Raw genomic sequence first — 107,150 nt, 5'->3', positions numbered from 1 at the left:
TTAGAATGTCTTACGTATCTGTGAGGACCCCAGGTTTAGAAAACTTTGATGGAAACTCTGGTTGCTGTTTCCCCATGTCTAAAGTGAAAGGGTAAAATAAATCTATGTGGTTCTTCTACTTGGGAATAAATGTGCAATCGGGTACAAAGTCTAATAACAAACCAACCAATTTAGAGTGCTTGTATAGGGAGTGGGGTAGTTGGTAAAACACTGAAAAGTGAGAAACAACTTTTGTAGCTTATCACAGCAAAAGGAAGATTAAAACTAGAAAATGAAGAGGTCGTATCACTTGCTATTCCTTAACAACCTAAGTGTGGAATGCATGTGTGTATTTTTACAGCAAAATTCTGAAAGTCAACAAACAAGAAGAGAAGAGAGCCAAATATACCCTGAGTACCCCACCGAGAAACCATCAGTTAATATTACATGGTGCCGTCATTCAGAACTAAGCAAACGTTTATTGAATGTTCAAGGTACTAAAAAGGGAGTCTGTAATTTTGTGAATTAAATGATGTTTCATATTAATTTATGAATCATGCTTTGGAATTCTCTAAGTCACATGTGGATAACTTTACATTAATGAAAAAGTATACATTTTATGTATACGTGGAAAGATTGGAAATTTCCTTCAATAACTTTATTCTTTACAAAACATATAAATAAATAAAACTATTCAACTTCTAAAGGATTACCACATTCAAGAAGAAGGTATTGATTGCTATCACCATTCTAAATAACGGGAATGAATCCCGTTTCTTCACCTTCCAATTCTACTGGCAAAGTGAAAACTGAAGTGAAATTAAGTTGGACTGTGACATCATCGCCAGGGATAAATGCAGGCATTTCCAAACATGGAACGCTGGGCCCCCAGAAAAGTGACAGAGTAATCTACTGAGTCTTGCACTCGGGCACATCTTTTCCAGAGGACGCATGCCAAGGACCTGGCTGGGGATCCACAGTCTCTGCTCCAGCAATTTGTTCTTCTGAGAGGAAAAAAAAAAAAAATCAACAACAAAAGTAATCTTAGTAAAAACATACACAAATCTCAAATACAACTAAAGTGAAAAGGATGTTTGGAGTAGAGATATAAGAAGAGATGTAAGAAGAATGGAACACGGCACTTAAACATGGTTCATTAGTTTGCTTGTTAAAAAACTATATTTCACTTCGGCAGAGTTGAAGTTTTTTTTTTAATAGAACTTTATTGGAGTATGATTGCTTCACAATCGTGTGTTAGCTTCAGAGTTGAAGAAGTTTATTCTCCCTTTTCTCATAAGATGAATTGTTAGAAAAACCATATTGTACATAAAACCAAGAAGTAATAAAGTCTTATTTGGAATTCATCAATTTGAGATTCAAAGTGAACCAAACAGATTAACTCAGTTAGATTTTCTTTTGTCCTATTTTTAGGGGGAAAAAAAAAATGGTGAGCTGTACAAATACTATGTATTTTAGAGAATATTTAGCCATCTTTAAAAAGTTTTCTTTGAGCCTTTAAAAAGCACTTCAACTGCATCTATTTGTTTATAAACAATATCTATTTTCAAATTATTATATTCATGAAGGTAAATCTAGAACAACGGGTCTTAGAAATTATCTTAGGTGTTGAGATAATATAAATTTACTTTTATAATTAAAATTATTTTAGACTGACATTTTACTAATTCAAGCTGAGACTATGTCCTTTAATTCTGAATTGGTCAGTTTTTGATTTATATATCCCTCCAGACTACTCTTTTATTTTACTTAAAAACTGTACCAGAGAGACCCATGTATTGATTAAAAAACTTAAGCATTTTTATTTGAGGTTGGATTACTTCATATTATGCATGTGCCTTTGGCACTGTCAGATAAAAATCAATAGGTGATTATAAAACTTTATCAGTGTTTGAATAGACCCTTCTAAAATGGTGTGTGTGTGTGTGTGTATACAGCAAAAGTTCCTTAGAAGTGTTAGCTAATGGAAGGTCCTCAAATGTTTGTTACATACTGTTCAATGAAGTGAATAGTTCAAAATTTTTCCCAAATTGCGTTGTTCCTTCCTATATCTCTAACAGCACTGTCAGAGTGCTGACGTGATCCAATTTTGACGTGTAGTTGACGAGAACAGACTGATTCCCTCTTTGTCACAAAGCAGAGTTCTCGTAAACCCTGGTAACCTTTGCTCAGAGCTTTAAGTGATCTCTGGCAGCTGCCTCTCTTAATGTACAGTTTTGTTGCTTTAGGTTTCTACAAGTGCATAAAAGGGTGTTTCTGAGAGGCAGATACACTGTCACAAAGGGCCGTGGCCATACACACGTGGGTACATGATAAATGCTATGTGGTGACAAAGACTGAGAAACGCCATATTACAGAGCTTCTCCGGACATGTTCCCCACCTCTGTGTATAGCACCTCCGCAGAGCTGGGGGCGATCCCCGACTCCACCCCAGTCCATCCGATCAGGCACCTAGCACTGCTCATTTTGCCCCCAAATCTCTCCCATCTGTCCACGTCTCTCCATCTCCATTGCACCTGCCCAGGTTCATGCTGTCACCCTTGCCCAGGCAACTGTCAAACTCTTGCTCCTATGATTCGTTGGTTACCTAACATCTGAGGTAATGTTTTCAAAATTTACAAGTCATCACGTTCCCCTGATATTGTTTAAAGTCTTCCAACAGCTTCCTCTATACGCCTGCAGGATCAAGTTTAAATTCCTTCACACTATCTACAAAGTCCTGCATGTCTGGCTCTGAGCTCTCTCTTTGGCTTCACTGACTACATCCACAGAAGCCTGTGTTCCTTGTGCTCTGGTCACAGCATATTTCTTTCAATCCTTCCCCTGACTGTGGTTCCTCCTACCCTGACGGCGGCTGTCACTGTCCCATCTGCCTGAAATGCTTTTCCCTCCCCTCTTTGTTAAGCTAACTCACATTAACCTCCTAGATCTCAGTTCCCTTTTTCAAGGAAGACTTCTGTAATATTTAAAAAACAACAACCTATATTATAAGTCTCATAGCCTTTTGCACTCTAGAATTTTACTTTTTTTTTGTCACTTGATTCCTGTCTATACCTGTTAGACTGTAAGCTCTAAGAGGGCAGGGACCATATCTGGTTTTGCTTATTAATGTACCATTAGGGTCTAATTGTGACACAGAGTTGAAATAAAAAAATTCTGATTGATTAAATGAATAAGTAAATGATACAAGTCTATGATCTGGCTTGTGTAAAATGAATATAATACTATTGGAAATACTGGCCCATTGAATCGATAGGAAAATCTTTTTCAGTAAAACTGGTTTTGTTTATAAGGTAGTATCTTTATGGCCTTGGGAGAGTTGCTTGTCCATTCCAGGGGAAAGCTGAGGGTTTAAGAGGCAACCTTCACTTGGGGTTGTTTTCTTGCATTTCTAAAGAAATAATATCTTATTTTCAGATTTGATTTGCTAAGCAATGACTCACAAGTAGAATTTTTACATACCAAAGGAAAGAAAAAAAAAAAAAAGGCTTCACTTGGGGTAAAAAGTGACTACTGCACTTCAGAGCTGTGCTTTGGAGAAACTTTCTCCCACAGAAACAGCAATGGAGTCTGTGCACTGTGAGCCTCATCAACGCCATCCTCTCTTGTCTACACTTGCCCTGTGGGGATCACACATTAAAGAGAGGTTCCGACTGTTATCCGCCCCCCATCCCCGCCCCATTTCCAAGCAACCAGTATATTTACCTACCTGGGCAAAGGCCTAAACCTGAGTTATCAAAATAGTGAACTGGAGAAGGTACTGGCAAAGACTTTGATCGGCTATCAAAAAACCAAGATTTTGGCGATTCCTTTGGCACAGGATCTTGTAAATTCCTTTCCTTGCACTGAGATGACATATGTTGTCTCTTTTTAGAGGCTGTTCCAGTCACTTTAGGAGACTTTGGAGAATTCTCACAAGTTACTTCTTTGTGAGCCTCTCTTTTAAGGGTTCTCTCCTTCCACGTTTTGACCTCATTGTAAAGATGATGATTATTGCTTAAATGTGAGGGGTCAGGGCGGGGCGGGTGGGGTGGAGGTGGAGAAAAAAGGAGAACATAAGACTGCAATTCCTGCAACGTACTCATGTTTAAGTTAAGAAAAAAAAAACTGCTTTAAATTGTGGTAAAATATACATAACCTATAATTTACCATTTAATCATATTTATAGTTAAGTTTCAACCTAGTGTTTCCTGTTTGGACTGTTTCCACAGTTCAGAAAATGAAATGAGGTCAGTATAGTTTAAGTAATTGTAATAACCTCCGAAATCATGGAGTTTTGAAAAGAAAGCTCAGAGCATGACATCAGGTTTTTAAACAAATCAGTGATATCGTCCAGAGGTTTATCTGTTGATAATTTGTGGCCATAATTCGATAAATCAGTCTGGGTAGATGATTCTAATGTACCTTTGTTATTTTAAAAGAAATAATTCACGGTACTTTTCTGGATTAGTTACAGTCTTGCTTCTCATAGGAAATGCCACCAGCATTTATCCAGTTTCTCCAGACAAAAACCTGGGCAACCATCCTAGGGGCCTTTCTCTCCTTTACGTGAGCCAAGTCTGTTGATACAACCTCATACTTACTTCTCAAATTCATTTCCTTATTTTTATCTGCATTGGCACCATTCCAGTCCATGCCAAAATTATCTTTTGCTTGGACAACAATAAACAGATTCCTAAATTGGGGCCTCCTATACTGTGATGCTATCTGATCTCAGCAGGCCTTGGCTTAAAAAATCCTCCAGTGGAATTAATCCTTCCCTTACGTTTTAGGATACCACCCAAACGTCCTCCCAGTGACCTTTGGGGCCTGTGTAACCTGGACCAGTTACCTCTGGCATCTCATCTTGCACTTCACTGTCTCAGTCTCTATGCCCTGGCCACAGTGGATGTCTTTCAGTTCCACCAGCTGGTCGCCCTTGCTGACTCAAAGCCTGTGCACGTGCTGCTCCCTCAGCCTAGAAGGCTTACCCACCTCTCCTTTCACCTGGCCTAATTTCTACTCATTTTTCACATCCAGTCTTAAAGGTCAGTCTCTTGATCACCACCCCTCCCCATACCTAGGGAAGGTTTGATCCCTCTGTGTTATACCCTTTCATAATGTCCTATTTTTTGTTGTTGCTGTTTGCTTGATAGCACTCATTACAAAGGATTAGTTATTTGTGGAATTATTTGTTTAATGCCTATTTTTTTTCCTCATCTCATTGGTAGAGGTTAGCACAAGATTCTAGTCATTGGTAGAAGCCAAATAATTAAATTTGTCAGAACTGTTTTTAAAGTAAAACTAAGTAGGCTATGATAATGGACCTAAGGGGTTCCTCCTTGAGTAAGAGCCTCATTGACTTGGGTATATGGACTTGTGGTATATTTAAGCTGTTCCCTCAAAGATCCTTCTTTACTTCCTAGTTCTTGGCTTAGTTAAAAATAGGTCAATTGACAGATAACCAACATCTGGAATGGTGCTACCATATTCTTATGCCTTTTAAAAAAGACATATTTTATGTAACTTAAAAATTACTTTCTCCGTATGTGTGAAGGATTGCCAACCGCAAAAACTATTTATGTATGTGTCTATATCATCCTCCCCGACACGTAAGACGTAAGTATAATTTCTATATCGTGTGAGCAGATCCTACCTTAACAGCTCATTCTTTTGCTTTATTAGCTGTTCATTTTGCTGCTTTAACTTGGAAACTTCCTTTTCCAGCCGTATATACTCACTCTTCAGGATAAGAGCTTTCGTGCTTTGTACAATGCCACTGCCACCTCCACAGGTGAAGGGTTTATTTGAAGGCTGAGGATCAGCATGTTCTGATACCACTGTGGGAGGCAAAAATACAGACAGGTGATAATTTTAGTAGTTCCAAATAAAGAAATAAAGAAAACATTATGAAAGGTAGTAAGTCACTATAAAAACCAATATACCACCATCTCCCTGGAAGTCATCCTTGCCCACCTCCTTCTCCCTTAACCTCACACGGCTATTTGGTCATCAATTCTAAACAGCTCTCGAGTCCTCCTGCTTCTCTCCACCCACCAATTCCACTCTCATAATCCTGCTGAGATCGTTCACCATCACTGTGGTAGTAACAATCCTCCCCAGAGCTGTCCTCCATTGATCTATCTTCTAGAGCAGTAGAATCACCTGGCGGGCTTCTTCCTACAGTGTGTGTGGGGTCCACCCCTGTCATTCAGTGCATCACGAGTATTCAACACATACCTGTTCACAAGATAAACCTTAGAATGATATTAGAGCATATATTATTAAGTATTCTACACTGTGTGTGTAAAAGTAACGTAAGGAACTGTTCTGTAAATTTTAGATAAAACTGCATACGAGTGTGAGGTGCTTATGAAATAGAATAATCCACTGGGTCACTGATGATTTATAAAAGGGGGATAAGGGGTGTGTGGGGAAGATACTCAATGTCCATTTCCTTTTGAATTATTCTGAATTCAGGGACAATATGTACCTGAAAGTCACTTACAAATCAAGAGTAATTATCTTGACCCTTCTGTAACAACAAGGAATCCTCAGTTCTATTTTTATCCCTTGAAGTTTTCCAGATAGTAGCTATGATCATCTTTAACACTATCTCTAATTCTTTTTTTTAAATGAGTGGACAATAATACACACAAATATCATCTTACACTTGCTTGACCTTTAGAATTTTCAGTGTGCTTTGCACACACAACTTTTAGTTTGATCCTTATTATATACATTGTCTTCAGGATTTCACACAGCCCTTAAGTGAGAGCAATCAGTTCAGAGGCCTGTCCCTGACTGCTAGTTCAATGCTTGTCTTACTATACAAAGCTGCCCCAAGTACTGTTCAGCATTTTCTCTTTTCAAATGAAATATAAGAGATAGAAATACAGAAAAAGGTATAGTTTGAGAGAAGACTGTTCCTAAGATAAATTTCAAAAAGTTTGCAAGTATGCATCAACTCTATATTTTCAGTATCAAGAACAAGTAGGATAATATTTAGTTATTTTTACTGTGAACTGATAATATTTTTACCGTGCACATGGTTACAATCTATTAAGACATGTGCTTGTATTTTTATTGGGAAGTGTACTTCTACCCTGATAGTTAAGTCATTCTTTTACAGTGCTGAAGATATCTTCACCAATAGGTAAAGATCTGATTATGCAGAAGTAAAATTTGTATTTTCTAAAAATCTATAATGGACAGACAGTTAAGATTACAGTAAACTAAGGAGATGTCACAGGATAAATATGAGCCCAATGAATTCATTTTAAAAATAGTTTTTTCTTGGGGCTTCCCTGGTGGTGCAGTGGTTAAGAACCCGCCTGCCAATGCAGGGGACACGGGTTCGAGACCTCGTCTGGGAAGATCCCACATGCCGCGGAGCAACTAAGCCTGTGCACCACAACTACTGAGCCTGCGCTCTAGAGCCTGTGAGCCACAGCTACTGAGCCCACGTGCCACAACTACTGAAGCCCGTGTGCCTAGAGCCTGTGCTCCACAAGAGAAACCACCGCAATGTGTAGCCCGCACACTGCAACCACAGAAAAACCCGCATGCAGCAACAAAGACCCAACGCAGCCAAAAAACTAAAAAAATAAAAAGTTCTTTCTAAATCAGTGATTAACTTAGCTTTATTTTTGACTATCATACCTGTAATAGCAGTCTTCAAAATATGTAAGTGTATTGAAGTAAAATGGAAAGATTGGGAAGTATCAGCATTTTCTACTTACTTGAGGTATCTTGGGCCTGTTGATTTCTTCTAAGATTTTCTCTCAATAGCCTTATAACTTCTTTTTGATATTCCACAGTGGCTTTTGTCGAAGCGATTCTATTAAGAACAATAGAAATATGTAAAAGCCCAGAAACTAATTTTTAATGAAGGAATAAACACAACTGCTGTCAAGAATTTTCTAATAGGACACATCACATAAACACAATGTCCTGGTAGCAGTAGATGAGCCCTCATGACACCCTCCTGGTATCATGCACCTCACAGCTATAACACCACCAAATTGGAAGTATTCTGTTTGGTTGCAGCAGCAATTTTTTTTAACATTGAGAAATCAATTCTTTTAAAATTTCTGGAAGCCCAATAGCTATTAACCAGATATTGTGTAAAATTATATCTGGGGGCACCATAAAATAAATAATTGGTCTGTTATCATGAGGTCCTAGAAATACCTTGAAGGTACAACAATTACCAGAGCATGAAAGCAAAAAGCAGCTTCCTTTCTAACATTGTCAGGAAAGCAAACCCTGGCTGCAGCTCTGGTCTAAGGTGATACAGTCAAAGGTCAAATTCTACCCATTGTTCCCTGGTAGAGACATTTTGTGAACTGTTTGCTTAAGCATTAATCAGCAATGATAAATCAGCAATGATAAATCAGCAATGATACTCTGCTTTTCTTAGAGGCTGACAGTATCTGCTGATTCGATTCTATAAGTAAAATTGCTTTTTATAATGAAGATCTTAATAGACCTAAGTTTCACTTCTTATCACCAGAAGCCTGGTTAGAACGAATGAAGATTCAGAGTGCTACATTTTAGGCAAAATTAGATATCATCATTAAATATTTATAGGAAGAATTAAAAGTGTTAGGAGCCAGAAGGGATCTTAAGAAATCCTTTAATATAAACCTATCCTTTTATTGATTATGAATGTGAGGCCCAGAGAGATTAAACAGCTTGTGTAAGGTGATATATTCATTAGAGGCAACATATTTCTAATTTAGTTTCCCTGACACTGGCTAATGTTCTTTTCATTATGCTATACCACAAAGAACTTGAGGCACGTTATTACGTATATAGTACTATATATAAATAAATCAATAAAAAGAGGATATGCTCTTGGGCATTAGGTATTATAATTTAAAAGGAAATACAACTTTTTCATAAAAATACAATGGGAAGAACAAATAAAATTAAGAGAACCAACAGAGACTTTAGTCAAACTGCTAAATACACCACAGGTTCTTAACATTTACTTTCAAGCATAAAAAGGATATTTTAAAGCTATTTAAATATGATTGAGCAAGCATCCAAAGACATAGTGTGTTAGTAATCAGAATTGTGCTTATTTTAAAAACTTTGCATATGTAATGAGAATTTAATAGATTTAAAGTCTGTGAATGTTTGCATTTATTTTTTTAAAAAGCAATAACAATATTTTCATATATTTAAAAAAGTTAACTAATGCAAAAGAAGTTACATAGTTTTGAAAGGAAATTTAAGCTTTTAAAGTCATGTTCAATTAAGGCAAAGACATACTCCTTTTCAAAATCCTTGGCATTTTTCATCTTCTCTAGGTCTATTTTCACCAGCTTTGTTTTGAGCTCTTCAATTTCTTCTTTATAGGGCTTAGCTCCTAAAGCAACTTTGTCCTAAATTTTTTAGAGAAAAGAAAAATGAAATAATTTTAGAGCAGTTCTGAAGAGTTGTTAACTGCCTTGATCTGGTAGAAACATTTTAAAACAGCAATCTTCAAATATATAAAAAGCAGGGAAGGCACAAATTAACACTGAAATGAATAACAAATAGATATATGATGTGAAGTATAATCTGAAGCTCTTGGAAGCTAATACATACTTAGAGAACATATGACTTTTGTTTCTTAGAACAATTTTTTTCCCAATTTAAAAACAATCTACCTAAACAAATGAAACAAAGGTTGAAAACAATGAAATGGGCAGACGAAAGTTAATCAGGAAAATGAAAGAAAACGATGTCAGAACAGCAATATAAATATCAAACTGGAACTGAATTTAAGGCACAAAGTAGTATGTAGCATAGTTGAGGATATTTTGTAGTCAAAGATGGTTCAATCCAGTGATATATCTACTTTCTACTCAGAGAAAAAAAAATCCATATATATATCTTTCTTTTAAATGAATAGATTTCATTTTCAAAGTAATTTTAGGCTTATGGAAAAATTGAGCAGAGAGTACACAGAGTTCCCATAAACGGTGCCCTCCCCCTGCCCCAACTCTCCTGTTATAAAACATATTAATGTGGTATAGTTGTTACAAATGATGAGCCAATATTGATACATTACTATTAACTAAAGTTCATAGTTTACATCAGGATTTATTGTTTGTATTGTATATTCTATGGGTTTTAACACTTGTATAATGACATGTGTTCATCATTACTCTATCATACAGAATAGTTTCACTGCCCTAAAAACCCCCTGCACTCCACCTATCCATACTTCCCTCCCTCCCCATAAACTGTTGGCAATTCCTGAACTTTTTACTGTTTCCCTAGTTTTGCCTTTTCCAGAATGTCATATGGCTGGAATCATCCAGTATGTAGCCTTTTCGGATTGGTTTATTTTAATGAACAATATGCATTTAAGATTCCTCCACGTCTTTCTGTGGCTTGAGAGCTCACTTCTTATTACTGCTGAATTAATTGCTCTTTTTATTGCTGTACCACAGCCACACAGTGGAATACTATTAGATATTGAATACAAAAATAAACCCATCTAAATTAGGAACCCAGAGAGCTCTCTATTCCTCTAGGCTTTCCCACTCCAACCCCCATCAAAACATCTGTACACACACAATGACTAGCAAAGACTAAAAAGACGCAAAGCTTCTAAAAATGACAGATGCTCAGCTTAAGGAGGTTGATGACTGGGTCAGATGAAGACACTGTTTGCTCAGTCAGAGCACCAGTTCAATACCCAGGCCTTCTGGACCAGACACTGACATCAGGGACTCCCTGGGCGTGTGTCTGGCTGAAGTGGTGTCAGTTTCCCAAGAAACTGCCAAACTTTCCTCCGAAGTAGCTGTACTATTTGCATCCTGCCATGATGACTGAGTGTTCCTGTTGCTCTACATCCTCACCAGCAATAAGTGTTGTCAGTGTTCTGAATTTTGGCTGTTACGGTATTTTGAGATACCATAGGTGTGTAGTGTTATTCTTGTCATTTTGATTTTCAATTCTGTAATAACATGATGTTCAGCATCTTTTCTTATGTTTATTTGCCATGTGTCTGTCTTCTTTGGTGGGGTGTCTATTCAGATTTGTGGCCTGTTTTTTGTTCGTTTGTTTTTGTTTTGTTTTGTTTTTTTGCGGTACGCGGGCCTCTCACTGTCGCGGCCTCTCCCGTTGCGGAGCACAGGCTCCGGACGCGCAGGCTCAGCGGCCATGGCTCACGGGCCCAGCCGCTCCGCGGCATGTGGGATCTTCCCGGACCGGGGCACGAAGCCGTGTCCCCTGCATCAGCAGGCGGACTCTCAACCACTGCGTCACCAGGGAAGCCCTGTAGCCTGTTTTTTAATTGGGTTGTTTGTTCTCTTATATTTAGTTTTAAGAGTTCTTTGTATATTCTGGATAACAGTCCTTTATCAGATATGTTTTGCAAACATTTTTCTCCCAATCTGTGGTTTGACTTTCACAGGGCAAATGTTTTTAATTTAAATGAAGTCCAACTTATCAATTTTTTCTTTCACGGATCGTGTTCTTGGTGTTGTGTCTAAAAAAGTCATCGCCAAACCCAAGGTCTGCTAGTTTTTCTCCTATGTCATTTTCTAGGAGTTTCCTAGTTCTGTGTTTTATATTTACGTTTATGATCAATTGAGTTAATTTTTGTGAAAGGTGTAAGGTCTGTGTCAAGCCTTGTTTTTTCGCTTGTGAATGTGCAATTGGTCCAGAACCATTAGTTGATAAGATTATCCTTTTCCACTGAACCACTGAATTGCCTTTGCTCTTTTGTCAAAGATCAGTTGACTATATTTGTGTGGGTCTATTTCTGTGCCCTCTATTCTATTCCATTGATCTATTTGTCTATATACTGTTTTAAAAATTCAAAGAACTCCAAAAACAATTATCCATTTATGATATCAAAAATTTTTAAATATATTCTATAAGCGCAGAAGTTACAGTAACTTTTTACCACAATATAATGAAATAAATTAGTCATATATAACATTGTTTAAAATAATTCTTACATAAAAAAATCAAAATTGGAAATACTGCCTTAAAATGAAAGACAATAAGAATTCCATATTTCAAACGTTTGGCATGTGATGAAAGCTGAACTCAAGACATACCGATCACCTTAAATAGTTTTTCTAATGAACTGAAAGTACAATTTTTAGTTAACATGATCTATTTATCATCTATATTTTAGATGGATTCTGTTAAGAAACTTTCCTTGTTCTACCAGAAAAAGAATTCCTTTGAGTATGAATTAAATTATGTCAAATTTAGAAATTAATTTGGGAAAAACTGATGGATGTACAGTATTTAGGTTCCAAAACAGGAAATGGCAAGTTTTAAATCTTAAACCACATTTTCTCCCACATTACTCTTTGAAGTTCTATTGTTCCTTTCATATATGTTTTCCTCATCTTTTGTTTAGTCTTCAAACACTTTATTTTAGATTCTGTGGCCATTACAAGATTTTTTTCCTATTGTGTAGGATGTCCATAAAGTTCTAGTGAGCTTAAATTTTTAACAAATTCACTGCTATTTGACATAAACAATTTGTAAAGATACAACAGAGGAAAAATATAAAGACTTAAATGAAATTGTTAATGTTTCATTTGTTCAAACTACTTTCTTCCATATTCCATTAATAAACCCTACATTATATTGGATAGGTATTTTCAAATAGTGGTAAATAGGTTTTTATTTTTTTATTATGCCAACTCTTGAGTTACATACAAAAGACTGTATTTTATAGAATATTTATATAATACACAGAAACAAATATTTCAAAAATTCAAACTGTACAAAGATTTTTATGGATACTCTGTATTTTGCTTTCTTTCCCCAAGGGTGCTGTACAAGACCCCCCAGACTCTGCTATATTATCTAAATGGTTACTTCTGGTATGCAGGAAAGATACTTGTCTCTCCATAACACAGGTTCAATCTATACTGAATGTGAAGTTTGCTGCTCACTCCCTCTTTCTTTATGCCCTTTCTTCACTTATATGAGGAAATTAGAACCACTCTCTCTTGCCCCCCACCTGCCCCTCTTTCTCTTTTACTCACGCCTGCTCCATCTCAGTATCTTTTAGTTACTCTGCATCTCTTCTCCATATGTTCATGCTCCCATCTAGTCTCATGACTTTTATATGCTGACAATTCCCCAAACTTACACCTCAAGTTTAGATCTCTCTCTCTCTCTCTCAGACTCACATATCCAACTGCCTAAGACATATCTCAGCTTGGGTGTCCCCAGTAGGCATTTCAAATTCAACATGCTCAAAACTGAATTCTGAGTCTGCTCCCATGTTCTCAAACTTGCTCTTCTGGCAGCCTTTTCTATCTCCATAAATGGCAAGTCCTTTTTCCAGTTGCTCAGGTCAAAAACTAGGGAAATCATCTCTGACTCCAAGAAATATGAGAGGAAGAGATGTGTGCCACTTCTGGGCTAGAGCCTTTGAGAGTAGAGATTTTAAGATATTTTAGCTTCTCCATCTTGTCCCTTTCCTGTGAGCCCAAGCATGGACAGCTTAAAACCTGGCTTTAATCACTAAGATGAAAACAGCACCCAAGGGTGTGGCAGAGAAACAAGATGGGAGAAATGTGGGCCTCTGATTGATCATGTGAACGAAGCCATCCCCCAACCTGGAATTCAGGTTTTATATGAGTTAGAGAAATAACCTTCCATCTTATTTGAGCCATTGCATTTTTGGTTCCCTTTGCTGTAGCAGCTAGCATGTCACACTAACGCACCCTTCTGTATTCTATCTTCAGAGGGCAACTTTTAAAACATTAAGACCGTAATAGCCTTTAGCCAAAATCCTCTGATGATTTCCCATCTCACCCAGAATAAAAACCAAAGTAGTCTGCAAGACCCTTTATGGGTTGATTCTCTGCTACTTCTCACCTTATTTCCCACCTCTATTCTCTTGCTCACTCTGCTCAGGAGACAATGGCTTTCTTGTGGTTTCTTAAACACGTCTAGACTGTTTCTGGGTTGAAGGCTTTGTGTTTGCTATTTCCTTTGCCTAGAAGGCCCTTTCCCTACTACATCACTCACTCCATCACTTCGTGTCACCTTAAAGGTGTGGCTCTCCTCAATGCCCTTTTATAAAGTCACATCTCTTTCCCTTATACCCCAACTCTCACTCAGTATCCATGTACCCTTGTCTGGCTTAACTTTTTTCCATTGCACTTTTCACCATTTGACACACGTATATACTTCATTATTTTCTGTCTTCCTGAACAAGAACATAAACTCCTTGAAGGAAGGGAGAAACTTCTATTTTTTTTTCCCATTGCTGTATACATGGCATCTAGAACAATGACCAACACACAGCAGGTAACCAAAAATATTTGTTGAAAGAATAAAAATGTGGTCATTTAATTATCTGAAATATTAAAAAACTACTATCAAAAATTCTAAAGCCTCACAGTTGATTTTCTTGGTTTTTAGCTATACAAACAATTGTTGAAAAACAAAACTGAGATTATTTTCTCTTGCTTCTCTGTTTCATGTCTCACTGAATGAATCAGAATTTTTAGAACAATGTTAAATAATGGAAAGAACAGACATCCTTTACTTATTCCTAATTTTAACTGCAATGAAGAGACACTGGAGCAAGAATAGCACAAATACTTATTAGGGCTGGACTCAAGTAGCACAAGTGTGAGAAGTGGCTGGGCTAAAAAAAAGGGAGTGGTAAGGATATGATGAATGAGGGTGCAAACTGTGTAAGGGCATTCATGGTCAAAAAGATTTATATTACTGCTCTTTATAAAGAAAATAGGTCAGAGTCAGCCGAAAGGCTGGGACTCAATAACAAGGGATTAAGCAGAAGAAAAGAGAATTTTAAAATGCACTTATCTAATAAAGAATGTTAAATATTTAGATAGGAAGCCTTTTTTTGAAAAATAAAAAAATAGACATTTTAAACTATAAAGAATAATATTTATATCTCTTAAAAATAACTTTTCTAGGAAGATAAAAATCATTATCTTGAATGAAAATATACTCCTGTATTTCATTTCTAAGTTGTCACTTGCTTCTTAAAAGTTTGAGTACTGAACTTCAGATATTCACAGATAATAGGAAGTTGAAGTAAAAGCTGAGTCCTAGATTATCTGCCAAATTCAACAGTAAAAGAAAAAAAAAAACCACACAAACCCTTTTATTTATAAAATGAGTTTGTTAAATTACCTGAAGTATTTGGATCATTTCTTTTGTTTTTTCAAGGCAATCATTTGATTCATTAACTTGCCCTTGAAGTTTTGCTATTATGTCATTAGTCATCTCAAGTTCTTTCTGCATCTTTATAATCTTGCCTTCCTCATGCATAGCGCTTTCTTTAGCTTCATGGAGTGACGTTTCCAGCTCTTGAGTTTTCTATTAGAAAAAGTACACATGCTTAAGGTCTGCCATATACAGAGTCATAGTACATAAGTTTAAGACAAAAATAATCATATATAGGAATTAATTTTCACAGATTTCACTAACAAAGGATAGAAAAGAAGAGAAGCCAATGTCACTCAATTTACACATGTATTTCTTTTTATTTATAAGCTGATGTCTTTTGGATTAAAAAATGCCCACATTTTACATTATAAGGTTTAGCGTTTATTTACTAGTTAGCATGGTGCCAAGCATATTAAAATAGGTACTTACATTTTAAATTAACACCACTTAGAGAAAGTACATTTGATAATTAGCTCTTTAAAGTAATACATGTCTTTTCCTTTATTTTTATTACCTACTTTTTAACTTGAAAAATACAAGCATATGGAAAAATTCAGAGGCATTTGATGAAGAGTAAGTTTCCCCACCTCAGAACCCTAGCTGACCCTGAATGAAGTAATGACTAAACTCTTTCAGGTGTATCCTTCCAGAAGTTTCCTATGTGTATCTAAGCATAAGTGAATATTCAGTTCATAAAAACAGTCATACACACAGTAGGAAATAAATATATAGTTACTAAATATATAGTATACTAAATATATAGTTCTGCATTTAAAAAAAAATCTAATAATATATTTTTCAGACCTTTCCATTATCGATACACGTAGATCTCTCATATTTGTTTTCATGGATACATACATCCATCCATTAGTGGAGACCATCCACTAATGAACACTTAGGTTATTTCCAGTTTTTTCCAAGTACAAAAATACTGGAATTTAAATACCTGAATTTGTTCATATTTATAAGATTATTCACATACATATATATGCAGGCTTTCCTGGAAAATGTGTTTTTTGACCTACTCAGAATTTATTTTTGCTTTGTGAGTGGGGTAGAAATCCAGACTTTTTTCCCAGATAGCTAGGTGGTTGCTCTGAATCAAACATTAAGTAAATCGTCTTTTCCCCACTGAGCCGACTGTTACCATTATCATATACTAAATCCTCATACTTATCTGAGTGTGCTGCTGAACTCTGCTCTGTTCCAATGCTCTGTTTACCTATTTCTGCATCATTACCAAACTACTCTAGTTATCTATTCCTGTATCATTACCAAACTACTCTAATTTGGCATAATTACCAAACTAGTGGCATATTATTTCTTATCCGATAGGGCACTTCCTGGGTCACTAAAGACGTAATCTCCCTCTGCTTCTTTATCTTATTGCTTTGGTAGATGGGTTTCAAATTTCTGCTGTTTTATCTCTGCCAGCTGACTGAGGTAGTGAAGTGCAGCAAATCAATCAATTGTATACTACTGACCTTCTAGTTTCCACTGGTAGCGATTAAACTAGTGGTTGATGTTTTATTATAAGTATTTACTTTGGTAAAAATGATTATAAGTTATATAAGTGTATAAGTGTATAACTTATATACACTCTTGGGTACCCTACTAAGTCATTTTGTGCGCTAACAAAATAAAATAGCATGTTCGCTTTACAGAGTCCCACGTAAGGGTAGTTAATAAAGTAACTGAATTATTCAAATAACATACTGATTCTTGGATACAGGTTAATCTGCTTAAGAAATCTGTTATATTTTTGGCCTCTTCCATTTTGATCTTGATTATAACATTAACCAGTATGAAAGACACTGATGATAATTAGAGAAAAACTAAATTGCTCTTTCCCCCTAAACTAGTTCTGTATATAGACACAGATTATATTTTAATAGAAAGTCACATGATTTAGGAAACTTACACTGTATGGTAATAATACTTTAAGTGTCTGTATCTAGTAATCAAATTAAGCTATGAGTTACTTCTGTTTTATAATCCAAAGGGAAGTTCTTATATAATGTCTAGCTTCATAATTAGTTGAGTGATAGCCACGATAGAACTATATTTAAAAAACAAGCCCATCACATGGGCACAAAGATGGTCCATGTTCCTTAACACATTCAATACTATAATTTTGCTCTGAAATGTTATATAAGACATGTTATATATAAATGTTATATAAGATGTTAAATGCATTTTTAAGTCTTTGATGAAGCTGCAAATTGAAAAACATAAGAAAGTACATACCTCTGTGGCTTGTTGTGTAGTTCTTGATGTAACATGAAGATTCTTATTGTCTTGTGTAGTAGGATTAACAAGGGCACCAGAGTTCAGGGAGATCTTCAAAGTTTGGTAGCTTTTAAACAGTTTTTCATTGTTCTCTTTCATTGATTTCAGATCACGTCCCCATTCTTTGGCTATGGTGGCATTTCTTTCTTCGAATTCTGTTGATTCATTCATTATAGCCTATAGGATAGTAAAAACACCATTATAGCTCTAAGATGAATTACATTAAAAAAAAAAATCCACTATGAAAATAATAGATTTCTAGGTCAAGGCATAGGCCAAAATTATTCAGAATATTCCAGAACAGCACTTTAAAAGGATGTGAACATTCTTTGTGGTTTGCATCAGTTCCTGAAATTTCAAACGATGTTGGATGTTGGTGATGAGAATAAAAGAATAAAGGCTGGAGAGCATTCGTGTTGATTTGCAAGATGATAATCTTACCTTATTAGATCAGTACTAATGTATGAAGAAGAATCCAAAGAATTGTGAAGGTTAAAGTTATTATGTATGTTATGACACATATCATGTCATATATAAACATTAACTGACATCTAATAGCAGAGCATAACCAATAAACTTAACAACAAGCTATTTTCATTCCAAACCTCAGTGGTTCCAGGGAAAATCATTCACTGACTTTTGGTAATTAATCTGAAAACCTTGTATTTCTGTGCAGGGAATAATGATCAACCAATGCCTTCTTTTACATCAAAGCCTAACTAACTCTGAAATTACTCATATCATCTTTTTACTTCCTAATTCCTAAGGGATGTACTTTTTTGCTCTCATCATGGACGCCTTATTGGTCTTACCTATAAATTTCTTTGTGGTTTTATGGCAATTCTGTCAGACTTGGATCCTAAATTAGCTGTGTTCTTGCTGGCATCCTGGACCCTCCATGGCTCTAGACTATGGACCTCCCACCATACAGAATTACCAGTTCCTTCTTTCAGGGTGCTGGAAGAAGCCACATATCCATGCTGATCCATGCTGATCCCCACAGCAGGAATCCCTATTTTCTTTTCTTTTCCTTTTTATTGAAGTATAATTGATTTACAAAGTTGTGTTAGTTTCAGGTGTACAGCAAAGTGATTCAGTTATACATACATATGTATCTTTTTTTCATATTCTTTTCCCTTATAGGTTATTACAAAATATTGAGTATAGTTCCCTGTGCTAAACAGTAGGACCTTGCTGAAGGAATCCCTACTTTCTAATCACAAACGGGCCCTCAACATTACAGAACAACTCAGAATTATATGGAAATTATCTTATCCAAACATCAATTATGCTTTTCTCCATTGACTGTGGACTTTTTTTTTAAAACAGCTCATTTACTATTTTGCTTGGGGTATCCAACAAATGGATGAACAATCCAGCCACAGGAAAACATTTTTTTTAAAACATTATCTATATTTCAATGTGATTTTAGTTTCCAGATGAAGTTAAAGTCTTTATCTGGAAATAACTACCCAAACACAGGAATATAAAACTAATATTAAAAGTTGTAATATTAATCCAGGTCCCTTTGTTCCAATTACATATAACAAGCAACTTTCTGATTATTGCATATTTTACTAGGTATATGAGATAGGGATTACTTCAGAAAGTAGAATGAATATTCTGAGCAGTGGAAAGTAAAACAAATCAATAAACTGGTAGTAAGCCATGTTGGTTCTTATGAATCTGTCCACTAGGGCTGATCACCTTGGGAACAATGATTACAAACCACATTTTTGAACATCAAAGTTGAAGGATCAGGGCATGTGACAGTGACACCACTGAGACAAAAAGCATGTGAGGCCTTATTAATAAAGCAGCTGGCTAGGCTTGTCCAGGGCTTTCCTACAGTTGTTGCCTGTAGCCCTGAAACAGGTTCATGTCTCACCTTGTCTGAGCCTACCTGGGGAAAAGGCTCAATTCCTACAGAAGCAGTGAGAAGTGAGAAAAGAAAGAGAATTGGAAGAGGATTCCGGATTCCACATCTGTGTGTAACAAACTGATTACTACACACCAAGACTTTGTTATCTTCTTTACAAGTATAAATATATATTTAATTATCCTAAGGAAGCATAATACATTAGAGGCAGAAGATGTTTTACACAGTCAATTTTTTTTCACAAAGCCTATACAAATAAATTTTAAGAAAATACTTAAAATTAAGTTGCTCTAAGTCTTTTTACAAATGAGGTATAAAAATTAAAGCAGACAACCACAAAAAGAATGAGGTAGCACAAGAAAATTACTACTTACAATTATTTTGTTATTATAGAAGTTATTCACTTGAAAAATACTATCAGTTTCTTTCTGGATGCCATTTTTAAGCTTTTCTATATCAAAATGAGCATTCAACCACTCTTCCAAAAACCGGGTCATTTCTTTTCTATTACTTAGTGCTTGCTGAAATTCAGTCTCTATGCTATGGCAATCACTTTCTGAAAAATCCTTGAGAATTTCCTGAGAAAAATAAGCATTGAATCACATGAACATTAGAAAAGCTTTAATCTAAGTATCATAAAAAGGGGAAAACACCTTACTGAACTCTTATTCTTAATATTTTGAAGTACTGTAAATATAATTCTAATTTAAAACTTTAGTTATTTGATAAAATTTTGGTGTATAGCCTATAATGGAGTCACGTCTACAAATCTGCATGTTAGAATTAAAATCCCTCAAAACTGTAAAACTGTGACTAATAATCACAAAATATGAATTGTTTCTGGATGTAGTTTTCTGTGCATAAAACAGGCTGTACATGGTTTTGGGAATTGAATGCCAGCCTCCTACTGCTGAGAGGGAGGACACTTCATGCAGAGTTGTAAGAAAAATGTTTCTGACTCCCAGTCACAGATCTAGGAAGTTTTAGAAGGCATTCGGAAACTTATTCTGGGGTTCCGTGAATTCCCACTTGATGCTATTACATCTATTTTCTGTATCTTTGGGGTTCTGAAAGGAGGCTAGACTATTACTTGGCACTCTTTACAACTGGCCAGCTGTCATTCTGCAACTGATTTTTAATTTTTGGTAAATAAAAATGACTCTAAACGTATGAAAAGGTACTATTCTACTTGATAAAAAGGCTTGAAATCTAATTAAACCCATTTTAAACAAATTGTACCTCAATATGCAGATCCATACTCTGGCTCAATTTGAGGTCCCTTGATTCTGTGGGCGGTACATCATAATCTTGTTGAAGGTGCTGTATTTTAATTAGCAGTTCATTTTGCTTTTCCACTTCATCAATAAAAGCCACTTCAAGTTTATTGATGGATTCATGTTGTTCTTCCTTTATCTTTGTAACATGGCTTAACACATACTTGCAGAAAAACATTAAACAAATTGGGAAATGAAACTTGTACCACATTTAGATGAAGTTTTAAACCCCTGAGACTATGAGGCAGGATGGTATCTCTTATTATCTATATCCTCTGGTAAGTGAGGGAGAAGGAAAGAGCCTCTCTCTATTCCCAATTTTCTCTTCCCAGCAACTTGGGAGAATAACTTCCAGGCCTCCATCTAGTTCCATATTTCTGACTTGCCCCTGGATATACCTCATGGATGCCCTACAGTTACCTCAAATTCAATAGATTTAAAATGAAAAAAATAAATAAATAAATAAAATGCACATGATTCCTTTCCCTAGAAACCCACCTTTGCCTATTTACCCCCCTTTTGCTTAATTGTGTCATCAATCACCCAGTTCCCAGCTAGATACCTGAGATTCATTTTCAACATCTTCTGCCTACCTTGATTGGGTAACCAAAATGGGTATGACATGTCCCAAGATTTACTTGTCAAGCATATTTAGATGTTTGGCTTTAAGGTGACAATATTTTTTTTTTTTTTTTTTTTTGCGGTACGCGGGCCTCTCCCATTGTGGAGCACAGGCTCTGGACACTGAGGCTCAGCGGCCACGGCTCACGGGCCCAGCCGCTCCGCAGCATGTGTGATCCTCCCGGACCAGGGCATGAACCCGTGTCCCCTGCATCGGCAGGCAGACTCTCAACCACTGCGCCACCAGGGAAGCCCAAGGTGACAATAATTTGAATGCCATATGCTTCACGGATCTCCTCAATAAGTTCTGGATATCTGATTGCCAGGGTTTATGGAAGAATATCAGGGCGTAAGGGGCAATTTACCTAGGAAGGGAAGATACCAGCTCCCTACTTCCTTAACATCCACCATTCCTTAACCCTTAAAATTTGGCCTTTTCCTTAACTACTCAACTAAAACTGCTCTGACAGATGTCACCAGTGAGCTCTATTATCAACAAATTGAGGAGATCTCTTCAGTCCACATTCTAGCTGACTGAAGCATCTGCCACTCTTGACTACTTAATCTTTGACGTACTCTCCTCCACTGACTTAAGTAATAGCACTGTTGCCTGCTTCTTTTCTGTCACTTTGACTTTCCTAACCTTGAACCCATGAGTTGCTCTTTTCTGCTACTGTCTCTTGGAGAACTATCTTTTCTGGAGTTTGGATCTTATCCGAACTTATTCCCAAACTCTTATTCCTCTATTATGTTTTCTGGGTGACCTTACACATGTTGTGCGATCTATCACCTATATGAATCCCAAATCTTTATCTTTAGTCCTGACTTTTCTCCTGACAAGCCTCAGACTCTTGACTAAATGCCTGCTTGGTCTCCCTTCTTAGACGTTCTGTCTTAGGTATCTCTCTCTACCTCAAAACATCTCAAACTAAACACCTAATCTCTTTTCCCTCTCTATCTCAGTTAATGGTACCACTCCCCACTAACTTGGCTAAACCCAAATTCTGGGACTCAATCTAAACTTCCCTCCTGTACCTCCACCACCGATCACACCAACTACTGTGTTAAGCTGCCAAATGTTTCTTTAACCTCGTCTGTGCTCTCCATTCCTATGAATCCTTCCCTAGCAGTAGTCGCTCATAATAGCTCATCTGGACCACTGTAACTGTCTCTTATCTCTTCTCTCTGCCACTAGGCTTATCCTCCACAAACTCATTTCTTCTTTGTCTGCAGTGAAGTATCTAAAATGATAATCTGATCATGCTACAGCCACCACCTTAAAATAAGTGTCCAATGGCTCTGCCTCATTTACAAAATGAACTCCAAGCTTTATCGTTTGAGTCTGTCTTCTACTACAGTCTTATCTTCTTTAACTTTTTATCTGGTATGTCATATAATCTAAACGTACTTCGGTCGCTACACTTATTACCTGTTTATATGTCTGCCTCACTCACTATGAGATCCCTGAGGTGTTATTCATGCTTGTCTCCTGAACACCTGGACAGTGCCTAGGCCCATAGGCAAAGCTCAGGTTTTGTTGAATAAACAGGTCCTAGGTGCACTCAGGATCTTGCACACACTGTTCTTAGCCCCACATAATCTTTAATTCAGGAGTAAATACACTAAACAAATATGTCAACTCTCAAAGCAGGACTGAAACACTAAAGTTTGTAATGGAAATTTATAGTGATATTTACAAAGATATTACTAAAAAAGATGGTACCTGAAGTTTCTTCATGACTCTATGAAATTCCATGGAACATCTTTGGTTTGCAGTGAGAAGTTTTTGAATTTGCTTGCTTTGTGGACATGGAAGTGCGAGGTTTGCTTTTACTCTAATTGAAAGCTCTTTTTGTGTTTCGATTTCCTTCTTCAAGTCAAGAGACAATCTATTTAAGCACTCATAATGATTATCCATCTCTGAGTATCTCTTAAGAAGCTCCTAAAGAAAATTAGAATTTATTCAATTTACCAATTCATTCTAATTTAACAAGAAATAGTCTCAGCCCTAGAATTGCAACAAAACTTAATTCTTTAATACTTTTTGTAGGAGAAAAATAAATTTTGACCTTTGTGTTTATAAACAAAAGCAAACTCTTATTGTTGATTTTGGATTATAGAAATTATTGTGGAAATTTAAAAGAATTTAAACAAATATAACAAAGAAAACCAGAAGCAACCATTGTTATCATTTTGCTGCATTTTCTTTTGGTCTTTTGAACATCCATGATTTGAAGGAGCATTTATTTACAAAGTCTGAAGAGAAATGTGAGTGAATTCAATCTAGTATGTATTGTAGCTCAAGGCTGAATGCTGGCCTCTATGTACAGAAGGCAGTGTAAGTGAGCAGATATGTGACTAAGAATCAAACTAGTTATATATGTCAACTTGGTGGAGCCTCTTCACATATTTCTATCATCTGCCTAGAATCCAAGTTTTCTAACCTTTTATCAGAGTTTGTGTTCAGGTTCTAGCTCTGCCACTTGCTGACTGAGGAAACACTGAGTCATTTTCACCACTACAAAATGAAGACTACAATAATTGCCACAAAGTTTTCTAGGGGATCAAATATTAAATAATATCTATATCTATGCAATCTATAAAATATATAGACATTATAGTTTAAAGGAAATAAAATTATATTTGTAAAAATGCTTCTACGCCCAAGTTTCACTTTGTCAGACCTGGTTTCAAACCCTGATTCTACTAATTTACTACCTATGTGACCTTGGGTAACCACAAAACTTCCTCTCTGAGCCTCAGTTTGTTTGCTTATAAATGGAACAATAAAACCCATCTCATGAGGTAAAGCACCCAGTACAGTGCCTGCATGTGGAAGACACTCAATGAGTCTAGGCCCACCAACACAAATGACGAGAGGCCAGGCAAGTGACCCCTTGGTCAGAGTACAGGTGGAAGAACACATTAAGTTCAAGTTGCTACAGTCATGTAATAAATAACATGTTTAGTTCAGGGTGTTAAATTATAAAAGGGGCTTCTGACAAGAACGAGCTCTCTTTTTTAGAATTTAAGGAAAAGCTAGATAGATGTTCAGTAATGTGGGATGTTGGAGGGGGGATTCTTCCTTTAGTCTTAGAATGAATCACATTATGGCATGGAGCAGCATTGTATGGTCATTCATTTGTACTTTTAAGAAACACATACCGAATGCTGATTCCTGTCAGGAAGTTTTCTAAGTGATATAGCCATAACCAACACAAAAAAGTTTTTAGGGACTTTGCATTCTAATAGGGGTGAGAGTAAATCCTGTTGGCTTTACCCTCAATATGTATTCAGAATCCAAACAGTTCTCACCAGTTCCGCTGCTGCCTCTTTGGGCTGAGCCACCATCACCTTTGCCTGGATTACTGAAATTAGTCTTTCAAATGGTCCTCCTGCTTCCACTCATTTTCAATAACATTCCTTTAAAATGTAACTCAGATCATGTCTCTCTGTACTCAAAATTGTCCAAGGGATTCTCCATCTTACTCACAGTAAAACCCAAAGTCCGCTTAAGGCCTCACAGCCTGCCTCTTCCCCATTAACTCCTGACCTCACTTCTAACTGGCTATCCTCCTTCTTGATGTTCCTGGAACCCACCAGGCAGGCTTCTGTCTCAGAAGCTTTCTACTTGCTGTTCCCTCTGCTTATACTGCTTTTTCCCTGTATACCTGTGTGGCTTGATCCTTTACCTTTTTCAGGTATTTGCTCAAATATCACCTTTCCAGTGAGGCCTGAAAATTACAAACTCCTCTGTTTTCTGTGTGTGGTGTATGCACGTATATATGTACACATATATATACTTGTACTAGATTATAAAGTTTAGAAAAATATTGAGCATTATCTATTCATTCCACATTAGGCCTTTGGAAGGGTATTACAAATAATCATTTGTAATATTAACAGGAGAGCACTTACTTTTATCCTGAAGCACTTTTCTCTCAGGCTTTCTATAAGGTGTTGGTTTCCATCACACAGTAATTTTTTTTCATATTTTACTACCTCTTCGTGGTTCTGTTGATTCTGCTTTGATACAAAGAAATAAGCAAGACTTCAGCTGTAACTATGTTAACATACAATGTCTAATCATATATTTTGATTACATTTTTATATCTTTTCAATAATGGAATTAAATATCACACATGTAACTCAAAAGCAATGTTAAAAATGCTCAGAAAATGAATAACAGTAACACTAAGTCTTATGCTGAGTGACCTCAACTCACTGGAAAAAGTGACCTCAACTCATTGGAAAACCTTCACATATTTTTTGAAGATAGGATTTGTTGCTTTACTATCTATAGTTGCACATTGGATTTTAGATATATCTCTGGTTCCTACTCTTCCAAATCTCTGTCTTAGAATCACTGCTGCCAACTCATATATGCTAGCAAAACCAAGTATACTACCTATGGTGTTCCAAGCTCTGTTCATATATTCTTTCCAGCACCTTGGAACAGAAAATTCATATCCTGTTTATATTTTGTATTTCTGATTAAAAGTGCAAAATAAAACATTGTTCAATAAATATTTGTTGAATGAATTAAGTCTATAAATTTAGTTAGAGCCCAATAAAGATGATTTCCAACTGTCTGAAATTTCTACTGAGATTACAAATGGTATTGCTTTCCATTTTATTATTTCTTTACTATGAGATAATGATGAACATGAGAATGGAATATGAAAATAAGATTTTTATAATTTCATACAATTTCTTATTTGTCTGAATTTTATAGAGGGATTCAGTTCAGTTCTTTAAGATATATGATTCTGAATATCTATAAATAGACATATTAGTAGAACTTCGTTTTTTATACTCATCTTGCTTTTCTTCCTTCTAACTTCACTAACAAGAGCCTATGTTTAAAACTCTATCGTGTAGAGGTAGAGAAATGAGATATTTAATCTTTTACAAATATTTCTCCACTGAGAATAATGTTATTTCCTGGTTTAAAAACCCTTTTAAAAAATACACTGAAGAAAACTGTCTGCTTTATTTAATAATTTTTTTCTTAAAATTAAAGAATTGAGAGGGGAGTTTGGGGGAGAATGGATACATGCACATGTATGGCTGAGTCCCTTTGCTGTGCACCTGAAAGTATCACAACATTGTTAATCGGATATACTCCAATAGAAAATAAAAAGTTAAAAAAAAAAAAGGTATTTTCTGAAAAACAAAAACATTAATTCGAAAAGATACATGCACCCTAATGTTTATAGCAGCATTATTTACAATTGCCCAGATATCGAAGCAACCCAAGTGTCCATCAACAGATGAACGGGTAAAGAAGATGTGGTGTATATATATATACACATACACATACACAATGGAATACTACTCAGCCATAGAAAAGAATGAAAATTTCCCATTTGCAACAACATGGATGGACTTCTAGGGTAATATGCTAAGTGAAATAAGTCAGACAGAGAAAGACAAATACTGTATGATATCACTTACATGTAGAATCTAAAAAATATAACAAACGAGTGAATGTAACAAAAAAGCAGCAGACTCACAGATATAGAGAACAAGCCAGTGGTTACCAGTGGGGAGAGGGAAGGGGGAAGGGACAATATAGGGGTAGGGGATTAAGAGGTACCAAACTATTACGTATGAAATAAGCTACCCGGATATACTGCATGACATGGGGAATAGGCAATATTTTATAATAACTATAAATGGAGTATAACCTTTAAAAATCGTGGATCACTATATTGTACACCTGTAACGTATAATATTGTACATCAACTATACTTCAATTAAAAAAAATGTTCTTACCAAAAAAAAAAAAAATAGTGGTAATATCTGAATAACATCATTTTGGCTTCTTTTAAAACTGTATTTTCTATTTGTGTGAAAAATTTTAATAGTTTCCCTCATTATTCTTTACTGTTTGTAGACGTTTCCAGGAAATATAAAACAAAACACTGTTACCCTTTCCAAGAAAGCTTGATTCTTACAAATAGCTACTAGATAGGGGAAGATTCTGAACTCTCTCTAGCTATCATTTCTCTCAATGTTTCTCTGAATTGGTCTCTTTCCATTTTGAGAGACTCTTTTATTCTCTTTAGCTCATCTCTTTCCTTAGCTACAATTCTTATTTCTTCAAGGCTTTCATACAGTTTCTTGGTCAAGTGTAAGTTATCCATTGCCACGTTTTGCACAGATAAATTTTGGGCGTAAAATTGCTTCTTCAATTGTTCCATTTCATTCACTTTTTTATGAGTTTTATTGACATCTTCTTCCATTCTAACAAGTTGAAGCTCTTTTCTCTGAAGTTCTGGTATCTTGACATAATTACAAAACAAGTTAGAATGCGAACAGAATTCCTTAAAGAAAGGAAAATAGTGTCTATATGTATATGTACATATAGTATAGTGCATGTACATATATATCTATATTGACATATCTGTATCTATGTCCTTTCTCATTCTATAAGTAATTTTGGGCACAGTTATTCCCCCAAAGAACAGAACAACACATACCTTTCTCGGTAATTCATCTTTTGACTTATTTAAATCCTTCTGAATATTTGAAATCTGAGGTGCCTTTTCTGAAACTCTCTCTCTGAATTTATCAATAGTTTCTTGGTGTTCTTTCAAATGCATATGGGCAATTTTTAGTTGCTCTTGTGTTTCCAGATCCTTTGTTATTAGAAGAAATTGAGAAATAAGATATAAAGGCACATTACCTTTTCTTAACAATGAACTAGTTAAACAAAATCTTAAAAAACACATGTTCATAGTTAAAAACAACCTCCATGCCACCCCCAAATTAGAACAGTACAGAAGGACATAAAGTACAAGTGCCTGTCCCTAGCCTCACCCATCGCAGTCCTGTCACACGCTGAACTCTGCCATTTATTTTTCAAATTTCATACCACTTGGACATCTTTCTAAATCAGTATCACAAAAAGAGTGTCCCATTCTTATGCTTAGTTTTCTACTATACAGACGAACACCACTTAGCCAGTGCCTTACTGGTAGATACTTGGATTGTTTCTGATTTTGTTCATCACAATGTTGTAGTGAATGCTGCTGTATTTCTGTCCAGATATGTGAATATATTGGTAGGATGAATTTCTACAAAAGTGCTGTAGCAAATGTATATGTTGATAATTTTTAAAATGCTATTGTCAAACTGCTTCCCTAAAAGGTTATAACATTCAAATTTTCACCAACAGTATCACTTATTTTCAAACTTCTTACAGTAAAAACAGGAAGAAAGAGCACAACTCACTCTAGCTATGGCTTCTTGCAGGTCTGCCTTGAGTAGGTCTCTCTCCAGTTTCAGAGTCTCTTCTACTCTCCTTAGGTTATCTCTTTCTTTAATTACAGATTTCATTTCTTCAAGGTTTTCATGAAGTTTCTGAGCCAAATTTAAGTTCTCCATTTCTATTTTATCCAGAGTTAAACTTTGGGCCTTGAATTCTTTCTTCAGTCGCTCTAGGCCACACATTTTTTTCTGTGTCTCACTAACCTCTTCTTTTAACTTAAAAAGTTGATGTTCATTTGCTTTAAGTTCTTGGACCTTAAGATAATCGTAACGTTAGGATTAGATGGCTTCTTAGGGAAGGATAAAGAATAGTTTCTAAGCCGATTAAGACAGTTTTCCTATGTCACTCATTAATATTCTTTGTAATTCCATACAGGATTTACTTTTTTTTGTGGTGTAATTTACATAACTACACACTAATCTTATGTGTATATGGCTCAACTACTCTTGACATATGTATACAGCTATGTAACTACAACTCAGATTAAAATACAACTCAGAGTTAATACAGAACACTTACTTACCTTACCATAAGGTTCCTATGTGCCCCTTCCTAGAACAAACCACTATTCTGACCTTTTTCATCCCAGATCAGTTTGCCTGCTTTTAAACTTATAAATCACAATGTATTTATCCGTTCTCCTGTTGATAGGCATTTGGGTAGTTTTCAGTTTTTTGCAATTATGACTGAAGTTGCTGTGAACACTCTTGTATGTCTTTACGTGGAAGTGTGCACTTTCTTCTCTTAGGTACATAGCCAAGGAGTGGAAATGCTGGGCCACAGGCAGGTATATGGTTCAGTGCTAGTAAAAGCTACCAAGCTGTTTTCTAACGTGGCTAAAGCATATTACATCCCTCAGGGATTTTAGGCATTACTTTTTATTCTAGGAAGAAATCAGGTATCCAAACATATAAGCGCCATGACCCCCTCAGTACCTTTTCTTGTAATTTAGCATTTGAATTTTCTAAATCCATTTGCATATTTGATATTTCTTCTGTCTTCTCACAAACAATCCTTCTGAGTTTATCAATAATTTCCTGGTGATCTTTCAGATGCACGTGAGCAATTCTTAGTTCCTCTTGTTTTCCAAGGTCCTTTATTATTAGAAAAAATTAAAAACCAATGACACAGCTTAATGTTAACTAGTATTTTCTTTTTAATGAAAGTGATACATTTTCTTAGTAAAAATAATACATTTCTTATTTCTTTCTAAGTTATCGGCTTCCCCTTCCCCTGTCCTCACCTCCCCACAATGTACTCCTATTTTGCAGAGGTAAACATGCTATACACATACTATTCTACAACTTGCATTTTCCCCTAAGAGTTATTTTGAGCTTCCAAATTAGAACATTCAAATCTATTTCATTTTTTTAAGGGTTGCACGTATCCTGACATATTGCTTATATCTACCCAGTTTCCTTGTGATAGACATTTAGGTTATTTCCTATTTTTTATCACAAATTGCTATAATGAACAACCTTATGGTATATGTGTGTGTGTGTTATGAATATACACACACATACATATTTTTCTTTACCTTAAAAATTGAGTAAGTGTACATGTAAAGTCCATGAAGAAAATGCTGGTTACAGAATTTAAAATTTTCAAAAATAATACCAAATTGCCTGCCTAAAAGGCTGTATCCTGTTACTTCTCACCAAAAGTACCACTCATTTCAAAGAAGGGTTCACTGATGTAAGGAAAACATCACATTAACTCGCTGGGAAGAGGAACGAGCATAACTTACTTTAGCTTTTGTTTCTCTGAGGATTTCACTGAGCTGGCCTTGCTCCATTTTGAGGGTTCGCTCCATTCTTCTTAGGTCATCTCTTTCCTTAGTAACAGATTTTATTTCTTCGAGGTTTTCTTGAAGTTTCTGAGTCAACCTTAACTTCTCTGTTTCTATGCTTTCCAGGGATGAATTCTGGGCCTCTAATTGCTTCTTCAACTGCTCTGTTTGATATGCATTTTCCCTGAGATCATTTTTTACCTTAAGAAGTTGACGTTCCTTCTCCTGAAGTTCTTGGATCTTGAGATAATCATACAATAAGTTAGGATATAGATAGATATAGAGAAAAAGCTAATAGTTTCTAAATTGAATACGTAAGTCTCTATGTATATTAGGCTAACTGATATCCTGTTTCATAACACAAAAGACTTGATTCAAACTCTCAGTTACTTAGATATTAGTAGAAATACCTGTGCTTTTAAGGCAGTATTTGTGTTTTCTAAAGCCTTTTGAATATTTGATATTTCATCTGTCTTCTCTGAAACAAGTCCTCTGAGTTTATCGATGGTTTCTTGGTGCTCTTTCAGATTCATTTGGGCAATTCTTAGTTCCTCTTGATTTTCCAAGTCCTTTATCATTAGAGAAAGAAAAATAGTACGTTCAGAATAATACAATTCAACCGTGTGTAGAAAGGTACAGGGTAAGAAGTAAAAATTCCCCCCTCCTTAGGCCTCCCAGTTCTCACCCTCTAAATGACTTTTAGATGTCAATATATTCTAGATACACTACTCTGTATAACGTAACGCTTCTCTCTATCAGGATACTTCCAAATCAGCTCTGTCTTATTCTTTACCTGTGGGTTGGTATTCCATGGTCTGAATGTGCTGTATTGATTCAACCAGTCTCTACTAATGGACAGTTAGAATTTTTCCTGTTTTGGGGTTTGCTTTATTTTGTTATTGCAACTTGTACAAATATCTGCACAGTTGTGCTAATGTGTGTGGGATGAACAGCAATAACTGGACTTTTTGGGTCAATGCATACACTTATTGAAAACTTTGGAAGATATTATCATATATCCATCCCTCCAGCCTTCCCCAAGATTGGACCAATTTTACAACCTCACCAACTCTATCAACCATGGCTCTTTTAGGACACGATGTCGTATTTACTAGTTGGGGGAAAGATGGTAACTCACTCTAATTGTGGTTTCTCTTAGGTTTTCCTTGAGCTGGTCTATCTCTACTTTGAGAGTCTCCTCCACACTCCTAAGGTCATCTCTTTCTTTTGTAACAGATCTTACTTCTTCAAGATTTTCATGGAGTCTCTGAGTTAACCTTATGTTCTCCAATTCTGTATGTTCCAGGGTTGACTTTTGGGCCTCAAGTTGCTTCTTCAAGTTTCCCATTTCACATATTTTTTCCTGAGTCTCACTGACATCTTTCATCTTAAGAAGTTGATGTTCTTCTTGAAGTTCTTGAATCTGAGAAAATCATAAAACAAGTTATGACATAGACGGAAAATTTTAGGAAAAAGAACTGTCTCTAAAATTAAGGTAATCATCTTTACATTTTAGTCTAACATATGTATTATTTTCTTCCATAAGGGATATGACGAACACAATAATCAGATGTCATTTTTCAACTTAACAAGACCTACCTTTGCCTGTAATTCAGTATCTGAAATTTCTAAGTCTCTCTGAATATTTGCTCCTTGATCTGTCTTCTCTGAACTATTCCTTGTATTAATGGTTTCTTGGTACTCCTTCAGAAGAATGTAAGTAGCTTTTAGTTCCTCTTTGATTTTCTGTCCCTTTATGATTGGAGGAAAATTAATCAAACTTAGTAGTGAACATCATCATCACTTTAACACTACTTTTATATCCAAAAACATTATAAGAGGGAAACTTACTTCAGCTACAATTTCTTTAATGTTTTCTTTGAGTTGGTCTCTTTCCTTTTGAAGGACTTCCTGCACCCTTTCCAGATCATCTCTTTCCTTAATTATGGTTTTTATTTCTTCTTGACTTGCCTGAAGTTTCTCAGTCAACTTGAGCCTCTCGCTTTCTATTCTTTGTAGTGATGAATCTTTGGCTTTGAGATGTTCCTTTAACTGTTCCAGTTCACTCATTTTTTCCTGAGTTTCACTGCTTTCTTTTATGGTAATCAATTGTTTCTGTTTCTCATGAAGCTCTTGGGTCTTAAAAATAATAATAAAATAAGATAATAGCCAAAAATATACTTATGTGCGCGCACACATAAAAACGTGTGTTTATATATGTATATATATGTGTATGTATATTTTTTAAGGAAAAAAATCCAGTATGCTTTCTAAAACAATTTAGGAGGTAAACAGTAGTCTTTGTAATCCAGTTAGCTACCTCCCTTAAGTTTTCTCCCACTGTTCCTTTACTCCCAATTTACCTTTTTCTGTAATTCATCATTTGTTGTTTCTAATTCCTGTTGAATGCTTGATATTTCAGTTTCCCTCTCTGAAAGATCCACTCTCAATTTACCAATAGTTTCCTCCTGTTCTCTTAGGCGACAATGAGCAACTTCAAGTTCCTCTTTGGTTTCTAGGTGCTTCATTATTAAAGGAAATTGCAAGAAATTTATGAAAACGTTATAACCATTACACTGTAACTAATTCCTTTCCCCAAAGGTTTAGTTTTTACCAAGATATTTGCTTACAGAATACTAAGCACACACACACGAAAAAGGATGAAACCTACTTTAGCTGCCACTTCTCTTATGTTTTCTTGGAGTTGGTTCCTTTCAGATTGAAGAACTTCTTGTAGCCTCTGTAGGTCATCTCTCTCCTTAGCTATAGATTTCACTTCGTCATGACTTTCTTGAAGTCTCTTAGACCACTCAAGCTTTTCCATTTCTAGTCTTAGTAGTGCTGAGTCTTTGACTTTGAATTGCTCCTTCAATTGCTCCATCTCACTCATTATTTTCTTAGTCTCATTGTCTTTTTCTTTCATATGGAAGGACTGTTCCTCTTGAGATGCTTGAATCTTAAGAGGATCATAAAACAATACAGTTGGTGCCTAGAGATACTTTATTTTATTTTAGGGGAAAAGAAACAAGGATACTTTCTAAAACAATTAAGTCAGGGATTCAACAGCTCATTTACAGAACAATATTTCCACTCACCCACTCTTCCATTGTTCAGATATTTAACACATTTATTGAGTACTCATTGTGTTGTCAGTATCCTATTAGAGATTGGAGATGAAATGGGAAATGACACTTTACACGATCTGCCTTTTTGAGACTTACGCACTTTAGAAGGAAAGATACATATTATACCAGATCTTACCAAACAGAGGTGCTGGGTTCTTTCAGGCTACCAGTGGCAAACCTAACCTATTGTGAGTGCTTAGGAAGGGCTTCCTAGGGGATGGAAAGCTTCAGTGGAGATCTAAAAGATGAGAGCACTTGTTAGGCAAAGAGGACTATGGAAATACTATAGGAAGGGAGACCAGAACATCTGAAAGCCATGAGATGCAGAAGAGCAACAGACTAGAGTTGCTGGAGCACAATAAGCAGGAGGAAGAGTGAGATGAAACAGGGCGAGAAACCCGCAAGGTCTGGGATCTAGGGTCTCAAAGGTCACGTGAAGAAGCACGCTGGTGTGTATTTCAAGAGCAATGAGAAGTTATTAAAAGGTTTTAAGAAGAAAAGATCACTTGGGCCAGAAAGGGGAATGAATTAGAGAAGTATGATATGAATGGGGAGACCAGGTAGGACGCTATTGCACAAAGCCAGAGAGAGGTAATTGTGACTTGGATTAGGGTATCAGCAATATGGAGAAAAGAGTGGGAGGATTTCACACACAGGTACACACCTTAAAATCAACAAGGTTTTGTTCTTGTATTACAGAGTGAGTGGGGAGGGAGGGATAGTAGTAGGAATGATTCCCAGATTTCTGACTGGATCAGTGAGGAAGATGGTAATGCGTTATGGGATGCTGGGGAAATAGGTTTAAACAAGGGAAGAAAACAGTGTTTTTGACTTTTTCCTTTCCTGTAATTTAACACTGCTTTTTCTAAATCATTTTGAATATTTAAGAAAACAACTCATTTTCCATAGTTTCTTAGTATTTATGAGCAATTTTTAGTTGTTCTGTTTCCAATCACTTCATAATTAAGTGACATTTAAAGAAAGTTGGTAGGAACATTACAAATGTCATTTTTCCCAAAGAGTTATTTATTAAACACTTATTAAAATGGGAGGAAAGGATGAAACTTACTTTAGTCAAAGTTTCTCTAATTTCTTCTTTCAGTTGGTCACATTCAACCTGAAGTGCTTCTTTTGTCATTTTAAGATCGTCTCTTTCCTTAGTGAGAGATTTTATTTCTTCGTGACTTTCTTGAAGTTTTTCAGTCAACCTGAGACTTTCCATTTCTACACTTGCCAGTGTTTTTGAATCCTTGGTTTTGGATCGTTCTTTCAATAGCTCTGGTTCATCCATTGTTTCCTGAATATCACTGACTTCTTTCACATTAGCAAGTAGCTCCTGTTCCTCATGAAGCACTGGGACCTTATGATATTCATAAAATACCAAGGTTACTATCTAGAGAGTGTTATCATAATTTTTTAAAGGGAAAAGATGAGGCTACTTTCCGTAGCAATGAAAGTGATTTTGAAGCTTCGTGGCCTACCATGGACCACAAACTCCTATTTATTCATTTTCTCTTGATTCCTACTCAAGCTATTATTCATGACTTTTCTGCTAGTAATAGTCTGTCATAATTGTTTTTTATCCCCAGCTTACATCCACAGTACACTTTACCAACAAATTATCAATCTGGTCAGTTGCATGCTTCATTTCTATACCAGTTCCCAAATGCAACAGGAGAAAAATCAGAATTGAGCAGATTCGATCTCAATAAATGAATGGCCCTCATTCTCAGATGAATTCTAATGCTACTTCACAAATTTGTTATGTGTATAGATTGATTCCCCTTTCCATGATCACTAGTGGTACCACGTAGCTTTGCATAGCATATTTCTGCATTTATCATACTGGAATTGAGAGATTTTTTTATATGCCTATATTGGGGAAAAAGAACCATGTCTTATTCATATCCACAGTCTCAATGCTTGGCACATAGTAGGCTTTTAACATAGGTTGGTCCAGTTACCCCAATGTTTCATTTTCTTCATAGCATTTGCTATTATCTAAAATTATCCTGTTCATTTGATTGCTTATTTATTGAAAACTCTTTCCACTACAAAGTAAGTTCTATGATCACAGAGATTTTTGTCCACCTTGTTCCCATTTTATTTCTATAATCCAGGACTGTACCTGCTACATTAGACACTCAACAACTACTACCCAATAAATGAATGAACCATAACTCAGTCACTACCTACTGCTTATTTTTCTTTCAGAGAAAGAAAGGAAGAGGGGACAAGGAGCAAAGGAAGAAAAGACAAACCTTTTCTTGCAATTCAGTATTGGATTTTTCTAAGTTCTTCTGAATATTTATTATTTGAGCTGTCTTCTCACAAATGTTCCTTCTTAGTTCTTCAACAGTTTCTTGGTGCTCTTTTAGAAGCATGTGGGCCACTTTTAGTTCTTCTTTTGTTTCTAGACCCTTTATTAGCAAGTTAAATTTAAAGAATAATTGTAATAACATCATCCCAACATTGCCTCCCCCTTTCCAACTGACTCAGTTTTTAAAGAAACATTTAATAGATGAAAGAAAAGGGTATGACTTACTGTAGCTTCAATTTCTCTTATGTGTCCTTTAAGCTTATTTCTTTCTATTTCAAATGACTCCTGTAATTCCTTTAGATCATTTCTTTCTTTGGTTATGAATTTCATTTCCTCAGAATTTTCATGAAGTTTCTGAACCAACTCTAGCCTCTCAATTTTTATATGTTCCAATGTTAATTCTTGGTTCTTTAGTTCATTCTTTAAATTTTCCATCTCATTCATCTTTTTCTGAACCTCGGTCATCTCTTCTTGTACACTAAGAAGTTGTTGCTGTTTTTCTTGGAGTTGTTGGCTCTTAAGAAATATAGTTTTTATAATTACCATTTTGCCTATATCCTCCTAAAATTCTTAAGTAAAATGTACTTTGCCAAACTGAAATAATCATTATCATAGCCCTGCCTACTACTCCAGTATAAACAGACAAGTAACACTAAAAGTAAAGTAACCTTTTAGATAGTGCTTACAGTGGGTCAAATAGGGTCCCACCCCAAATTCAAGTCTGTCCATACTCTGAGAATGTGATCTTCTTTGAAAACAGGGTTTTTGCAGATGTAATTACTTAAGGACTGAGAAGAAATATTCCTGGGTTAAGGTGGGCCCTAAATCCAATGAGAGGGTCCTTATAAGAGACAGAAAATGATACACAGAGACACAGAGAAGGTCATAGGTAGATGGAGGCAGAGATTGGAGAGATGCGGCTACAAGCCAAGGGTACCACGGACAGCTGGGAGTCAAGGACAGGAAGAGGCAAGAAAGGATTCTTCCTTAGAGCCTTCAGAGGGAGCTTGGTCACCAGCATCTTGATTTTGAACTTCTAAGAGCCAGAATTGTGAAAAAATAAATTTCTGTTGTTTAAAGCCATCAAGTTTATGGTAATTTGATACAGAAGCCCTAGGAAACTAACAGAGTGTCACTAGGTTAATCAAAGAAGTAAAGTGAAAATGAGAAAAATTTAAAAAGAGACTAAATATGCAGATATAACTGCCAAGTAACTATAATTCCACTTCTCCTAAAAACTTGAATAATTTACTTTCATTCCCAATAAGGTCCATATGGGGTGGCCCAAACAAACAATGAGGCATTAACTTTTACATAAATTTACTGATTTCACTTATTTAGGAGGAATATGAAATAGATGTAAGGTTTTAATATATTCAGTTAAGTTATAGTAAAAAGGATAAGAATTAAGAGAACCCACATTAGGAAAAAAAAATACAGAAGCACAATGGAAATCACAATATATTATCTATAATGCATGTGGCACTACTCCTAGAATATACAGAAAGATCTTGGTGGGTGCATTTTAGAATTACTTGGGGAGTACAATTGTTACAAGGGTCTTAGCTCTTCTATAAATTTTACAATAGCACCTTATTGTAAATATCTAAGAGATGGTAATACAGTCATCCCCTGGTATCCATGAATCCCTGTGGATACCAGAATTGGTGGATGTGGTTCCACCAATTGAATTGGTGGTTCAAGTCCCTTATATAAAATGACATAGTATTTGCATATAACCTAAGCACACCCTCCAGTATACTTTAACTCATCTCTAGATTACTTATAATACTGAATACAATATAAATGCTACGTAAATAGTTGTAAATACTATGTAAATAGTTGCCTGTGTGTGGCAAAATTCACGTTAAACATTTTGGAATTTTCTGGAATTTTTTCCCCCTGAATATTTTTGATCAGTGGTTGGTTGAATCCATGGATGCAGAATGTGCAGATATGGAGGGCCAACTGTAGAGATAAATTTTACATTTTAGAGAATAACTAATATATCTCTATAAGGGCATAATCTTTGTTTTGTTGACTAATGTATCTCAAGAGCCCAGAACAGTGCCTGGCCCATGGTGGTACTGTATGAATGTATAGTACTTGATGAATGAATATATCAAATGATTCGTTTAGATGAATGAAGGCCCCCTCTCTCATTTAAAGACTAAAAAAATATAATCCTCACAAAGGATGTTAGTTAACATCTCAGTAGGAGTTGAAATTGTCCAAAATATTAGCACTAAGATCTGTTCATTGGCAAGGTATGTATTATTTCTGGAATTTAGGTCTGCTGGAACCAAATTTATTACAAAAAAAAAAAAAAAAAGTTTAGTCAGAAAAAATGACCAGGAATATAACTTAAAAAATCACCTTTTCCTTCAGCTTTTCTTCAACTTCTGCCAGTTTTTCACAGGTCCTAGAAAGCTCTTCTTCTTTCTTTATGGTATGGCTCTTTTCTTGTGCAACTATCTCTTGTTGCTTTTTAAGTTCATTTCCAAGAATTCTTAATTCTTCCTGGTTTTCAATGGTCTAGAATTTAAAAAAAAGCTGAGATTAAAATACTAGCTTACATTTATGAAATCAGGTAAAAATCAGCATTTGCCTTAGCCTGAAAATGAAGAAGAAATCATGGCAAACTACGTTGGAAAAGACTAATTAAAAAAAGAGTCTTAACTTAATCATATAAAGGTCAAGAATCTGCTTTTTTAATACTGTTTATTGCTCATCTTACATTCTTATCATGAGAATTAGAACTGGATTTTGTATTCTGTCATGAGAGGCTTGCTCATTTTCTACCCCTAAGCCAAAAGAGACTTTCTAAGCTTTTGTTGACAACAGATGATATATGAGACATATATATATATATGTGTGTATATATGGTTATGGGCTTTTCATATGTTGGAATGACTTTGTTTTTTTTTTTTTTTGCGGTACGCGGGCCTCTCACTGTTGTGGTCTCTCCTGTTGCGGAGCATAGGCTCCAGAGGCGCAGGCTCAGCGGCCATGGCTCACGGGCCCAGCCGCTCCGCGGCATGTGGGATCTTCCCAGACCGGGGCATGAACCCGTGTCCCCTGCATCGGCAGGAGGACTCTCAACCACTGCACCACTAGGGAAGCCCATGACTTTGGTTTTATACATTGCTTAATAGCAAGCTCAAAATGGCAGCATCCTTTGCTAGCATAAAGTGGGTTAATCCTAGTTACTAAGCTTAAACAGTGACTTTCTCAAGTATCAATATCACAAAAACATCACAAGCCAGAGACTGAGAAACAAATATGACTTTTGTCTGTATTCTTATTTACATTCAGCAATTTTAACCAAACAGACAATCCCAAGGAACATGGAAAACTGCACAAAAGGTCAGGTTCTACTGTGATCCATAGCAAACTTCTCAAAATATTAATTTCAATCTAGACACATTATATTGTCCCTAAATTTAGAAACAAAAAATAAAGTAGGTTTGAAAATATTGGCAAACATTAACAACAAATAACTAAAAGTGAAATAAAAAAATTACAACAGCGTAAATAGAAGAGAAACATTTAGGAACAACTTTAACAAAATATGGAAAAGACCTGTGCACTGAAATCTATAACACATCACTGAGACAACAGATAATTTATAGAAAGATACACAATGGCCAATAAGCCATTTCATGCTAATAAGCATGAACAGATGCTCAATATCTTTAGTCATTAGGGAAAGGCAAGTGAAAACAATAAGGTACACACCCAATAGAATGGCCAAAATTAAAAACACTGATACTATGAAGTGTTGGTGAGGATGTGGAGCCCTCAGTATTCTCTTAATTTGCTGATGGGAATGTAAAATGGTACAAACTACTTTGGAAATCAGTCTAGGAAATTTTCATCAAGTTAAATATACATCTACCTATGAGCCAGCTATTCCATTTAGATAGTTACCCTAGAGAAATAAAAAAAAAAAATATGTTCACAGAAAGATCTGTATATGAATGTTTATAGCATCTTTATTCAAAATAGCCAAATAGTGGAGATAACTTAAATTTCTACCAATAGGATAAAGTCTAAACAAATTGTGGCCTGTTCATATGATGGAACACTACCCAGCGATAAGCAGGAGAGAAGAAAGAAGACACAAAAGAGTCTATGCTGTGTGATTCTATTTGTATGACATTCTAGAAGGGAAAGGCAAGTGAAAACAATGTGATTAAGTGATTAAGGTAAAAAAAAAAAAGGACAGTGACTATATGGGGCAGAGAGTAAGATTAGGATCAAATAGATCAGAACTCAAGGGAACTTTTTGGGGTGATGGAAATATTCCATATCTTGACTCAGGTGGAAGGTACACAAGTAGAGACATTTGTCAAAAGTCATCAGACTATGCTCTTGCATCAGATACATTTATTGCATGTAAATTATACCTCAATAAAGTTGGAAAAATCTAAAATGTACAAAGACAAAACTGTATTGCTAATTATACAGTGCTAAATCCTACCATTTCAATGCTTTCCCTTAGGTCAGTCTTCAGTTGTTCCTTTTCTGCTGTAATACTCTCTAACATTTGTTGCAGTTCATTTTTCTCCTGTATTAAAGAAGATATCTTTCTCTGTTGCTCAATTAGCTCATTATCCTCAACATCTGCAATCAGTGCTTGGGTTTTTCTGGCTTCCAAATTTTGTTTTTTATCTATGCCAACCATCTAAAATATAAATACATTAAAGAATTTCTTAGTTAATAATAATTTTAATAATAATAAAAATAGCCAACATATATTACTTATTATGTACTAGGCACTCTTTTGATATATTGACACGTTTAATCATCACTATAACCATATGAGGTAGGTACTAGTATTATCTCCATTTGACGGATGAGGAAACAATACCAGGGAGGATAGGTCACTTGCCCCAGGTCACCCAGGGAAGAATAACCAGATTTTGAATCCAATAGTCTGGCTCCAGAGTGTGTGCTCTTGTGCCTGTCCACTGATAAGAACCACCTGGACAGCTATAGATAATTAACAATTATCTTCACGTATGATGGGTTAACCTGACTTTATGAAAAAGTAAGCCGCCTTGAACTCTATCACTTTATTTTTTTTCTTAAAAGCTGGAAATCATTCCCTAGCCCCTATTCCCAATTAATCTTTATTTTCAGAGGTAGTCATACTCACCAAAGCTGGAGCTTTATTACATGTAGAGGGCAAAATAATTTTGGTAGAAATATATCTCACATTATAATAGCATAATTCATCTTTTCTTAATATACAATTTTCATTTACTGCTTAAGAAAAGCATGTTATATAAATTCATTTATCCATAAATAAGGCTTAACCAAAGGTAACTTAAAATGTGAACTCCTTGGTAAAAGGAGATAAAAACTGACATTACAATTGTTGGCATGAAATTAGAGTGTCACTATATAACCTTATAGTAGCCCAATAAATACATTCAGTTCCATACTGGCCACATATGTTTTAAAAAGTTTTTATAGTAATCTATAAGTAACATTAGAAAAAAATTTGAAAAATAAAGAGAAAAAAATGTCATCCAGTGTCACCAACACAACCACTATTAGAGTTCTAAAATATTTCATTCCAGTTTTTTCCATTAACTTTTTTTAAAACATAGCCATCATAATTAATTTACATATATAGGATTCAATTTAGCTTTTCTTTTTTTTTTTTTTAACATCTTTATCTTTTTCACTTAGATCATATGCAGTTTCCCATACTGCTATGTAATCTTCAAATTAGTATTTTTAGTAGTTGCTCTATTCTCTGAAGTGGATATGGACAAACCATATTTTGTTTAGTTAACCTCTTAGTGTTGGCAATATTCATGAGCTTCTGACAATGGTGCACACAGAGCTAACTACTGGGTTGGCCAAAAAGTTCGTTTGGTCAATGAATACATTGTTCAATACATTTCTTGGTGAAAATGAAAAATGTGTCTTTTATTTTTACTTAAAATCAAACGAACTTTTTGGCCAACCCAATACACGAGGTGGGGAACATATAGGCTTTGGGAGCAGTTTGTCAGATATTATAATTCAGAAGCCTGCATCTTTACTCCTAAACAAAGGAATATACACAAAGACAAAGCAGATGGAGAGGAAGTATTCTATAATGATGCCCAAGGTACATTTCAAAACTGAACTCAGCCTAGGAAGTATTTCAGCTACCATGGTTATGAGTAAAATCTAATTTCTGTTGAGACACACTAGAGAAATTGCATTTCCAAAGAGACACATCAAGCAGGACTGAAAACGGGTACTCCAAGGGATTCCTGATAGACCTACTTAATGGAGTTCTGTGGTACCCAGATGAACAGAGGGCCCCAGGAAATTCCCAGACCCACTCTTTTATCTACATGGGTGATTCCAGCATGAGCAAGGTTATCACAAGAACAAGGTGATCTCAGACTTCCAGCCCAGGTTTCAAGATCTCTAATGAACAGAATGGCCCCAGAGAATCCCATCAGACTCTTTTATCACCATGGACACTTCTAGCATGAACATAATACTACAGGAGCCAGTTGGTCCCAGTGAGTATAACTCTTCCTTTCCCTCACTTCTCCTCTACTGCTTCCTTCTCATGGGGCCCTATGATCGCATTTTTCATTTGTTTAAAAGCAGCTATACATTGTTGTATCTTATTCTAAAAAAAAACTGTTCAAAAAACCTTCCCCCTGTGAAAGTAGAAGTTATAAATTTCAAATCAAGGTCAAGAACCTTTGGCCCATGGTTGATCCAAATTATAGATAAGCTGAGAACACAAGATAATAGTGGAAGTGAAAATGCTTTTCTAGGAGAGAAGGACTCAATAATAGGGAGAGAGAAGAGAAAGCTCATTTTCCAAGGCAGGAATATTGTGTGCCTGGGTAAAGGGGGAAAAAAGAAGCTAATTAGACTATATCAAAATTTAAAGCTTCTGTGCAAAAAAGGACAAAATCAGCAGAATGAAAAGGCAACCTATGAAATGGGAGGAAATACTGGCAAATCGTATAACTGATAAAGGGTTAACAACCAGAAAAATACACAGAACTCTTACAACTCAACAACAACAATAAACCAATTTAAAAATGGGAAAAACTTGAACAGACATTTCTGCAAAGAAGATAAACATATAGCTTACAAGCAGTCTGTGATATTTTGTTATGGCAGCCTTAGCAGACTAATACACCTCCCTTTAAAAAGTCACCATTAGCATCCTAGTTTTTCTTATATATAATTGAATAACTAGTTAAGTAGTTTTTCTCCTAAGGTCTCAGGACAAAATGAACCATTTTACCTAGAATGAATTATTAAGGCAAGATTTAAGCACCTAATAGTAAAATTATGGTCCAAACCCTAAAAATAGACACAAATACGATACATACATTGATTCTATAGCAAACTCTAAACAAATACAGTATACAAAATCCAACATAAAACAAATATTTTAGCCATAATTAATAATAAGCACTGAATCTTTCTTACATTCTTAGGATTCAGAGGGGCTTTTAAAGATGTGTAAATTACAATAGGCCTTAGAAAAGTATCAGCTCAAAGTCCGAACTAGTGTTTTTTTGTCTTTTCCTTTTCAAATTGATTGTAAGCAGTTATATTTGCAGTTATTTCAAAGACATGAGACTTACGCGTGTAAATTATTCTGAGCTATTACCACTGTGAATAATAAGTAAGATTGAGATTACTGTTCTGCACTTAAGTGTTTGAGGTTAAGGAGAAAGCTCATATACAAGCATATAAAAACTTTGAACAGAAACACCCCTTACCTTCTCCTGAAATTCATCCTCAGTTTCTCCTAAGTTGTCCTCTATATGCAAATTCTTGGAAGTTTCCTCAGAAATTTTCATTTTTAGTGTGTTAATCGTTTCTTGGTGTTGTCTCAAAGACTCAAGAGCATTTCGTAGTTGTGCCTGGGTGTCTATATTCTTTGTCAGAGAAATAGAAAATAATTTCCATTAGAATGTGAAACAATGAAAATAATTTTATAGCTATTGCTTGATCATAAATAATAAATGATGGCTCCTGTAATGTTTTTAAAGAGGCTCTGAGATTTCAAAGTTTAATCAGTCAAAACCTTACCATGTTTATAGTATCCTGAATGTCAGTTTTGAGTTGGTCCCTCTCAATTTGCAGGCTCTCTTGGAGTTGTTTTTGATCATCCTTTTCTTGGGTTAAGGTTTTTACTTCTACTAAGGTTTGTTGAAGTTTCTCAGTAAGCAGTGTTTTCTCCTTTTCTACAGTGTGCAGCCTAGAATCTCTACTTTCTAATTGTTGCTTCAGCTCTTCCACTTCTTTTAACCTTTTTTGATTCTCAGTTGTTTTCTGCTGAAGTTCTTGGGTTTTGTGAGAGAGCTTTAAGATAAGAAAAAGTAAATGTGAAAAGCAGAGTATTCTGCGACATACACATGGAAGCCAAACCCCATTAAGACTAAAGATCATTTCCCTAGAGGGTGTCTTGTACCAACCTCTGTCTTCAAAGCATCCAAATTTAAACCAAGTTCTTGAGCTTCTTTAGAGAGATTTCCTATTTCCTGTTTCAATTTTGCATTCTCTTCAAGGACCATCTTATACTTTTGCTCAAATTCAATATGATGATTTTTAACATCTTGGAATTCTTGATCAGTGCTTTCATAATTCAACTGGGAAGTTGCTAGGTCATTTTTAGTTTTCCCAATTTCTTCAAGTAAATCTTGAATTCTACTTTCCTTATGAGCTACTTCAGAAAACAATTTATCTTTTTCCGATGTTATTATACAGAGCTCTTCAGATTTATCATGTATCTATGGAAAAGAAAGCAAACTTAGCTATGTTAGCAATATATGATCTACTTAAGCAATTTTCAGGAAAAAACTTTCTCTGCCTGACCTCAATTTCAAGACATTGAAATTAAGCAAAGGTTTGACTGAGGAAAGGCAATATTTTTATTGCGACATCTCTTTAACAATATATTATCCTGTTTAACTTTACCTTCCAAGTTTTGATTTCTAATCTCTGGTTCTAGTAAGGATTGCATGGAGAAGGACAGTAGAAACACAATCAGCATGTGCCTTTAATTCCTCACCTATCATTTTAAAGTGTTTTCTAACTTTCTGGTGTAGCAGGCATTTCATGGTTTTTCTTAGAATTTGACTTATATTTCTATTGCTAGCAAATTGAGTCAGGCATTTACAGTCTCTTGGCTGGTACTTTAAAATAAAATATGGCAAAATATTTAAGGCACTATTGCAAAGGTTTTTATTTTAAGGTAAGAGTTGTTGGCTTAAAAAAGTGTTTACCTCCTTCCTTAGCATTTCTACTTCTGAAGGTAAAGATTTCAATTCTGAGAGCAAATTAACTTCTTTGTGCAAAGCTTCATTTTCTTCGACTTCCTTATTCAGTGCTTTCTGGAGATGGGTAATTTTCCTTTCCAATTCCATATTAGACAGTAAATCTAGGAAATTTTTAGTAAGTTAAATAAAACAGCTTGTAGTTGGGTAAATCTAAATTACATACATAGTTAGATTATTTAACCAGATTATATAAAATTTATTAAAGAAAGAGCCAGTGTTGGTAAACAACTCATCCAATTGTTAAATCACCTTGTCCAAGATTGGGTTCAATTTATTTGAAAAATAACTTTTAAACCCTTATGGTTTGAGGTCCAAGGAAACATTTATAAATACAGATACCAAATGACATTAAAACTTCACATTAAGCTATTAAAAACACCAGAGAATAATGGATTTTTAATTACTGCAATATAGTTGCAAAATCTTTTAGGTACATTTCTGTATAAAGTCAGATTTGCAAAGAGATAAGTCTGAAATGATGAAATACCTTTTGGAACTTTGCCATCTATAAGGGAGGTGAGTTTTGTTATTTCATTAAAAGAAGATTGTAATTCTTTCTCCAGATCAACTTGCATTTTCTTTTTCGCCTCCAACTGGCTTTGATATAACTCAATATCATTTTCCATTTGCTTGCATGTACTTGCAAGTTCTTCCTATTGAGAGAAACGCTGCAGATTCACAGAAATGTACTGATCATTGCAACTGTTTTTACAAATATTACAAAAATAACTTACCATTTTTTCTTTCACCTTTAGATTTTCACTTCTGAGAAAGGCTGATTCTCTCTTGGCATCAAGAGCTACAGTTTCAGCATCAAGCAGAGTCTGTTTCATTTGTTTTAAGTCTTCAGTGTTTTCCTATACACGTGACAAAAAGGATTTTGTGAAATCTAACTTTGTTAGAGTTGGAAAAGACTTAACATGTACATGTATGTTATTCCTAACAAATCAAAAATGGTTAAAATATGCGAATTGCCAAATGTATTTTTGGAATAGATTAAAAAATTAACATTTCAAATAGTAAAAATATTTTAGGGAATTCCCTGCATTCTAGTGGTTAGGACTCGGTGCTTTCACCGCTGGGGCCTGCGTTCGATCCCTGGTCAGGGAACTCAGATCCTGCAAGTGGCACAGAGTGACCAAAAAAAAAAAATTTAAAAAATTCTGGCTATATTTTTCAAAAGGATAAAAGCATTGTATAGAAGTACTATAATTCTGTTATTGTTTAAAAAGGTTAACACAATTGTTGCTTAGCTAGCCTCTTAAAGTTTGATATGTATTTTTATTTTAAGTTACTCTCTGCAAAATATGACAGATGAATAGCTAATAGTTAAAATTAAGGATGTTAAATCACAAATAGAAAAGAAAAAGATAAATAATCCAATAGAAAAATAGAGAAAAGATATGAACAGGCAACTCACAGAGGAGAAAATGCAAATGACTGATAAATACATGAAAAAAAATCCACAGTCGGGCTTCCCTGGTGGCGCAGTGGTTGAGAGTCCGCCTGCCGATGCAGGGGACGCGGGTTTGTGCCCCGGTCCGGGAGGATGCCACATGCTGTGGAGTGGCTGGGCCCGTGAGCCATGGCTGCTGGGCCTGCGCGTCCGGAGCAACGGGAGAGGCCACAACAGAGAAAGGCCCGTGTAACGAAAAAAAAAAAAAAAAAAAAAACCACAGTCTCATTTTTAGAAAGAAGTGGCATTTCAACATGACTTGCACTTACATGAATTCAACCATATGTACTTGGCAAAATATTAATGCAAACATGCCTGCATGAATGAATAAATAAATTGGATGAATAAAGAGAAAGAAATAAACAACAATTAAAAAAAATGGGCAATTCTATTTGCCATTCTATCAACAGATACTCCAGGATGATATGAAAGTGCTTTCTTCCCAGGGCCTCAGAACAATGAGAACACTTTTAAAAAGAATCACTTGTCATTAATAGAAGGTAGCAAAAGAGTACTAATAGAAGGTAAGAAAAAGTACTCTGAAAAATTCAAATGAAAACAAAAGAAGAAAAATAGAAACTAGTATTCTAAACTTTCCAGCTAGTAACTGTTGCCTTTTTAAAAAAGTTAAAAACTAGAATCCAACTGATAGTTTCTGAAGTAATCAGGTGGATTGAAAGCAAATAGGAAAAAAAAGTTAATTTCACCATGAGATTCAATACTATTTAATGCCATGATCTTATACCAACTAAAATCACCTACAGCTATAGCTCTGAAAAATATCAAACTGTTAAAACAGTTACATAATTATAATGAGAATGCATTAATATCTATTAATGAAATTAATGAAATTTATGAAATCATGCTCAATTACATGTTTTACAGTTCTAGTTACTAATCAACGGTAAGTGCTTACCTGAAGATATTGACTATACACTTCTGCACTTGTATAAAACAATTGCAAAACATTAAAATTTTTTGAATTACTGATTTTTAATGGAAGCTCATCTCTAACTTACTTACATTCAATCAAAGGATAATATCCTTAACTCTCTATGATTCTTTATCCATAAAATGGCAATGATACTAATAGTGCCTCTCTCATAGGGTTACTGACAGGATTAAATAAAATACTATATTTAGAACAATTAGAACAATGCCTGGCACACAGTAGGCTCAATATAAACATTTGCGATGATGACGATGACAGTATACTACAAATGCCAAAATGATGACATAACAAAATAAACCTGATTTTTACCGATGAGTATGGCAAGTCCATTTCCATACTTTCTGACTTCTGAGAGTCTATGTATTTCTGTAGCTTCTTAATCTGGTCTTCCTTTTCTCTAAGCAGCTCTACTTTTGAACTTAGTACATCCTAAAACAATTAAAGGAGAATGAAACAATTTAATTGGGTTTTAATTCTAAGGAATTAAAAAGAAATTATATTTAATAGTTTAAATTGAGAGTAAAATTCAAAACTTTGATATTTAAAGAATATAATTCCTTCTATTTTCTGAAATATGCTCAATTACATATGATATATGTTTTATAGTTTTTGTTCCTTATCAATAGAAATACCAACATAAATGCTCACCTCAAGATCTTGATTATACACTTCTGCATGCTTAACTAAATTCTTTAAGTTGGAAATTTCATGAATTAGTTGCATCTGTAAGAGCATGTGAACAGGCAACAGAGCAAACCAATAGTTAATAAAGCAAAAAAAAAAAAAAAAAAAGATAGCATTCATTCACCGCTTTAGAATCACCCAACACAATAAGAAAGACTGGGAGATCAGTCTAGTTCAACTACCAGAGATCAACCGTTCAAGCTACTGCAATGAAGCACCTCATTATTTAAAAATAAATAAATAACTAAAACCCAAACTCAACCAACCAAACAAAAAAAATCCCCAAACCCCACAAAACAAGCAAATAAGAAAAAAGCCTAAGCATGACCCCCAAAACAGTTATGTCATGTTAATAAAGCTACAATAAGGTCAAAAGCAAATTAGTACCCACCACTGTATAAGATAGAGTGGTAATCAAACCTTTATAAAAAACATACTTTAAATAGATTTTTGTTTATTCTATAAGATTTTTGTTTATTCTATAAGATTTTTTTCTCTTCCCATAAATTATCCACCTAGCTTTATACTGGCATACTTTTTAATGAGTTGTGACTTGGAATTTAGGTTTGGATTATGACAGTTTTATGTGGTACCTTTCTAATATTATTATAAGAAAATAGTAATATTTTCTTCACCAAAGCTAAAGAGATATGTATGGCATTATCAACTATTACCTTGCTGGTTTATTCTACAGGAAATACTGGAAAGATGATGTTATTGCTTTATATTGTTCAACTGTCTAAAAGTATAAAGAATACTTAAAGATACAAGTACTTCTATTAAAGTTTCCTTTTTATCAAAATATCTGTAGCATTAAATATTTGAGTACCAGAAACTTCTGTGTTCAAAAGAAGTAAACTACAGCTTAACAAAGATAAACATAATTACCCTGAGAATTATTTAATCATTATCAGATGAGTCCTTAAAGAGTAAAAGGAAATTCTAGCCAAATGTAAGGGACTTACAAAAATAGCACCTTGTTTAAATAATATTTTCTGGATGTCTAATTCAGTCCTGACTAGTTTTAGATTTTAGACTAGTGCTGGTTTGACATTCGTATTTAGGTCGGCATGAGTCAACAGAAATATAATGTGAGCCAAATTTATAATTAAAATTTTTCTAAGAGCCACCTTGAAAAAAAGTAAAAAGAAGCAGGCAGAATTAACTTTAATATAATTTATCTAACCTAATATATGCAAAATATTATATCTTCATCAGTATTAAAAAATTAATGTAATATTGTATATTCTTTTTTTCATACTTAAGTCACTTGAGACCGGCCCCATTCCAAGTGCTCAATTGCCATATGTGATGAGTGGTTACCATTGTTCTGCAAAGTTTTAGACATCTGTATTGATTATAATTTAAATTGGCTCTATCTTTTACCTTTTCTTCTGTTTCTAACTTTTGTGCAAGAAAACCACATTTGTCAGAAATGAAGAACTAAATAATCAACCTTAATCTTTGAAAACATCTAGAAAGGAAAGTTCCCCCACTTCTCATTTGCAATCACTCTTCATTTTAAGTACTGGTTCACACAGAAAAAGATTAAGTCACTTTTGAAAAGAGCTGAGTACACTCTCCCAATGATGTTTAAGATGCAGAGCATAGAGAAAGTACACGATATGATAGGGTTAATCCACTGTTACAAAGAAAATATTGCATATTTCAACTGTAATTTTCAGCAGGTGAAATGAAATAATTAACTTCTTAAACATCTCCAAGTTGTGAAAATTATAAAATTAAATCAAGTTAAAATAGGTAGAGAGATGAAATTTCTCTTGTTCCCTGATCGTGATAATACTTGACCTTGTTTATTCCTTTCTCTAAAATTACTATTTAAACATCTTATATTACTGTATCCCCACTTGAAAATTATCCACAGCTTTAGTGATTTTTGACAAAACCCTTAGGAAACTAGGGCAATGGCCACATGTTCTAAGGCCGTAATATGACCTTTACTCCGTTTTGGTTAAACTTTTCCCCAAAATGTAGGTTTCAGAACATATTTTGTTACATACACCTACACTTGTATTTGTAGTTTAACATGAAATACATATTGTAAAACTGTCTTTGAACAGAGTAAGTTTATATTACTTAAACTTTTAGGTTACCTCACAGAACCTAGAATTTCAATGTGTGTCCAAGTAAAAGTAAAGAGAATAGGATTATTTTCCCCCTTAACTGTAAAAAGAAAAAAAAAAATCGAGATGTGAGATTCAAGGTATATATTCTGTGTTATTTTGTAATCTCTTCATGTGAGTCAATTCAGTGAGCTTTGATTTTAATAATTAATTGAATGTATAAGTGATGTCAGAAAAATTAGAGAAATTACTGCTACACATATGCCCAAAGGTAATTTTATACCGTATTTTTTATAAGATATATACAAAAAAATTAGGTGAGATTTTGGAGTTAGAAGGGGACTTGGCAAGCTCCCGATCTAACTTCAAAGAGGAAGATACACAAAAACGTAAGCCCTGAGAGATGTGATGACTTGCTCAAAGGCTTGCCAATAATTCGTGACAGGCTCAAATCTGTGGTGAGCTAATAAACAGCAGAACTAGGGCTTCATTCCAGGTAGTTTGCTCCAGAGACCGTGCTCTTAACCACAACACTAGAGCATCCCCTCTCAATAAAACCGTTTATGAAGTCTACTGTTCTTTTCATGAAGTTTTACATTCTGTGAATTCACAAATTTTAAAACAAATTAAACGAAAGTCTGTAGAGAAGTTATAGACTTTTTCCTCTCAGGATATAATACCTATGAAATGTAGGAGTAAATGTAATTTGTAGGTAGAACAGAAATAATAGTTTTGGCACAGAATTTTTTTTTCTTTTTAAAAAAGAAAAGTAGGTGAGAAACTTTGATACTGAGGAAAAGGAACTGTGTCCCTTTGGGCTCTCCATACAGAAATAAGTAGCTGCAAATTAACTCATGTTTTACCTACATCAAAACATCAGCTCTTATTTTTGAGGGGATTCGTGGATCACATCACAAGTCTGATAACAGCTATGGATTCTTACTCCACAAAACTGAATATGCACTCCAAAATTCTATAGAATAATTTCATAGGGTCTATGAACTCTAGGTTAAAGACTCTCCACACTAAGAAATTGCTTGAATTCTTCTGGACAGTTACCAAGTCCCCAAAGTCTGATGGTTTATGGATTACATTCTCTTAAAATGTAGCCTAATACTACACACTTGAAAAATTTAAGTGATCCATTTCATTTCTAAAAATTCCATTAAAATTATTTAGTATTATACTAATTTTCACAGTAACTTTCTTATATGGAAAAAGAAATGTGCAAAATTAGCTTCCCTAGCTATTCTAATGTTCTAGCTATTTAGGAAAATATTTTCTAAAGAAAACAAAATCCATTAATAGGTAGTATCCATATATAAAACATTCAGCAACATATTAAAATTCATGTCGGTCTCAGTAGGAAATGGCTACGTTCTAGGCAGGACTTCTGATATGTTAATAAATTAAATATTTTAATACACAAATTATAAGGAAATAACTTCTTCAAGACAAATCCATCAATAGGCACATTCACCAAACCTTCCTAAAGATGTTCTTAATTTCTTCTTCTTGTGCATAAGCACAAGTGAAACAAATATGATTCAACTCTTTTAAAATAGAAATAAATTATTTCTCAAATTCTCTAAATTGTGTATACATATGGAAAATGGTTGGATCCCCAATATCTCAACCTTAGAAATACCCTTAAGAGAATGATACTTCATTTAAATGTGTGGTTTTAGTTTAGTTTCATATTTCTACATCCTTTACCTCGTGATCTTTCTCTGCTTTTCTTTCTAGAGCCTCAAATTCATCCAAATCATTCTTTTCTTTTAATTTCAATTCCATTTCTTCATTTTCTCTTCTTAGTTGTTCATAGTCTAACACCAGATTATCATAGTTTGCACGAAGTGAACTCAATTCACTTTCTAAGTTTTCCTATTGCAAACAAAACCAAATTTTCAAGTCAGAGAGAATTCCAATCATATATTGTTTGTTTCCTTAACAAAATTTGGATTAACCAAATAATTAATTTAACCTTGAATCGTTTGTTGGTTTAGGCCATTTTCTTCTTCAATAACTTTTTAATGGTCTAGCTTGATCCAGAGTAAGATAAAGGATCTGCATTTTGGTAAATTAGCTAACTTAGAATAGAAGACGACTATTTTGAAAGGGTTAAAAATTTAAAAAAAAATCATAAACAAATGCTCTGTCTGTGTCTGACTAGAAAAGTTGAGTCAGAAGTAGGAGGTAGCGCTCATAATGGGATACAGATCCTTAAGCTCCTTAGTAATAAAGCTGATAATTTAACTCTCCACCGGTCTGACTACTATATTATTTCTCAGGTAGCTCTGAATCTAGGAAATGAAACTGAGGGATTATTTATTGACCTTTAAAACTCTAGTGGCCTTAATTAGAAGCAAAACTGTTACTGAAATTAAGTCAGAGCTAGAAATGTGTTACAACAACAACAATAAACCCCGATAACAAATGAATTTAAAAAAGAGTAAAAGGATAATACTCTGTAAAATACATTTAAGTTACCTGACTTAGTAGCTTTGTTGCTGGATTCCACTCTATCTCAGTTAATGTATCAAGAGTGTTACTGAAAATATCAGACTCTGAACAGACAGCTATAATTAGAGGGAAAAGAAATTTATCCATAAACTTGTTATTAAGTTTCTTAAAACTCAAAGATAAAAAAAAAATCTGATCAGAGCTAATAAACTCAAATTAGCTAATATGTGCTCACAGTATGATCATAGCCAAGAATACATTAACAATAAATGTGATCATTTAAATTATTATGTCAATTAAGATTACTGGTTAGAATGAGTGATAACATACAGGGGTCCTTAATACAATATAGGTAAAAAGGACAAATTCTAAATTTGAGATTTGATTACTTTAAGTAGATTTAAAAATGCCCCCAAAAATATTTATAACTATGTTGGAGACATAATTTTGAAACGGATTCCTGTGTAAACGCCATCCTTTCAAGGTTAGCAGAGTTTAAGGCTGATGTTTGTTATATGGATACTAATTTAACTGGATAATGATTAGAATAAAAACATGTGTTTCAACTATAATGCATTATTCTTAAGAAATCTAGAAATAGAGAAAGTCATGAACTTTCACTTTCTTAAAATTACTTATTTTTATCATTATCTCCATTGTAATTACACCTAAAATACATACATTTTATTTAAATGTGTTTATCACATTAATTGAGTTATAAATAAAGTCTCTCTTTATAGGGATGTTTTTATAATTAAAAGTAATTGAAAAAGTACTCACATTCATCAATTTCTCCTAAAGTTACAGCAGCCTTATGTGTTTTTGTTGTTACATTCACTGGCATATTGAATTCATTTACATAGTTTGAGTCCTTCATTTTGTTAATTTTGCCAAGGCACCAAGTAACTCTTCGTTTTTTTTTAGCCTGAAGAGAAAGAAATCAGAATTACCTCACACAGATCTGGGCTCAACATCTTAAAACAAGGGAACTAGTTTCCATTTTAAAAAACCATTGGGATTTTCCTGGTGGTCCACCTTCCAATGCAGGGGACGCAGGTTCGATCGCTGGTTGGGAAACTAAGATCCCACATGCCGCAGGGCAACTAAGCCTGTGCCACAACTACTGAGCTCCTGCGCCTCAACTAGAGAGCTCCCACGCTGCAAACTACAGAGCCCACGTGTTCTGGAGCCCACACTCCACAACTAGAGAGAGAAAACCTGTGGCCACTAGACAGAAGCACTGCAACAAAGAGCCCACGAGCGGCAACAAAAGATCCTGCATGCCTCCGTGAAGATCCTGTGTGTCGAAACTAAGACCCGATGCAGCCAAAATAAATAAATAAAAACAAACAAACAAACAAACCCAAAACAAACAAACAAAAAACCCCATCAACTTGGCAGAATGTTTACTAAATCTACTTTAATATCTTACCAGTTTAAGGATAACCTGAGATAAGAAAACATATTCAAACTTTTCAAACCAGTATTTAACCCCATAATAAATTTGATGAAACTACTATTTAAATTACATATTTTATTAGGTTTACTTATAAGCTTTTCTGGAATGTAACTGAAAGGAATCGGCTGACTCTCAACTCTTCAAGTAACCTGGGGGTATACGGAAGGGACAGCTGTTGCTGCCCCCTTAGAGCTACCAAAAGCACATTTGGGTGCCCAGTTCTGTTTCCCTCAGTTATCTGTTCATCTGTCATCTTCCCTAGCTCCTTCCTCTTAGCTGTACGAATGCTCAAGCCTATTTATCTGCTTTTGAGTTTTAAAGAAAACAATCCCTTGCCTCCTCACTTCTCTCTAGCTACCATTTTCTTTTAGTTTCTACATTGTCTTCTTCCTCATCATCTATCTACTTCTTCCTCATCCCTTCAGGGGCATTTCTGTCTCCTGATTCTTATCCCACCCAGCTAGCTGTCTTCATCTCTCATTCTGCTTTGCTGGTTTCTCTTCCCCTGCCCACTTCTTAAGGGTTTGTGTCTTTCCATATTTCACAGCTAGCATTTTTCTCTTGTGTCTCTACTAGTACAAGCATTATCTCATCTTATTTGATCCTCTCAACAATCCTCTATTACTACATCCATTTTATAGTTGAGCTGGGTGTCCAGAAAGTTTGGAGAGCTGAGTAGAGTCATACAGCCAACTGGAAGCTGAGCCCATGCCTGTTAACTTCAGAGCCTATCCACCAACCATTCTACTGCGTTGCCTGTCAACATTATCTGCTGTCCCCAGAATATTCTGCACGCTTTCATGCCTCTACCACATACTACCCTTTTGCTTGAAATAGCCAGCCCTTTCCACAGCCTGCTCTGCAAAAACCTAGTTGTATATACATGTTTGACTCCAAAGACCTTCACCTCAACTCCACGTGCTCCCAAAGCCACTCCTGGACCTTGTCATTATCTCAAACTCATAAACCCAGACCTGCTCTTAGTACAGTGGCTATCCTCCACTTTCTTGATCCAGTTAATCCCATTAGTTACTTAGCTTACAAGGTACCTTATTTTATTCCTGTTTTTCTCTTCCTATCATAGATTCCATAGATCATCACTTCAACCATGTTTTTGGGTCAACAGCCTCAAATTATTTGACCCAATCTGTTCCCCAAACCTGTTCCAACACAGTGTACACACAGATGGATTACACTGTCTTTTAAGACTTTATCAGCCTCCTGAACACTGCCAGGGCATACAGTCAGAAGACTGGCTGCCACCATCACCTGGGGCCTTAATGCTTCCCAGTAAGACTCCTTTCCTCCTCGTTGGCTTTCTTTTCTATTCCCTATAAAGGCTATACTATTTCAAACTCTTAGCATTGTCTATGAACTTGTGTCTCCACCATCTCCTGCTATCACAGCAGAAAAATTAAACTTCCTACTTCAGAAAGACAATAAAAGCCTAAACTTACAAAAGCATTACCTGAACTGATGCCTATCCTTTCCTCTGTCCTTGTTATCATGAATAGATGTTTCTCCTTCTAAGGCCAGACCCTTCTACTGTATTCAAGATCCCATCCCTTTGGGTCATCTCAACCCACTGCAAGGTGGCTTTCACTACCAACACATAACTCAAAATTGCTTTTGCAAATGAGCTTCTTATTTCTAAATCCAAAGCATTTTTATCTATGTGTATCTTATTTAACTTCTCAGCAGAATGTGACACTGCTGACCACTACCTCTCTGAAATACTCTGTTCCCTTGGTTACCACATTCAGCTGGTTTCCTTCTAAATTCTGAGCTAAACATGGGTTCCTTCAGGGATTCTTCTTTACTGCCTTTACCTAAAAAGTTGTTGTTTCATGGGGTTTTGTGTTTGACTCTCTGTTTTTTCCATTTTCGACATGCTTCCAGAGCAAGCTCACCCATTCCCAGGACTCTAAATTGGATCTGCAGTAGTTAATGCCAAATTGATACCTCCATGTCAGACCTTTCACATTTTCGACTGCCTGACATCTTAAAATGGAGACGTCCTGAATCAAACACTGAGCAGCTCCACTGCTCTTCATTCAGTGTTCCTCAACTCAGTGAATATGCTACCAGCTACCCAGAAAGCCTAGTAATGCCAGCAAGTCATTATGGATACCTCCTTCTCCCTTTCCCTGCCTCTTGTGTCTACATAATCACAAAATCCTGTTGAGTCTACCTCCCAAATAGCTCTCCAGTTTATCCAATTTCTTCCACCTCCAGAGCCACAATCATTGCAGAGGCCCACTCTATCTGATGCACATAACAGCCTCACCTTCCCAAAATGCAATTCCGATTATGTCCCATACAAGGCTTTTCCTTGTCCTTAGCCTAATACAACATTCAAGTCCTTCACTGAGGTTTTAAAATGCTCCTGCCACCAGAAAGTCCAAGAAATATACTGTTTTCCCACAATTTTAAGCTTCTGTACATTTAAGTGTCTTCCTGAAACACCATTCCTTACGCCTTCCACTGGGCTATTTCCTACTCATCACTCAGTCAACAAATTGATCTAGAGCATCTTCTAAATACTTAGAATGGTGACCTGAACATAATGTCTATTAATAATTATCTTAATAGTATATATTTATTGAGGATTTGCTGAGCAGAAAGTATAGTGTTAAGCATGTACTGTATGTTACCTCACTTAATTCTCACAACAATCCCATGAGGTGGGGATCAAGCTATAGATCACAGATAAGGAAACTGCAGCAAAGCGTATTTGAGAAATTGCCCAAGGTCAAGTGTTAGGAACTGACAGAACAGGGATTCAAACCCAGGTAGTTCAAATCCAGAGGCTGTCCTCTTAAGAAAATATCTGTTGGATAAATAAATCCCTACTCTAGTAAAAACAAAAACCACAAAAACTGGAAGCCAGAATTTTGATCAGTATGTTGATCTATATTCTAGATCAATTTCCTGATACTAATATTTCTGTTTCTTTAAACAGAAAATATTCCCACATACTCTAGACATCTGTGGTTTCCAATCTCTAATTAATTTTATTTGAAGTTCTTAAGAAGCATATTGTAAATAGATTCCTTGAATATACTCTAGACTCTAAACCATGAAAGACTCCAAATAGCCAAAACAATCTTGAGAAAGAAGAGCAAAGCTGGAGGCATCACGCTTCCTGATTTCAAACTGTATTACAAAGCTATAGCAATCAAAACAATATGTATGATAGTGCCATAAAAACAGACACATAGACAAATGAAACAGAATAGAGAGCTCAGAAATAAACCCTACACATATATGATCAATTAATTTACAACAAAGGAACCAGGAAGATACAATAGGGAAAGGACAGTCTGTTCAGTAAATGATGTTGGAAAAACTGGACAGCCATATGCAAAAGAACGAAACTGGGCCACTATCTTACACTATACACAAAAATCAACTCAAACTGATTAAAGACGTGAATGTTAACACCTGAAACCATAAAACTCCTAGAAGAAAATATAGGTGGTACGCTTGAATCCTTGAATTAGGACCTCTACATTAGGGATCAGTATTTTTTAATAAACCTCTTCTCTTAGGTGTTTTGTTGCTATATAGGTAAATAGCAACACAAAAGTTCTGGGTTTCTTGAATACACTGTATCAAAAGATAAGAAATGCATAACTATGTAATAAACACATAGGAATACCCGTTCTATTCTCTGTATACCAAGTTTAAGTTGCCATCTTTTAAATTTTACCTTTAATTCCTGTTGTGATGTGAGGGAAGAAGAGGTCACCAGCATCCGTGTTAAGTTTTGAATTTTCTCAATCTGCACTTTTTGAAGTAAATCTTTTTCTTCCAAAAGTTGTGCCATTTGGTCTTTTTCCATTGCCTGGGCTCGAGTCTCTAAAGAAACCTACAGAATGTAATATTGGGTTATGTTAATAACAAACGTAGCTAGATTTTAAAACTTCGAAAGTAGCTTAAAAGAACAGAATAGAAATTTGTATGTGAACTAAGAGAATTTTAATTTTATTGAAATAAAATATACCCTACCTGCAGAACACCAATACAGTTACCATAATCAGTAATTTCTCAAACTAAAAATAAAGTCAAATATACATTTCTTCTCATGCCACTATTCTATATGCCATTACAATGCTGTTAAAGCAATTCTATTAGTTGCCTAAAAATATATAAATAGTAGGCAGAGAAGTCAAAAGCAGAGATTTGAATACCTACAGCAAAGGAAGAGATGTTTTCATAAGACTACCATTTGATATTTTAGCTTATTCCTAAAAAGATCACTAAAATGCAAGATTTATATAAAATAGAGGACCATAATAGTTAAAACAAACAATGACAAGTGATTATGCTATCTTATTAGATTGCTATCTCAGGGTTGGAAGAAAAATTCAAGTTAACGTGAAACCAGAGAAAGTAGTTTTAGGTACCTATACATAATCTCTCTTTTTTAACCTAATTCCCTATGTATAATTTGTGACAATTAAAAAAAAAAATTATCTCCACTTGGCCCATTTGAAAATATCAAATTTTCCCCTTTGAAAATGAAAAACAATATCTAAAATAACTTCAAGAAACCAAATCTTTCAGTTTATAGTACATTAAACTAAAATTTTTATGAGTTGATTTCTTCTTAGTTGAAAGCTGTTTTAAATTTAGGTTGCAAAACTCAGATATTGATGACTTAAGAATCTCTGGGTGATTAGGTAGATCTCAATTCTAAATCTGTCCCTACTCTTTATTGAAATACATGGTTCACACATACCTCCTCTAATTGCTTTTTAAGATCCATTATTTCTTTTCTGTATCTTTTCAGGAGAGCTTCATCATTTGATACCTCGTTAACGTAAGGAGTATTCTTCATATGTTTAGCAGTGCTGGCAAACTGGGAAAAAATACAAGAGTGTTATGTGCTCCACACACAAAAATTAAGTAAATTAATAATATTTGGTCTTCTTGTAATTAAGTTTTGTAAAGGAAAATCAGTATTCTTCCCAGGTAGTTTAATACTTTTGAGTACAGAGTGCATTTTATGTCTCTGTAACAATGTCTGTAATGCTCCAGTCAAAAGCCTCTCTCCTTCCTTTGAACGCTATCCTACTTACTAGCTACTTAAGTATTAATCCAAGGCAATCATGTTGGAAGACAGGTCTTATCTTCCCTATAAGACTACATTCTGTGAAGCCAGGGACTCTATTTTCTATCTTTTTTCTCTGACAGTACCTCAACCCAGTGCTCAGTAGCTATTTAAAGCAATGTTTCTTAGAGTATGAGTATCAGAAGTTACTTTAAGTGGGTACATGAAGGTATCCATTATATAAAACATTGAATCCTTCATTGAGACAGCTATTCTACTGACAATTCAATTCCCCCCTACTCACCCCTCTCCTTTTTTAAACATAAAATGCAGGCCTTAGGCTCAGTGCAAAGGCAGGCAACAATTAGCTAGTAGGAATTTAGGAATTATTTTATTATAATCACATACACATGTTTTTTGGGTCACCTTCTATTTGTTGCAAGTGATACTAGTTTTTCATTTACAGAACTGATATAACGTTTCCTTTCATAATCAATTAAGTAAAAAAGTGAGTTTGTAAAAGAAAAATATCAAGTCAATTTCAGTAAAATAGTGTTGGATGTGGCAAAAATTGTGGAGGTGGGATATGAATGATTGAATCTTGGGAAAATTAAGAAATGCTATTTAGCAGACAACACGTAATTTTATTTTAACAGGTAGTTATGTGAATTTAAAAAACTCTACCTATTTTTAGTAGGTAATTTTTCCTTCTTAAAGATGATATCCCCTCCTATTAAGTTGAGATAAAAATCACACTCACCTGGAGAGTAGTAAGAGTTTCATCAAAAGACACTGGAGTAATTGTGCAGATAATACGTGTTTTTGCATTTCCTCCCAAGGAATTCTGGAGAATTCGTGTTAATTTGCTATCTCGATAATTTATGAAACCACTTAGTGAGAAATGAATTTGGGAAGAAAAAGAGTAAGAATTTTTATATAACGAAAGTGGTTGGTTCTTAATGTAGAACCTTAAAATAGCTACAGTTAAAAAAATTAATTATTTACAGATTACATGAGGCAGATCAAAACTACTAACTAAAAAATATTTAAAATACAGAAAGTAAATTTAGTAGGACACAATCATATGTATAAGAAGCCAAGCATGATCAGAGTCATGAAAGCTTTTGAATATATGAAATAAGAACATTTATTTGAGTGTCACTAAAATATTACAATTCTCGACCTAATGAAAACATAAGCATTAACAGATAGAGTACAGTGGAATAAACATACCCAACTTGTCCATCACTAAGTTTCTTGATCACTTGTCCCAAAATAAATAAGCTTCGATTTATATTACAGCCTTCTTTGAGTCGCAAACCTGCATTTATTAAACAAATATAAAAATTCAAATCGAGCCCTGTACTGGATGATGAACTTATCAGTAAATTATGAGAGAAAGTAGAAGTTAAAGGGACAGATGTTGAAGTCTATGCTTTGGACTAGATCTGAGCCCACCTTTAATACCACTGGTGGAGGAGCTCTCTCCCTAACCCTCCCCCAATTAGGTGAATCAGAAAGGTTATCACCTGAGAGAAATGGCAAAATGAAAAAGATGACTAAGAAAAGAATAAGAGGGAGGGAAAGCCCATTGTCTAAAAGAGCTCCTCTAATTCCTCCATTCAAATCTATTTTTTCCAAACCTTCAAATATAGGCAACTATAGGCTCAAAACCAAAAAACGTTCGCATTTTAATATTGTGAGTATGCTCACATGACTCTAACATTAAAAAAAAGTACCTGGAAAAAGCTCTATTCCAGTTTTATGCTCCAACCAGTTCCTGTTCCCTCCACCAGTAAACCATGTTTATTATTTATTCTTCTAAATTTTTAGAAATACAAGTTCATATATATTCATTTCTCCCCTTTCTTTTTCAGACAAATAGTAGCATACTATACACACTATTTTGCACTTTGCTTTTTTCACTTGGCGTATATTGTGCATCATATCAGTAAACACTGGTCTTTTTCATTCTTTTTCATAGCATAGAATTCCATTGTATGGATGTATCAGAAATTATTTACCTAGAACCCTGTTGAGGGATATGTAGGTTTTCAATCTACCATGTATACAAAAAATACTGCAATAAATAACTCTGAATAGCTGTTATTTCACAGGTGCATTATTCAGCTATTGCTGTAATATTGCTGCTTAACAAGCCACCTTAAAACAACAAGCATTTATTTCCCGTTCATGGGTCTGGTTTGGTGGATATAGGCCATGCTCAGCTGGGTGTCTTTATGTCAGGCTGCAGGAAATGAACACAGAGAGAGGCTTGACATCTTTATGATTTTGCACCTTTCCATCTAAGTATGCTTTGCCATTTGTTTAAGTATTTGGTTATGTCCTTCAGGTCTGTTTTGAAGTTTTCTTTATTTTGGCCCTGTGCAATTTTTGTTGAGTTTCTTCCTAGGTATTACACCTTTTAAGCCATCATTGTAAATTGAGTCTTTTTGCACACTAAATATTCTAACTGGTTATTTGTATTATAGAATTATTAATGTCTGTATATTAGTTTTGTGCCCCACTTCCCTTCTGAATTTTCTTACCTGATATGGAAATTTAGATGGTTTTCATGGTACTCTCACGCGCTTTTCAGCTATACAATCCTATCAACTGTACAGTTCTAGTTTTTTAATTGATGCTATAGTAGCCCAAATTAGATAATTAGCCACATACATAAGCTGCTTTTTACATGAAGGACTTTTATCACAAAATTATTATTGTCATTATTAGTTTCTAAAATGCATGGTAGCACTTTTATTCTGTGGAAGAACAGGAAGACACTCAGACCAACATATTTCATAAGTTTTCATTACCTTCAGCACCTGTTTGAGCAGCTCTTTCACTGCCAGCAAGATCAACCAAATTCTGTAAGAGAGATGATGATAAACCTTTAGGAAGCATAATGAGATAAAACCCAAACTACTGAAAGAACATTTAAAACACAGAGCTTACTTGAACACCCCATCTGTACCCTCATCTTTCACCCCACTGTTCAGGCCTTCCCTTGTCAAACCGATCTATAACCCTTGTTCCTTCTTTGTTATATACATCCTCCATAATGCCGCCAGAATAGGTTTTCTATTTACTACACAAAGTTCAAAACCTTATCATATGAATGTGATTCTTTGCAATCTGGCACTTGTGTGGCCCCAGCATTATATCTATTCATTACTTACTCCTAACTCTAGCTGAACTACTCACTACACCCTAAACGCCTCATGTACTTCTACACTCCTAAGTGCTACCTTTTGCCATTCTCTTTGTTACTTCTAAAGTTCTAGACCGCCCCTAGTCTTTATTCAGGACCAAAGGCAAATGTTACCTGCTCAACGTAGCTTTGCTGATTTTATCCTTTCTCCTCCCATACCTTGAATGAGTTGCTCTTTTGACTGTACCCAGAGGTCATTATAGATATGACTTATTCTTAACAGCACGTATTGTGTGGAGCTAGTTATTTGTCTCTGACTCTACTGTAGCATCTTTAAAAGCAAGGACCTCTTTCATTTCACAAATATTGTTGGAAAAAAGTGACTGTCATGCTTCAGGCAGTATGTTAGGTGCTAGGGATATGGCAATGAATTCGACAAGTAAGGTCCCTGTCCTGATAGAGCTTATATTCTATATGGAGTGGTAAGAGGAGAGGAGGAAGTTGGTGAGAAGACAGAAGAAGACAGATAGGAAACATAACCTGGTAAATGTAATACAGATAATTTAAAGAGAGTCCTGGAAGAGGAAAGAAGGGACAGAGTAGGTTCTCTGGACTGAGTGGTAGGGGTAGACTTCCCATTAAGCTCAGATCTGGAATGACAGAGGGAGGCAGCCATGTAAAACCAAGGGAAGCACAGTGCAGATTAAAAGAGCAGCCAGTACACCCAGTCACAAAACAGAAGTGAGCTTGGTATGCTCAAAAAATAAAAAGGGCAACATGGCAGAGTTGGTGAAGTGGCGATGGAACACATAGCGTAAGAGAGGGAGGTAGGAGTCAGATTATGCAGAGCTTTGTAAGTAGGGGTAAGAACGTTGGATTCTCCAAGCGCAATGGGAAGCCAAGAGAAGGCTTTAATCAAAAGAGTGACGTATCTTGATTTAACTTTCTGAAAGATCAACCGTGGCACCCTAGATGGAGAATGAACTGGAGAGGGGCAGAAGTGTCAGCAGTTAGGAGGCTAGTGCAGGAATCTAAGTGAGAGATGATGGTGGCTTGGGCTAGGGATGTCGTAGTGGAGACAGTAAGTAGTGGAGGGATGTCCTTTTTGTTTTTTAATCTGAGAGCCCAGTAAATATTATTAATGCATTAAAAGAAAGTCAGAGATTTAAGTTATCTCTCTCTTTGAGGAGTAGGCAGGTAATTATGTACTCCTGCTTTACAGTCCTGTCTCAGATACTGCTTTCTCTAAAATACGCAAAGTCTAATCGTTGTTATATAGTATCTAGTACAAGTGACCTAGATACATAATAAAGGGGAAAAGTGGTGATGAAAGCCTGAATTAAGGTAAAAAGATGAGGACAAGCATTAGTGTTCAAAGGCACTAAGAAGCTCAGTCTATCTATAAGAGAGGAGCTTATGTGGACCAGAAGGAAGCAAAGTAAGACTAGTTAAGCCAGATCTTGTCCAAGGAAATGCCACAGCAAAAGTAGTGCTTAGTAACATTAGAAATCTGCATAACAGATGAAAGAAAGGAAGACTAGAGTCCTAGAGGCCAGGCTCAGGAGAATGACAGAGTAATTCAAGACAGATGAGAACCTAAATGAGTATGACACCCAATGGAATGATGACAGGTAGGATCAGGAAGAAATGGTGATGACTGGAGAAAAGGGAAACCAGGAAAAAATGAGCCAAAATAGACTTGGGTTTCCAGCCTAGGTGACCAGGATAATGCTAGTATTACTGGAAAAAGGAATATTCATTAGAATAGGAAGAAATTAATTTGGCTTTAGACCCACTGAAGTTTGAGATAACAGTGGGACAATCTTTAGAAAGACATGAATTAGAACTCAAACTCAATGGTGAAAAACTGAAAGCATTTCCCCTAAGATCAGGAACAAGACAAGGATGAACACTCTCACCACTACTATTCAACATTGTTTTGGAAGTCCTAGCCACGGCAATCAGAGAAGAAAAAGAAATACAAATTGGAAAAGAAGAAGTAAAACGGTCACTGTTTGCAGATGACATGATACTATACACAGAGAAACCTAAAGATGCCACCAGAAAACTACTAGAGCTAATCAATGAATCTGGTAAAGTTTCAGGATACAAAATTAATGCACAGAAATCTCTTGCATTCCTATACACTAATGATGAAAAATCTGAAGGAGAAATTAAGGAAACACTCCCATTTACCACTGCAACAATAAGAATAAAATACCTAGGAATAAACCTACCTAGGGAGACAAAAGACCTGTATGCAGGCAACTGTAAGACACTGATGAAAGAAATTAAAGATGATACAAACAGATGGAGAGATATACCGTGTCCTTGGATTGGAAGAATCAATATTGTGAAAATGACTCTACTACCCAAAGCAATCTACAGATTCAATGCAATCCCTATGAAATTACCAATGGCAGTTTTTTTACAGAACTAGAATAAAAAATCTTAAAATCTGTATGGAGACATAAAAGACCCCGAATAGCCAAAGCAGTCTGGAGGGAAAAAAACGGAGCTAGAGGAATCAGACTCCCTGACTTCAGACTATATTACAAAGCTACAGTAATCAAGACAATATGGTACTGGCACAAAAAGAGAAATATAGATCAATGGAACAGGATAGAAAGCCCAGAGATAAACCCATGTACCTATGGTCAACTAATCTATGACAAAGGAGGCAAGGATATACAACGGAGAAAAGAGAGCCTCTTCAATAAGTGGTGCTGGGAAAACTAGACTGCTACATGTAAAAAGAATAAAATTAGAACACTCCCTAACTCCATACACAAAAATAAACTCAAAATGGATTAGAGACCTAAATGTAAGACTGGACACTGTAAAACTCTTAGAGGAAAACATAGGAAGAACACTGACACAAATCACAGCAAGATCTTTTTTGATCCACCTCTTAGAGTAATGGAAATAAAAACAAAAATAAACAAATGGGACTTAATGAAACATAAAAGTTTTTGCACAGCAAAGGAAACTATAAACAAGACGAAAAGACAACTCTCAGAATGGGAGAAAATATTTGCAAACGAATCAACGAACAAAGGATTAATCTCCAAAATATGTAAACAGCTCATGCAGCTCAATATCCAAAAAACAAACAACCCAATCCAAAAATGGGCAGAAGACCTAAATAGACATTTCTCCAAAGAAGACATGTAGTTGGCCAAGAAGCACATGAAAAGCTGCTCAACATCACTAATTATTAGAAAAATGCAAATCAAAACTACAATGAGGTATCACCTCACACCAGTTAGAATGGGCATCATCAGAAAATCTACATACAACAAATGCTGGAGAGGGTGTGGAGAAAAGGGAACTCTCTTGCACTGTTGGTGGGAATGTAAATTGATACAGCCACTATGAAGAACAGGATGGAGGTTCCTTAAAAAACTAAAAATAGAATTACCGTATGATCCAGCAATCCCACTACTGGGCATATACCCAGAGAAAACCATAACTCAAAAAGACACATGCACCCCGATGTTCATTGCAGCACTATTTACAATAGACAGGACATGGAAGAAACCTAAATGCCCATCAACACACAAATGGATAAAGAAGATGTGGTACGTATATACAATGGAATATTACTCAGCCATAAAAAGGAATGAAATTGGGTCATTTGTAGAGACGTGGATGGATCTAGAGACTGTCATACAGAGTGAAGTTAAGTCAGAAAGAGAAAAACAAATATCGTATATTAACGCATATTTGTGGAACCTAGAAAAATGGTACCGATGAACTGGTTTGCAGGGCAGAAATTGAGATACAGATGTAGAGAACAAACATATGGACACAAAGGGGGGAAAGTGGTGGTGGTGGGATGAATTGGGAGATTGGGATTGACATGTATACACTAATATGTATAAAATGGATAACTAATAAGAACCTGCTGTATAAAAAAATAAATAAAATAGAACTCAGCGACTTTAGAAACAATAAACATTTGACCATCGTCAACACAGAAATGGTAACAAGGGCAAACAAGGGAAGAAAAGCCACAGAACACTCCTGTGCTTTGATTAGGAGCGTAGTAGGAAAGAAGCCACAAAAGGGAATAAAGGAGCAGAGCTAAGAGCACCTGGATGTTATTATTCCAGAAAGGCCTGGAGACACTCATAAAAACACCACCTCCAAAGAGCCAGAAAAAGACTCTTTGGGGAAGACTTCTTTCCAAGAAGATACTTAGAGTAAGTGGGAAGTCTGGAGTGTTGGACCAGATGGTTTCTATGGTCCCCAGATGATGGAGCATCAAATAATATAAGAAAAGACACCAAATAGATCACTGAATATGTCAAGCTAAATTATAATTAAATTTAATTATAATTAAACTTAATTTATAATTAAAGCTAAACTATGAGAGAAAAGTTTAAATTGTAGTGATATATCACAGGCTAGGTTTGGAAAACAAAACAGAAGTTAGGTTTTATGTTTTTCGTTGTTGTTAAAGACTAATCTACTAAAATAAATGATATACTTGGATAGTAAAATAACTCAGGTGAACTAGAATTAGATACTTAACACTCTGATTTTTCAAAATCTGAAAAACAAACATATTATAGATTTATTACTTTTTCCCCTTAAGTTTTCAAATCAATTCGAGAAATCTTACATCATCTCCCACATCAAACTAAAGAATTTAGGCCTTGAAGACAGAATAAAGCAATAATGGTAAGGAATAGAAAGGAAGCACAAAAAAAGAGAACTGACACAGTGCAGCAAGGAGGAATGTTTGCGTCATGCTTATATTCACTTATCAACAAACAGGTATTGAATATAAACTATGTACAATGCGTTGGAGTTACAAAGATGAAGGAGATATCACTCTTCCTTTCAAGGGATTTATAGTCTAAAACACTGTTTATAATACAAAGCTTATTTTCTTATTGTACTTAACTATGAACTTGAATAATCTGATTTATTTTTTAACTCTCACCCAGGTTTTTGTTCATCTCATAAGTCTCAATACCATTGGCAGAGACCAAAAAAACCCTCAAAACCCCAAACACAAAAAAAATCACCAAATTCCAAGATTACTTTAACTCTTAAATGTGCACGGAATCAACCCTTCCTCAATTACTAGTTAGGGAAAGCCTCAACTCCCTACAGTTCTTACATCTAAAGTTCAGGAAATGGCAGCTATAAGATCACAGGAAGTAAGATTCTCTGAACTCTTCCTACATTTCCACTAGTAATCTCATGTTAGTGATGAGACTAAACTACCAATTTATAGATGCTTTTGCCAATTAGTTAACAGTTCTCATGAGACCAAACATACAGCAGCTAAATTAAATTTTGGTTCGGCTCATTTAGTACATTATCACGGTTCACCAATACTCACCAAATGGGACACCTTGACAGATCCTTCAAAATTAGAAGGTTCACCTTTCTCTCTACTTTCCAAAATCTAGAAAGAAAAGGCAACTTGTAGAAAAATTAGTGTATTTTTAATTGGAAAGGCCAAATATAGAGAGAATTACCTACCATCCTAAAAATGGTATGAGAACGACTACTTCTTTGATTCATTTTTGTAATTCCATAATGCCTGTTCTCTGTAAAAGAATCATATTTCAGCTGTGTATATTACAATCCAAAGAAAAACACTAACTTGTATTTAAGTTTAGAAGTAAAAAGTGTGATTTAAAGCCTAAATACATTCAATTAAATAGTTTTTACACGTGTTTTGAAGAAATACAGTATAAAGTCTTACTCTCTCCTTTTGTGATCCACTTCAAAGCCATTTCTGATGTATAAACAACTTCTTCTGTGAGATCAGCCACATACACATTCCTCTGAAACAAGTTTAATTATGGGAAAAGTAGAGAACTATAAATCACTTAAAATTTTGCATTTCAAAAAGAAAGTGCAAAGTATTATAGAATTCATTTGTGGAAGTTAAGAGTAGAAAATGGGCACTTTTATTCTGTACAAAAATAACAACTAAATCTATGCTATTTACAATTTATTTCCTGTACCAAAATACACCGAATTCTAACCTGATACTTCCAGCTTGCTCTTTTTAGGCACTTATGCCACAATATTATAGCTGTCAATATTTAAAAACTATACATGTTACTTAAGAGATAATCTCTATAAATGTTTAAGAAAGAAAATAAAAACCAAACCATAGTAACAGGAGACACTTTAAAATATATAGAAATTAAAGGCAAATGTTCAAGAAAAATAATCCCAACGAGTAACTCTTTTTTGAGCCACTCTGTTAACTCTGTTACTTACATTGAAGTCTTCCCGAATTATTAAAGGCTTCATTTTTTCAGTGTCACAGAGTAAGTCTGTAATGGTTTCATTGTATATCTCCATGTAAGACACACGTAAAAGAAATTCCCTATCAGGAAACTAGAAGAAAAAGATATGTGAAAACATATCAGAAAACATCAGAGATCATCCAATTATGAAAATCTAATAATGAATGCTTATGTGCTAATATTAAATATTAAAATATTCTTTGAGAAACTATCTTTTAAAACTTTTTATTTATTTTTTGCGGTACGCGGGCCTCTCACTGTTGTGGCCTCTCCCGCTGCAGAGCACAGGCTCCGGACGCGCAGGCTCAGCGGCCACGGCTCCCGGGCCTAGCCGCTCTGTGGCACGTGGGATCTTTCCAGACCGGGGCACGATTCCGCGTCCCCTGCATCGGCAGGCGGACTCTCAACCACTGCGCCACCAGGGAAGCCCTAAAAATATTTATTTATTTTTTAGTTGATGTATAGTTGACCTATTCCACTGTGTTAGGTCCTGGTGCACAACATAGTGATTCAATATTTCCATACATGTCAAAATGATCACATGATAAGCCTAGTTACCATCTGTCACCATACAAAGATGTTACAATATTATTGACAATATTCCCCATGCTGCACATTTCATCCCTGTGACTCATTTATTTTCTAACTGGACATCTGTACCCTTTAATCTCCCTCACCTATTTCTCTCATTCCTCCAACTTCCCTCCCCTCTGACAACCACCTGTTTGTTCTCTGTATCTATGAGTCTGTTTCTGTTTTGTTTGTTCATTTGTTTTGTTTTTTAGATTCCACATATAAGTGAAGTCATGTGGTATTTGCCTTTCAGGAAATTATCTTTGTAAAACAAACAAAAAACAAAACTTCCCCTGTGCTTCTATATTGATAACAAGCAACAACAACAGTAAAGCATTGTTTCAGAAATAATGAAAAGTATAGTATCATAGAATTTTAACAGGAAAATACCCAGTCCAATTCTCTAACCTCAAAATAAAACCTACATATATTCAAGAAATTAAAAATAAAATAATGATGAAAAAACTAATTTAAAACCAACTCAACTAATTAGCTTGCCTATTCTGACCTTCTGATTCCCTTGTCTTTTATCTAGTCTACTTTTTACTGCTCCTTAATAATCACTGGTAGCTAAACAAAGGCAATGAGGACCTAATCATTGTGATAAGATTTTCCTGTTCCTTAATGCCCACTTTTTGGTGGGAGTACTGTTTCATGATTCAAAGGAAAGAATGAAAGAACTTTAAGCTTTGTAGTTAGTAAGTTTGTGGGGAAAAAATGAATCTATGCTATGCCTTCCTTCTTTCCTCATGGATAATCAAGAGATAACTATAAATATACTTCATCATTACAAGAGAACACTAAGGTTGCTATCCTATTATCACCACTTTTACCTGCATGTACTAGAAATTTAGCTAAATTATTTACCTTCTTAATTTTTTGGAAAATGTCATGAATTGCCCTGGGTATTACTCCCAAATAATCTTGTGACCCCAACATAGTATATGTTTTTCCTGATGCAGTCTGCCCATAGGCAAATATAGTACCTGCAAAAACAAAACACACACATGCAAAGATTAAAAATGAATCTATAGTGTATAAAACTATCAATACTTGCTAAACAGACACCCAAGACTGAAATGTTTTTGCAGTGAATACACACCATTGTAGCCTTGTATGGCAGAATCTATGATTGGTACTGCTATTTCTTCATACACATTTTTAGTAGTTTCATTACTATGAAAGACACGATCTAAAAAACAAAACATAAAAGTTAAATCAAACAAATTAACTGTTTTCATTCTGAATTAGTAGTTGCCCACAGAAATAAAATTGTCAGGATATGGTATGATAAAAGATTTAAGACACAATATTTCCTTCAACTTATTGGTCCTCTGAAAATACTCTTCTCTTTAGGTAAAATGTGTTGGTCCTCACACAGAAAAAATACAAGTCTGTTACCCTATGTGCTTTCAAGAGGCAGTAGGGAATGGTGGCTGAATATGGGGGTCCAGAATCAGACCGCCTGCAAATCTTGGTTCTGCCATTTACAGTGTGATTTTGGCCAAAGTGGTTGATGTCTCCGTGCCTCAGTTCCCTAATGTGTAAAATGGATATATATTATCTTCCTCATAGAATTATTGTGAACATGTTAATACTTAGGAAATATAAACGATTACTATTCTTTGAGAAATGTTAATGTTTTTAACATACCTAGCAAGAAGGTCTAGCTCAAACGAAACCAAAAAACGCAGATATTTGGAAGAAAAGTACTGACCAAAGCTGAAGTGCTGCTAAAGGCTGGGTTTAGAGTAGCATTTGCACTGATAATTTCACAGGTCCAGGATGTGGTTCTCTGCTTTTGTTAGTACATTAAAAATAGACCACTCTTTTAGCAGTGCCCTCACATTAAAAAGCTCACAAGAAATGGATTTGTAAATCAGGAGGGTAATGTACTGACCTACAATGAGAAATTCAGTGATCACACTGCTTGCACCATGACCACACATCTGCCCTATGCGCAGAATATGGAAAACTAAAGTGCCATCTGAAGGCTGCTTAAGGGTCATGATTTTAGAGCAAGGAGAAATGGCAGGATGATTCAAACTTTAATGTTATCTGTTTCAGACAGCTGGATGAGTCCAAAACCTTCATGGGCGTATATGGCTACTGAGAATCTGTGGTACTTAGGTTTTATAATCTCTGGCACATATTACCTTTTAAAAATTATGTTAATACCACCAAACACTCCTTTACCAGGAATCATTTTCTCTTCTGCGTATCTTTGTGGCTTTCTAGTTAAACACTAATTGGACAACTTAATCACTTACTCCTGAGGTTGGTGACAGGCCGTCACTGTTGCTCTATGGTGCCTAAGTGGCAGCATGGTAGTGTGGCTGGAACACATATCTGGAGCCTGACTCTTTCATTTGCTGGCTGTGTGACTCCAGGCCTCTCTGAGTCCTCATTAAAATGGGAAGGTACCAAATATATATAAGCTTATTAGGAGGATTAAATGAGTTAATATATATGAAGTGCTTAGAACAGCGCCTGGCACATTGTCAGCACTATATACATGCTAAATCAATACACAAATCAACCTAGTTAACCGTTAGGTCCTCCAAGTCCCTTTGTCCTAGCTAACTCTCACTCATCCTGCAGGTCCCAGTGTAAGTGGTACCATTTCAGACACCTAGATTAGTTAGATCCCTGCTATAAACTCCCACAAAGCTTATGTCATCATAAGTGTAAATACTTGTTTAAAGCCTTTCTTTCCACCAAATAAGATCCACAAAAGCAGAGATAGGTTCCTGCTGTATTCTACCAGACAAAGAAGGAATATCTTCACTATTTATTCTTTAAAAAGTTTTGAAAAACAACTGAAAAAAAAAAAAAAGAAAAGAAACAACAAAAAAAGAAACAACAACAAAGAAACCAAACTGGAAGATCTTAAAGATGACTTGACATATTTTGGGCTTACAGAGTTTTACGCCACAAGTACGTTGACGAATAAGAGGAAAAATGTTAATTTCAGTTAAAAGGCACTATAACTGTGTTTAATTTTTTATTTACTTATTATCTTTTATTATTGCTATGTTTTAAGTGTCAGTTTATTATCTTACTTAGCGTACATGAATGGATGAACAATTTTTCAAAGTTTCCACTGAAGCAGTTTACTGAAGGCTTAGTTTGATCTTTAGTGACAAATCCAGTGTTATTCATAAGGCTTTTGTACTCATAATAGAAAAATGATACCAGGTTAACTTTTGATGCTGTTATAAACTTACCAAAATTGAAGGATTTACTCCCATCAACTTGATAAATTGTATTATTGTCAGTTTTCCAGTAAACTTGAGTATCTTTTCCAAGCGCCTCTTCTCTAAAAGAATAAAAAAACTGCATTTTAGAATAACTAGTCACAGAAGTTGTGTTACATGAAAGATAACTGAAAAGACCTCATCTTCTGATGGATATTTTAAAAGATGGTAATGACATATACCATAAATAGGATAAATGTGGAAAATCCACCTTTGAGGGGTCAAAGGTGGATTTTAAATGGGGCTTTGTGACCTCCTGCACTTTCATGGGAGTTTCTTTGTGAAGCTCTTCACTTCCACCTTCCAACCCAGTACTGGCGGCTGAAAAGATACGTTGAAAATGCAACTCTGGTTATGTCCCTCTTGCTTAAAGCCTTTAAAAACCATCTGAAATCCTTAATTTGGCACATGACACCTGGATCATTTAATTTCTCTCTTCGACCCATATCTTCCTCTAAATTCCTATATACACCCTAACTCCATACAAATAAACTGCTGAAGGTCACTCCAAAATAAGATTCGACCCCTCTCTGCCTGGAATACCCTGACTTTTGTTTCCATTAACTAACTTAACTGTTCTTTCATTCATGAAGAGTATCAGGAGTTTCCTACACAGCCCTGTCCCTCCCCTAAACTATCTCACTTTAGGACTAAAGACTCCTCTAGCAAACATTCTCCACCTGTCTATCATAACACCTGTCACGATGTATTATAATGCTTTCTGTAGCTTTCTTCTAATGCATTAATGAGCTTCTTAAAAATAGGAAATTCCTCATTTTGATATTCTTATTTATTAAACACCCATTAATGGTTAACAAATGTTTCTAAAACAAAATGTGTCAGCATTCTGGGGCAAAGGCCCGAGACAGGCAAAGCAGACTTCATTTTCATTTCTGCCCTTTCCTGTTTTTTCTCTATAGCATTTATTACTCCAGTATCATCACTTAATATTCTATATTTTTCACTTTATTTTCTATCTACCCCTTTAGAATGTAAGATCCACTGGGCAACGATGGTAGTGTGTGTTTAGTACAGTACACCGAACTAAAAAAAAAAATCAATTTTGATGAATATCGGTCATTAAACCTTCTGAACGTGGAGTTCAGTCACTGAAGTGTTGAGGGTCTACCGAATACAATGGAAGAAGACTGACTAGTTCTTGCGCTCAAGGAGTATACAGTAAAGGGGGAGAGAGCGTCAGTTAAATGTAAAATGACTAGCTGTGAAGAGTGCCAGTAAGGATTTTTCCTATGCGACTTTCCTGGGGGAGGGATGGAGAGCGCAGATGGGGGGACGGCAGAGCAGCGCAGGGAGTAGGGTTTTTAATGTCGGCGAGCCGGAGTTACAGACTTAAGAGAATCCCACAGCTGGAAAGTATCCTCTAGATCCTCCGATCCTGGCCCGTCACTTTACACATAAGAAACCACGGCACAAAGCGGGTCAATGGCCGAGTTTCTAGGCAGCGGAGCAGGAAGGAGTAGCGAGGACTCACTCCTGCGGCTCGGGCCCGGGCCGGAGGCCGCAACGGGAACCGGGGCAAGGTCTGGCCCACCTACCTGCTGTTAAGCGGCCGAACCCGCACGCAGACGGCGACGGCGACGGCTCCTTCATCGGCCATCCTGCCGGGCTGGATCCCAGGAAACCGTACGAAAACCTCCGCGCCCGGCGCTTCTGAGAGTAAGATCCACCCCGCCTTTAAATTTAAAATTTCCCAAACGCCGCGTCTGATTGAGCCGCGGCCTCGTGACGTCATAGGCCGTTCCATTTGCGTCGCGGCGCGGGGGACGCCAGGCCGGCGGCGTGTCCACGGATAAGGGTTGGGGGAGCAGTTATAAGGGTCTGGAGGAAAAGGAAGCTTGGGGCTCGCAGAGAGAGGGTCCGGATAGCCTGTGGCGAGAAGCTCTCAAGGTAATAGCAGCGATAACTATTGTTTGCTAAACGCCGTTGAAGTGCTGGCAGCCGTTTACAAACGCAATCCTCCACCCCACCCTTAAAGGGTTTGCAAACTGTGGAAAAACAAAGCCGAAAATTTTTTCTTCACTAACAAAAGAGAATTAGGACCTTTAAAGAATTACACTGTTTTTTTGTTTGTTTGTTTTTTAAATTTAAAACAAAACAGGGCTTTCCTGGTGGCGCAGTGGTTGAGAGTCCGCCTGCCAATGCAGGGGACACGGGTTCGTGTCCCGGTCCGAGAAGATACCACATGCCACGGAGTGGCTGGGCCCGTGAGCCATGGCCGCTGAGTCTGCGCGTCTGGAGCCTGTGCTCCGCAACGGGAGAGGCCACAACAGTGAGAGGCCCGCGTACCGCAAACAAAACAAAAAGATAACTCAAATGCCAAGAGTTGAAAGTTACTGCCCAGCCCAGAAACAGAAGAATCTTGTGCTCCTTGGAAACTCTTGAGTTTAAGTTTTTCCTTTTCCTCTCTTTTTGCGGTACGCGGGCCTCTCATTGTTGTGGTCTCTCCTGTTGCGGAGCACAGGCTCCAGACGCGCAGACTCAGCGGCCATGGCTCACAGGCCCAGCCACTATGTGGCATGTGGTATCTTCTCGGACCGGGACACGAACCGGTGTCCTCTGTGTCAGCAGGTAGACGCTCAACCACTGCGCCACCAGGGAAGCCCAAGGAAGCCCCCTCTCTTTTTCTTTAAACTCCTTTTTTCCATTTTCTGTGAGTTCCTAAGGTTGACTTAGGAAAAGAATTATTGAAGACTGGAAAAACTCGTTTAGTAGTGAGGTGAAACTTTTTTTTAGCAGAAATGGGAAAGTGATTCTAAATAATTCTTTCCCAGAAATAATGCTTGGTTTCCTTTGTTTTAAATACGTGTCATAGTAAGGTATTAACATTTTCTTTAGGAGTAGTTTCAGTTTTAGTTGATTTAAGAAGGATCAAGAATTATCCCCTTTTCCCTCACCAAAAATATGACCTGCAGTTACTAATAGTTGTTCATTATTTACAGAATTAGAAAACTACTGATTTAGTAAAACTGTTTTGGAAGGTAATCTGGCAATATCAATAAAAAACTGAATTGCTGTCCTTTATGCCAGCAATTCTGCTTTTAAGGATTTATTTATAGATATATGAAGAGTCTTGCTTTATAGCCATATAGCTATTACTATAGTTGCAGCATCACATATAGTTAGCAAATGACAGGAAACATATTGTGTCAATTAATAGGAAATGGATGACATTTTTATCACTACAATGAAACATTATGTGGCGACTATAAAGAATGATACAGCTCTTTATGTGTACTTTAGAAAGTCATCCAAGATGTTTCATTAGCTGGAAGAAACCCAAGATGCAGAATTGTGTGCACAGTATGGTGCTATTTGATATTTTCAAAGGATATTTATATGTCTGCATATGCATACATAATTTCTGGAAAGATACACAGAATATACCTAGTTTCCTTAGAGAGGGAGGACTAAGATAAAATACCTATTTTTCATTGTATACTATTCTGTAATTATTAATATTTTAAGCATGCAAATATTAAGTAGTTTCATTCAACTTAAAGAAACTAGCTAGTAGAAAAAAAGTAAATAAAAATGAGTTTGTTCATTCAAGATTTGTTCTGGTTAACCAAGAGTAACCTAACCAAAATACTACCCTTTTTTTGCGGCTGAACTGTGAAAATACTTGGCTGTATCTAATAAGGTAATATAGAGTTAAGAAAAGTGTGTTTTAACTGATTTTTAAAAAACGGTGGGCAAATATTACACATTTTTAGCTAAAGGGAAGGAGCCTGTGAAGATGAGGAAGGGACATATAATTAATGAAAGAAAGTCTCTAACAACAAAAGGGGAATTGATTCAAGAGCACAGAGGAGGATTAGCTTTTCATATTTGTGCTCATGATTGATGCCATGGCTGTTTTTGTTACCATCATAACAGCTGACGTTTATTGAAGATTTACTATTGCCAGGGGCTCTGTTATATGCTCTACATGCATTCTTTTCATTTACTTTTTCAAATATGTCATTAAGAAATTTTCATTGAGCACCTACTATATGCCAGATGTGGTTCTAGGCTTATGAGGCACAGAGTGAATAGACTAGAAAAGTACCTGCTTTCGTAGAGCTATTATTCTCTGTGAAACGTTCTTGTGGGAAGAAGCAAACAATGCATAATAAATGTGTAAGTAACTTATGAGGAGAGCATGGGCCACTGTAAGTAGGGTACTCAAGAAAGGCCTAGGGGGGATGGTTGAGGCCTTGTATGTTAAGAATTAGCCAGACTTGGGAGGGTGGGAGAGAGGGCTTACCAGATGGAGTGACAAGTAAGTCAAAGGACCCAAGGCTTGTGTAAGTTTGTCATGTGTCTGAGGCACAGAGGGAAGGCCCCCGTGGCTTGAGCATTTGGGGCAATGGAGAAAGGTCCTGTGGGATCTTGTCATGTTAAAATGTTATTCAAATGGTGAGGGGAAGCCTATAGAAGGTTTTATGCAAGGGAGTGAAAAGGGATTCACTAATTCCTTCAAACAAGATTTTCTTTTCTATTTCATTATGAAAATAGAAGCAGCCAGAAGAAACCTTGCACTGATTCCTGCCAACCTGTCTACCCACGTAACGTCTGTGCCCATTTACCTCGTCTTCCAGATTTTAAATAGATGAAGAACTGTCTGTCCTCCACTCTGGAAGTCTCTCCACGTGTGCACTAGATCCTACCCCTTCCCTCTTACTCTTGTCTGTCTCGCATAGTCATTTCCCCTGCTTTAATAAACCGGTCTCATCAGCAAACACATACCTTTATTTCTCCCATCTTGGATATTTAATAAATACTACAAACTTTCTAATATCAAAACGTGCTAATATCAGAACTTTCTCATATCAAATTTTCCCCTCAAAACCTGCTTGCTCCACAGTTTTCTCTGCAGGTTAGTTTGCGGCAAATCCACTCTTACCCAGGTCATAAACTATGGACTCATCATGCTTGACTTCTTTTCTCTCAGAGTTTACATTCAATGTGTCTGAATGTCTGTTGGGGCTACCTAGAGAATATTCCAGAATGTGAGCATTTATCACAACTTCTGCTATCTGCCTGGCCCAAAATACCATCTCTTCCTGGTCTTCACGTTCTACGTTTGTGTTGCCCCCTGCTACCCCCCAACGCTGGTTTATTCTCAACCTAGCAAATCGAGTGATCTTTTAAAAATGTAAGTTAGGTCATGTTAATCCTCTCTCAAGACCCCCAGTGCCACCCCACCCGGATTTTTTTCAGAATAAAACCTATAGTCTCAGCTGTCTCCCAAGCCTTATGTGATCTTGCCCCTTGTTGCCCCTCTGGCCTTCCCTGCTGCCACTCTCCCTTTTGCTCTCTCCCCTCTAGCCACAGCAGCCTCTTTGTAGTTTATTGGACACTGGACTGGCTCCTCTTAAGGCCTTTGCACTGGCTACTCTGCCTGGTGGGCTCTTACCCCAGATTTCAATGTTTTCTTCTTCCATTTAATTCTGGCATCTGCTCAGATGTCACCTTCTCAGAACTCTGTCTGGATAAAATAACAACTCTCTTGTCTACTACTTCTGTTTCTTTACTCTTCTTTTGAAATATTCCTTATGTCTTTCTGATATAATATATATGTATTAATTTATGTCTTCTCCCACCAGAGTGTCATCTCTGTGAGGTTAGCAACTTAGTTTTTTTGTTTTCTTTAATAAATTTATTTTATTTATTTATTTTTGGCTGCGTTGGGTCTTCATTGCTGTGCGCGGGCTTTCTCTAGTTGGGGTGAGTGGGGGGGCTACTCTTCATTGCGGTGCGTGGGCTTCTCATTGCGGTGGCTTCGGGCTCTAGAGCACAGGCTCAGTAGTTGTGGCTCACGGGTTTAGTTGCTCCGCGGCATGTGGGATCTTCCCGCAGCAGGGCTCGAACCCGTGTCCTCAGCATTGGCAGCTGGATTCTTAACCACTGCGCCACCAGGGAAGCCTAGCAACTTTGTTTTTATTTACTCCTTATACCCTGACCTAGAAAGATACTTGCAGTTTAGTAAACATTCAATTTAAAAAATTGCTCATTCAATTACTCAATAAATTCATATATTTATTACTCAATAATATTGCTTATAAATTAAAATATTCAATTGCTCAATAATATTGACATAATTTCTGAAAAGATACATGGAATACACTTAATTTCCTTTGGAGGGGAGCACTGAGTTAGAAAACAAACCTACCTTTCATTGTATACTATTTCATAATTATTAATATCTTAGTGAATATTGATTACTTTCTCCCAAATTTAAGAGATTAGTTAGTAGATAAAATAGTCTACTCTTTTGTAGTCTATTCAATATTGCTTTGGTTAAGCAAATGTGAGCTAGTATAGACTACTTTTCTCACAGCTAAATTGTGAAGATGCTGGGTATATCTAATAAGATAACACAGAGTTAAAGAAGCTAAGTTTTCATTTAAATTAAGTGGTTAGGGAGGGCAAAGAAATTCGTTAAAGATAAACAAGGGCATATTAAAAATTTTAAGAGTCTATTTGATCAAAAGCTGATTTGAATCAGGCAGCATCCAGTCTAACAGAAAGGGGCTCCAAGGACCAGTATAAAATGAAAGACTTTTATAGGCACAAGGGCACAGGAAGTTACACTGGGCAAAAAAGGGGGTTGGTAATTGAAAAGTTACTTTCCTTTAGGGGATGGCCAGGTTCTATCAGTCAGATTACCTGATTAGTCCATTCCTGATTGACTGGCTTACGATTCCATTTCTGGGTGAGCTAAAACTGTAATTAAGTTCAATCTCAGTTGGTGGATATGGGGCTTAGCATAAGTGACTCCATTTTGGGCATGTTGTTTTGTTTTTAACAGATTAAAGAACTTGTCTGAAGTTCAGGAACTTCTGGAGAGAGAGGCTTAAAGTTTGGATGCATACCGTTTCTTTAAAAGGTAATCAAAATTTTTATTGATTAACTTTTCTTCTTACCTGGAAGATTAATACATACATGTGATGAAAAATTTAAGCAGTACCAGAAGAGTCACAGTGAAAAGAAATCTTCTTCCCACCTATGATCCCCAGGGTGCTAGTTTATCTCCCCAAAGGCAACTGTGCCATGTTCTAGAGTATTATCCTCAAATTAATCTATAGATACACACATATATGTATCTTCTATATTGCATATCTTTTACACAAATAGATACCTGCTATACATGCTGTAGTGCATTTTGCTTAAAATGTGATCTTTACATATGTATTTTAACTCAGTTTAAAAGTAAAGTGAATTTCTGAGGCGTGTTAATTACATACACTTCCATGTTGACATTTAAATTACTGGGTTTTTTTTTTGTTTGTTTTGTTTTGTTTTGTTTTTAAATCAAATTTGGGCTTATTTATGCTGAAGCTGCAGAGGGCACTGTAATCCTTCCGAAAGCATGAAGTAGCCTTGGATAATGCTTTGCAGTTCTTGAATGTGGTGTAAATTTTAGGATTTGGAGAAGATCCTGCATCATTTCAAATTACTTACTTGTACTCAGTTCTTTTATGCATCTCATATAAAATTAATTGCAGTATATTTGTATTATGCCGTCACCTTCAACAGGAGTAATTGTTGTTTAATAGATACTATGTTTAATTTCCAAAGTACAAGCCTTGTTTTAGTTTTGTGAGAACTATTTGTGATGATCGCAGACATAGTATCATTTTCTTTTTAATCATGGTTACACAGGGTTTGTGTGGCATTTTGGAAACTGCCCTGACCTGGGTCAGTCTAATTCCACCATTTATAAACTGTTGCCTCACTAGAAAATCATTTATCTCTGTGATTCACCATTTTCTCATCCACAAAATGGGGAAATTGGTATTTCTAAGGTTCCTTTCAGCTTCAGTAAGTGTATAATGTCTTCATAAAAAAAGAAACTTGTTAAAATCGAGTATGGATGAATGTCAGGTAGAATATGGACGTGTGAGGGGGTGGGAAAAGCGATCTAGGTTACAGACAAAATCTAAGGTAGTCATAGTGCCACAGAGACTGATGGCAGTCCACCAAAATCCATTCCCCTCTTCCTGTCCGGAAAGTAAGTCTACCCTCCCAGCCTGTCTTACACCTTGTCTGCTACTTCTAGGACTAGATAATAAAAACTTCACAGGTAGGTGCACTTTTCCTCCCTTGTCCTTGGTGAATATCCCTCCTCTTTCCCTCATTGACTGTTCCAAACCTTGACCACTGTCCTCAACCCTGGGTCCCATCCTCAACCTTACTGAGAAATCACAGCTGTCAGGCAAGCCATGTCTCATCTCCCAGCCCTCCCACCCCTACAGCCTGGACTCCAACTGATCTATATCTCCACCAATTCTTGCCACTTTTCATGCCCTTCCTGAGAATGAGGTGTCTGCCATTTCTGAGATGGATCCTTCCATTTATGCCCTCAATTCTTTCCTCTCAGTCTCCCAGGACTTTGCTTCAGCAATTATTCTTTATTTCAGAAAAATGCTAGAAAACAACAAAAATAAGAATCATCTGTAATTCCAGTACTCTAAAAAATTATCTAGGGCTGTCAAGTGAATATTCCTTACCACCCACCCATCAAATTTCATCTTCCCTAAAGTGACTTATGTTAATTAAGTTCCTTTCCAATCTTATTTTAAATAGATGCAAGAAATCTATATAGAGAAGCAGCCACATTTATATTTTCAAGAATGGAATCATTCTCTACTTATTGGTGTGCAGTTTGCTTTTTACACTAACAAACCAGCATGTAGATCTTCCTTATTTTTGTCTGCCTAATATTCAATTGTATGGTTACATTGTAGTTTATTTAGCCAATCTTTTATGGAAATTTAGATCGTTGCCAATTTTTTCATTATAGCTTATAATACGAAATCCATCTATGTATTGATACATCTTTACACTTTCATGATTTTATTTTCATAGAATAGATCACTAGAAGTTGAAATATTGACCCAAATGATATGCTTGTTTTGAATTATAATAAGTACTACCAAATTGCTTCCTAAATAATTTATATTACAGCCAAGAGTATGTGAGTGTTCATTTCTCCATTCCTTCACCATCACTTGATATTATCAGTGTTTCTGATACTGATAAAATTTTTTCAATTTTATGGGGAAAAAGGATATTTTATTGTTTTAATTTGCAGTTCCCTGACTGCAAATAGGATTGAATGTTCTTTTATTGCTTATTAGTAATATTTATATCTTACTTTTTAAATTCTCTATTTGGATTAAATAGTCCTTTGCTTCTGTGCCCATTTTTTAAAAATATGGATTGTATATCTATTCAGATACTTTGCTTACTTTTTAAAATTTGGCTGTTTGTTTTCTTACTTTTGAGTCTTAGGAGTTATTTATATATCCTAGATACAAGTCCTTTACCAGATGTTATTTACATATATATGCTCCCAGTTTATGATTTGTCTTAACAATGTCTTTCACACAACAAATGTTTGTAATTTTTATGAAGCCTAATTTATCATTTTTTTCTTTTATGTATTGCACTTTTGGTGTCATATCTAGGAACTGTTGGCCTAACCCAGGGTCACAAAGGTTTTCTCTTATGTTTACTTTTAAAGTTTTACAGGTTTAGATTTTAAATTATGTCTATGGTCTATTTTGAGTTAATTTTTATATAAGATGTGAGGTATGGATTTATGTTCATTTTTGGCATATGCATAGTCATTTGTGCCAGCACCGTTCATTGAAAATATTCTCTATACTACATTGAATCGCCATTGTACCTTTCTAAAAAAATCATTTGATCTTTTTGTTTATGTCTATTCCTGGACTCTCTATTTCATTCCATTGATATATATGTCTATCTTTAATTGTTATTGTTTTAAGCTACTAACTTTTAGGGCAGTTTGTTATACAGCAATATATACCTGACAGAGTCACCGTCGAGAACGGTGAAATGTCTGAGATTTTACCCTTCTTGTAAGCTAACAAGTTACCCTGCCACAATTTCATGGATGCTGGTAGAAGACCCAAGACTTCTGGGTCAGGGATGAGGAAAAGTTTATTACTTATAAAAATCAAAAATTTATTACTTATTACTGCAATAACAGTAGCCAGAATATCAGCATTTTTGTAGTTTTTAAAAAATTTTTATTTATCTTATTTATTTATTTTTGGCTGCATTGGGTCTTCGTTGCTGCGCTTGGGCTTTCTCTAGTTGTGGCGAGCGGGGGCCACTCTCCGTTACAGTGTGTGGGATTCTCATTGTGGTGGCTTCTCTTGTTGCAGAGCACGGGCTCTAGGTGCAAGGGCTTCAGTAGTTGTGGTGCACGGGCTCTAAGCACGCAGGCTTCAGTAGTTGTGGCACGCGGGCTCAGTAGTTGTGGCTCACAGGCTTAGTTGCTCTGTGGCATGTGGTATCTTCCTGGACCAGGACTCGAACCCGTGTCCTCTGCATTGGCAGGCAGATTCTTAAGCACTGCGCCACCAGGGAAGCCCCTGTACTGTTTTTTTAAACCCGAGTTCCCACAAGACATTGCAAAGAGGGTCAAGTGACCCTTGCACACACAGTGGATTTAATCACAAAAGAGGAACCCTGAGCTTAAGAAATCTATATCTTTTATAATGGGTAGTAAGTAAGTGTGCCTTTTCTTTGTTCTGCAGTGAGACATCTTCATTTTCCAAGGCTTTTTCTTATACAAATATCCTTGAAAAGATATGTTGGAATAAAGGGTACACAGTGCTTTACTTACAAAATCTACAGAAACATGAGATCTATGTAGAATTGTCTCCCTACATTCATGTTACTTCTTTCCTGAAATATTGTATGTCCAATAGAAACAAAATGAAAGCCATGATACCTACTAGCCACTTTCAAAAGTTAAAAAGAAAATCAAGTGAAATTAACTTGAATAACATTTTAGTTAACCAAATATATCCAAAATATTATCGTTTCAACATGTAATCAGTATACAGAAGCTTTAATGAAATATTTTTACACTTTGTTCTTCATACAAAAATCTTCAAAATGAGTGTATTTTATATTCACTGTATGTCAAAATTCTGATGCTAAATTTTGATCAGAACACTTAATCTTGTTGAGAGTTTATAAAACTTATCATTAAAAAATAGATTCACATACTCAAGTTATCTTAAACATACTTAAAAGTTTTTTAAAAACTGAATCAATTATCAGTTTTTAAATTAAATTAAAAATTTAATTCCTCAGGTGCACTAGGAAATTTCAAGCCCTCAGTAGCCACATGGGACTGGTGGATACTCTGTTGGACAGTATAGCTCTGATCCCTTCGAGTCTAACATATGTCCCTTCCCTGGTTCCCTTCTTTCTGGCTAATGCTCTTTGGTCTCCTTGGTAAGCTCCTTATCTTTGCCTTATTCTTAGATGTAACGGTTCCCTGTGGCTTCATTCAAAGTCCTCTGCTGTTTTTATTCTCTGTCCCCATCATTGTTTTAGTTACCATTTGTAGGCAGATAACTCCCAAATCTATATGTCTAAACCAAAATCTTTTCTAAGCTTTAGAAATATACATCTGACTCTTTACTGGACATCACATGAACATCTCAAAATTTCCCAAACTAACCTCATACTTTTCATTAAACTAGTCTGTCTCCTTTGTTGTAATTTTCAATTGGTTTACAACAACCCAGTTATCTAAGAGAAAAAAATTGAAAGTCACTTTTAACTCCTACTCTTGCTTAGAGCCCACAGCTAACAAATCAACAAGTCCTATGGGTTTTTTTCCTAAGTATTTTTTGAACCCTTGCCTTCTTGTGCATCACTAATACCACTGATATATTTCAGCATCCCCTTCCTTTTGTGACTAACTCCTATTTTTTTTCCAGAATCAGTTCAAACACCGTTTTCTAAGAAGCCTCTGGTTTCTTATCCTCTGTGTTCCTGTAGTACCATAGGTATTACTTATAACTTGGAGCATCATATGACTTCCCAACAGGCAGTAAGCTCTTTGAGAGCTGGGCTCAGTCTCATTTTCCTTATATCCTAGTTTTAAAATTATTTAAATGCTTGATGTATATCTTTTTGAAGCATCAGTTGATGACAGTTATTACGCCCTCAACATCTTCATGATATTATAAGAAGTGGAATACAGATACTTTAATACTTGTAAAAAATGATTGCCCCCAAAGAAGTTATTTCTGTTCTGAGAGAAGCATGAAAATACCCATGAAGTAAGTTTCTTCCTAAAAATGTTAATTGATACACTACAACTAGAATGGGCCATAATGCATAATTTTTTTAAAGATTTTTTTGATGTGGACCATTTTTAAAGCCTTTTATTGAATTTGTTACGATATTGCTTCTGTTTTATGTTTTGTGTTTTTGGCTGCGAGGCATGTGGGATCTTAACTCCCTGACCAGGGATCGAACCTGCACCTGCTGCATTGGAAGGCAAAGTCTCAACCACTGGATCGCCAGGGAAGTCCCGTAATACATAATTTTTTAACACTTAGAGCCATCTCTGAAATGAGTATATATCGGTAATATTGAGAACCACATCGTTTTATTCCAGAATCTATGAAGGGCATTGCATATGTAATTAGCAGAACAAATTGACAAGTGGGGCACATACATTAACATTTGCGCGGTAGGTAAGCGTGATTGTTTTGATTATGATTTCCATGTATCAGTTTTTTTGCTTCTTTGACTTTTACAATCATTAACATATACATCCCAGTACAAGAGGATACACTGAATTTTTATAATAAAACACTCATTTAATTTGGTGAAGTGTAAGATCTGCTCAACAGTAAAACGCCCTGGTTTCGCTTTATTGTTCATATGTTTCTCTAAGTATTTTGAGAAAAACTGTTTAGTTTGGTTTTTGAAAATTTATTTTTGAAGTTCTTTTGCAAATGTATGTGTGAGAACAGCCTGAATTTTCTTAGTGCACAGAATAGTAATGTTTATTTGAAAACCTAATAGTAGTGCTCGTTACAGCAAAACACTGACCTCTTTGCTAGAGTGTACCCTTGATTGTTTATTTTTCAATTTCTTCTAAACAAGTTTGTAATTAGAATTTTCTGTTTGTGAGATAACCTGTCATCTTGTGAGAAACTATTGGAGAGTTAACTGAAAGTGGAAGCAAATCACAAGGAATCCCTAAAAAATAGCTCACCCCCTTTACCTGGCTTCTTCAGACTGAAAAAAAGCCCCAAATAAACCCACTGATAACACCCCAATCCTGTAGGAATTTATGCATCTATTATTTGGAAACAGAGTTCAATGCCCACATTACCTAGGTAAGATATTTGAAAGCAGCTGCCTCAGAGGAACAGGAGTGGGTAATAGATAAGGAGTAGAAACTGCTGTTTCTGTTTTAAGCTTTTTCACACGATTTGATTTGTAAACTCGGTGCGCACAGTATTTAAATAAAAATAAAACTTAACGTAGAACAAGAAAATTTATAAAAAGAAATTATCAACCCTAAACCTGGGCATTAGTTCCTGTGTTTTCTTATACACTAGATATACACCCATTGAAAGAAAGCTGGAGTGGTTCTCCTTGAGTGGGGCTTCTCTCAAAGCCCCTCCTGGATATCAGTGGCTGGGGCAGGAGTCAGTCATGAGCAAACAGCTGGGGAGAGTCATTACTTGTATCAAGGGAACCACAGGTGAGAGATTCCTCAAACACCCACAAAGAGAAAGAGTTCTTCCCAATGTAGTCCTTTCCACTCTGCTTCCAAAAGCCAGTATGATGGACTGATGTTTCCTGTCTAAAAGGGGAATGAAACTAGAAAACCACTATTTCTGGGATTTTCAGACATGTGTATCCTTCATAAAACCCTGTCTCTACTCTGAGAAACATTAGAGCAGAATCCACTTGCATCATCCATGTCCTTGATCTCCTTTGCTTGATAATTGAAGAAATAGTAAAATAAAATGAAAATAACTCTAGCTGGGTCAAATTACCATTCTTACTAATCTTTGCCCCTTGACCAGATTTTGTCATTCAGCTTAGCATGATTGATGCTGGGGACAAAGTTGCCAGAATGAATTCATGATTTATGACGAGAGCCGGGAAAAATGGAGACAAGGATAAAATTCCCCCTCCTTTGCCTACCTCTGGGTGTGGCGTGCTATGAGCCCACTGCCTTTGGAAGCGTTGAGCTCTGGGTTCTCATCAGTGAGATCCATTTGGGTAGCCAGACAACTCAGAGGAAGTCTCCAGGTAGAGTAAAAGGGAAAAGAAAGATAGAACTTTTGCTGGCTTCTCTGGATTATGTGGGGAGCAAGCTGTTAAGACAGAAGGCAAGTCATGGATCTAATGACCCTCTGTTAGAGCAGGTGCCTCTAGATGGGTTATATCACCTTTTCCAGATGATGACTGTGGATAGTATTCTCTGGAATTAGATTGTCTGAAGCTATTTTATTTTCATTTTCATTCAGGATGACTTCAACCTACTAATAAGTGAATATTGAGAAACATCAGGAGCTAATGATTAGTTTACCTAATTGTACTTGTTAGTCAGTTTTATTTCTTTAATCGTTCCCAAAGTAACATGAGCCTTGTCAACTGTATTTTTTTAAGTGACATTATTCTGTTTTACTGTCAAAGAGTATCAAGCTTTAAAAATAAATGTCAAGAGCCTAAACAAATTTAATCAGAAAGTCTTTTTACCAAATGTATAAATATATATTGTACATTGTATACAATGCTCACAAGTGTACATTATATATAATGCTCACATTGACATAAGATTACCAGCTCTATCTCAATACACCATGTCAAAATGGACATTGACTAATTTTCCTCTTCATGAATAGGTACATACGTAGTGATCATTATGGACATTGACTAATTTTCCTCTTCATGAATAGGTACATACATAGTGATCATTATCTCGAAAGAAGTATCAGTGAATTCTGTCTTTGGGCTTCCTTCAGCAAAGAGCTCACAAAGCAAGTATTAGAGCCAAGCTTACCAAGTGTGCTACAAATTCAAACTGGTCAGAAACCATTGTCAGAAAACTCTTCCTTCCTTTTTGCCATTTTAAATGGTTCAGAGTACATACCAGCTGATTCCTGATTGAGCTTTCCTGACACCATTGAATATCCTCACTTCCTCTTTTCGTATACAAAATTGAGGGCAATAAAGTTGAGGATCTTTTTCCAAAATGACTCTTCCTGCTCTAATATGCTCCTCCTTTGATTTCCATGAGAATATTTCATTCTCTTCCAAAATTCTTTTTAAAAATGTATTTTAATTTTTATTTTTTAAAGTATAGTTGATTTACAGTGTTGTGTTAATTACTGCTGTACAGCAAAGTGATTCAGTTATACATATATATATATTCTTTTTTAAATATTCTTTCCCGTTATGTTTTATTATAGGATATTGAATATTGTTCTCTCTGCTATACAGTAGAACCTCGTTGTTTATCTATTTTATATATAAAAGCTTACATCTGCTAACCCCAACTTTCCACTCCACCCTTCCCCCAAACCCCTCCCCCTTGGCAACCACCAGTCTGTTCTCTATGTCCGTGATTATGTTTCTGTTTCATAGATAGGTTCATTTGTCTCATATTTTAGATTCCATATATAAGTGATATCACATGGTATTTGTCTTTTTCTGACTTACTTCACTTAGTATGATAATTTCTAGTTGCATCCAGGTTGCTGCAAATGACATTATTTCATTCTTTTTTATGGCTGAGTAGTATTCCATTGTATATGTGTACCACATCTTCTTTATCCATTCATCTGTTGATGGACATTTAGATTGTTTCCATGTCTTAGAAATTGTGAATAGTGCTGCTATGAACATAGGGGTACATGTATCTTTTTGAATTATAGTTTTGTCCAGGTGTATGCCCAGGATTGGGATTGCTGGATCATATGGTAATTCTGTTTTTAGTTTTCTGAGGAACCTCAGTTTTCCACAGTGGCTGTACCAACTTACATTCCCTCCAACAGTGCAGGAGGGTTCCCTTTCCTCCACACTGTCTCCAGCATTTGTTATTTGTAGGTTTTTTAATGACGGCCATTCTGACTGGTGTGAGGTGGTGCTGCATTGTAGCTTTGATTTGCATTTCTCTGATGATTAGCGATGTTGTGCATCTTTTCATGTGCTTTTTGGCCATCTGTATGTCTTCTTTGGAGAAATGTCTATTTAGGTCTTCTGCCCATTTTTGGATTGGGCTTTTTTTGTTATGTGTTGTATGAGCTGTTTGTATATTTTGGAAATTAAGCCTTTGCCCGCTGCATTGTTTGCAAATATTTTCTCCCATTCTGTAGGCTGTCTTTTCGTTTTGTTTGTGGTTTCCTTTGCTGTGCTAAAGCTTGTAAACTTGATTAGGTCCCATTTGTTTATTTTTGTTTTTATTTCTATTGCCTTGGGAGACTGTCAACTGTACTGATGAGGTCAAGAAACATTATATCAATCACGTATTCCAGACTGATCCTCAGTAATTGAGTATCTCTTTATGCCAGGAACTAAGAACTTAGGATACATCTTGATCAAAATAGATAAAAATAGATTTGAAATTCAAGAGATTTGAAATTCCAACTACATTTCCATTGCCTGTAGACCTATTTTTCTTCTCCCTGCCCCCCACATGCACACACTATTTAAAATTTAAACTATTTCATGGTAAATGTTGAAATACAAATATATTTTTAAGTTGATTGTTTCCTATCACTCCTACTTTTTTCTGGTAAAGGCCATCAAGTATATTCTTTTTGAATTTTTGTTAGGTTTGTTTATCATTTTTATTTGAGCTAAGATGTTATATTCTAGGAGATGTTCTTAGCTACTAGATAGCAAAAATTAAATGATCATTTATAAGATTTTGATTTTATGTCTCTTAAGCAAGATGTTTTTGCTTTTGAAGCATTATGTACACTCCATTTTATTTCTTTTAATAGTGATTAATAAAGATGGATTTTGTCTTATATAGTAACGAAGATGGTTCCCTTATTCTATAAGAAGTATTATCTAATAAATATAAATAGAGGGATTATAAATTTATGCTTTTGGGCATTCCCTTACTTCACTCCACTGCATCCAAGCGTATTATTTGTGATGAATACACCATAAGAGAAAATTAAAATAAAATAAGAATTTCTATAAACCAGAAGTGACACAGCAGTATACACGAATGAAGAGAATGAAGCCAAGGATCTGCTGGGAGTTCAGCTCTTACGAGGTAAAGGGAAGAGAGCAAAAAACCAAGCCAGGTTTGGTTTCAATCCAGGGACTAAAACAGCAGCAGAGGAAACCGAATATTTACTAGGATTCCTGCCTGAGGTTGTGACTTATGCAAAGCCTGAGTCTGAGGAGGTTTCCGGGTACATGTTTTTTTGTTGTTGTTGTTTGTTTGTTTGTAATCTCATGCTAAATTGTTTATTGGCATTGTTATATACAGAATCCTGAAAGAGGTGTTGTTCACTTAAAGGGAATGTATTAAATTGAGAACTCTGCAATCATGTTTTCTATGAAGGAGCCGAGTAAATTTGGAGGCTCTGATATCGTATTCTTTAGGGTTCGCATGATTTGATTTAAAGACTATTGTTTCTAAAACTCTTTTCTGATAGAAAACTAAGAGACTAGTAAATATGAGTGAATTTAGTTTTACTCCCTCTAGTGAAACTGTTACTAAAATAACTTAATCAAATTCTGAATTGTTTTGTTATTTGCACCAGGCATATGAGTGGCAGAGTTAGCTATCTTCCTTCTGTGATGTTTATTAAGGTCTGGAGCCAAGCTTCCCTCTTATGCAGCAAATTGATTTTCAGTATGCCCAATATTATTAGGTGGCAGGAGCTCTGAGCAGCCAGTACGCTCTTTGGTTCTAGACTGCCAAACTATTGGGCAAAAGAGAGGTGAGCAGAGAAAACAGAGTGTCAACAAGAACCTCCAACTAGAGAAAAATCTCCAAAATCCAAATTACAAAACATTTGGAAAATTAATTTTAGGAAACACATCTATCAAAATCAATAAGTGGAAGATGAATTCATCCTAGATGCATGAAAATAAAAGAATAATCCAATGGGCTTCCCTGGTGGTGCAGTGGTTGAGAGTCTGCCTGCTGATGCAGGGGATGCGGGTTCGTGCCCCGGTCTGGGAAGATCCCACATGCCGCGGAGCGTCTGGGCCCGTGAGCCATGGCCGCTGAGCCTGTGCGTCCGGAGCCTGTGCTCCGCAACGGGAGAGGCCACAACAGTGAGAGGCCCACGTACCGCAAAAAAACCCGAATAATCCAAAAAGTCACTCAAAATAAGTATGTTTACGATCCTCAAAGATACAAATAAAGGAATAATGCAGAACAAGAAAAAGGAAAAATACAGGAAGAAATGAAGTAAGAACATGTGGATATGAAAAAAAAATAGAAATTTTGGAAATGGAAAACACAGTAATCGAATTAAAAAAAATTTAGTCTTGGGGAAACAGGAAAAGAACTATAGGAACTGGTGGAAGGCCTGTATGGTGGAAGTATAGTGGAAATGGGGATAGGCTGGTGATGTAGAAGGAGGAAAGGATTATGTTCAATCCTATGTATGTCAAGTTATATGAGTATATGAAAAATCAAAATAAATGAAATAAAACCCTTATGAGCACATAGGATAAACCCTAGACAGGTCAAAGTCAAAGAGAGAATCATTGAACTGCAAGATCGTACTCAGGAATTTTCTCAGAATTCAGTCTAGATAGATAAAGTAATTTTAAAAATATGATTAATTAAAGGAAGTGGAGGAAATGGAGCTAAAGAGGCTCCAACATTCATACTGAAATCTAACAAGAATTCCAGAAGAAGTGAGTAGAGGAAATAAGAAGAAATATCCAAAGAGGCAATGGCTGAGGAATTTTCAAAAATTGAAAAAGGTGGAATTCATTAGATTGAAAATATACCCCATCAGGTGGGAGGGAGGGATAAATTGGAAGATTGGGATTGATATATACACACTACTATATATAAAATAGATAACTAATTAGGACCTACTGTATAGCACAGGGAACTCTACTCAATACTCTGTAATGGCCTATATGGGAAAAGAATCTAAAAAAGAGTGGGTATATGTATATATATATAAGAGATTCACTTTGCTGTACACCTGAAACTAATACAACGTTGTAAATCAACTATACTCCAATAAAAATTTTTAAAAAAGAAAAAAAAAGAAAATGTACCCCAAAGGGCGAGTAAAGTAATTAAAAGTACCTCTGTACCTAGCCATAAATTGTGAAATGGGGGAATATCATGAATAAAGAGAAAAGTCTTAGAATCTTCCAGAAAGGAAGAAGAGGATTAACAATTAGACTGAGAACAGACTTCTCACTAGCAATAGTATACGACTGAAGATATTAGAGTATCCTCAAAATGCTGGGGTAAAATGACTACCATGTAGAATTTCATACCTAGTTAATCTATGACAAGATTAAGGGTAAAAATATAGATATCTGCAGATACAGAGATAATAAGAGAATTTATATACCTACAGATATTCACTGAGAAAACTACTAGAGCATGTGTTCTAGAGGGAAGAAGTGGAATGGAAGAAATGACAAGTGCGTGAAGGGGCAAATAGTAAAATATTGTTCTGTTCTTCTGAATGAGAAAATATATATCAGGCATATGCTTTACATACAGTAAGTGCTGAATTAACATTAGCCGTTAGCACTTACTGTATGTAAAGAAGCATGTGCTTAATATACACTTTCTCACTTAAAACAATATTTTTTATATGCATGGTTTCTAATTCAAGGGACAAAACATTTTCTATTATTTAGGTTATAAAGACTATTCTATCATTGTTAATGTTTTAGCTATCAGAGGTAATGAGTGGTATTTTTTAAAGAAACTGTGTGCCTCAAAGAGGTATATACATTTACCAGAATGGCTAAAGTTAAAAATAATGATAACACCAAATGTTGGTGAGGATCAAAGAAACTGAATCACTCATACATAGCTGGTGGGAATGTAAAATGGTTCACGAACTCTGGACAATAGTTGGGCAGTTCCTTAAAAAAATTAAATGTGTACTTACCATATGTCTCAGCAATTGCACTTTTGAGCATTTATCACAGGGAGATGAAAACAAGTTCACACAAACTCCTGTACATGAATGTGCTTAGCAGCTTTGTTCATAATAGCCAAAAGCTGGGAATAACTCAAAGGTCCTTCAACAGGTAAATGAATAAACAAATTGTAATACAGTCATACCATTCGGTACTACTCAGCAATAAAAAGGAACCAGTGATACATGCAATCATTTGAATGGATCTCAGAGTAATTATGCTGAGTTAAAAAAAGCCAATCTCAAAAGGTTACATACCTTATGATTCCATTTATGTATAATTCTCTTTATAGTGGAATACAATTATAGAGACAAAAAACAGATTGGTGGTTGCCAGGTGTTAGAAATGGGAGGTAGGAGTAGAGTGGGTGTGCTATATACAGAGGTGAGGGGGAGACTTGTGGTGATGGAACAGTTCTGCATCTTGATGGTGGTGACCATACAAATCTACACACATGATAAAATTGCATGGAACTCCATCCACGTATGAGTACATATAAACTAGTGAAATCTGAATGAGCTCTTTAGATTGTACCAATGTAATTTTCCTGGTTTTGGTACTGTACTATAAGTTATGAAAGATGTTATCATTGGGAGAAACTGGATAAAGGGTACAGTACAAGGTAGCTCCCTTTACATTTTTTTTTTTTTTTTTTACAATTTCAGGTGAATCTACAATTATTTCAAAATTAAAAGTTAAAAAAGCGATTTACTCAGTGTTCAGCAGTTTCACAATGATTATCCTAACCTTTGTGCTAAAAATTTTGAAAGCAGCCCTGAATCAATATTTAACAAGATAAGTTTTCATAAATGTAGACGGTGGACTCTTCATGCTCTAGGTAACACAGTCATAAATGATTTTCTTAAAAAAAGGTGGTTTTTTTGCTCGTTTAAATAAAGCCACATTGCTTTAGGAAAAATAATTTATTTAATTTTTAAAGATTGCCAGTTATGTAGGACTTCAAGGTGGGACTGTGTCTTATTAATCTTTGTTTGCTTCCACAGGCAGTAACAAACAAAACACGTTAATCATTTCAGATAATCAACATATTTGCTGATTTCTTAATTTTGCTGCCCTGTTCTGCGCTGTATTACTCCAGCTGTATAACAACTCCCCTCTTCCTTGATGCTCATGAAAAAACAATTTGACCAATTTACTACCAAAGGCATTTGTGTGGGCAACTAACTTTTTAGGTGGGAATAAATGAAGATGGTTTACATGACATATGCAACTTAATATTGAATATTTAAATTTTCTCTTTTTAAAAGTTCTTTGGTGACTCCTCTCATAGGCCAGTTATTTTTGTAGTCTTTAGCCTTCTTCCATGTTATCTTATCCCTTTCTCTTCATACTGTTTACTCTTCTCTCTTTTATGTTCCTTCTTGCCCATAAATTTCTGCATTAAAAAAATGCAGAGCCATTTCTTGATTTCATTGTCTTTCTCCAACTTATCCGTCCACAGTTTCACCTTTCATTTCCAACAAAGCTGATTCCTCCATCAGTGGAGCTTGAGTGCCGCCTATTATAATACTTCCAGCCTGACTACTGGAATTTTAAAAACTGCCTATAATACTTTTGGAAACAGTTTGGGGTACAAATAAATAAATTAGACAAAGTTATGTATATACCACACAGAAATGTGTACATGTGTCCATCAAAAGAGACATATAAAAATGTTCATAGCAGAAGTATTTTCAATGGCCAAAAAAGTAGAAACAACCAAATGCTTACCACCAGTAGAATGAATAAATAAATAATTTTATTTTCATACAATGAAATACCTAATGAAAATGAATGAGGTACTGCTACTTACAGTGAGGTGGGTAAAACAAATTCGATGATGAACACAAAAAGCTGGACACAAAAGAATACACACTGTTTGATCTATTTTAAATAAAATTCAGAAATAGGTAAAACAAATCAATAGTGTTAGAAATCAGGACAGTTTTTTCTTTTGGGGAAGAGGCGCACTAAAATTGGAAGGGGGCTTGATGGGGACTTCCAGAGTGCTGGTAATATTCTTTCTCTTGATATTTGTGGAGATTGCAAAATCTCAATGTACATTCACTCTGTGAATGTGCACTGAGCTGACCCTTGTAGTTTGTATATTATGTATATTATACTTCAGTTACATAGTTTATTTTTTAAAAGGTGAGTTAAATATTCTCATTTGTTTCACATTTGACCAAGCTAAACTTAAAATATTGTGTTATTTGCCATTGAACCAGAAGTGGAATGCAGGTCCAGTGCTTCTGTACCACTAGTACCATTTTAAACTTTTTTTTTTGACACTCTTTACCCTTTACTTTTTCTCTGAAAGACGATGGCCATATAATTTAGGCTTTGTGGGCCATATGGCCTCTGTTGCAATTACTCAACTCTGCCATCAGTGTGAAAGCAGTTATAGACAATTTGTAAACGAATAGGTGTGGTGGTATTCTAATAAAACTTTATTTATAGACAATAAAACAAATTCATTTAATTTTTATGTATCATAAAATATTATTCCTATTTTGTTTTTAACCATTCAAAAATGTAAAAACCATTCTTAGTTCCTGGGCCATACAAAAATGGGTGGCAGGCTGGATTTGGCCTGTGGGCCTCAGTTTGACAGCCCCTGTTGAAGGAGGTCTGTTTGCAGTGTTCATATGAATTGCAATTTATGTCCATAACTTATGTATTTCTTTATATACATGGGCATGCTACACTGTGAGGCTCTTTAAATTGTAAAATTTCCAGTTCATTTAGCACAGTCACTAATTTCATGGCTCATAGGTTAAGCTAGAAAGTTTTCTGAAGAACAGTTTTGTCCAAGGTCTCTCTCTTGTGTTTTCTTTCATTTCTTCCTTTTGCATTTAATGTGAATAAACAAAATATTCTAGGATAAGAATAAAAGGATTTATCAAATGTCAACAGCTGTTGAGCCATCTGTTACTGAAAAAGAGTTTGATTAGCACCCTGGGGCCATCAAGCCATTTTAGCTCTGGATGTACTAGAAGAAAGAGGAAATAGAAGGTATAGCTAACCAATGATAGGTATCACTATTGACAGCATCTTATTTGGAAAAAAGATTTAGATAACAAAAGAAGTAGTAATTTGAAGACTTCTGATAAATTATCATTCTTATGAATTTTTTAATTCATTTTGGTAAAATGAAAGGAAGTCATGGCATATGAAAAGAAAGAGCTGAGAAAATTACTTATAAATTTGTAAAAAAAATTTGATGGTCTATACGCCATTGAGTCTCAGTTGGTTTCCTGGTGGGGGGCATACATGCTATAAATCTTCTACAAACATGGTCCGGGATTTTGCTCATTGAATTTTGGTTACAACTGAGAATAGAAACTATTTCACCAAATGTCTGGCAGACTGAACCCGCAGCTGTATGATAAGACGTGGTGAGGAGTGGGGTACAACTTGCCGCAAGGAACATATGAGAGGTGGTGTATATTACCAAGTTGACACAGATGATACATTTTTTTTTGTACTCTTTTGTCTTTCTTTCACATGTCAGCCCTTCAGACATGTGAAATATTTAATTATGGCTTCCACAGGTAAATCACTTTTAGTTATTTAGTTCGCATGAACTAATACCTTATGTAAAGTAGTTTCCATACACTTCATTGTCCTTGTCACTGTTATTTGTCAATAGCCTTCCTAAAGTCTGGTGCCCAGAATTAAACCAATCAATGTGGCTGTTCATTGTTAGGTTACAGTGAGTATTGAGTACTGTGACCCTCTTTGATCTGGACGTTAACTTCCTGTCAACGCAAATGAAGAATTGTATTTTAGATATCATGAGTTATTATTTCTTAATGTTGTAGTTTTGGTAATTTAAAACTTTTTTGGTTGTTTTTATGGGAATTAGTTACTCTTTTTCATCTTGTACCTGAGTTATTAACGTTTTATTCTTATGTTTCAGACTTTATGTTTTCCTTTCATATTTTTTCATGTTGATTTTTAACTTACTTAAATTTATGAGGAATAGTTTGAATCCTCATTATGTCACCCATTATGTTAACAATCTCTTTTATAGTCATGTCAAACACAGTTTTGAGAAGCATACTTTTATGTCTTTATTCAAATTATCAATAAAAATGTTGGACAGTGTAGAGCCAATAATAGAGTTCTCCAGCAAATCAATAGACAACACTCTCCAGGTTGACACTAATCAGCAAAGTAGTTATTATTCTCAATAAGCAAAGTGTTAACAGTGATTTCCTCTGAAGAGTAGGGTTTGGGAGAAGGTGGAAAATTTTAACTGTCTATATTTATTGGTTTGATGTTTTTCAGTGGCTGTTTATTTATTTAGAATAAAAAAATAGGGCTTCCCTGGTGGCGCAGTGGTTGAGAGTCCACCTGACGATGCAGGGGACACGGGTTTGTGCCCCGGTCGGGGAAGATCCCACATGCCGCGGAGCGGCTGGGTCCATGAGCCATGGCCGCTGAGCCTGCGCGTGCGGAGCCTGTGCTCCGCAAAGGGAGAGGTCACAACAGTGAGAGGCCCGCATACAGCCAAAAAAAAAAAAAAAAAAAAAAACTAGAAAAGAACCTAGACACTCTTTTTTTTTTTTTTAACAGATTATGAGGTAAAATTTATATGCAGTGACATGCAAAAATATTAAGTTCAGAATTTCATGGATCTTGACAAATGTATGTCACTTGCATAAACACAAATCTACCAAGACAGAGCATTTCCATCACTTCAGAAAACTGGCTCCCCTAGGTATGCTTTTACTATCTCCTTTTCTGACAGGGCTTCAATTCTTCTTTTTCTTCTTTTTTTTTTTTTTAGTGGGTTCAGTTCTTTCTTGATGGTGTTTGTTTTACTCTTCTGATTCACAGTAATCTATGTTTCCCTAGTCTACATCAATCTAAGCTAAAAACAGGAATTCTCAAACATAATAAAGGAGTGTTCCAACCATTATAAGCGAAAGCTACACCAACTCAAATTCATCTGATATTTAGTAAAATAGTAGGTTATGTAATCAACAGGCAAAATCAATAGCATTCATATTTACACATAATAACCTATTAGAAGACATAATAGGAAAGGAAGAAGATCCTGTTTATGATGAAAAATGGAATGAGTTTAAGTAGAATATCTAGGCATGAACTTAACAAGAAATATTCAGACCTGTATGAGGAAAACTATGCGACATCTCCAAAATGCACAAAATTAGATTTGAACAAATGGAAAGACACACCATATTCTTGTCTAGAAAGACTGAATATCATATATATGACACTTTTTCCTAAGTTAATTTATAAATTTAATGTTATCCAGATGAAAACTGGAGCTATACTAGTTGATTAAAAATTTTATTTGGAAGATCACTAAGCAAAAATAGCCAGGAAAACCCTAAGAAAGAAGAGAAATGACTGGAAAGCTAGTCCCAGCAGATATTATTGCTGCATGAATTCCACAGGCTAATGTAATAGACAAACTAATGTAATTGGACTAATAGAATAGAATAAAAAATCCAGAAATAGTCCCAAATGCATACAGAAATTGATATAGGATAAAGATAATATATCTAAAGCAGTGCTGTATGGTGGATATTTTAATAAATGATATTCGCATAGCTGAATAGCTATATGGAAAATGATAAAATTTGATCCTTCCTTAAAGCATACACCAAGATGAATTCCAAATATATCAGAGAAATCATACTACTAATATGGGAGAATCCCTTTATAATTCGTAAATGGGAAGACTTTCTTGGTTAAGATTTTAAAAATCTAGAAGAAATAGGGTAATGACAGATAAGTTTGCACCAAAATAAAAAAGAATTCTTGCACGAAAAAAGCTGTAAGAAAATTAAAATAAAAAACAAACTGGGAAAAGTATTTATGAATTATATTACAGATAAAGGGTTGATATCTCTAATATAAAAAGAGCTTCTAAACAGACAGTAGAAGACCAGTAACCCTAAGAAAAATTGGCAGAAGTTAACTAATAAAAGTAATAATAAATGCTAATTGTCCTAAATAAAATTAAAAGATATTCAACCTCACCTATAATGAGAAATGCAAATTAAAATTACACTGACATACAATTTCTCAACCATCAGAAAAACAATAGTAAAAATTTTGGCAATATACTCCATTGACTGGTAGAAATGCAGAAAGATACAAACTCTATGGAGGGGAATTGACAATATGTAGCAAAGTTGTATTTGTATTTTTTCTTTGACCCAGCAACACCAGTTCTCGGAATTTATCTCTAATGTATGGACATTGCAAAAGTAAAAAAGAACACATACACAGAGCTTTTCATTGTAGAACTATTTTCAATAGAAAAAGATTCAAACAAGTCAAGTATCCATGAATGAGAAATAGTTGAATAAACTATTATGCATCCACATAATAAAGTACTATGCTCCTGTAAAGAAGAATAAAGAATATATTTATACACTGCTTTGAAATGAGCTCCAGGGCAGATAATTAAGTCAAAAAATCAAGGAGAAAACTGTATATTATGCTTACTGTTTATCTAAGGAAGTAAATTGTTTTTTTGGCTTTTATTAGAAAAATGAAAGAGCAACCCAAAACTAAAAGGAAAAAGTGTTATATAGAGTAGGATTTCTCAACGGCAACACTACTGAAACTTTGAACTTAATAATTCTTTGTTGTAAGATTGTCTGGTGCATTGTAGGATGGTTAGCAGTATCCCTGGCCTCTACCTGCTGATGCCAGCAGCTCCTACCTAGTTGTGACAATCAGACATTGCCAAATGTTCCCTAACGGACACTATTTTCTCACTTGAGAACTTCACTGATTGTGGAAGAGACAAAGTGGAAGGGTAGAAATGGAAGCTGGTCTTCTCAGAATATATCCTTCTTTTTTTTTAAGATTTGACTTTGGAACCATGTATGTGTTTTATAATAACTATATAGTAAATTAGTCCAAAATAAAAAGCAGTTCCTAAAAATTGGGAGCAAAATGAAACAAATTGAGTTGCTAGGTTAACCACACAGAGAGTAGATATTTCAAGTGACTTTAAAACATAATAATTTTACTGTACAACTCTAATGAATGTACTGTAAAGAGAAAAAGAACTGCAAAGAAACATTAATTTTTCTTTTTTAAGTAATCAGTGTTAGCCATAATATTGATACTGTTGTTCAAAACTAATTAATAACTAATTATGTTAATGCTGTTAGGAACCAAATATTTTTAGCAAAAGAGAAGAGACATATAAAAGTACAACAAAAAATTAAGTAAAAGCATCTTATCCTAAATTTATGTTGGAGATATTAAGATGAGCTCATGATATATTTTCTCTTGAAACAAGTGTTTCCTAGCCCTGTCTACTGAAAAAGTCCTGAGACATTACTTTATAGTACCCAAGCTGTGGTCTTTAAATAATTCTTTCCTCATAAAAAGGAACCAGAGTTTCTTGCAGAAATGAGTGTTTCCAGGTACAGGGCAGAAAAATGTACAAAGAGAGTCTGAAAGATTTTGCATACCAGAAACTGAGGAAGCACCAAATCCTACTATGAACAATGATAAAAATGACAGAGAAGCCAAAATAAAGAGGCTTCACCAGACAAGGAATAATAACTGTGTTAGATTAAAGCACAACAGATATGTTAAACTTCATGACTTCATAATGATGCTCAAATTAAAAGCTTCATTGGTTACTTTTGGAGAATGTTACAGAGCCAACTCATTAGTCTGAAACTTGGTAAATAAAGGGAAAAGGTTCAAACATGCATCTGTCTTTGCTGTATGAAGTACCTGAGTATTAGCCATATAGTTAATATGGCAATGTTTTTCTTTATTGAAGCATTCTAAATAATAAATTAAAAAAATCAAATAATTAGAATATTCTCATTTTCTAATCTCTAATGAGAAATAGATCTAGGCAAAGACCAGCAGTAGATGCAAAAAATATTTTAATGAAAGAATCAGGCCAGCAACACCAAAACTCACAAAAAGAGGGACAAGCAAATATTATATACTTCCTAGTAGATGTACATAACACCAACTATGATGTTTTCTTGAAAACATATCGACCTGAATGTGAACAGTCTTCTATATCTAACTACCCATTTACAGGAAGTATAGGAGACAGAATGGCATACTACTAACTGACATCATGGGGGTACAATCAGCAAAATCTAGAATGTGGAAAACTCTATAGGAGTAGCAGTCTTGTTTCTTAAAAAAAAAAAAAAAATTGCAAGGAATAAATGAGGGAGAAGGAACGTATGAATTAAAGAGATTTAAGAAAGTCAACCAAATGCAACATTGAACCTAGCTTGGTTCTTGATTGAGACAAATCAACTCTAAATAAAACACTAATGAAGCAATTGGAGACATTTTAACATTGACTAAACATTTGATAATATTAAAAATATTATTGTTAATTTCTTTGGAGGGGGTACCTGGATTATTGTTAATTTAAAGAGAGTTATAATGGTATTTAAAAAATATTTTTAAATTATTTTTAAAAATTTATTTATTTTTGGCTGCATTGGGTCTTCATTGCTGCACGCAGGCTTTATCTAGTTATGGAGAGCGGGGGCTACTCTTCGTTGTGGTGCACAGGCTTCTCATTGCAGTGGCTTCTCCTGTTGCGGAGCACAGGCTCTAGGCATGCGGGTTCAGCAGTTGTGGCTCACAGGCTCTAGAGCACAGGCTCAGTAGTTGTGGCGCATGGGCTTAGTTGCTACACGGCATGTAGGATCTTCCCATACCAGGAATCAAACCCGTGTCCCTGGCATTGGCAGGCAGATTCTTAACCACTGCACCACCAGGGAAGTCCCAGTGGTATTTTAAATAAAAAATAATCCTTTTCTTGTAGACACATATATTAAAATATTTATGGGTGAAATGAAATGTCTGATGTTTGCTCTCCATTGGAAAGGACGACTTAGTCCTGCCTTATTGGCCCCCCAGAATTTGTTTAGAATTTGTAGTTGGTATCTGAACAGCTCAGGCAAGTCGGGGTAACATATTCATAAAGATCGTACTCCTTGGAGAAGATAAAAATGAAACCATTTAATGGATCTTTCTGCCTTTCCTTATTATCCATTAACATTCTATTATCTATCTCCAGCAGGGAAATAGACATTCCTTATTTATCGCTCCCCTGGAATTAGGTAAAAACATCCAACTTGTTTTCATGTTTCCCAAAATTTCAGGACATTTTGGGGTTAAACCTTTCTGGAGCTATTTAAAGGTTTTATGTCACTTCTGTAATGTTTGTGTTTAAAACTTTGAGATCCTTTCATTTCTCAATAGATTTAAAAACCTGCAGTTTGACTGTATTTGACTATGTCCAGGAGTTCCTTCCTTTGCTATTATTTATTCCAAAATGAAGAGGTTATTTCCTACCTAAATTTCTATCTTGTATATATAACAAACTAGTTTAAAATAAAATGTTAATAGCAGTTTAGCGTATGTTTTCAATTTTGTGCATGAGGATATTATCAGAAAGGCAAGAAATGGGAGAGAGAAAGAGAGAGAGAGAGAGAGAGAGAGAGAATTTCTGATGCAGACTATTTTTTTTTAAAGAAGGATTTGACGTTAGCAGATATCCAGATTATGGAAACACCCTGTCACTACTGTCTTTTGCCTTTGTGCTGGATCTGTAACCTGTGTTAGGGACCTGTCACTCCTTTCTTCCATGTGAGAATCTGTAATGGCATTATTTCTTTTTCTCCTTCATCTAAATGCCCTCAACTAGACTGGCATAGTAGGGCTTATGAATTAGCAAACCCTATTCTTGTACGACATCTGGGTAGCTGCTGTTCAGTTTTCATTTCCAGAATCATGATCTTCAATAGAAGCAGAAGGAGCAGTACCACCTGTGCCCCCAAACCCTCCATTTTCTAAGTAGAGTTTCAAGGTTGCTCAAGCTGAATTCCACTACCCTCTGACCATGTTGTTTTTCACAGTGAATCAGCAGAAATGAGTCTACATCCAACATGGGTTTTATATTTTGCCCGACTTACTTTAGAACTATTTCTTCTCTATTAGATTTAAAAAAATAATTATTGTATCTCTATCATGAACATTATTTTGTAATAGTTCAGTGATCTAACTAATGGAGGCCCTTTAATTTCTTGTGTCAACAGTTTGAATTTAAAAATTTTAATAGCCTTTATTCCATATACGATTATGGAGGCAGCACATTTTAATAGAAAGAGCACCAAAAAGAAAAAAAAAGGAAAGAACACCAAAATGCATGTCAAAAATAAATGCTGACATTCTGGCTCCAGAATTTACCAGCAGTGTGACTTGCTAGTACACCATTAAGCTTCTCTAACACTGTAAAGTAGGAATGATATTTGAGAGTTTTATTATATCAAATAAAAAAATAAATGCAGAAGTAATTTGCAGACATTTTATGTACATATGCAACTATAAGTTGGTGTTATGACTATTGAGGTATCAGTCCTTGAGGCCATGGTTAATTTTTCATTGTTGTTCTTTTATTGTTTCCTTCCTGCTCATGATTAAGCACCATCTCCATCAGGACCTTTCATTATTGGTCAAACTTCTGCCTTAGAGGCAGGATGCTGAGACAGTCTCCTAAAGTTGGGTTTTCATTTTGTTCTATAATTTACTGATTATTTCCTCATTTGTCAGGTTCTCATGGGGTGTCATGAAGATTAATAGAAAGGTGATAAAGCAATCTAGATTTTTTGTATTGGAATCTCTCCTGAACCCATGTATCGGCTCTCTATGTCCATGGGCTCCATGTCCACAGATTTAACCAACTGTGGATGGAAAATATTAGAAAAAAATTCCAGAAAGTTCGAAAAAGCAAAACTTGAATTTGCCACACATTGACAACTATTTACATAGTATTTACATTGTATTTACAACTATTTACATGGCATTTATCTTGTATTAGGTATTATAAGTAATCTAGAGATGACTTAAAGTATATGGGAGGATGTATGTAGGTTTATGCAAATACTACACCATTTTACATAAGGGACTGGAGGATCCTCAGATTTTGGTATCCTTGAGGGACCTGGGGATGACTGTAGTCCCTCTTTGGTTTTCAGTATTTCCTCTAACTCAAGTTCTTTAAAATTGAAGTCATTTTCTTACATAGATGTCCCACTGTGTTCTCTGTCTTGATGAATAACATGTGATGCACCAACTAGCCCAAGCCAAAAATCTAAGATTCATCTGTATATTTCATCAATGATTAAATCTTATTACGTTGATTTCCTTAATTTTTTTTAAAGCTTGTGATTCTCTATTCCTCTTATCACTGCCTTGGTTCAGGCACTTTCCCTTTTATTCTTGAATTATTGCAACAGCCTTTTAACTCTTTTTTTGTTCTATAGAATCCTTTGTCCTGCCACCAATTCATTCTCCTCATCAGTGCCCATAGGTGCTTTTTGGAATGCATATCTGATCATCTAACTCCCTTGAAATGTTAAATAGTAATGATGATGAGCAAGTGGCCTTATTCCTGACTTGTGCAGAAATTCATCTAATGTTCTCCCATTAAGAATCAGGACAGATTAAAGAAGCATCCAATGAGTCCTGTTTTTTTTTTTCTTGTTTGTGCCACGCTGCACACGGGATCTTAGTTCCCTGACCAGGGATTGAGCCCCTGCCCCTTGCAGTGGAAGCACGGAGTCCTAACCACTGGACTGCCAGGGAAGTCCCAAGTCCTGTTTTATAAACTATTTTCTTCTTTTTAAAAATCCCGAATTGCTATTAAATTTTGCTAAATGCCTTTTCAGCACCTATGAAGATATTTGTATGATTTTTCTCTCCTCTAAGCTATTAGTGGATTTCCTAATACTGAACGATTTTTGCATTCCGGGAATAAAACTTACTTGGTCATCCTGTGTTTTCCTTTTAGTGTACTAATAGATTCCATTAACTAATACATTATTTAAAAAGTTTTACATTGATAATCATAAATGGGATTAGTCTGTAGTTTTTTTTCCCTGTATAAACTTTGTAAATTTAGGTATCAATATTATCCCTAATTTTTAAATTGAAATTTAGTTTTTCTCTCTTTTATATGCTTTGAAACAGTTTAAATAGCATTGGAATTGTATCATCTTAAACTATCTAGTAGAATTCTCTTCAGAAACATTTGGGTCTGGTGCTCTTTATTGGGGTAGCTCTTTTATATTTTTTTCTTATTTCTGATGAAAATTGACTTATTTAGTTTTTTTTTGTTTTATTGTTTTTTTTTTTTTTGCGGTACGCGGGCCTCTCACTGTTGTGGCCTCTCTCTTTGCGGAGCACAGGCTCTGGACGCGCAGGCTCAGCGGCCACGGCTCACGGGCCCAGCCGCTCCGCGGCATGTGGGATCTTCCCGTACCGGGGCACGAACCCGTGTCCCCTGCATCGGCAGGCGGACTCTCAACCACTGCGCCACCACACCAGGGACATATTTCCAGATGATATGATTAAAGTTTAATGGTATTGGTGGTTTCTCCATAGATATTTTATTTTTATAAATGTATTTATTTATTTGGCTGCATTGGGTCTTCATTGCTGCACGCGGGCTTCTCATTGTGGTGGCTTCTCTTGTTGTGGAGCATGGGCTCTAGGCGCTCGGGCTTCAGTAGTTGTGGCTCACTGGCTTAACTAGTTGTGGCTCATGGGTTCTAGAGCGCAGGCTCAGTAGTTGTGGTGCACTGGGCTTAGTTGCTCCGTGGCATGTGGGATGTTCCTGGACCAGGGCTCGAACCTGTGTCCCCGGCATTGGCAGGCGGATTCTTAACCACTGTGCCACCAGGGAAGCCCTCCATAGATATTTTAAATCTTTTGGTTAAATATAGGAAGAATCACTATGAAGTAATTGATCAAGTAATGTTTTATGTGGCTTATAGCAAACGTGCTATTGTACTCAGAAATGTTTCTAAGAATAAAGAACCCATGATGAGAGTACACCAAGAGATATACAGAGAAGCATTGTAGCTAATAGAAAGAGAATTGTAATAAGGGCAACAGGAGTTGGGTATAAGCGCTGACTCTGCTAACTGCTGGCTGTGTGAATGTGCACTAATCACTTGGCATCTTTTACCTGTAAAATCAATGGATTGTCCTAGTTGATCCCTAAGACTCTGTTTTATGATTTTAGGTTTTAAACAATTTTCATGAGTAATAAAAATGTTGAAATGATAATCATTCAAATAGCTAGCTAATCAGCTCAGAATGATTGATGTCTGAAAGGTTAAGTATAGATAAAGGTTGTGTTTATGTGTGTGTGTGTGTGTGTGTGTGTGTGAGAGAGAGAGAGAGAGAGGGAGGGAGAAGGAAACTTGAAAAGGATGACTATTTCTGTAAAATGCAAAATGGAAGTAAAATTATGCCATAATCTAATATGAATTTTATAATTGAGTTACTTTGCAAGTTTCACTGAAATTGAAAAATATTTGGATCAAATCTAAAATAATATGAGCATCTCCAAATTATTTTTACATATATATATATATATATACACATATATTCTTTTTAATATTCTTCTCCATTATGGTTTATCCCAGGACATTGAATATAATTCCCTGTGCTATACAGTAAGACCTTGTTGTCCATCCAGTCTATATGTAATGTTTGCATCTACTACTAGTAGAACTAATAGAACTAATCAAATACTAATCAAATACTTTTTTATTAGGTTAATTTTTATTGGGTTAAAATTCAGGTGGAATGAGATGGGAAAAGGAGAGTGTGGAAAAAAACACTGGAAGAAAGCTGAAGTAGAGGACTTAGAAGCACCATTTAATTTGTTAATTCATCTCTCTTGCCCAGTATCTGTCACAATGCCTGGCTCATGACGGGTGCTCAATAAATTTCTGTTGGATTAAATTGTGTTGATAAATGTAAGTAAAAATAAAATACAGAATATGTCAGCCACTGTTTAAATGTGATATCTATTCTCAGATATTTATGCTTCTGTAGTACATGTAGTTAAATTTTGCTTTGCAGTACTAACATTTAAAGTTTTTAAGGTTCTTCTAAAATGAAGCATGTTGTTTTAAGTTGGTGGTTGGTACTTTAGTCTAATTCATTCAGTGTTTTACGTAAAATGCAGATTAATTTTTCTTTTTATCTAAAAATGTAAAACACCATGGTACATAGCAAAACTAAATAGTAAGGGAAATATTTTTTACAGTGTTTTTAACAGGATAAACACAAACTTCTATAATATTTGGCACTCTCCTCCCTAATTCTTATTGTTATTCACTTATTCCAACTGCAATTTCATCCACAGACTCTAATTGGCCTGCATTTAGTAATACGTTTGAAATACTTGGAGTGGTAAGCCCCTCTTGGATGTCTGCAGTCCTCTGGACTGTCAGTCACTCTGGGTAAATGCTTCTGTACGTCTTCCTGGCTACCACCTGCGGGTAGTAATCAAATCAGTCCTCTGACTCTATCTTCTGTTGAAGTAATTCCTCACAGATTTCTACTTCTCTCTCTTTCAGAATTCTTTCAGCTTTTGTGTATCATAAACCAAAATTCTCTACTTTTCAAGAAGAGTGGAAGCTAGTAATCTGTTTTGTTCATTGACCTCTGCTTAGAGTCATTGACCCAATATTTACATTTAATATAATTGCATGCCCATATTGCTCACTCATTTTTTATGTTTTTGAAAATTTATCTAAAATTCAAAATTGTTGAGTAGAGAGGTTATGTGTCGCATGAAGTTTTTGTATTCTCAACAGCATTTATTGAGATTTACTCAATTTATAACTGAT

The 107,150-nt window shown here is 35.5% G+C and overlaps 1 protein-coding gene across 8 annotated transcripts; it reads right to left on the bottom strand.

Moving 5' to 3' along the window:
- Nucleotides 1-438: 438 nt before the first annotated feature.
- Nucleotides 439-74,197, bottom strand: CENPE (centromere protein E). Of its 8 annotated transcripts, none has more exons than XM_032633356.1 (50): nucleotides 74,037-74,171; nucleotides 72,451-72,542; nucleotides 70,326-70,415; nucleotides 70,091-70,209; nucleotides 68,622-68,741; nucleotides 68,095-68,176; nucleotides 67,869-67,936; nucleotides 67,726-67,791; nucleotides 62,035-62,086; nucleotides 60,449-60,536; nucleotides 59,976-60,105; nucleotides 58,904-59,023; nucleotides 57,872-58,030; nucleotides 53,481-53,625; nucleotides 52,728-52,816; nucleotides 51,954-52,121; nucleotides 48,118-48,192; nucleotides 47,779-47,898; nucleotides 45,796-45,918; nucleotides 45,549-45,714; nucleotides 45,008-45,162; nucleotides 44,198-44,512; nucleotides 43,812-44,084; nucleotides 43,499-43,657; nucleotides 40,219-40,422; nucleotides 38,112-38,270; nucleotides 35,961-36,251; nucleotides 35,677-35,835; nucleotides 34,485-34,775; nucleotides 32,962-33,246; nucleotides 32,654-32,812; nucleotides 32,142-32,429; nucleotides 31,890-32,042; nucleotides 31,429-31,713; nucleotides 30,701-30,859; nucleotides 30,249-30,530; nucleotides 29,437-29,595; nucleotides 28,465-28,755; nucleotides 27,711-27,869; nucleotides 25,144-25,251; nucleotides 22,949-23,167; nucleotides 20,570-20,767; nucleotides 19,705-19,908; nucleotides 17,410-17,628; nucleotides 15,127-15,312; nucleotides 9,256-9,368; nucleotides 7,719-7,816; nucleotides 5,633-5,816; nucleotides 3,707-3,993; nucleotides 439-983 (listed from the first exon to the last, which is right to left on the bottom strand). In XM_032633356.1, exons 1-50 carry the CDS (start codon nucleotides 74,096-74,098, stop codon nucleotides 889-891), a joined length of 8,271 nt encoding a protein of 2,756 aa, XP_032489247.1. In that variant the 5' UTR covers nucleotides 74,099-74,171; the 3' UTR covers nucleotides 439-888. The 8 variants fall into 8 exon arrangements, with proteins under 8 accessions (XP_032489247.1, XP_032489248.1, XP_032489252.1 ...); XM_032633357.1 differs by having other exon boundaries at nucleotides 25,144-25,248; XM_032633361.1 differs by having other exon boundaries at nucleotides 31,534-31,713.
- Between the last annotated feature and the right edge of the window lie 32,953 nt (nucleotides 74,198-107,150).

This window comes from Phocoena sinus, chromosome 5 (genome assembly GCF_008692025.1).
Source record: "Phocoena sinus isolate mPhoSin1 chromosome 5, mPhoSin1.pri, whole genome shotgun sequence".
In the NCBI taxonomy this organism is placed as follows: Eukaryota; Metazoa; Chordata; class Mammalia; order Artiodactyla; family Phocoenidae; genus Phocoena; species Phocoena sinus.
This window is presented reverse-complemented; position numbering and strand designations above follow the sequence as displayed.

Excerpts from the sequence above, each read along its gene's own strand:
- CENPE (XM_032633356.1), bottom strand. The coding sequence starts at position 74,098 with ATGGCCGATGAAGGAGCCGTCGCCGTCGCCGTCTGCGTGCGGGTTCGG. Across the intron at positions 48,193-51,953 it reads AAGCAGAGAAAGATCACGAG|ATGCAACTAATTCATGAAAT; the intron begins GTAAAGGATGTA and ends ATGCTCTTACAG. Across the intron at positions 44,085-44,197 it reads TGGATGCTTTGAAGACAGAG|CTCTCTCACAAAACCCAAGA; the intron begins GTTGGTACAAGA and ends CTTATCTTAAAG.